Source organism: Aphelocoma coerulescens, chromosome 4A (assembly GCF_041296385.1).
Source record: "Aphelocoma coerulescens isolate FSJ_1873_10779 chromosome 4A, UR_Acoe_1.0, whole genome shotgun sequence".
NCBI lineage: Eukaryota > Metazoa > Chordata > Aves > Passeriformes > Corvidae > Aphelocoma > Aphelocoma coerulescens.
In genome coordinates this window covers 21,338,604-21,471,833 of record NC_091018.1, presented here as the reverse complement: position 1 = coordinate 21,471,833, position 133,230 = coordinate 21,338,604, and the positions used below count along the sequence as shown (strand labels likewise).

Genomic DNA, 133,230 nt, shown 5'->3' with positions numbered 1-133,230 from the left:
TGGATTTCCAAACCCCTGGGAGCATCCCGTGTGTTAAACTGGACTGAAATGGGAGCCCTCTGGTGCTGCTGGTCAGGGGCCTGTGCTTGGGCACTGCTGTCCTGAGCTCCAGTGTCTGCCAGGTCCTGGCTGGGAGCTCCAGGCAAGGGGTTCAGGGATGGAGTGAGAGGAATGTGGTGGGGACAGGGACCCCTTGGCAGGGAGTCTAGGCAGAAATAACCACATTTGAACATCGTGTTGGCCTTAAGTGAGTTTTCCCTTTCCCCCAAACCTTCCAAGGGTTTAGATCGAGATGACTGGAGTGACCAGCTCATCCCTGTGGATCTGCAAGAGACTGACTGGCTGCTGCTGACACACGTGGACAAGATTGTTATTGATTTTCCAATGAAAACCCAACAAGACAGCCAGAGCCAAATAACCTCCTAACCCCTCATCATGTTCTTGACATGTTTTCTACATTTCAACATTTTCTCCCCTCACTACAAAAAGGGCTCCCAGACTCTGCAGCTGGCACAGCTAGCCCCTCCACCCCCACAAACATGCACCAGATCAGGCTAAAGTATCTGTTTTTCAGCCCAGTATTAAAGCAAGAAAAATAAATAAAACCACTCTAGCTTTCTCCAAAATAAAAATATTACCATTTTCTTATTGAACTATTTCATTGGGGGTTCATTTTAATCTGAAAAAAAACCCCCCACTTTGCATTTAAGAACATTGATTTGGAAAGAAGAGAAATGGGCTTGTTTTCTTTAACAAAAATCACAAAATTAAACATTTCAGCAGTTGTCTTCCAGCAATGGGCCACCCAGCTCCTCTTACAAGAAGGAGAATTCTGTCTTTGCCAGGCCCTGCTCCAGCAGCTCCTGCCTTGTTTAAATTACAGTCAGAGCCAATTACCACTGCCACCAGCCCGGCCTTTCCCTCAGCTGCATTTTTTGTCTGATGGGATAAAATCCTATTCGTGCAGTATTTTGCAATAAATTTCTCTCTGAAAACAATTTCCCCCTGACTCCAAGAGACCTGATTTCCAGAATGATTTTCCTCTCACCAGCTTTTCTCCTTGCTCCTTTCATTTCTTGCTTCTTCTTGTCTTTTTTTTCTTTATTTTTTTTTCTTTTCTTTAACGGGGGAAAAAACCAAAAGTTTTCTTTCCCTGACTTATCTGATTTCTCAGCACTGCCAACCCAACCTTGCTGCCCCAGGGCTGCAGCCACAGAGAGGAGGCAGAGGGGGGAATGCAAAGGGGGTTGTTTAAGAGGAGGGGACATTTTCCCATCCCATCAAGTGTCCTCTGGTGTTGGGATGCAGGGCAGGAGCATCGCAGCTGCCCCATCCCCTCCCACACTGAGCCCTCCAGACCCTTCAAGCCGTTTAAGCCATGCTCAGACAAGCACAACTCAGCTCCCAGCCTTGGCAGTGCTGTTGCATTCCACGAGGGAAGAGGCTGGTCCGTGGAGGCACTCCATTAAGAATTCCAATCTGCACTTGAGGCTTTTACCCTTTCCATAAAAACCTGCCCTTATTTTCTCAGCCCCTCACGGCGACAGGGCAGCAGCTGCCAGAAGTGAGTTCCTGTGCTCCACACTCTCCTGTCCATGTCTAAATCCCTACAGGAGGCTGGAGACCTGCTCCTGCTCTCCCAGCAAACAGAGACAAGCCAAGAAGGCTTTTCCCAGGGATGGCTTCCCATGAGGTTCTGCTGCTCACCTCCAGCGAGGTGGTGCCTGGATGGGGCTGTGTGTGAGCCCTCTCCTCCCGTGGGCTCTCCCTGCACCGTGCTCGGTGCCTTCAGCTCCAGGGAGCAAAGGAGGATGGGACAAACTGAGCACAAGGAATTCCACCAAGGACACCTCCCAGATTTCCATTCACCCTGCAGTTCAACACAGCTTCATTCCCTTCATCCTGCTTCAGTGCTTCCTGCTCTGAGTTAGTCCAAGAGTCTCTTCCTTATTGGTTTTCCCTTCCATCAATGAAGGATGCTGTCGTGTCTCCACTCAGCTGTAACCTTGGCAATAACTGTTATTTACCTTCCCAGGTTTATGCTGTTTACACAGTTACTGGGATCACCAAACCTCTGCTTAACCAGAGCAGAGCAGCAGCTAAGTCCATCCTCCGCCAGTCAAGGGGGACGAGAGCTTTTGTCTGCTGGGGAAGTGTCCAGGGGATTGTGAGCAGCAGCAGCAGCCCCCCATCATCCACCTGAGATCCCACATCACCCTGAACCCAGGCAGGAGAGCTGCCCACACCTGATGCACCTTGGGGACGCCGCTGCCTTTCCTGGAGCAGAAGCAAATGTCTCACACAGAGTCACACCCACAGGCTGTGTCTGTGCTGCACCCCTGCCTCCAGCCTGGAAAAGCCAATCCCAGAGACAGAGCCACTGCTGCTCCAGCGCCAGCTCCAGCCGATGCCACACAGGAGGGACCCCAGGGGATGAAGACCCCAGTGCATCACAGCCCCTGGGGCTGTTCCTGAGCGCTGGCTCAGGCACTGCACTTGATCCAGGGGGAGTTTGTTTGCTCCAAGCACTTTTTGGGTCACCTCAACAAAACTAATGGCAACACTTATTTTCAAGCTTTTCTGCTAAGCTGAAGCACTTTCCCTCTCCTCTTGAGTCATTTTAAGGCAGTTAATGAAGAGCAGAAGCCCTTACCAGGATTTTTCCCCACTATCATGTATAATAAATGCAGTTTTGATTAAATTTTTACATGCTGCTTAATGCATCAAACAGGAATTTGCTATTCCCCTGGCAGCATGACAGAAACCCCTCCTCAACACAACACTCATTCCCTAGACTGATCTGCAGTGTCACTTCCATGGGAAGGAAAGCCGGCAGTGACAGTTTCCTGGGGGATGCCGAGACAACAGCTGCTCCAAGGTTTTCAATCAGCATGCCTTCATTTCACAGCTCCAGTGCAAACATGTTTATGGTAAATAACCCATCTCAGATGGAGAGAACCAGGTAACCCTCCCATCTGTGCAAACACATATTTGTTCCTGGCAGAAACTTGGAATCTTGCTCATTCGGAGCCCTGCATAGCTGGGGAAAACCCAAGGATCTGCTTAAACCAGCCTTATCCAAACTCGGGGCTCATTAAATAACATCTCAGCTTTGGCTGGGAAACTATTTTAGGGAATGTGGGTGTTTTTCCAAAGGCGACGTGTGTTCTGCAATATCCCCAGCGTATTTACAACAGGCTACTGGGCATCCCAGGAAAATCCCGTCGGCATCCCAGCACCCCCACCCATGGCAGAGGGTTGGAACTAGATGATCTTTAAGGTCCCTTACCAACCTTACCAGGCCACTTGCCACTCCTTCTCAATTCCCATCCAATGAGCTGGAGGAGCCCAGCCAGCCCCACTCTGCTCTCCTCGGTCAGCAGCTTCTGTGCATCCAGCCTCCTGCTCTGCCTCCCTCAGCAGGGCCCGAGTGCAGCTCTTGCCCTGCACATCAGAGCTTCTGGGTCCATCCTGCTGCCATCTCCCCTTCCTGCTGCTGGCCCTGGGAGCAGGATGGGGTCCTGCTCCAGCACTGCAGGTCTGGGGGCTGAGGGAGGGGAGGCACCCACACATGGAAGAATCGCTTCCCAGTATCCCAGCTAGTCCTGCCCTTCATCATATTGAAGCCACTCTCCCTTGTCCTGTCCCTCCAGCCCTTGTTCCCAGTCCCTCTCCAGCTCTCCTGCAGCCCCTTTAGGTCCTGGAAGGGGCTCTAAGGTCTCACCCAAGCCTTCTCTTCTCCAGGTGAGCATCCCCCAGCTCTCCCAGGCTGGCTCCAGAGCAGAGGGACTCCAGCCTTGCACTCCCCAGGCAGGAATTATTTCTTTCCCAGCTCTGCCAACTTGCAAGATATCTCCAAGCCATGACAGTGTTTTATGGATTAAGGTCAGGAAACTGGAGGGAACAACACCACAGATCCCCTCAGAGAAGTCACCCAGCCCTGTAAGTGCCTCAATGTTTGCTCTTGTTGCCCCCAGGGTGGGCTCGATGTACCTCAAAGAATGGATCCCAGTGGTGGGGTCTGGGTGCTTGAAGGATGAACAGCCCATCCCAGGCTGTGGTGCTCCTGCTGAGTTTATCACCATCTCACACACTGGAGAGCCCCATTTCACTGATGCTGAGGCAGCCACGAGCAGCTCTCAGGTCTCATTAACTTCCCTGGAATGTATCCATGGAACCAGCCTGTGAGGACAAGCCTTTTTGGAGAGGGCAGCTTGGGAAAAGAGTGGGAAGGAGGAAAGAGCCCGCAGAGTGACTCTGGTATGTGTAGCCAGAGGCTCCATCCTACCCAGCCCAGCCTCACTGCTGGAGTCATTCCCTGCACCCAGCTTTTCCCAGGTTTTACCCCATTATTCCTGCAGGCACCATTCCTTACAGATAGCACTCCTCACCTTGTTCCACAGCAGCCATGAGGTCCCAGGAAAGAGTTCCTGCATCTTTCCACCATCACTGACTGAGTTGTGCCTAGGAAATACTAATCCCAGAGTTCTTGGGCTTGGCCAGGTAGACTGGGATCTTCCAGGAGAGGCAGGAGCTGCACCAGCCCTGGCCCAGGCTCCCTCAGAGAGAGGAAGAATGTCCCTCACTACTCCACGTGCTGTGGTTCACCATCGAGCTGCCTTTGAAGCTTGCTAATCTGGAAGAAGTATGTGAAGGCAGTGATGGGAAACAGCTCCTGGTCACAGGGTAATGGAGAGCAGCTCCAGTCACAGCTCCCCCCGTGCGGCAGGAGTGCCCAGCGGGAGGGTCGGGTTCCCCAGGACTAAGGGAGCCCATGCTGCTCCTGCCGGCGGGATTCCTGTACCAGGGAGCTGATCCTGGGCAGTGCAGCGGGCAGGGATGGAGGCTCCAGCACAGGTCAAACCCTCACAAAGCTCCACAGGGGTGGGACAGTCTCTGGAGCTCTCACTCCCGACTCTCAGCAGCTTTCCCAGGTCCTGCAGCAGCTGTGAGAGAGCTGGGTTGTGAAAGAGACTGAAGGGACTGATCCCACCACCCGGAGCTGCTGAATGCACAAGGAACACCAGGGTGTGCAGAAACCAGGGAAAGGCACAGCAGCACCGTGAGACGTGGGAGCAGAGCTGAGGAGGGGGGCTGCCAGGGCAGGTTGGACACTCCAGCCCCTTCCCAGCCCTTCTTCATCCTCATGCCTCCCCAAAGCCCTGCTCCTCATGAGGAGCTATCTCTCAGAGTCCTCTCTGAAATGCCCAGAGTTCTCCAGCACTGGAAGGGAAGGATCGGATCCCAGTCACATTTTGAAGTGGTTTTGATTTCCCCAGAGAGGCTGCAGACACAGCTCTGAAGGGAGAACAGTTAATGCTCAATTTAGCTCCGCATGACCTAATTTGCCACCACTGATTCAACGAGGGGGAAGCAAGGGAAGAGAAATCCTTGCACATGGACCTTGAGAACCGACACATTCCGGGGTGCAGAGGGAAGGGATGTGTCTGCAGTGGCATTGGTGCAGGTAGAGGATGCCCAGTGGGTTGGGTTAGGGGACAAAAAGAGCCCTTCCAAAGGGCCCATTTCCAGCAGACTGTTACTCCAACACGCAATATGCAATTTTTTAATTTAAGAAAACAAGGACAAATGTTTGCTGATAAACATTTCAGGGCAGTGTGCCAACGAGCAGATCCTTCTCTTCCTCCCAGAACTGTAAAACACCAGCCTGCTGCCAGCCGCAGGGATCAGAATGTTTTTCTTTTCATACATAAAAATGTCTTACTAATGAATCCCCCCGCTCGGTGGCCAGCGCTGAGGCAGCTCTGCCATATGCTGATGCACACCAGGACCTCGTGGCTTGGGGAATATTTAATACTAATCAGGCACAGGGAATATTGTTCCCTCCCTGCATAAGTGCTGGCTGATAACGTAGGGAAGTACGTGACCCCCGCAGCGTGGCCCCTGCTCTCTGTCCAGCTGCTCCAGTGGCACGTTGTCCCCAGAAGGGTGAGAGGCACCCAGCTCCCTCGCTGCCCAGGCCCTGCCTGTGGTGCTGAGGCACCACTTGATATAAATTAGGGATAGCTGTGGTTGCCAATAGCAGAAAAACAGGTGAAGTGACAGGGGTGACAATCCTGCGCTGTGAAGGCCATGTGACAAGTGCTGGTGCTTCCTGGTTTTACTCTTCACGGTAGGGCTGTGAAGGGATGGGTTACATCTTCTACTGGAACTAGAGATAGGTGGCAATTTCCAGCAGGTTTTAACTCACAAATGTAAGCTTGTCTCCAGAAGAAGTCACAGATCCCTGCTGGTCTCAATGACAGAGCCCCTCCCAAAGTAACTCCCCAGTGTAATGTTTTTAGAATATTAAGAAGTGGTTATAACAGAGTCAGAAAGTTTAGTTCTGTGAGGACCCATTTCCTTTTTCAGAGCCAATCTGCTGAGAAGCCACTCTTCTGAAGCCTGTTCTGATCTTCTGTTTCCTGCAAGATGGACAAAGTTGTGCGTGACAGCAGGGAGCTCTGGGGATGCTCCGTGAGAACAGGAAAGTCAGAGCACCCCCCACACCCTGCTGTGAGCTGGCCCCAGATGGCCTTGGACAGAGCCAAGAGAGACAGCCCCAAACACGTGGAATTCATGACGTGTGCATGTGGCCCTTGGGGACATGGGTTAGCGGTGGTCTTGGCAGTGCCGGGGAACAGCTGTACTCAGTGAACTTGGAGCGAGGAGGGATTTTCCATGGTTCTGTGAAATATGCCCCACCATGCCACACCAACGTCAGTGCTTCTTGCCCCCCCTGGAATGCAGCTGAGCTCAGCTCGGTGACTCCCATCCCCACCTTGGGGTGGAGTAGCTCCACACCTGGCTCTACAGAGATCCTAAACAAGCAACACAGGGATGCAGCCCTGCACGTTCCCAGCTCCAATGGGAACAGCCTCGTTACAAGGCTGTGATCTCTGCTCCACAATAAACCTCACCTCCACCCCTCAGCTGTGAAACACCAGTTTAAGAACAGTCCCTTTGGACAGGAGAAACCACGACATTGTGAGGAAAACCCCCATGGATTTATCAAAGGCACTGTGGGCTGCATACAAGGGGAGCAGAAAATTGAGGGGGAATGAGGAGCGGCCCCATGGATCCACTGCACTGGGAAGTGTTGGCCCGTGCCCACAGGCATCCCAAGCAGACGGGACAAAACTGTGGCCCCTAAATGGTTGGGATGGCAAACAAGGGGTAACATGGCATGTGCTGCCTGAGGGCCAGGATGAGCTGCCTGCACACCTGGGGGCACAGGGAACCGACCCCAACCCAGAACAGGCCACCACAAAAAGGGAGCATAAAGTCAACAGTGACATCTGAGAGCTCCACAGAGAAAGAGGCTGGGAGGCTGGAGGAGGAGCCAGAAGGGAGAGGTTTGGCTGTAGCAAGGCTCTGCTGTCAGAGCTGTGTGCTCAGATCACCCGACAGCGTCCAGAGCTATGAGACCCACGAGTGACACATGTCCTGCCAAAGCCTGTCTGAGCTCAGCCCCGAGTGGCTGGTGACAGGCAGCGGGCTGGAGGTGACCTTCCTGCCCAGAGCTGGGGGTGTTCTGCCAGACAAACCAGCTGAATTTAAATGTCCCCCGTGGACACAGAGGCTGTGAAACATCTCAGACACCCGTGTGGGCTGGTGGACGCCAGGGAGCCGAGGGGCTGCTGGGGGGTAGCGTGTCAGCAGAAACCCAGCTCAGAGATTTCTTGTTCTGAGGCTGCAGTTTCTCAGTCTATGAGGTCAAGACATCTTGCAGCCTTGGGATCTAACAGGATGTGGGTATCAGTGTATGCAGTAACTAACTGGGGGTGAGATCCTTGTCACCTCTAACAGGGCCGCTCTTACTGTTCTCAGGGGTGGGTCTGGAAGTTCTGGGTTGATGGTTGGAATCGGTGATCTTGGAAGGCTTTTCCAACATAAATGGTTTTGTGATTTTGCGATATCCTGGTGGCACTGAAAGACAAACAAGCTCCATGTCTGGTGTCAGGAGAGGGTTGTCCTGGGCTACTGGAAGCAAACTTGCCAATGTAAGAACCTGGGGCTCACCAAAAAGGTCCAGCAGCATCACTGTGCCACCCCGAAATCCCAACCCCACTGTGGTTTCCTGTCCCTTAGCAAGAGCAGCGAGCCCCTGTGGGGGATGCTCTGGGACCTGGCACAGCCAAGGGCAGCACCTGAATGAAGGACATCACATCCAGGAGCATTAGGAGCCCTCGCTGACCGAGATGCTGGGAAGCAGGGGGAGGATGCCGTGCCTGCTGCCCACAGTGCCCCTCATCCTCAGCCTTCATCGTGTGTCTGATGTGGCGGCTCCCACTTGTTGCTTCCCCAGAACTGGGCCTGGAGATCACATCCCACTGCAGCAGCCTGGTGTAAACCCAGGCAGGAGCCCATAGCTGTGACTGTGACACTTAACAAACAGTGTGGGTCACACACCCTACCCAAGATTTGGATCCTGGCTGTTATTTCTGCATAAATGCCCTAATTGCTGCCTTTTTAATTGCACTCATAAAGAAGGGAGGTCCATCAGTCACTGGTCCCCCATTACAACAATGGAGAGCATCACAAACAAATCATTAACAGGCATGAAAATGGCAGGCAATTAATTTAGTATGAGCATAAACACTCTCATATGACTTGATCACCAGCCTGACCTTCAGGAGGGGACATCAATAGTCTTAATTCAACATCTTCCCAATTAATCATTGCCACGAGGCAGGAGGTGGGTTTTAAATGCTCATGGCTAAAATTGGAAACCATCAGGGCTGTCAAAGAAACATGCAGGAGGACATCCCTTCCCCCTAAGGGACATCCCATCTCACTCAGGGACATTCCTTCCCACCCAGGGACATCGGGATGGAGCAGCATGGCAGCTCACACACTGCCCAGGAGCTGAGCACACAGTCTGCCACCTGAACTAAAACCTGGCACAGCCAGGATTATTCCCTCCTCAGTCACCATGAGATGCCGCCCCAGAAAATCACCTCCCGCTCTTTGGGCCACAGGAATTCAGACTCCCCTGGGTAATGTCTGGTGGGAGAGAACAGAGATTTCACTTTCATAACCTTGAATCTATTTTTTCTGAAGAGGTGGCCACATCCCGTGGGTAGAGAGGTATCCTGGAGCTGGGGATCTGGAGCCCTGAGCTCCCACACTGCTTCGGCACTGGTGAGGAACCCTGCACGGGAGCACAGGAACAGCCTGGAGAGCCGGAGCTGCTTCTCCCATGTGGGAAATAATCCCTCCCTGAAGGCAGAATTGCTCCTATTTGGTTAATTAAGTGGGCACCAGGGAGAAAATAAAGCAAAACAAAAGCAGACAAAGGCCAAACAGATGGAGCACAAGGAACACAGAGCCCTTTCAGACAACGGGGGAGTGAGAAGCATCAATTGGCTCTGCAGACAAGGTGTTTGGGCAAGCACCAGGCAGCACGAAGAACACACAACAGCATGAAGAAATGGATAATTACTTCCCCTGCACGAGGAGACACAGACTAATGAGAAGGAAGACAAAGGGCCTTTTATTTCGTTTTTGGCTGTGTGCTAACTCTGGTGAGCGCGTTCCCTGTGCCTCCCTGCTGCTTGCTGAGCCATCCCAGGCTCCTGGGGCAGCGTCTGCCTCCACGTGTCCCAGCTGTGGGCACAGGTGCCTGGCCTCAGGCAGCGAGGTGACTCCAGCACAGGGCTGTGCTTGGGACATGAACCTTTCCCGTGGGGAACAGCTGCTCCTGCACCCCATCCCTCAGGGCAGCACCACGCGGGTCCGGGCAAAGGCTCACAGCTCCCCACCCTCCCCAGCAGACAGCACCTCACTCCAGCCCACGAGGAGCGGTGAGGGATTTCTTCTGGCAGCCTCAGGCACCCCGCAGGCATTGCCAGACGCCCCAAGCTGGCTGCCGAGGGTCCCGCAGTGATGCCAGACAAGCTCCAGAGCGCAGCTCCGGTCCCTGAGGGCAGATGGGGCACAGTCCCTGTGCTGAGGTGCTCACCAGCCTCCCATCCAAGCATGTACCACCTAACCAAGAACACCTGGGAGGATGCTGACCCCCCTCTGCCCAGCCCTGCAGGGGGATATCGGCTGGGAGCAGAGCTGGCAGCCCCCGTGGCTCTGCAAGGTGCTGCCCACCGTCCTCGGAGGTGCCTGGGGGCTCCAGCCTGCAGCTGGCACATCCCAGAGCTGTTCCTGGCACGCACAGGAGCCACGGGGTGCGGACTCGGCAGCAGCTCCAGACGTGTGTGTGCACCCCCGTGTCCGTGTAACACCCGCAGTGCTCACCCCATCCCACGTGCACACAAATAAACCACGATAACGATGAGCATCAGCTTGTGAGTGAGGCAGTGAGGGAAAAATAAAAGCAGTTTGCAACAGGAGCACCAAAACCCACCCCAGTGAGGCCCTGCGCCTGCATAAATCACCTGGTGACTGACAGAGCTGTCACTGGGGCTGACAGGAGCACAGCCCAGGAGCAGTTATCCCGGGCTCAGGTATCAATTACCATTGCTAATCCTGAAACGGAGACCAGCTGATGCTAACAGGGGACCGGGAATTAAACCGCCACAAGTTAAACCATCAAGTGCCTCTTCTGGTTGTTTTCACCAGAAATGTTGAGTTTGAAAATGGCCAGAAATGCTGGGACATCAATGACACAACTGCTGCGAGATAAAAGGAGAAATCAAAACCATCAACTTTTGTCTCGGGTGGATCTGCTTGTAAATGGAAATAGAGGCATTTCCACCCCACGTCCCAACCCTCCCTCCATCCCACCTCCCACCCCACCCTCACCACCGGTGGTGGAACAACACTGCGGGGCTGCTGTGGGAGCATCTGACTCCTCAGTACAGCTCCCTCAGGGGAGGAGCAGGCCTTCAGCTGGAGTCCAGGCTGGTCTCATCTGTACTTCTGCGGAGGGAGATGAGTAATGGGGTCAGGGATCATCTGGTTGCTATTTTTAGGTATTTTCTGGATTCCAACTTCAGTTGCACTGCAGAGCCCCGAGCTCCCTGCACTGCCTGCTTCCCACTGGGATGTCTGAGTGGGATGAGATGCCGAAGGAGTGCCAGACCCGCTGATTTATTGATTTCCCAACAAAAGAAATCACAGCTCCACCCATTCCCTGCCATCGCTGTCCTCCCTCTCCCGCCTTGGCTGCTCCATTCCCCCTGGAGCTGCTGCACAGCCCTGGGCTGGATGGGAGCATCCTCTGCCCCTTCTCACCCTGCCGGGAGGGGCTTTAGGGGCTGCATGGGCAGTGAGTGGGCAGAGGCTGCACGTGCCCCCAGCATTTTGGGGCCCGGTGGTTGTGTCTTGAGGCAGGAGGAAGGGCCCTGAGCAGTGAGAGGTTTAAGGTGGATTTGCTGGATGAGCTCTTCCTCCAAAAAGATCTTTTTAACCCAAAAGTGAAGCTTTACCTGAAGAGAAACTGGAACAAGTGGCTTTTGAAGGTGTGGGAGGCTCAGAACAGCCGAGTGCATCAGAGCAGGGATGAAAGGGGATCATAAATAAACCTGCACCCATGGCAGGTCCTCTCCTCCCTGTCTACTTCCCACCAGCTCTGTCTTTCAGGAGTTACCGCAGCCCTTCAGAGCCTCACCAGCTGCCCAGGAGGAGCGGGAGCCTGAGCCAGAGGCAGGAGGAGAGAACCAGAGTGAGGCCCAGGATTTTAGCAGGAGGGGGAAAGCAACTGGAAAAGAACAGGCCAGGGGGGACCAGCACCCAAATCCAGAGCTCTTGGCCATCGGCAAGGCTGGCAATACGTCAGGCCGTGAGGAATATTTTCCTTCCCTCTTCTGGGCCAAATCCCTTCCCAGGCAGCGCTGCTCGGCAGCTCCAGAGCGATTGCACAGTGACACCCGCAGGAGAGCCCCGAACGCTGTCCCCATCGCAGCCGGCCTCCGTGCCCGTGCCAGGATGGAGCTGACCGGGACACCCCCGTGGAGACGACAGGGACATCCTCACAGAGGAGCTCTGCGGAGCCGCCCAGGAGCGAGCTCGGAGTCAAATGCTCCCTTCCGTGGTCTCCGTTGGTGCTGGACGCGTGCACGTGAAGAGAATTAAATAACTAATTTCTGTTCTAGAAATATGTATTGTGATACCAGAAAGTAACACTATTTATTTTCATGTAGTGACCCCCCGGGCCCTATAAATATTTATATGAAGCCAGGGAAAAATATGCTGGTAATGTAGCATGCCTTTAAGGTACACGGTGCATGTGAAGCAGCCCATATTAATTGGATATATTGCTGCACCACACACGGCTGCGGTTCAGCCATTCACAGACACGTCAGACATTAAAGTTTGGATTAGGACAGGACTCGGTGTGAAGCCCAAAATGTAAAGTCACATTTTGGCAGAGAGGTGCTTTGCTCTAAGGCCCCCAGCTCCATGCGTGTGGAGGTGACTCCTCCCTGTTCCCTGCCCTGGTGTGAGTCCAGCTGGGGCAGAGCCAGGCGAGTGCTGATGGACAGAGGTCCTGCCTCTGAATTCACCATGCAAGAGCAGCATCTGGAGTTGAGGGACTCGCTGTGCCCTCACTGATGCACAGCACCCGTGTGTGTGTGACCTCAGTGGCACCACAGTCTGACCCAGTGCTGCTGGGATGTGCTGCTCGGCAGGCGGGCAAAGGGAGATTTCGGAACCAGATGGATAGCAAAGGGGGATGGGAGAGAGCAAGAAGAGGAGCTTTGGCCTTTGCCATGGCTCTGAGGTCTGGGGTGTTGATCTAGGCAAGGTTCAGCACAGGATCCAGCTGCTGGATGAGACTCAAGAGCCTCATCAAGAGCTGCTGTGTTCCCTCTGCTCCAGAGCAGAGCTGGCAGCAAAGCAGGAGGAGACTGTGATTCCCTGGCATCCTGACAGGGAGAAGCCCTCACCAGCATTTATTTAACCTGCTGAGAGACACCTGGTGAGCGACAGGACAGCAGTGATGATGTTCATCACACTCTTAATCGAGGCAGGGAGTGCGACTGCTCTGGCAGAACCGGGAGAGTAAATTAGGGAGCAGGAGACATTTATTGTCCTAGTGGGAAGTGACAGTGACCAGTCACCCTGAGTGAGACTCCTCCTCCACATGCTAACAGGGCAGAACGAGCCACCCCGCGTGGGATGGGGGGATGTAACACGTGGACCCCAATTCTTCCTGGCTTAGCCTAAAGGCATCAGCACAGTTGGCTCCCGTGAGCCAGGACAATGGTGATCCCATGGAGGGGACACATCCTGGTGTCCTCCTACAAGGATGGGTCAGTTGCCACCACAGAACAGCATGAGGGGCTCCACCACTGGGGGCACGGCCCCATGACAAATGTCCCCGAGTGCCGTGTAGCCATGTGTGATCTGCAGATTGGCAAAATCTTGGAGCCTTTGGAGCAGGAACATTCACAGACCATCTCCAACCCTGCACCAGCAATGCACCAACGCTGCCAGGGACAGGAGCAGAGCTGTGCCAGCCCTTGGTTTGGAGCTCACCTGACACTGTCCTCTGTCCTGCCAGGGGTACAGATCAGATCAGGTTCTCCCGGAGCCTGTGGATGCACGTCCTCCCACGCCACTGCCAATCCCCTCCCAGCCACAACCCATGGATTTTAAACAGGTGGAAATCTTTAAAAAAAAATCTATTGACTCAGAAAAAACTAATTTCATGTGTAAGAGTAAATTACCTTAAGGATTAAATCAAGAATAAATGAAAATGTTACTGTGAGCTGCCACATGCCTGGAACCTCTGCCTCAGGAGATCAGGGTGAGTAATTCCAAGTACACAGCAGGATCCATCCATGGGGCTGCTGCATGAGTGACTCCTTATTAAAATCATTAAACAATCCCAGGTATTCAGACAGCATCAAAGTGATGTTTCCTTCCTGACACAAACACCTGCACTGTGTCAATTACAGGAACTGTGTCCTCTGCCCTGCGGATGGAATTTTGCTGGCAGGTTTTGTCCAATAATTATTATTTTGCAGCAGTTTATTTAAGCACTTGCTCCCCATAGCCCGCACGTCCAGTAACTCAATGGCAAGGTGTTCACACCTCTCCAGCTACAGAAAAGGGTTTGGAAACAAGGCAAAGGCACACAGAAAGCAAAAGGAACAGCCCTTGGGACTTACCTGCCACCCGTGTTTGTTATTCTGCAGCATGGGGCTCAGGGGGCCCAGGGGCTCACCACAAAGCAAGCACAGCATGTGCTGTCTGGGTGTGGAAGGAAATCTGGAGGGAGTAAACTCAAAAAACCATGAAACCTGTGAAGTCCACATCGCTTCCTCACTGAAGTGCAGCGTTCCATCCTGACATTCCCTCCCCGGGAGGGACGGGGTGCCAGGAGTCTGCACAAACACCCACCCGGGGCATCGGTGGGTTCAGCATCCTGGGCTGGAGGAGCTGAGGTTTGTAGGGAATCAAAACCAATTTGGTGTACAGCAGTGACTCAGCAGATGTAATAATGTGTTTCTACAAAAAGGGAGATGTTCATTGCTGATCTGCTCTCAAAATTCTCCCCTGTGAGGGTGGGCAGGCCCTGGCACAGGGTGCCCAGAGCAGCTGTGGCTGCCCTGTTCCTGGGAAGTGTCCAAGGACAGGTTGGACAGGGCTTGGAGCAGGCTGGGACAGTGGCAGGTGTTCCTGCCCATGGCAGGGGGTGGAATGAGATGCCCTTTAATGTTCCTTCCAACCCAAACCATTCCATGATTCTATGAACATTCATCCTGTTACTGCAGCCTCTGCTCTGCCTGGCAGCAACTCACATACCTGGAACCAAAACATCACCAGGGCCTGAAGGAGTTACAGGCCAGCAAGTTTGTGTTTGTTCCCGGAAAATGGCTTTAAATTGTGATTAAAAATAGGCTAATGGAGCACAGATGGGATGACATAGATTCTGTGATGGAAAATGTGTCAGTGTCTCCAAAACATCCCTGGTACTGCTCCTGCTCCCAGCAGGGGGTTTGGATGGCTGGGGTAGCCAGAGGGCTGCAGGACTACGGACAGGTAAGAGCCAGGGGAAAGGTGCCTGTGTGGAAAAAATTATTTGAACAGAAAACTAAAGGACTCGATATTCCATTTTTCATGAACACTTCCACCATGGATCTCATCACTGCACATGTTAATGCTTTCCACAGCACTCTGGAAAGGACAAAGAGCTGGAGAGTGCAGCCCAGTCCCCAGACGACACAGAGGGAAGTTAATTGAACCCAGAAAGTCCATTGCACCTCCGACCAGCCAGGCCAGGGAGCTGGAGGATGAGTTTGTAGCTGAACATTCACTTCAATGAACAAGTGATTCAGCACCTGCATTTCAGGAGCGCAAAGCCCGGCCCCTGTGGAGCGCACTGCGGGGACTGCCAGGGTGGGAGGGAGCGGATTTGGATGGAAAAGGAGCTGCTATAATGATTAGGAGCATATGTGAGCCAAGAACAGGGAATGCTGTAGCACATTTTGGTGGCAAATGACATCAGAGATGGTTGTGGGAGACACCCTTGGGGTGCTGGCTTTGCCAATTAATTTTTAGCAGGAGGAGAGGGAATGGGAAGTGGTGAGAGCTGGATCCATGGTCCTGGTTGGGGACATCTCATGCTCCTCGGATGAAGTTCTGAAGAACTTGTGTTTAGCTTGGGAAATGAAGTGAACTGTGTGGGAGAAAAGCTTGATCCCAGGTGCTGTTCCCTGTCCTGCCTCAGTGTCCCGGACCATAGGATCATATCTGAGCAGGCCCATGGCCCTGGCAGCCTGTGTGTCCCTGCTGGGACCTGCTTGGCACCATCGCATGAGATGGGCGGAGGAGACACAGGAGAGCAGGGAAGCTGCAGGAACTGTCGGGCTTTGGAGCAGGAGCAGGAAAGGGACTTGCCAGAAGCACCACAAAGGCTCCGAGGCCACGGAGAGGGGCATGGGCAGGCAGCCTGCTCTGGAGATGTTTACCCACAGCTCGGGCACATGGAGCAGCCTCAGCTGCTGCCCCACAGAATTGCTGCCCCACAGCAAAGCCTGGGAGGGCAAATCAACGTGGGAGGGAGCAAACGGGGGCAGGACCTGGTCCTGGGGCATGTGACTGCGGTGGGGATCCCTCACGGTGCCCAGGAGGGTCCAGTGCTGCCTCCTCGCTGAGGAAGAGATCCCACCAACACCGCTCCAACCTGTCCCTTATGGTCTCACCAAGAGCTGCTTTAGAAGCATCCGCGGTGCAAAATCTTGGCAGAGAGCACCCTCCAGTGGGCACTGGGAGGCCAGTAGGGAACGGGGGGATCCAGCGTCCGTGCAGCACGAGTGAGCCCCCGGTGAGGGGTGGTGAGGCAGCTGGAGCAGCTCCCATCAGCTCTGCGTGAGGAGCCACGCTTGGCTCACCTGCATGGCTGTGGGCTCCAGCCGAGTGCTGCCCTGGAGCCGGAGGTCTTGGAGCAATAAGAAGCCGTTCTGCAAAAGCAGAGAATTTGGCTGTTGGACACAGAACCCCTTGGGGTTGGTCCAGCCAGTGACGCTGCTCTGGATTTACCAGCATCCAGGGATGCGGCATGGGACAGGCAGTTGTGTGGAGCCGATGATCCTCACTCCATCGCCAGATGTTCAGTGAGAAGACGCAAGGCAGAGGCAGTGGGAGTCCTCAGGACGAATCGGGGAGAAGGTCAGGACCGCCTGTTGACCCCCTCCAGGGTCTGGGCACCACCATCCCCGGACCCCCTCCACCCAAAGCCCCACAAAGCCCACCCGAGGTATCCCCTCTGGGCACGCCGTGTCCCCGTGCTCGGACGGGGCGCTCCCTGCGGGGCGGAGCGGAGCCAGAGCAGGGAAAGCGATGCCTGAGACATCTGGTTGTAATCATTGTTTGCAGAACTGGCCTCGCTCCTGCCCGGCCACTGGCCAGCGGGGCTGTTTCCCACGGGATGCCGAGCCCGTCGCTCCCCGCCAGGGTTTCGCACATCCGGAACAGCAACTGCATCCCGGAGCAGCCCTGGATCCCGGCCCTCCCCCGCCGAGGGGATTCTCCGCCGAGAACCACAACAAGGCTCTGGCACTGCTTCTCCCGGGATCTCTCCCTGGGGCCTGTCCATAGCTCCAGAGCCATCACGGGGCTGTGGCTCCTCGTTTCCAGCCCTCCCACCCTGGCCAGCCCCACTCCTGATCATCAGAATAATGTGGTGACTTCATGGTGCAGCTTACTTCACATGGAAAGGGTCCTTGTCATTTTCTCACGCTAAATATTTGACATAAGACTTCAAGAAAACACAATCCATTTAGGAAAAAAAAGCCAGTTTAAGTTGCTAAGCGACCAGATTTTTGTCATTTATTGAGGTTGCTGCACTATGTGATGGTTTTATGAATCCCTTGGCTCCCAGAGTCTGGATCTCAGCTCATGCTCGATGGCAAGGTGTTCACACCTCTCCAGCTACAGAAAAAGGTTTGGAAATGAGACAAAGGCACACAGAAAGCAAAAGAAAAAGCCCTTGGCACTTACCTGGCTTAAAGTCCTCCTGGCTAAGCCAGCCTCGAGACCTGGCCACTGCTGCCACAACAAACCTGCGTCATGAGGCAGAACAAGAGAAAATCACCTCAAAACCAGACAAAAAATTGGATAAATTCCAATTTCGGGAGGGTTTCTTGCCCTTGCCCTGACCAGCAGGACAGTGCCCAAGTGAGTGTTGCGGCTGCTGGGAAGGGCAGTTCAGACCTCGTGCTCGTGCTTCAAAACACACAGATCTGTGCTGGAAAAGCCACAGAAACAGGGACATTGTCCATATGCTCCCTCTCGGCGGGCAGTGGGAGAGGTCAGGGCTGGGAAGGGCGGGTGGGCTGGGAATGGGGAGTGAGCAGAGCCCTGATGGGGTCCAGATGCTCTCCTTACCCGGATGATGATTCATAACTGAGGCTGGCCAAGCCAAGAGAATTGGGCTGACTTCACCCTCCTCACATCCTAGCGGGGTGTGACCCCATGCCTCAGTTTCCCCATCTGTGCTGGGAACAGAGCCAAGGCACCAGCGTTCCTCAGCTCCTTCTGCCTCGATTGCATCCAGGCTGGTGGCAACCACCACAGTCCAGCAGCCCAGGGAATGACACATGGGAGAGCTCCAAGGCTCCTGGAGGAGACCTTGTTCAGCTCTCTGCACAGACAGCAGCTCAGGGCACCTCATGAAGCTGAAAGGGGAAAGGAGAGAAGGAAAGGGAAAGGGAAAGGGAAAGGGAAAGGGAAAGGGAAAGGGAAAGGGAAAGGGAAAGGGAAAGGGAAAGGGAAAGGGAAAGGGAAAGGGAAAGGGAAGTTCTCAGTGGAAGCAGCCCCAGGGAGCTGGGTTTGGACGCACAAACGTTTACACAAACCCAAGCAGAGCAGGAATAGTTCAGGAGTCCAGCAAGGTTCACCATGCAGGGAGAAACGGTATCACAGGAAATTCACAGTAGGGATTCTAGTCCTTCTCTGCTCCAGGCAACTGGAGCTGCCGGGGATGGGGTGCTGGGCCATCTGGATTGGAGGTTACACCCACCACAGCTGCTCTTCTCTCAGCTTTTGCTGCGCCCTCCCTGCTGCCAGGAGCCACGCAGCCTGGAGCTCCCCGGGGCTGGGCAGCCAGGACATCCCCACTGCACCCTGGTGCCATCCCGGGGACACCCAAATATTGGCTTTAGCAGGCGCTGGAGCAGGGAGGACGGGAAGGGAGCAGCTTCTGGAGCAGAATGCGGGGGAAATGCGGGATTAACGCCCTGTCCCGCTGCGGCTGCTGGGTGCTGCCCGCCTCGAGGGACCCTGAAGCCCGGGGAGGCCGGGACAGGACTCGGGGAGGCCCCACAGGCCCCGGGTCCCGGCACAGGAGGGACGGCTGTAGCTGGAGACAGCGCCGGAGGGACCCGTGCCCTTGGGAATGGGAAAGCGGCGGGGAATTGCCGGTATCGGATGCTCAGGAATGGCATCGGGAGGGAAGGGCCGGCCCCGAGGGATCCCTGTGCCCCAGCCCGAGCAGCGCCAGCTCCGGGGCTCCGGCCCCAGCCAGCCCGCAGCGTCTCCGCAGCTCCTCCCGCCGGGGCCGCTCTCTCCCTCCCGAGTGCCGCCGTGCCCCGCCGCCGGCCCGAGCATCCCCGAGCGGGGCCGCCCCTCCCTCCCCTTCCTCCTCCTCCTCCTCCTCCCACAGACCGGCTCCGAGCCCCGGCGCTGCTGCCGGACCAGAGCCCTCGCAGCCGCGGGGCTCGACGGGGGGAACAGTGCCTGGCTGAGCTGAACAGAACCGGGCCGGGGGGCAACCGGGCCGGGGGAAACAGAGCCGATCCGCCCCGAGCCAATCCGCCCCATGCCGTTCTACCGACGGAGCGTGGCAGTGCGGGTCCGGCCGGCGGGGCCGCTGACCGATCTGCGGGACACCTGCAGCCTGGCGGCTCTCGCCCTGCTGCGGCAGCTGGCCGAGCTCTGCGGCCACTCGGTCGCTCTCCTGGGGGACATCGAGGGCCACCTGCGGGCGCTGGCCCGTCGCGCCGCCCGCCTGCACCGCCGCGCCGCCCGCCTGCAGTCGCTGCTGCGGGGCCGCCCGCTCCGCGCCGCCGCCACAGGTAAGGGGACACCCCCGTGGGACGGGGGACCCTGCGGGCCCCATGCCGGGGGTACCGCTGCTGGGGCCGCTTCCCGCTCCCAGGGGTTCCGCTCCCTGCCCCAGTGCCGGAGGGCTGCGCTGCTGCTCCTCCGATGTGTTCACCCCGTGTCCCCTTCCCGGGCGGGTGACCCGCGCCGGCTCCTGCTTTCGGGGCCCTTCATCCCTGCTCCGTCAGCAGGGAGGTCTGGGGGAGCGGGGTAGGGGTGGCAATGCCTCACCAAGGCCCATGGTGCCAGTGGCCAGGGAACCGTGCCGGCCATGGGGGTGCGGTGTCATTGGGATGCCAGGGCACTGGGGTAAGGCCAGGACAACCCTGCACCCTTTCTCTCTGCCCGGACTTTATTTCCCTGCTCTCAGTGGGCATTTTCCAGGCTGCCAGCCAAGCACACCTCACGCTGTGTCTGCAATTACTGGGGGCTGTTTTGGGAAAGCAGGGACACCAGGCTGTCAGGGTTGTGTGTCCCCCCACACTGTCCCTGCCTCAGGTGCTTCGCCTCATCCTGGGGCAGGGGACCAAGGGAGCTGTCCTGTCCAGCGTGGGGCAGTTTTCACTCGGGGTGTTTTGTATCTGGGGAAAATGCTGGGTTGTCACCCAGGCATCCTGGCAGATCGTCCCCTCTCCTGGCAGCCAGCGGGGTTTGGGTTCCCTTGGACTGCTTCCACTTCCCATTCCAAGCATTTCGGTCTGGCACTGGCTGCTGTGCTGGGTCAGGAACAGGCAGCGTGCCGTTTCGGGGGATCTTAAAATAAGCTCATTTTGGAGTTGTTTATAGAAGTTTGTTTTAAAGGCTTTGCGGGGCGGGGAGGGCAGTGCTGCTCCAGCACGTTCCCCTCAAGCACCGCGCGTTTCCCAGGCCCTTGGCAGAGCGTGTGCCTCTGCTTTCGGCAAATCCCCTCGCAAGAGCTCCCTTGCTGCTCCATCTGCCTGGAGCCATGGGAAATGACTGCCAGATCCTCACAGCTTGCATCCGGGATGCCGGGAGCGAGCAGAGCACCCGGCCCGGCCTGGGAGCTGCGCTGCTCCTGCAAATGCTGCGGACCAGTCATCAGACAGAGAAGCGGCTCCTACCGTCCTGTGCATCGACCAGGACGAATAAGGGGACAGCGAGGTTTCACAGTCACCCAAGCTGACCCGTGCACTGCACCAGCGTGTGCCAAACCTGGCAGCATCCTCGCTGTACGTGCTGGACCAGGGTCTGCTGGAGGAGGAGCTGATCGTGCCGGTAACCAGATGGTCCCTCACTGCCTGTGTCTGGCCAGCAGGTTGGGACTGTTCCAGGTGGCCACAGGAGTATTGTGTGTGTGCCACCGTGGTGGCAGGAGGATAGTGTGGGGGGACAGTGGAAGACAGCATGGAGGAGATGGTGTAGGGGACAGGGGACAGCGTGGGAGGTGGTGGGGGTATGGTTGGGGGACGCCTGCAGCTGCTGCTCTGGGCAGGTGGAGCGTGCAGCCCCACGCCGTGTGTTCAGCTAATTCCATGGAGTTTCTTATGGAGCAACACCACAGGTAGCTGCAGGTGTGTGTGTAAGGCAGCAGCAAATTGTCCTCCTGTGCTACAGCTCTTCATTAGAGCCATGAATATGCATGTATGTAGATGTGCTGGGCTGGCTCAGGGCTGGGGTCAGAGGTGTGTAGTGGTAAAAATGCTGTGATTTATCTTGTGGGAAGAGATGGGGCAGCGTGAACAGAGCCAAGCTCACCACACCTCCTCTTCATTCCTGCTCAGTGGCACAGAGGCTTAGGAGGTTCATTTCCCCCTGCATCCTAAGGGAGCGAGGGAGCACAGCCCACAGCACCCTCCCACCTGCTCCACGTCCATCCACCACCAGCCAGTGGGATGCCAGAGCTTCCAGTGTGACCGAACTTACTTGGGTAAAAAACAAAATTCTGACTGGTATTTCAGTGGCAGTTTGTTTTGCTCCAGCATCAGCCCATGGTATGGGATCAGATCATGTCTTGGGGGGACGGGAGCTCCTTGTGAGCTCCTGGCGCTGCAGGAGAGTGGTGGCTGCCCAGGGCTTCCCACTGAGCTGCAGCACAGCAGGGACCCAGGAGTGAGGAGCAAACACTTAATAATGCCCCACACTGGGTTTGGGGTTTATTTTCACCTCCATTTTCATTTCTTGAAGAGGATCCAATGGCAAAATTCACATTTCCCCTCTTAAAATTGAATGGAAGGCCATGGAAGATGCTCCGGGGGGAGCTCACCCTGGACCAGTCATGCCCTGGCACAGCCTCTGTTCAGCCAGCATGGGTCCAGGTCACAGCCTGCCTGGCCAGCTTGTAAGGACTGTGGTGGCTTCCTTCCCAAGCATGGTCCTTTGCCAGCTCCCAGATTTGGGTATCCTCAGTCAGGTCACAAGCCTTTGCCTGGTTTAGGTTCCTACCAGACAGGTTTAGAAAGATTCAAAAGCCACGGGCCTCCTCACCCCACGGCTGGGGAGTTCAGGTCACCACTGTGCAGCAGAACGTGTCCATTGGTGTTCCCAGAGGCTGTGAGCTGAGGGAGCTCATCCTTCTCAGGAAGGGGAGATGCCAGTGGAGCAGTGTTGCTTCCAGATGAAGAAATCACACAGCAAAGGGCTGGGGAAACACTTGTCCGACGAGGCAGCGTGGCTGTTTCCAGCAGGAGACGGCAGCCAACGGCTGTTGGATTCCTCTGCTCTTATTCACCGGCAGTGGTGGGAGTGGGGAGGGCGCACCCGGGAGCTGGGAGCTGGGAGCATCCCTCATCCCTTGGTGCAAGGATGCCATGTCTGGGGTAGGGTCCCACTGCAGCCAGGGCAGAGCAGGGACCAGGTTCCCTGTCCCACTCCCATTGGCACAGCCACGTCCTGGAGGGTGACACTCACCAGGATGGCTCAGCCTCTCCCACTGGGACCCTGCAGCTCCAGAAATAAATCTCAGCGAAGCAGAGGATGGGGCCGGCGCCGAGAGCTATTCGAGGCACAGTCCCTGAAGAGCTGCAGGACGATTCTCTGGAAGGAACCCCAGGCTGTGCTGGCAGGAGCAGCTGTTTACTGCTCCTGCTGAAATGTGCAGCGTTCCCATCCTCTGACCTCCCAGCCTTCTCTGAAAGCAGCCCTCGAGATAGAGCTGCCGGCCAGCCAGGACTGCTGCCCCCCACGCCCTCTGCTCAGCTCTTCCCTTGCTGAGGTGGCACAGATGTTTTTCCCCCAGATTCTGCAACTGGATTTCAAAAAATTAACAAAAAAAGAAAAAAACACAACCCCTTCTGACACACTGGAGTTTTCTGCCAGGCTGAAGTGGCTGGTCTGTCCTTCAGTCCCAGGGACAGGGGACAGGGGCTGCAGCCACGACCATGTGAACCTACCTGAGCCCCACTCCTTTGACCCCACAGCTGCCCTCGTCAGCACCTGCCCATGGGATCAGTGCCCTTCAAGTTGGAACAAAGTGTCAGGAATGGTGCAGGGCTCTCGGTGCAGGGCTCTCACTGCAGGGCCACGGGAAGGAGATGTCCCAAATTCAGGGGATGAGAAGGGTCGGTTTGGAGTGAGCCATGGTCTCAGTTCACCCTGATGCTCTCTTCCCCAGCAGCCCTGACCTGCTGTGGCCAAACCACCACTGTGAAGGGGCGCTTGGAGCCTTCTTAGCCACCAGGACAGGCTGTGGCCAGTGTGGGGTGAGGGTTGCTCACCCCACAGAAGTGCCAAAACCTCACAGTAGTGCCAGAGAGGCTTGTGGGGGTCCCCCTCAGGAGCCCAGCACTGCTCATCCCAGCCACAACCCACTGCAGCCTCCTCTGCAGGGCAGAGCAGCTCCCAAAACTCTTCCAGACCTCCAAGACATTTTGTCTGCCTGCATTTCCCCAAGCCAGTGGTGATTTCAGTGTCAGAGGGGTGAGCACGTCTCCCCAGGCTGCTGGTGTGGGTGGGAAGTGGGATGCTGACCAAGGCTGGATAGTTGGCTCAGCTGCTGGAGGAGGGGGAGTGGGGCCACACCCACCCCTTAACAGGAACTGTCTGATGGCTCAGAGAGAGATGGATGGATGGATGGATGGATGGATGGATGGATGGATGGATGGATGGATGGATGGATGGATGGATGGATAACACGCGGCTCCCACCGGCCCTGCTCTGGCTGAAAGCTGTCCTTGGCAGTGGGCTGATGGCCACTCCCCGAAAATGTGTGCTGCAGGCAGTGTGAGGGGCAGGACACCCCAACCCTGCTGCCAGCAGCTCCCCACAGAGCTGACATTCCTGCAAGGAAGGGGCAGCCCTTGCTGGGCTTTTCCAACCTCCAGGGTCACAGTTTCCCCAGGCTCCCCTGCTCGTGGGTGTGGGGCTCCTGCAGAGCCTGGCCATGCTGGGGAGACATGTGGGACATCCTGAGAACTGGTGTTGAGGACGGCATCTCCAGCTCGTTGCTGCGACCTCCCTGCTGGGGTTTTGTCAGGGCTGAAATTCCTGCTTGGATGGATCCAAACCCTGATTCCAAAAAAAAGTGTTTCCACCTTGGGTGGTGTTTTGGAAGGATTCGTGTGACAGCTGAGCTGGTGGCCCTTGCTCAGGAGCTGGGCTGTGGCCCTCAGGGGCAGTAGGTCCCTTAGGGACAGCAGGTCCTCTGGACACCCATCACCCAGTGAGAAGTGCACGAAAGCACGAGGGAACCCAGCCACTGCTGTCCCCTTGCAGCCTCACACACCCCTGGTGTTTCTGATTCCTCCTGCCTGGGCCTGGCTCTGCAGAAGAAACTCCACGAGCACCAGTGCTCCTGGTTCTTCCTAGGAAGCACTTACAGCCCCACATTGGCTGGGAATATGGCAACACTTACGGACCAGGAACATGGATTGGCTTCAACTATGTGTCTCCTTGGAGCCTGCGTCATCCTAAAGCAGCGTGTGGGATGTGTTCACCTCTGTGTGGAAGCAAGAGCTGGAGCGTGCCTTGGCAGCCGGTTCTCCAGCTGTAGGGAGCTCCGTGGTGCTCCATGGAGGCAGAGGTGGGAGTGTAGGATGGCTCCCCATGGCACCCGAGCAAGTCATCCGTGCAGCGAGGCACCAGTGGCTGTGGGGCTGTGCCTCGGAGAGCAGATGACCCTTGGGGAGGGACATAGGAACCCACCAGGGACCCACCTGGCTGCCTAGGAGCCCAGTAGTCTCTTGGGGAAGTGTATCCAACTCCCAGCCAGGTCTGTGCTCCCCAGGTGCCCAGCGCCGTGCCCGCTGGCCATGCACATTGCCCTGCAGGTGCTGGCACAGGGCCGGCCACACGCCAGTCCCTGCGCGTGCACAGGAGCCACTGGCTGCCAGCACAAGTCTGGATTGAGCAGGAGCTGGCGCAGCGCCCAATGGGCCAAGGATGCTGGCAAGGAGAATCTTCTCCTTAGCCGTGCCAGCAGGCTCTGCCACCCTCCTCCTGCTCTCCTGCTGGCTGCCCACCTTGGCACCAGGATGCCGCTGGCAGGGAATCAGGCTGGCGCCTCGGGCAGCGGCGGGCGTGGGGCTCTGCTTGAGTACCCATCAGCACGGGGGTGACCGTCCTCTGTCTGTCTGCTGGAGCCTGACCCCTCACGGATGCCAGCCTGGCACAGTGTCTGGCACCATGGAGCTGTGTGGCATGGGGAGACTGAGCCTGGTGGGCAGTGCAGGCATCAGGAGAGGATCATTACTCCTTGACTTAATTAATGGCAGCAGATCCAAGTAGACAGGGAACAAGGTAATTCTCCCCATTACCCAGACAGTGGCTGTGAGCAGCCACTTCCTCCCTTCCTGGCACCCTGAGTCTCCAGCTGCATCCATATGGAGCAGCATGGCCCCACCGTGAGCTTGGATCCTGACCCAGTGTCCCCATAGCCAGGCAGGAGGGCAGGGACAGCAGGGCACCCCACATCCCCAGTGCAGAGCAAACCCCACTGGCACACGAGTGTTTGTGGCTCTGCACGTCTGTGTGTGCTCACGTGTGTCTGTCGCAGAGATGGGGGCTTCTGGCGTGCTGGGGGTGCCAGGGTCTGTGCTGTCAGCACTCCTGGAAGGAAGGATGCACGAGGGTTGTCTCGTGCTTGGTCTGTGCTCCGTGGAAATGGGGGGGAGTCTCTGCTACTGTGGGGTCAGCCCTGAGATCACCTCCCCCTGTGTCAGGATTTTGCTCCAGTGCTCTCTCATCCCTCCCAGCTGGCTGCCGTGGCTGTGGCTGCCCAGTGCCCACACCTCTTTTCTGGACACGGCTTGTCCATCACCATCCAGTCGTTGCCATCCCCGGGGCCTCTCACGCAGCTGTGCCCTGCGAGTGGGGAGAGCGGATCCCCCACTGCACACCCAGCATGGGGTGCCCTCTCGTCCAGAGCATGAGAAGGTTCTGGCCATCCCCCGGGTGTTCCCCTCCCCACAGCTGCAGCCAGTGGCCTCCCGGGTGGTCCTGGCTGTCAGGCAGAGCGTGGGCTGTCGAGGCCACCTGCAAGGGGCTGCCTGTGTGGGACCAGTTCCCTTCCTGCTGCACTGGGACCCCAGCCAAGGGCAGGGGGGGATGGACAACCACCTCCCTGACAGCCATGGGGTGCTGCCATCCCCAGGAAACCTTCACCTGGCCGCCTGACCACTGCTAGTTACAGGAGGGTCAGCTGGCACTGCCCACAGCACCCACGCAGGCTGGCACAGCGACAGCAGAGGTGGTGGATGCCATCTCCTCTCCCGGGGACCCACCAATCGCACCCCCTGCTGTGGCTCCCAGACCCACCGGAAAGACGCCAGCTGGCAGGATGCTCCATCCCCGCTCAGTCTCCACGGCTCCAGCACCCGCGGCAGGGATGTGTAGCTATGTCTTTAAGAAGGGCCTGGGCTGGGGTGGGAGAAGCGTTTCCATCCAGCCTTTCTCCAGAAACCTGGTTCGAGTTAGTGCGAGCAAGCGACTGCCAGAGCTGGCGCTGTGGCCGCCTCCCGCTCCCGGCCAGGGCTGCCGCCAGTCCATCCCGGCCATGGGGGCTCGGAGCATCCACTGAGGTGTGGGGCAGCTGCCGTACCCCCTGGCCTTGGGCCCGGAGGGAGAGGAAGAGGAGGAGGCAGAGTTGGGTAAGTAAGAGTTTTGTCCTTTCCTGGCTGTGGGACTCCCTGCCCCGCCCCTGGAGGGCCTGGGAGCGCCGCAGGACAAGGGCAGGGAGTCGGGGGTGCATGACCTGGTGGCTGTCACTGCAGGTGGGGGCAGGCAGCAGCAGCCCCGGGGCTGGCACAGCCGCCTGGCCGGCTCCTGGCTCCTGTCTGTGCGCACCGCGCGGTGGGGATGGTGGGATGGGGCCAGCTGGGCACCCAGCGCCCATCCCGCGAGGGCTCGCAGGCGGGACACACCGATGGTGGCAGTGGACAGAGCCCCGGGAGGGGTGCGGTGCCCTCTGCTCCCTGGCAGTGCCCGTGCCCAGCACAAGGACTGGATGTGTCCCTCCTCTTCCTCCTCACCCACTCGGGCTGGGACAGGAAGCCTCCCCAGAGGGAGGAAGGTGCACGGAAGGTGCAGAGGGGCTGGGGGATCCAGTGGCAGTGCGGGGGAGGTGCCAATGCCACCCCTCGCACCCCACGTCTCCCGTGAAGGGCTCACAAATGACAGGTACCAGTGATGGTGGCGCGGCACGTGGTGGCAGCCTGGCTCCGCGCTGTTCTCTGGCACAGCTGTTTTGGAGGGCATTCAGAGGAAGCTCTGGGGGTGTGGGTGCAGGTTGTGGAGTGATCAGGGCTGGGGTCTCCCTGTCCCTCGGCCTGACCCCACACACAGCTTCATGCCGAGCTCTCACACTGCCCGGGAGGCAGCAGAGCCAGGTGACTGCACCCTCTAGCCCTGGCACACCGGGAGCAGGGAGGGCACCGCTGACAGTGCCGGTCCTGGGCAGGACGGTCAAGCCCCCAGAGCAGTTACCAGGACACAGAGCAAGAAAATATGTTTGGTGCACTGAAGGAATCCCAGGAATGCAGAGCCTGGAGGGGACTCGAGGTGGCACAAAGGTACCACGGCAGCTCCAGCCCTGCACGCAGATCCCCTGCCAGGCCTCGAGGGGCAGCTTGGGGGTCACCTTCAGCGGGGCAACACAAGGTGTTGTGGGGCTCAGTGTCCCAGCTCTGCCCTCCAGCTTGGTCGGGACCCTGCCGGTGGCTCTGCTGGGACCTGGGACCTCTCAGGATCCACTATAGCCCTGGGACTCGTCATGGTGCCGGCGCGGGGCTGGGAGCCCTGGCCCCGTCTCTGGCCCGGCCCCAAGCCGTTGTTCTCCAATGAGCTCATCTGCCTCGCTGATTGTGAGCTTTAATATGGCCTCTTGGCCCGAAAATAACCAGCTCGGCCACTTAGCAAGTGTTTATGGCTCCTTCACAGCTGGGTTCTCTGCCAGGAGGGGTCTGCTCCGGGAACGCAGAGCGGGGCCACCCCCGCGCTCAGCCGGACGGAGCCGTGGCACCAGCAGTTCCCCGCGCCCTCCTGCCCCTCGGCCCTGGCACGGTGAGCCCGGGGTCCTGGATGAGCCCAGATTTGTCCGGGCTCTCAGGAGCCGCGTGGCCGGGACGGCGCAGGCAGCCTTGTGTGCCCGCGGGGCTCGAGGAGGATGCGGGGTCTGGGGCTGCCCCGCACAAGGAGACCAGCGGCTCGGAGAGATGGGCACCTTGCCTGGCTCCCCAGGGCAGGGAGCAGGACAATGGCCACGCTGTCGGATCGCAGCCCCACGGAGGGGTGTTTGTGCAGGGGCCGCTGCCCCCCTGCCTGACACCCTGTGCTGGGCTTGGCTCGGGCTTGGGGAAGCGGCAGAAAGTATTTTCCCGATGGAATTTCTGCGAATCACCCCCAGCTCGCCCCAGTCCTTCGCCTTCCTGGGGAGTGCAGAGGCTGGGTGAGGTGGGTGGGAGCCAGCCTGCGCTGCCGACAGCCCCACACCCGGATCCCTGCGAGCTGAGGCACTGCCACAGCCCAGTCCCAGAAAAGGGACACAGCATGGGCACCGGGGTGCCACCATGGGTGCCACCACAGGGCCCCCGCACTGCTGCGGCTGTCACACCCACCTGCTCCCACATCAGTCACACAAACTGCTCCTTGCACCGAGTACTGATCCAATTTGTGGCTGTTTCCATAACAACCTCCCAGCGCTTTCTGGTCCTTTCTGTTGCTATATGGATGCCGAGATCCGATGTGTCAGGGATGCTCTGTCCTGGGACACAGAGACTGGGCTGAGCCATCCCAATAATGCCTCTTGGCTCCCAGGGGTGAAGGGCTGTGCAGGTAGGGGGCCTTGGCATGCTGGACAGGTTTCCCCACTCTGGAAAAGGTTTTTTTCCCCATCACAGGGATATAATGAGGTTTGGACCAGGGGAAGGAACCCAAGGGCAGCAGCTGATCCAAGACTCTTGGGGGTCCCTGCATGCAGCCGAGCTTTGTGCAGTCACGGCACTGCCTGGGACACTCAGTGCTGGGAATAGGGACCTTGGAGGTACTGGCAGACAGAGACGACCCTGTTTCTCCTACCTGAGATGACATCACTCCCAGGCCTGGTTCTTGCAATGTCCTGCAGCTCTCACACAGGGTTCCTGACCGGACCCAGCCCCAGAGCTCTTCCCACATCTCCTGATTCCCTCTGTGCACGGCTCCAGCTGCTCTTGGAGCTGACCTCTGCCTCTCGGCAGAAGCCCCCAGCCCCTTGCCTCCAAGCATCCCCTGCTCAGCCACCCACCCCACAGGGCCAGCATCGGGGTCCCCACGCAGCCCCAACACCCCTGGTGTGCCCAGCCCCAGGACCTCCCACGCAGCCCCACGGCCTCAGGGGTGCCCAGCCCTGGCACCACCTCATCCTCACCACCCCGGGGGCTGTCCGGCCCCAGGACCCCCCCCACTCATCCCTAAACCAGACAACTCCCCAGGGGCTACCCAGCCCGAGGGCCCCCGACCCAATCCCATCACCCTGGGGGCTGTCCAGCCCTGGTATCCCCACACCATTGGTCTGAGGGTGCCCAGCCCCGGGACCGCCCCACGATCACCTTGGTACCCCACAGCTCTACCTCCCCGGAGGGTGTCCAGCCCCGGTACCGCCATCCCCATCACCCCATCACCCCAGCCCCGATCCCCCCGCCCCATCCCCATCACCCCGGCATTCCCCATCCCCGCGCCGCCCCCGCCCGGCCCCCGCAGCCGCCGCCATTGGGCGCCCGTTCGGCTCCGAGGGGGCGGCGGGGCGGGGGCCGGTGCTGGTGCCAGTGCCGGTGCCAGTGCCGCCCGGCTCGGCGCGGCTCGGCTCGGCTCGGCTGGGCTCGGAGCGGCGCGGAGCGGAGCGATGCGGCCCGGCCCGGCCCGGCCCGCGGCTCCTCCCCGCGCGGCGCGGCGGGCCCGGCGGGGGGCGGCCGGGGGGCGGCCCGGGGGCGGCGGCGCGCGGAGCCCGGGCCGGGCGGCGGCGGAGGATGGGCAACGCGCAGCGGAAGGGGCCGCGCAGCCAGCGGCGGGGCAGGATGCGCTCGGCAACAGGTACCGGGCGGGGCGGGACCGAACCTGCGCCCCCGCCGCCCCCGGGAGCGCCGCCACCCCCGCGACCCCCGGCTGCGGCGGCGGGGAGGGGGCGGCTCGGGCTGGGCTCGGGCTGCGGCTCGGCACTCCTGGCTCCCCGCTCCCGGTGGGTCGCTTGGAGGACACGGGCAGAGGTCACCCCGGCCGAGGCTTGGCCTCGACGGGGACGGCGCGGGATGGGGCCGGCGGTGGGGCCACCACGGTCCCCCAGGGTGTGGGACAGGTGCTGGCCCGTACCCCGAGCTGCGGGGAGCCAGCCCCGGGTTACAGGGAGCCAGCCCCATGCAGTGGGGAACCAGCCCTGGACACGGGGAGCCGTCCCAAAGGTGTGGGGAGCCAGCCCTGGGCATGGGGATGCAGCCCCAAGGTGTGGGGAGCCAGCCTCGGCAGTGGGGAGCCCCTGTAGTTGCTCTCCCTGGAGCTGGGCCCCCCCAGGCAGGAGCCCAGTGCCGGTGTAGCCCCCGCAGCCCAGCTCCCTTCTCCCACACACCGCAGTGGTGGTGGGTGTCTGGGGGCTCTGTACCACAAACAATCTCGGGGAGGCGGACAGCCCTGCAGCTCTGCAGGGAGCTGTTTGAGGGGGAGCAGAGGGAGCAGAGGGAGCAGAGGGAGCAGAGGGAGCAGAGGACTCACTTGGGGCTGGGAGCGGGCAGTGAGGGCAGGTGCCCTCTGAGGAAGCCGGGTCAGACAAGCGGGACCTGTCTGGTCACTCCTTTGTCCCCACGTAGCTGGTCCAGGCAGTTCAGCAACCCTCCCAAGGGCTCCAGCTCTTCTTCCAACCCAGCTCCTGGGAACGCCAGAAGAGCCGGGAGCCGAGGTCTGCCACAACTCTGGCGCCAGGCCCGCCGGAGCCCCGGAGTCCCGGAGTGCAGCATGCTGGGCTCTGCTGGCCCCAGCTCCTGCTGCCCTTTCCCTGCCTGCTGGCTTGGGAGCGGGACACAGCAGTGTGGGCAGCAGCAGGGAGCTGCCAGCCCTGGGAGAGACCTCGGGAAGATTGCTTAGAAACTGCAGGAGAATGGGGACTGCTTGTCACAGCCCAAATGACTGTCACAGCTTAATAATCAGTGGGCAGAGAGGGTGGCAGCGCAGCCTGGTGCTGTCTAATTTTGCAACCGCTGTTTAGCGGTGGGTGCAAAGCACTGAAATGGGGCACAAGAACTTTGGGTTGCACAAGAGGGGACCAGGAGAGATGCTGAGCTGAGGGTCGGAGGGGTGTGGGATATGGGGCTGCTCGGTATCCATCACATCACCCTTGGCTCCCCTCTGGGGGGCATGGGAAGTGGGCAGTGATTGGACCGCAGGACTCAGAGGGACCATGGGATGCTGGCCCGTTCCCTCCTGGGAGGCAGGCAGTGCCCAGCCTGCAGGATGCTGCCCTGCAGGTCGTCAGGGATGAGGGATGCTGTGCTGGCCACTACCCAGCACGGTGCCCTCAGCTCCCATCTGCAGGCATGGAAGATGAGCAGTGCCCAGACCATCGGATGCTGCTCTGCTCCCTGCCTGCCTCTCCCTCCTGGTGCCACTCAGAGGGGAGAACTAATCACACTTCTGGATTGTCAAAGGAATTCTTGGAGCTGCGGGAAGGGCCCAAGGGGGATTGTGGGGCCAGGCCCTGGCCAGAGCTGGCTCATCTCTGTCATGAGGCACAGGTCACAGCTCCCTGCCAGCCTGGAGATCTCCATCAGATCTCCCTCTGGTGCCTGGTCTCCCTGAGGAGACCTGCATCGGGCTGCTGGGGGCAGGGAGGAGTGGGATTTGGCACTGCATAGCCCAAAACTCGTCTTGGGTGTAAAGCTCGAGCAAATATTTGGACACTCACAGGGCTGCCGGAAGCTCGGTGCCTGGGCATTCCTGAGCAGTTGCGCACAGGCTTCCATGCAGAGAGGTGGCAGCAGGTCCAGGCTGGAGCTTATCTGCCAAGGGGAGGGAGCTGGGGCTCCATAAGGAGCAGCCCTGTGGTGGGTGTGGGTTGCTGGTGGGGTGGGATGTGCCAGCAGGGCAGGGACCTGCCATAGTGGGATGCACCTTGTCTCACCTCAGGCAGGGTCAGACTTCTGCCCCCTGCATGGGGAGCGTGCAGAAGGGTCTTACACTGCATCCGGGGTCCAGGATCCGGCCTTCCTTGTGGCACATCAGGCTGGGAATGGCTGCATTGATCTGGAGCAAGTGACCCCTTGCTCTGTCCTCTTGGCCAGTACACGTCTCTTTGGCTCCTGTGGCACTGGCGGGGGCTCGCAGCCACCTGCACTCCTTCATCACATGCCAGAGGAGATGAGTGGGACGAGCCCCAGCCACGGGCTTGTGTGTGTGGTGATGTTCGGAGCAGCCCCTCGGAGCAGGCAGCATCTTTGTGGGCTGCTGGCACAGCTGTGATGACTTTTCAGGTCTCTGCCTGGCGGTCTGGTGGACTGGGAGGTCTCCAGTTACTGCATCTCTCTTCACTGGCACTACAGCTGCAAGACGGGTCCCAGAGGAAGCACTGGCCATGGGGGAAGGTGTCCTTTGTCCTTGTGCCCCTGTCCATTGGAGCCACGTGTCTAGGTTGCCAGGGGAAAATGCTGGCATTCACCATCCTTCACCCATCCCGGGTCTGCAGCATCGCTCGGTGCCTGGCATGAGGTGGATGGGTGGCAAGCCCAGCCCCCGGCAAGGCATGTGCTCCAAGTGCTGCCCCCAGGGCCCCAAAGCCCTTCCTGAATGAAGCCTGGGCTTGGGGCAGCATTCTCAGCTCCGCTGCAGCCCTGGCTCCCAGGAGCCTCCATCCTCTGGGAGAAGCCAGCTCAGCTTTACAAAGCCCTGGGGCACTGGGAAAGTCCTCCCTGAGGAGCCTTTGCTCCAGGGTTTGGAAGGAGCTGAACTGAGACAAAGCTCTGGGAGCTCTGGCAGCTCCCAGGTCAGAGCCAGGGGGTGCAGAAGGGCCCCTGGTTCGTTAGCTGTAAGGGCTGGGGAGCTGGCGGGCAGTGGCTCAGCCGGGCAGGGGACAGCAACAGGCTGCAGGCACTGGTTTCCCCATGAGGATTCTTGTCCGATTGCTCCGTGCAGGAATGGCTGTGCTCTGCTGGGAGGACAAGCCCCCATGTGCTGTGTCCCCCCAGGTTGCCCAGCACTCTCAGATGGTGCTCCAGCCGCAGCTGGGGGATGTGTTGGTTCCGTGATCCTGTCCAGTTCGGGGAGTCCAGCCTGTCCTGGCGATAGCATCCCTCTCCAGGTGCTGCACAGAGAGGGATGTGCATCCCTGGGCGATCCGCCGTGAGGGCGGGTGGATGTGGGACGGGCTGTGCAGAGCCACAGTCCCTCCACCATCCTTCCCCGGGGAAGGAAGAGGGGCCGGGGCTAGGACAATGGGCTGTGGCACTGACTCAAACAGCCAGTTCCTGGTCGCTTCCTCTCCCCGCTGGAGCTGGAGGCAGCAAGGACGGGGAAGCTCAGTGCTCTCGGCCTGGTTTGAGGCAGGAGCTTCTGGGTGGCTGGAGCAAGTAGCCTCCCTCAGCACTCACAGCCATGGCCAAGGTGGAGTGGCTCCTGGCACCCTGGCACCGGGCAGGTAAGGCAGGCAGCATGGCAGGGCTGGGGCGGGCAGTGGGGGCGGTGGGATCTGCAGGCACTGCTCACTCTGCAGGGCAGGACCCCGGGCTGGGGGCAGCTGCTGGGCACAGACCCTCTGGAGGCCATGCAATAGCCCCAGGGCCAGTGCTGTCCAGCGGTACCAGTCTTGTCCCACCCTTCCCAGCCTGACCTGAGCTGTGGAGTGTCCCTGTCCCTTTTAAATCCTTCTGCCATTCCCCAGCCTGGTGGGGTATCCTTGCTCTTGACAAAGCAAGAGAAAGACAGACTCCCAGCCCATGTGTCCCACTGACCACTCATCAGTGCTGCAGGGACAGATCCTGCCTGTCCTGGTGGTACTGTGCCCTCCTGGCAGCTTCCACGTGCTGGTGGCAGCAAGAGGGAGGACTGTGGGACCACGGACTGTGGGTCGACACAAGCATCACAGACACCCAGGACCTTTGCTGTTGTCACTGCTCTCGCTCCTGCTGTAGCTGATTTCAGGTCTCAGGCCCCTTTGTCCCAGGGCCTCTGGCCGCATTCCCCTCTCAGGCGACTTCCTCACATTGTCCCGGCCCCGCGGAGTGTAAAACCAGCCGGGCACAGGGGAAGCCGCGCTTTCCTGGAAGGACCCCTCTGGAAGCAGCCTCTGGCACAGGCAGCTGACACTGGGCAGAGTGGTGAGCACTGCCTGTGCTTCCGTGTGCCACCAAACAGTCCCAGCCAGGCTGGGGATGTCACCGTGGGATGGCTGGTGGGCAGCCAGCCACGGCCACCCTGTGCCCAGTGGTTCCTTCGGCCATGACGCGGCAATGTTGGGCTGCCAGGACTGGCTGGGACTGACAGGTTGCCATGCCAGGCTTCCTGAGGCTCTCAGGAAAGATTTGTGCCTGGAGTTTTGCTGAGAAGCACGGGAGAGTGAGGGCTGCAGTATGAGGAGGCTGCCAGGGAGCCTCGGCAGGGCTGGGGGAGGGCTCTGGGTGCTGGTCCTACTGCCCATGGTGAAGGGCTTGGTGCAGGAATCTGGGTCCAGCCAGACTCTGGGGCTCCAGTGCCTGCCCCAGTGCTGCTGCTCCGGCCCCGGGAGCAGTGGGTCTGAGCCCCTTGTCAGGGAGCAGCCTGAGTCCACCTTGGCTGGTGTGGTCCCGGGCCAAGCCCCGCTGCCAGCGTGGCCGCGGGTGGTTCCCATCCCCACAGCACGGGCAAATGGCACGCTGGGCTCCTCCTGGGCCAGCCTCGCCAGCCAGATCCTGCAGCACACACACCTCCCCTCTACCAAAACTCCCTCACTGGGGCCCATCACACTGCCGGGACCGAATGTCCTTGCACACTGCAACTCTGAGTCCTGCCGATGGACAGGGACATTATTGAATGGTTTGCTGCTAGTGGTTTTCATAGAAACCTCTCACATAATCCAGCTTTCTCCCCATGAGCTGAGGGACCCCCACAGCTGCCAAATCCACCCTGCCAGCAACTTCCGCAGTGCCCTTGTCTCCCATCAGTACAAAAATTGGCTGATTCCTTGTTAAACAGGGAGCTTGGAAGAGCCAAAAGCCTCTGGCAGATCCAGTGTGTCGAGACAGTGTCATTTCTCTGTGCCTGTGGTCCTGCTGGGCACCTGTGTGGGAGCACAGGGCTGTTCTGTACCAGGGTCCTGGCATGGCCAAGCTGGGGCCTGGGCATGGCACCCCTGAAAGGCTTCCAACCCTCTGGCCTCAACCACCAGCAGGTCAGACACCTGTGCAGGTGGCCCTGCCTCACTGGGGGCTTGGAGCTGTGCCACCAGACATGTGACAGTGGGAGGTGACCTGGAGAGGGTCAGGTTTGGACAGGGCACAATCTCTTGGCTTTCGCAGTGAGGGCTCATCCCAAGCGGCACACGGGGCCGGTCTGCTCAGTGAGCACCGCTGCCCTGTGGCACTGGGCCTGAGGGTGTCAGCAGGGTGTCACTTCAGGATTTCATTCAGACCTGGGCAGGCATCCGGCCCTGGAGCTGCCGTGCACGCGGATGCGGCTCCACATCCCGCGGGGAGCTGGTCCGGCAGGTCGGGTTTGGCAGGGGGTGAGCTTGGGACAGGAGGTGTTTGTGCGGCCGCTGCCAGCTCCCTCTGTGTGCTCTTTTCCCTTCCTCTCCACTCACTGTGGAGCAGCATGCACCTGGCTCCGTACCACGGGAATGTCACCAAGCCGCACGCGCCGGCAGTGAGCAGTCCGGTACCGGGGCAGGCCGCGGCACTTGCTTGAAGCCGGTGGCACACGGTCCGGGCACTGCGGCACACGGCTCCGGCCAGCGAGCTCGGGGGACTGTCAGGTTCGGCCTCGGCCCCAGGTTCGCTGCCCTCGCCCTCCGGCGTGCTCGGCGCTCCGGCCTGGCGGCAGCTGCCGCTGTGCCCGTGCCCGTTGCCATGGCTGCTCTGCTGATGGCGCATCGCCTGCTGCTGCCGTTACATCATTGCTGCCAGTGCTCCACGCTGGCAGAGAGGGTCCCAGCAGCTCCAGACGCGTCCCCGGCATCTCCTGCGCGTGGGGAGCAAGCCTGAGAGGGAGAAGTTTGGCGGTGAATTCAAGCAAGAGGCATCGTCTCACAGGAGCTTCGGCCTGGATTGAAACAGCTCTGATGGCTCTGTCAAATATCTCCCTGTGGATTCGGGATGCCTGGGCTGTGGGTGAGTAGGGATGCTGGCATGGAGCAGGGGTGACTCAGGAGATGCTGAGGGGCTGGGGGTCCTGCAGGGATGCTCTTCCCGCAGGAGAGAGTGGAGCTCAGCTCCCCTTCAAGTGAACTTCCCTGGAATTCAGCCTTGGTCCTTGTGTACCCGCCATGGCCGCAACACCCTGAGCCTGGACACTGGCTCACGCTCAGCAGGACTCTGAGGCTGCAGCATCCGCTGCAGCTGATGGTGCTGACTCTGGGAACATCCCAGGCAGATGTCCATTGGCAGGCAGAGTCGGCGATGCTGCCTGCTCCTCTCCACAAGCCCTGGGACCAGGAGGGGGCCTGGTGCCAGCAGGGAGCATGGTGAACCCCCACCAGCCATGCCTCAGTTTCCCTCAGCAGCAAGGCTGGCCAGGCTTAGGTCGAGACTGCTGCAGTTGGTGGGATGGAGCTGTCCCTCTGGCTCCGCTGTGCCTCTGGCTCCGCTGTGCCTCTGGCTCCGCTGTGCCTCTGGCTCCGCTGTGCCAGGATGCCCTTCATCTCCCGCAGGCATTCACCACGGGGTGCGAGCCCCTCAGAGGTATTTTGTGCTCTGAGCCTGTCTCTGATAAGCGTGGTGGGAGGGTCGCTGCCAAGGGCACTGGCTCAGCTCAGCTGCACTATCCCCGCCAGCCGCTGCGTCCTCCTGCCGGACACTCCTGCTTGGCTGGGGCATCCAGTGCCCCCAGATGGGGGTGGCAGCTGGGCTTCCGTGGACGCTTCCAACATGCCCTTGTACTGAGCCTGCATCAGGCTGCTCCCAAACACTGCCCATGCCTTGGGAGCACTGTGGCAGTGGCACTGAATCGGGACTGCCGGCTTCTTACTCCCCGTCGCCGAGCTGCAGCGTGGCGCTGGGCTGTGAGTGCTACTCCCAAAACACCCCCAGAGCCACTCCTCCCAAAACAGCCTCAGCGTGGCTGCTCCCGGGGAGACAAAGCCTCAGGATGCTGCTCACTCTGGCACAGTGCCGTCCTTGCGGTGCAAATTTGGGACATCTGGGTGCCAGGAGAGTGCTCGGCTCATCCGTTCTTTCCCCCAGCCGGGAGATGGAACCCATGATGCCCACGCCTTGGCAATGCCAGCACCTCGGCACTGCCAGCACCTCGGCAGTGCCTGCAGCACTGCCCACACCGGCGCAGGACTGCGCTGGGTCACTCAGTCCCAAACGAGCACGCGTCGGTGAAGAGGGGAAAGCTCCATGGGGCAGGACCCCGGCACTGCGTGCTCCCCTTCTGGCCAAGGCTGTCCCCGCTGCAGGGCAGGGTGCTGGGCGTGGGTGCTGCCGCGTTTCCGCCGCGCCCAGGGCGGCCCCGGCTGTGGTGCTGTGGTTTGCCCACGCGGTCGGAGCCCAGGGTGGGTGCCGGGGTGGCTCGGCCGTGCGGAGGTGAGCTCCCGTGCTCCGGGGAGAGCGGCAGCGTCTTGGAGAGGTGCAGGGGCAGCAGGGGGCTGCTCAGGATGTCCCCGACTCCTTGGTGGGGCGCGGCTGCAGGGGGATATACGGGTAGAAGGTGAGGAGCATCAGCTGTGCGGAGGCCAAAGGCTGGGGCTGTGTGAGCCAGGCAGGGGGTGCAGCAAGCCAGGAGTTGGGGTGCACCCTTGCGGTGTTCTCAGAAGTGCTGCGGCAGCAGTGGATCCCCCACCTCGCCAAAAACAGCAGGTTGGGGTCTGGGGTCTGCAGAGGTGAAGGTGTGGTCTCCGCCCCTGGCACTGCGGGTCAGGTTTTTGGGGAGATGCCCAGCCGTGCCTTGTGCATGCACACATGCGCCCCAACACCTCTTGGTTGGTATGGAAACGACTCAAATTATTTAGAGGAGGAAGAAGGGGAAAAAAAAAGGAAAACCCGGTGTTAAGGCCCGTCGTTATGGAAACAAATTATAAAAGTAACTAGGCTGGGGACATGGCACCTTGCTTTGGGGTGCTGGGCGTTGTGCAGGCTCTGTCAGCTGGGGGAAGGGTGGGCATGAGGGCACCCAGGGGCACGAGAGTATTGTAGGCAGGAGGGCATCTGGGGGCAGGAAGGCACCTGGGGGCAGGATGGCACCATGAGCAGCAGGGGGATGCTCATGATGCAGTGCAGATGAGCTGGGCCACAGCTGCCTGACCACTGGGGGCAGAGGGAAATGTGGCTTGTTCTGGGGGTCCCACACCTGTTTTGGGGCCACTCCCCTTCCCAGGTAAATGGGATTGCTTCTGCTTCCTCCGCTGGGGCCTGGCACGGAGAGCAGGCTTTGGCAGCAGGGCAGTGGTGTGGTCCTGGGGCCCGGCACTGCACTGCAGGTGGCAGAGGGGAAGTGTTTGTCCCACACTGGTAATCAGAGCATCTCAGCTGATGGGGATGGGGACAAGGACTGTGCAGCGGAGGATGACCCTGAATCGCCAGGGATGAGTCCCTGGTTATCCATATCCCTGTGTAAAGCTCCCAGAGACCCACTCAGTGCCTGCTGGGGCGCAGGTGCCCTCAGAGGCAGCATGCCAGCAGTGGCACTGCCTCGGCTCCATGCTGGGTGCAAACCCACACCCGCTCCGAGCAGTGATGCCGGGGCTGCAGTGTTCCCATGGCAAAGCCTGTTTGTGGGAGCAGCACTCGGCTCCCTACAGGGCCAGTTCACTGCCGAGCCCAGATCCTGCTCCCAGGGACTTTTCCACCCATCGGGGTGTTTCAGAGGGTCTGAGCAGTCCTCACAGAGGCTTCCTTCCCTGGAGAGCTTTGGGGGTGTCCAGGCCAGGGCAGGGCACGTGAGCCCCGAGCTGCAGTGCAATGGGAGCGATGGGTCCCTGGCTCCTGCCTTTCAGCTGCAGCTTCTTCTCCTCCGCAGCCAGGACGTTGCTCCACCAGAGCGTGCAGCGTTTCCTGCGCCCGGGCGCGGTTAGGCACGGGTGGCAGGGCTGGCTTCCTTCCCCAATTTCAGCCAGTTCCCTTCTTGGCAGCCCTCAGGGGCAGTGTCCAGCCCCCAAAGCGGTGGCGGTGATGAGGGCTGGTCCCAGCGGGCAGCAGCCTGCCAGGGTGGGACACAGCCACATCCCGGCATTGCTGGAGAGTTGGGGTGGGATGAGCGCTGTGCTGGCACAGCGTTATCCCACAGCAGCACCCGCAGGGAAGCTGCCCCCCACCTGCCTCTAACCCCACTTTCTCCCCCCTGCAGCCACCTCTAACCTGGACCTCGAGAGCAAGAAAGCCGCCCCCACCAAGCTGCCATGGCAGCAGCCCGTGAACGTCTTCCTGGCAGCTGGGCGCCCACCGGGCATGGAGCAGCTGCACCAGGAGGCCCAGCTCAACCTCCAGAGCTTGCTGCAAGGTAGCAGGGAGAGGGGCTGGGGTGGGCTGGGTGAGGGTGTTGGGTGGGTGCTGCCATGGCTAGGTGACCACCCTGAGACTGTGAGCTCATCTCCCACATGCATGTCTGAGCCACTCCTCGGACCTCACCAGGCTGCAGGAGTTGGGTCCTGGGGGGTCCCAGCCTCCAGTAGCCCCTCACTGATCTCTGCTCCCAAGTCACTGCTGCAGGTGCCAAAGCAACTGGGACCAGGATCACCTGCTGGGGCCACCAGGGCACCCACGAGCCCCACCACAGCACAGTTCTCACGAGGGCCTCAGGGACCTGCCACTGATCTGCCTAACTGGATCAATGTGGCCAGTGGTTTTTGTTTCCTTCCAATCTGTGGCCCAGGCTGTCACGCGGCCCTGGCGCGGATGCTCCTCAGGCATCAGATGAGATCAGCAGCTCAGCCATCCCCCAGCTTGTAATCTCATTAAGTCAGCCTGAGCAGCACTGCTTTCTGCCAGTCCACAGCCACCAGCACTAATTAGCTCAACAATTACAGGATGGGGACACAGTGAGTTCCTGGCTGTCCCCAGTGGGGCTGTTTCCCAGCGAGACCCACCACATTCCCTGACTGCGCCCCGGGAGGAGCAGGGCCAGCTGCTGGGATCTTTGTGCTTCTTCAGTTCCCCCAGACCCTCCTCGGGGTCTCCCTTCCTCACCTTCTGAGCTGCCACTTCTAAGCAGGGATGGCCAGCTAGGCTGGGGACAGCCAGAGGGGATAGTCACCATCCCTTCACACGTCCCCCGCTCCGGGGTCTGGCAGCAGGAGCAGGGTCCCAGGCACCGTTTTTCTTGCAGAGGAGTATGAGGAGCAGTACACTGAGAGCAGGGTCACCGGGCAGACCTTCCGCGCTGCTGGACACCTGCCCCCCGACACCTCCCCTGAGCCGTCACCTCGACCCCCACCTGCCAAGCGCCTTGAGTTCGTGCTTATGGTGAGTTCTGGGGTGCCGGGGCGGGCAGCAAGTCCCTGTTTGTGTTCCACCCTTGTCCCTTTGGTGGCTGATGTGCCTTTCTCCCTGTAGCCCCCGAGCCAGCGAGAGGCCGAAGAGGAGAGCACCAGCAGCACTGCGCTTGGTGCTCGGCCCCCTGACACCTCCCTGAGCCTCCCCACCAGCCCGGACAAGCAGCCTCCCTGGCCCAGGGCCTTCCCCCTGCCCACCGTGGAGGAGAAGCAGTGGCACCAGCCCAGCTCCATCCAGACCAACATTGTCCCCATCAATGTCTCGGGTAGGGCAGCACCCCATGGCGCGGAGGGGGGACACGGGGTGCAGGCAGAGATGCTCCCCAGCAGCCATCTGGGGCAGGGGCGGGTGGTGGGAGGGGGCTGTGGCTGCGAGCTGCGTCCCTGTGGGTTAGGTGGGCACCGGGGCAGAGAGGGGATAGCAGGGCCATGCTGGCATCCATCATTCCCAGCCATCCCTTGTGCCATCTGCAGCTTTGTGCGTCTGGTCCGCTGGCCATGCTGCTGGCAGGTCTCGCATCCCCAGTGTAATGCCCCGCCAGCCAGGCCTGTTGTCTCCCGAGCTCTCATCACACACCGTGCACCCGGCCTGTCTCACCTTCCTCCTGTCTGTCCATCTGCTCATCCTCTTGGGGCCGCACCTCCCAGCAGCGCGGTCCTGCCCAGTCCCTGCAGACACAGGTGCCACGCTCTGGCCCAGGTCAGAGTCTGGGGCTGCTGGCTGGGTGAGGTGCGCCTTCTGAAGGGCAGAGGTGTCTGTCCACCCTTTCCCTCCATCATGGAGAGCTGTGCCAGGGCCACACTGGTTCCTCTCCCACTCCATGGCTCGTGTACGTGTCCCCAGTGTAGCTCAGCACAGCAGTGTGGGGTCCGGCCTCACCAGCACAGACCAGTGCCTGTCACGCAGCACAGGGCTGGTCTCTGCAGCTTTCCATCCATCCTACCTCCATCTGCAGCATTTCCCACCGTGCCTCCATGTCCCCCGTGCTCACCCCACATGGCTCACACCATCCTCCTGCCATCCCACACTCCCACCTGTGTCACCATGCCAGGCTGGGGACAGGCAGAGAACATGGGTGAGGAGGGGGCTGAGCTCCCGCCCCGGCAGCGGCTCCCAGCACCGCGGCGTACCGCTGTTTGTTTTGGCTACAGGGCAGCACTTTGCTAGGCACGCGAGTGCTCGTCACTCCCTGTTTAACACAGAGACCGCGATGAACCCAAAGTCCACCCTGCGGCGTAGACGGACCATTATTGGATTCCCTAACCTGTCCCTGCGAGACCAAGGTGACGGCAAGAACCGCGCAGGCGGCACCCGGGCAGGGCTGGCACCCCCCTGAGCTGCCCTGACGGGTGGCACAGCCATCCCGGGGCTGGCAGCCAGCCCGGGCATAGACGGGCTCCCGGGGACACCCCGCCCATGGGAGGTGCAGGCACCCCAATGACTCTGCACCCTCCCAAGGCACCGAGGTGCTGTGCACACTGGTGACACTAGGCAGGCCTGGGGCTGGCATGGCATCGGGGGCAGCTCCTGCACCCTGAGTCAGGGTTCTGAGACAGGAGTCACCCAGCCTCAGCTCCAACAGCTCCCTGTGCCCACCTTCCCCGTGGGCAGACCCTGTCGCAGGGTGCCGTGGCCGTGGGGCACACACTTGGCCAGGTCTTTGCTGGGGCTGGTGAGCTGGCCACGCCAGTGCTCAGGGTGTGCGTGTGAGAGTGACTGGAGTGCTTCCAGGCTGGCATTGGACCCTTGGGAATAGCAGCCACTGGGGCTCAGGGGCTCTGTCCTGCTGTCCCCTATGGAAGGTGTAGAGAAATCAGAGCCAGCCTGTCTGTGGAGGCAGGTAGGCACAGGGGGAGAAGCCATGGCACCAGCTGCTTCAAGGCGGTTTTCACGGGGTAGGAGGAAGGTTTCTTCCCATGACAGTGGTCAGATCATCAACTGGTTGTCACAGCTCCTCCCTTGGAGTCGATCAGACCTCAGCCCACCACGGCCTTGAGCATCCCTGTCTGCTAGGGGTGCTCAGAGTGGGGCTCCAGGTTCCTTCTCCATCCTGGCTGTGCTGAGGTGAGGCGGCACTGAGAGCCACCGCAGGGCTCCAGGTGCCTTCCCCATCCCAGAGGTGCTGTGATGGGGTGGCACTGTGAGCCACCATGTCCCTCCCTGTCCCAGCTGGCAGTGCCTGACCTGGCTCCTCCTGATCCCCATCTGTGTCCCCCCCATGGAGCAGCACCAGGGCAACTGCTGGTTGCCATGGGACTGATGTCCCCATGGATGGAGCCTCCTGCCATGGCTGCTGATTTGTCCATGGCGCATTCCAGCCAATAGAACCACATTTTATGCCTGGGCAGAGGTAGAGCCTCAGGACTGGCCATGGGCTGGGACAGCGTGCGGGGCAGGGCCGTGTCCCTGTGAGTGAGGCAGGGTGGTGCTCAGCGGGCTGTGTCTCTCCCTGCAGGCAGCGCCAACGGCCCAACGTCCAGCACACACACGCCCATCGTTGAGTCCCTGTCCTGCAGCTTCGTGCCTGAGACCACGAGTGGGGGGACTACGCCCCAGGAGATCGGCCCTCGCCAGCCCCTCTCGGCCCCGCTGAGGAAGACCTTCAGTGACCTCGGGGCCCGCTGCTGCCAGCCACCTGCTGCCATGGATGGGGCAGCCAACCCCTGTGCCAGTGCCTGCAATGGGACACAGGGCACCCCTTTTCCCCCGCCCTGGAGTGCCCTGGGTTATGGGAGCCCCCCCAACCACACCACTGGCCCAGGCAGGGGGCCCACCTGCACCTCGCCAGGCGGCTCCATCCCGTCGCCCAGCCCAGGTTCACCCGCCGCCTCCACCTCCTTCTTCATCGCCACAGAAGAGCACATGGGCAGCAACGGGCCCAGCTTCTTCTCCGGCCCAGTGCCTGCTTCCCCCCCCAGCTCCGGGTGCGTCCAGGAAGCCAAGGGGAATTTCTTGCCGGGAAGCCGAGAGGAGCTGGAGCCAGCGGCAGGGCCGGTGCAGCTGGAGGTGGAGCGGGCAGGGTGCCGGTTCCGTGAGCGGTCACTGTCGGTGCCCACTGACTCGGGGTCCCTCTGCTCTGTGGACATCGCATACGCCGAGACCCGGCGGGGCAGCGCCAACTATGCCCTGGGCTATCCCAGCGCCAGCTCCGAGGGCAGCACCAGCACTGACAACATCTCCCTGGGGCTGGAGCCTGAGGGGCAGCGGCGGAGGCGCTCCAAGAGCATCTCCCTGAAGAAGGCCAAGAAGAAGCCCTCGCCACCCACACGCAGCGTGTCGCTGATCAAAGAGGGGCAGGACGGTGATGTGGGGCTCAGTGCGGCACTGCCCAAGGACCAGCGGCCCAAGAGCCTGTGCATCCCACCGGAGCTCCAGGGTCACCGGCTGGTGCACGCTGACCCGCAGGGGAGTGCAGGGAGGGAGCCCAACAGCACAGCCACCCCCCACCAGTGGCATCTCACGGACTGGAAGGCCGGCAGTGATCCCTACCAGTCCCTCTCTGGCTCAAGCACAACTACAGGGACCACGGCCGTGGAGTGTGCCAAGACACGGGGCAGCTCTGAGTCCCTCGTGTCCCCTTCAGTCTCCAGGGCCACGACGCCCTCCCAGCTCTCAGCCGAGGCAGACCTCAAGACCTCCTCTCCAGGCAGGCCCACGGGGCTGATGTCCCCATCCAGCGGGTACTCCAGTCAGTCAGAGACCCCAACCCCCACTGTCCCCACCTCCACCATCCTCGGGCACTCCCCGCACCAGGTGCGTGTGAGGCCACTGGTCCCTGAGAGGAAATCCTCTCTGCCCCCCACGTCCCCCATGGAGAGGAGCCCCAAGGCCAGGCTATCCTTTGACCTCCCACTGACCCCACCCGCCCACCTCGACCTCTCAGGGCTGAAGATCTCCCTGAAAGGGAAGACGAAGGTCAGCCGGCACCACTCTGACTCCACCTTTGGCACCAAGCTGGCCCAGAAGACCAGTCCCATCACACCCATCATGCCCGTGGTGACACAGTCCGACCTGCGCTCCGTCCGCCTCCGCTCTATCAGCCGCTCAGAGCCAGAGGACAACGCCGACGGCCCAGAGCACACGGACGAGCCAGCACGCGTCCCCTGCCCAGGGCCAGAGAGGAAAGTGAAGCCACCTGTGGCAGAGAAGCCACCACTGGCCAGGCGCCCCCCGTGCATCCTGCCCAAGCCCCTGGTTCTGCGGGAGGAAGGTCCCCTGTCCCCCAAATCCCCGCCAGGCACTGCAGCCAAGGAGAAGGGGGTGCCACAGGATGCCGTCGTGGTGCTGCGGAGAGGGGAGCTGAGGAGGGGTCTGGGGGAGCCCCACTTGTCCCTGACCCCAACAGGACCCCGGCGGCTCTCGCAGGGCAGCCTGGACGAGCTGAGGCCGGAGCGCAGCGGTGCCGAGGGGGAGCGCAGGAAGGCCAAGGTGCCGCCGCCAGTGCCCAAAAAGCCCAGCGTGCTGTACCTGCCGCTCATCCCGGCCCCGGCACAGCTGGGAGCTGGTGTGGGGGACCTGCCACCCACCCCCAGCCCCATCATCACGCTGGACACTGAGCCCACCTGCTGCGACCCTGAGGCTGAGGATCCGCCGTCCCCCAAGGTGGGCACCACGCCTGCCAGCGAGCCTGCCTCAGAGCAAGGTGAGGGCCTCCCCAGCCCTGTGGTGGGATCGCCCCAGGGATAGGGGTTCCCCATGCTGCACAGGGGATTCACTGCTGTCTCCTCCCTGCCCACAGGCAGCTCAGCAGAGGCTGGCACGGAGGAGAAGAGCTTTGCCAGCGACAAGACGGCCGAGTCCATCGTGGAGGAGGACGATGAGGTGTTCACGACGTCCCGCACCACGGAGGATCTCTTCACAGTGATCCACAGGTAAGGCTGGTGCAGGCACTGGAGGGCACAGCCCTTGTGCCCACTGTGTTCCACCACTGTCACAGCACCGGGTGTTGTGTCCCCCCACCACGACACCTCTGTTTTCCATACTGGGGCCAATGTTCATCCTTGGGGACAGCCTGGTTGCTGCTGCCTTGAGCGCAGTGCAGCCAGACTAGGCCACCAGCAGGGAGGGTCCATATTAGTCCCACCTTCCAGGAGCACCACCTGCCATGCTTGTGTTGTCACCTTGCTCCAGCAGAGCAGGATGGGCACTGCCGTGCCCCTGCTCTGGGGCCTCATCCCACCCCTAGGCTGCTCCCACCCGTGTCCCTTTGTTGCCTAGGTCGAAGAGGAAGGTCTTGGGGCGGAAAGAGCCTGGTGACACCTTCAGCAGCCGACCCACTGCCCACTCACCTGTAAAGACTTCAGGCTCCTCAGCTGGCGAGTCCCTGGCAGCAGCAGGCAGCAGTGGGAAGTCTTCCAGCAGGAATGAGGATTTTAAAGCCCTGCTCCAGAAGAAGAGCAGCAAAACCAGCCCTGGTACTCGGCCATCTGCCGCCGAACTGCTCAAGACCACGAACCCGCTGGCCCGGAGGGTCATCACAGAGTTTGCCCCTGAGCTGGACGGTGCAAACAGCCCCAAAAGCCAGCCCTGACCATGCAGGGGCCCCTCCAGCCGGAGGGGTGGCGATGGCTGCAGACGGAGCGCTGCTGCAAAGGGCTGTCCTGGCTGCTGGGGAGCCCCTGTGTCCTGCTGGGGGGTTCTTCTGCTTTTGTACCTTACTTGGAGAGCTGCTGGCAGAGAGGCAGTGGCTGGAGCCCAAGCCCTCATGACTCTGGGCCCTTCCCACGAGGGAAGCGGCTGGGACTGGCCCTGGCTGAGCCCGTTCCAGGGATTGAAGGCGCCTGCCCAGGAAGCAGAACAGAATCACAGCCCCCGGTGTTGTCCCATGCCTGCAGCAAAGCAGCTTGAGACTCTTTGGTCCCTTCGGCATGTGGTACTTTAAACAGCTTTTCTAATGCACAGTGGTGGTGATGTTTGATTCTCTTCTCTTTGACATTGTACCTTGAGTTTCCCATGCAGAGGTCCCCTGGATGAATTCAGCTGGACACACAGATGCACTTTGGGAAGACGCCAGGGGTTTGGCTGGATCTGCGGTTGCTTTCGAAGAGTTACAGGAGGTTCCCTGTCGTTGCCCTGAGCATCCTCCCTGTCACACGGGGAACTGGCACCCGGCGTCCGCAGCCAGCACCACCACCTCAAGCCAAACCCCCACCCCTTGAAAGCCCCCAAAATGCTGCATTTTGGAGCTCCTCAGCTCTCAGTCCAAAAACAAGCCCCGGGGTCGCCTCCACTGCCAGCGGCCCTGGCCTCACTGCACAGGGGGTCCGGCAGCCACCCCACTCCCTGCCAGCACCGGGGGTCCTGCACCCCGCTGCCGACCGGGGCGATGGGGGTGCTGTGCCATGGGAAGGAAGCTCGTCCCCAGCTCTGCCTCCTGCATCTCCTGGACGGACGCTGTGACAACTTCTCCTGCTGCCCCGGCCACCAGAGGCCCTGGGATGCTATCGAGATGGTGGCTGGAATCCAGATGGATATCACCTGAGCCACCTCCCTGGTGACTCCTGGGGTCCCCCCCGGGTTGCCCACCACTCACCCGTGCCCACTGGCCACCAGGGAGCTGAGCAAGGCCGAGTGGGACACGTGCCATCAGGGCACGCGCACGGGGCCATGGAGGAGGGTTTGCACGTCCCTGGGTGGGATTTGTCCCCCTCACCTGCAGCTGCCTCTTCCTGGCCTGGCTCCAGCATGGGGGCCCCAGCTGCCAGTAACAGAGGCCGTGGTGCAGGGCTCCAGGGCAGGGCAGGGAGGAAACACGAGCTACAAGCAGGAGCACCGCCATGTGCCCAGAGAAACAGGAAGGGCCAGCCGCGGCTGACAAGGAAACAGGGTGTTAGGGAAATTTCCGCTTTATTTCTTGATGTATTTCCACACACTCCAGCCCTCCTGCGCTGGGGCGGAGCGGTGCAGTGGGTCCAGGCAGCAGCAGGGCACCATGACAGTGCTTCAGCTGCCCCCGGGCTGCTCTGGGGGTCTCTGCCCCACCAGGAGCTCTGCATCCCCGGGGAGCACAGCCCGGGCAAACACCTCCCCATCCTTGCCCCCACCCTGGATCTGATCGCACTGAGGCTTCAGTTGGTTCTCCTCTCCTCCCTCCTGGTACTCGCCCATCTCTCCCTTTCCTCTCCCAGGGCTGCAGATTTAAGCCTGTAATTAAGAGCCAGGCTGAGAAACTCAGGAAAAAAAAAATACAAAAAAATAGCTCTAATGAATGTCCACATTTCAGCCCATCCTGCAGCCCCAGCCAGTGGCAGGGTGCTGGTGCAGGATGGGGCCAGGGCACAGCTTGGGAAGCTCTGGGGATGGGTACATTTTGCACATGACTGCTCAGGAAACCAGGGACAGAGCCGGCAAAGGGGGCTGGGGGAAAGCACGGGGCAGGAACCCCCCTGCAACACCCCCAGCACCACTGGCAGCTGGAGTGGCCCGTGCTGCCGGGGGGAATGTCCAAGTGGGCCAGAGCTCAACTGTGGGACAGAGACTGGCCGTGGAATGGAGATCGGAATGGAGATTGGCCATGGGATGGAGATCCTAATTTCCCTGGCTGGAGGAACATGCTCTTCCTGGGGCTCTTCCTGAGGCTCTTCCTGGCTCAGCGCTCGTCCCTGGCCGCTCGCTCCCTGCTCGCTCTGGCTGCGGCTGTTCCGCTGGGAAGGCAGTGGGGTCCCGGGAGGAGCGCGGCCGGCAGGACAGCCCTGCCCGGGGTGGGGGCCGCCAAGGTGCCAACTACGGAATGTTGTACTTTATATCTCGCCAGCTTGGTAAAGTGCTCCCTGCTGCCCGCCTGTGCCTGTGCTTCTTTGGGCTGCCGAGGGACCGGCGCTGGGGAGGTGGGCACGCCCTGACACCCCCGGGTGGCTCCGGGCGAGCCCGGCCCATCAGCCGCGGCCCGGCGGCTCTGGGGGAGGCACAGGGACACCGAGGGGTCAGGGACAGCCCAGGCTGGGCACTGGGCACAGGCCGGAGCGCGGGCCGGGGATGGTGTGAGGGGCTGAGGATGGACTCGGCGTCCTGGGGGCGGGTGGGAGGGACAGGGACAGCCCGGGGGGCATCTGGGGACAGCGCCGGGCACTGGCTACAGGCCGGGGGGAGGACTGAAGTGGGGAGGGGTGGACTGGGAGTCGACTTGGCATCCTGGGGCAGGTGGGGTGGATGAGGGGGATAGCCTAGAGTGTGGGGGACAGCCCTGGGCGGGCGCCGGGTACGGCCGTGAATGCCGAGCGCAGCCCTGTGCGCAGGGCGGCTGCAGCCCCGTGCCCCCCAGCCCCGTGTCCAACAGCCCCGTGTCCGACAGCCCCCGCGGGGCAGGCACAGCCCCGTGCCCCCCAGCCCCGTGTCCAACAGCCCCGTGTCCGACAGCCCCGCGGGGCAGGCACAGCCCCGTGCCCCCCAGCCCCGTGCCCCCCAGCCCCGTGTCCGACAGCCCCGCGGGGCAGGCACAGCCCCGTGCCCCCCAGCCCCGTGTCCGACAGCCCCCGCGGGGCAGGCACAGCCCCGTGCCCCCCAGCCCCGTGTCCGACAGCCCCGCGGGGCAGGCACAGCCCCGTGCCCCCCAGCCCCGTGTCCGACAGCCCCCGCGGGGCAGGCACAGCCCCGTGCCCCCCAGCCCCGTGCCCCCCAGCCCCGTGTCCCGCAGCCCCCCGCGGCGGCTCCATCCCGGCGCGGCGCGGGCAGCCGGGGGCCTCGGGGCGGGCCGGGCCGCAGAGGCGGGGCAGGGGCGGCCCCCGCCCGGCGCGGCGCGGGCAGCTCGGGGCCTTACGGCGGCAAGATGGCTCCGAAGGGGAAAGGCAAAGCCGGGAAGGGTGAGCGGGGCTGGGCGGCACCGGCCGGGCGGGGGACCGGGGGCGGCACCGGCCGGATGGGGACCCGGCGGCGGTGGGGGCCGAACCCGTCTCAGAGCCCGGCAGGGGCGGCGGGGACCGGGCCGGTCTCAGGGTGCTCGGTTCACAGGCGGCGACAGCGGCGGCGGCAGCAGCGAGGGCAAAGCACAGGGCCCGAAGGGAGGCGGCAGCGCCGTCAAGGTGAGCGCGGGGGGCGGCGGGGGCCAGGCGGGGTGCGGGTTCTCCGCTCCGCCCCCGCACCTGGAGGCTCGTCCCGCCCGCCGGCCCCGCTCGCCACGGCCCCGCTCGCCACAGCCCCGCTGCCTTCCCCCCAGGTTCGGCACATCCTGTGCGAGAAGCACGGCCGGGCCATGGAGGCCATGGAGAAGCTGAAGTCCGGGCAGCGCTTTAGCGAGGTGGCGGCACAGTACAGCGAGGACAAGGCCAGGCAAGGGGTGAGTGCTGCACCCGGGACGGGGCAGTGGGGCCGGGCAGCGCCTGCGGGAGCCTGGGCCTGCTCCTCACCGCTGTCAGCACGGACCCGCCCCACGGCCGCATCACCCACCCTCCCTGCACTGAATCTCAAAGCTTAACCGCGACGGTCCCTTCCTGCAGGGAGACCTGGGCTGGATGACCAGAGGCTCCATGGTGGGACCATTCCAGGAGGCAGCGTTTGCCCTGCCTGTGAGCAGCATGGACAAGCCCGTGTACACAGACCCTCCCGTCAAGACCAAGTTCGGATACCACATTATCATGGTGGAAGGCAGAAAATAAAACATGAATGATCATGATGACCTTGTTGACTGCTTGAATCCTGAGTCCCAGACACCTTGGCCTTGGAGCAAGTCAGGCACAACCAGCAACATGTCTGGAGGCAGCTGGCTGTCCCTGCCCACTGTGCTGGCAGAGCAGGGCCCTGCCTAGAGAGGTAAAGTGTCCCTGGGAAGGGTGAAACAAGAGCCTTTTACAGATACTGAAGTCTCTGTTGCCTGGCAGGCCAGCCTCTTGCTTCTCCTGCTGTGGAGATAATGGTCTGTCAGCAGAATGAGGTGCCCAGGCTTTTTAATCTGCAAACAGAAAGGGACAGAGGGAACCCCAGGGCTTGGTCTCCATCTCCATCCTCCCCAGGAGGGTGCAGACAGCTTCCGTGGTGCAGCTGTGCTCCGGGGCTGCAGGACAGTGCCTTCAGTGAAGGGTGGGTAACACTGCAGCTGGGTCAGGCCAGGCAGGGAAGGGAGCTGGGGGCAGGAGGGAAGGAAGAGCTCTCCTGAGCACACACTCACCTCTTCCTATAGCTCCACCTTGCCCACTCAGAGCTGGGGGAAGAAATTGGGTAACTCAGGTTTGAATAAGCAAAAAGCCACTAAACACTTGTGTGCCACTTCCTGTGCTCCCCTGTGCTGTGGGGTGTGCAAGTGAAGCAGCCCAGCAGGTTCCTGCCATCTCAGGAATCCATCCCAGAGCCATGATCCCCTTCCTGCCCACAGAGCCCCCAAACCAGCAACAGCACCAGCTTTGTTTACAGGTGAGCACCATGCACAGAGCTTGGAGATGAGGAAACATCAAAGAACAAAAGGCCCTTCCCGAGATTCCACAGGAGGAAGAGGTGAGGTGAAACCTTCTCTTCCCTCCCTTTTCAGGGCATTGGTTTTGCTGAGTATGGAAAGCTCAGAGAAGCCAACGAATGGCTTGCTGTGGAGGGCAGACAGGCTGCCCAGAGCAGACACTGCCCCATTTAATGGTGCTCTAGTAATAAACCACTTGTTTCCAGGCTACCAGAGCTCTGTTCTCTCTTTTGGCAAAAGCATGTTGGCACAACTGCACCAGCAGAATTAGGTCCGTGTTTGCTGTGGTTCCGAGTACAAAGAGCTCCTCTCCCAAACTGCACAGCTCAGCCAGGTGTGGAGCCTGTGCTGCAGTGGGGCATTGCAGAAGGCAGCGTGCCGTGGCACAAGGAAACATCCAGATCTGCTGCTGTGCTGTCACCAGCTGAGACTGGCAGGAGTCAGTCCCAGTGATGAGCACACCAGACTGGGGCTGTGTTGGTGAGGGGCAGGGTGGGGGTGCAGAGTCACTCAGAGCCAGAACCAGGAGCTTTTGAGCTGCTGGTTTGTGGGATGGAGCACTCTCAGCCGGTTTGCTGACAACACTGAGCTGTGTGGTGTGGTCACACACTGGAAGGGAAGGATGAATCCAGAGGGACCTGGACAGGCTGGAGAGGTGGGACCGACCACGTGAAAAGTACAAGGTCCTGTGCCTGAGTCGCAGGCACAGCTACAGATTGGGCAGAGAAGGGATTGAGAACAGCCCTGGGAGAAGGGCTTGGGAATGATGGTTAATGAAAAACTCCCCATGAGCCAGCAGTGAGCACTCTCGGCCCAGAAACCCCCCATGTCCTGGGCTGCATCCAGAGGAACGTGGGCAGCAGGTGAGGGAGGGGATTCTCCCCCTCTACTCTGCACTCCTGAGACCCTGCCTAGGGTCCTGCACACAGTTCAGGGGCCCCCAATATAAGAAGGACATTGAACTGTTGGAGCAAGTCTAGAAGAAGCCATGAAGTTGATAAGGACTGGAGCATCTCCCTGTGATGAAAGGCCAAGAGAGCTGGGGCTGTTCAGCCTGGGGAAGGTTGTATGGACACCTCATAGCCCATTTCAGTATCTGAAGGGGCCTACAGGGAAGCCAGAGAGGGCCTCTTTACCCAGAACTGAAATGACAGGATAAGGAGTAATGGATTCAGGCTGACAAGAGGGCAGGGTTAGAAGGGATATTGGGAAGAAATCCTTCCCTGTGAGGGTGATAAAACATTGGCACAGGTCACCCAGAGAAAGTGTGGCTGCCCCATCCGTGGAAATGTTTCAAGGCCAGGCTTGGAGCAACCTGGTCTAGTGGAAGGAGTCCCTGCTTGTGGCAAGGGTTGGAACTGGAAGGTCTTTAAGGTCCCTCCCAACCCAAACCATTCCATGATTCTATGAACTACAAACCCTCTTCGTAGCTTCATCCTGCCTCCAGGACATGAGAGAAATACTTAATCTAACAGAGCTCAGCTGTGTGTGGGGAGAGGGTTACAGGATTTCCTTAGCAGAAAAAGTAGTTAAACCCAGTATATGCCGCCGGTACCTCAGGCTTCACTGTCCAGACAGAGGAAAAGGGGAGTGGGAGCTGGGAGGGGGACAAATATGGCCAGCCTAGAGCCTCCTTTGAAGTCCTTGGCTCCTCCAGCAACACCAAAGGGTTTGAGGCTTTCAGCACTTTGCAGCAGTCAAGGTCTAATTGTGTTCCAGCCCCACAGCCCCCCACACACACACATGGCAGGGGGCTCCTGCACTGGCTGTTACAGCTGGTGCCAGGCAGATGCTGTGCTGGTCTCCACTGCTCTGCTTCCTCCACTGTTTGGAGAAATTAGAGCAGCAGACATCTTTTAAATCTTTTAACTTTTCCACAGCCAATCCATTCTCAAACCATCTTACACCCAGGTTGCAGGAGTCTCCTTTGCACCAGCATACAGCTCACCCAAATGGTGGGTGACCTTCAGGCACCCAAACTGGCTTATTTAAAACCCAGAAGGAGGGAGGAACCACAGCAGCCCAAGGCTGGGGTGTACAGTGACTGTGAGACTGCACTTTCCCCATCTTCTCAGGGGAGAGGAGCGACAGAACCTGGAGGGTAGAAAGGTGAAGCCAGGGCTGCCAGCATGGAGAGGGGTTTAGACATCAACAATACCCTTTTTTTTTATTAAATAATCAGACAGGAATGTGAACCATTTTCACCTTTGTGAGCTGACTCCACAGTGAAGTTCCCTCCCCAGCATCCAACACCTGGATGTTTGGACTGTTTCTTCAAGCAGGAGGTGCTGAATTTGCTCAGTCACACGAGTATATGGCAGCCACCAGCCTGGAGCTGACTCAGGGATCCCGGGGCCATGGTGCAGACACACGGTAACGAGGAACAGCCAGACTGTCTTCACAGAGCCACACATGTCACTTCTGGGCCAGCTGTCTGTACAAGTTCAGAGTCAGAAGCATAACTTCAGGATCTCCACTTTTTATGTCAAGAGCTTGCAGGAAGCAGTCCAACGCCTCCTGGAGTTTTCCATCATGCTGAAGTTTCTTCCCACTGTGCACCAAGGTGTCATAATCTCCTGCAGCAGGAGAGGAGCTCTGCCCAATGCCTTTTTCAGACCTGCTTTCCTGGGTGAAGCAGTCAATCTGCTCACCCGACTGGAGCTCAGCGTCACCCGTGGATTCCTCCTGAGATGACTCCGTCTCCTCTGCCTCGGACTGCTCAGATTCCACACTGTCTGTGTGGGAGGACTCTTCACTTGTATCAAGGGTTTCTCCAGTAGGTTCTTCTTCAGGCTCAGCAGATTCCCCAGTGCACTCCTCAGCTTCTTCTTCCACAAACCTGTCTTGCTCCTCATCACCATCATCATCATCATCATCTTCCTCATCAGTGGTTCCCATGATTTCGCCAATATCCTCCACCTCATCTACCAACCTGCTGATGAACGAGCGTCTGGAAGCGTTAGACCTGTTACCACTGTTATTTAGTTGGGGAGAAAAGATGCCTTTAGCTCTACTGGTGTCATATTTAGGGGTGGAAGCACTAATTCCTTCTGGAACTCGGTGCCAAGCGCTGTCCGAGGGAGAGGAGGGCACTTGTTCAGGCTGGTCTTCACTCTCACTGTCTGAAGCAATTCTGTTTAAGCGTTTCTTCCTACCAAAAGTAAAGAGACCACTGCTTTCCTCCGATGCTTCACTCCCTTGCAGAAAGGCATTTGGCTCTTCCTCAGCTGTGGGAGAGGGTTTGCCGCGGCTACTGGTCTCACTCGGCCAAGTTTTGTTTGGAGATTCTTTGTCTGGAGATTTACACAAGCTTTCTGCCTGGAGTTGTATGCTCTCCTTCTCAGTGTGTTCCACTGATCCTTCTCCATTTGAGGCATCCTGCCATTCCTCTTCAGATTCTTCCAGAACCAGATTGAAGTCAACTTGATCCTGGAGAGAAGGAGCAGATGTACCCTCCAAGCTGTGTTCCAACACGTGAGACTTGTAGAGCTCAGCATCAATTTCTGGTGTAACATTTGATAAACTCAGCACTGCAGAAACCGGCTCAGGAACATTGTTCTGCTCCATCCCCAGGGGAGTGTGTGGGTCAAGTACCTGAACTGAGAGTTCTGCATCCCTTTTAGGATCGTCAGCCATGCCAGACTTGGAGGGACTGTGAAAATGCCCAGACAGGTCATTCCTTGCCTTGGCCAAGCTGTCTGAATGTACCTGTGAATGCTGTTTCTCTTGGGGGCTCTGACTCTCTTTCTCAAGTGCAGGGGATGATGGTGTAATGCTAGATTCAGGATTTTGCTCAGATTCTTGTATACCAGATTGTTCTGCTGTCTTGCTGGTATCAAGCACTTTTGTCTCCATACTGGACACATCTTGTGCCAGTTTCTCTTCATCCAAGTCAGCAAGAGTCAGAGTTGTCATTTTGGAGCTGACATCGAGCACCTGAGCCTCCTCATCCTCCGTAAGATCAATTGCTTTGTCTTTTTCATGTGCATCAGCTACTGGTGGTGAAACAAAGTGATTTTTGTCATTCAACCCTGGAGACAACTTCTTAGACCCAGAAACGGATCCTGATGGTCTTTGCCACATCTCTTCACAAGCATTTCTCATCCCCTCCATCCTCTGATCTCTGAGCTGGGACTCCAGCTGGACCAGCTCGTGGGCTTTCTGTACCCTCTGCTGGATGTACTGATGAGCTTCCTCACTCTCCACCTGCTCCTCGTGAGCCATCTCCTTTGTGTAGATCAGGTCGTGGTCAGAAATGCCAAACATTGCCAGGGAGTGCAGGTAAGCAAGGTGCTCATCCAGCTGCAGATCAGACTTCCTTTGCATGGCGTGCAGGGACTGCAGCTGGATCTGAGTCGCAGACGTCCGAGTATCTTCCAGCGTGAACAGCTCCCGTAGTTCCTGTTTGGAGAAATAACGGAATGGGTTCTTTTTGTCACCGGTGGTCTGTCTGATTAACGAGTCCTTGAATACCTGCCGCCTGTATATCTTCTCTTCCACGGTGCCACAGGTGATCAGTCTGTAAATCACTACGTTCTCTTTTTGCCCAATCCTGTAAGCTCTGTCCACAGCCTGAGCATCCGTTGCTGGATTCCAGCTGGGATCAAAGATCACCACTCGGCTGGCTGCTGTCAAGGTTATACCGACACCCCCAACCTGCGTGGTGAGCAGGAAGACAGAGTAGTCCGTGTTGCTCTGGAAGGCGTTGATGCGCCTCTCCCGCTCCGTCAGGTGGGTCACCGTGCCATCGATGCGCAGGATCTGGAATTGTCGGCGAGACAGAACAAGCTCTATGATATCCAGCATCTTCCTCGACTGTGAGAACACCAGGGTTCGGTGTCCCTCTTCTCTCAGCCGTTCCAGCAGCCCCACAAGGAACTGCATCTTTCCAGACTCCTGGATCACAGTCTCATCAGAGAGATGATCTATTTTGCTCATGCCTGAAAGCATACCTGCTTCCATCCTGTAATCCTGCTCAGAGCCCTCCTGCTCTTCCAAGCCCAGCTGGAGACAGGCTCTCGCAGACAGAAGCCTGGGGTGGTCACAGAGTTTCTTCAGGACTGTCAGCTCAGCCAGAGGTGATCGGGTCGTCATCAGCACTTCCTTCACGTGATCCAGGCAGAGAAAGTTCCTGTAGATTTCTTCCTGCACCGGTGCCAGGTACACCCACACAACAAAGTCATTTTTCCTAGTGAGAGATGGCATGACAGGGGCCTTGTTCTCACTTGGATCCTCAGGAAGAGGAGCATCCACTTTATCAGCATGATAGCTTTTGATGTCTTCCTTGGTCCTTCTGAGGAAATAGGGCTTTATAATGGCCATGAGATTCTCTGATATCTTTAGCCCCAGTGCTTTCTCACCTGGAGTCGCATCCTTCTCCCTCGCCCTGGTAATGGGATTCTCATATTCCATTTTAAAAGTTTTGGCAGTTCCCAGGAGGGAGCCTTGGCAGGCAAAGTCAAACAGGGACCACATTTCCCGCAGGTTGTTCTGCACAGGGGTGCCTGTGAGCAGGATGCGGTGCTGGGCCGGGATCGCATACACACACTTGGTCGTTTTGTTTGACGGGCACTTGATCTTATGTGCTTCATCGAGAATGACATAGTCCCAGACAAACTCCTGTTCGTGGCGGCTGGCCAGCTGCTTCCAATTGTTTATGAGCATCTGGTAGCTCGTGATGATGATGCCATTCTTCCTCTGGACCCTCTCCAGGTTCCTGGTGCGCTCTGTCTTGCTGGTGCCATGGAACTCCTTGACGCGTAGGCCAGGGGTCCAGCGAGCGAACTCAGCCAGCCAGCTGCTGACCAGGGTGGTGGGCATGATGAGCAGGACGTGCTGGACAAGCTCGGCGTCAAACATACCCGAGAGGAAGGCAATCACCTGGATGGTCTTGCCCAGGCCCATGTCGTCTGCCAGGATGCCACCAGGCTTGCCCTCCCGGTGCAGGCGGTACAGGAACGCAACACCTTCCCGCTGGTGCTGGAACAGCTTCCCGTGCATCTCCCCGTAGATCAGCAGGCCGCTGCTGCACACGTCCACGAAGCCCTCATCCTCCTCCTGCTCCTGCTCGGCCGCCGCCAGCGCCTCCTCCACCCGCTGCATGCGGCCCCGCAGCTTCTCGCTGGGGCGGATAGCGGCCGCCAGCCGGAACAGCCGCAGCGCCTCCTCCAGCTCCCCGTCGCTCGCCGCCGCCTTCGCGCTGGTCACGAGCCTGGGGGAGTCACCGTGAGAACCGGGCGGCCAGGCCCGGGCTACACCCGGGAGGACCGGCCTGCCACTGCCACCACCGCCACCCCCGGCCCCGCCCGAGCCCGCCCACGGGCCCCCCCGCAGTCTCCCGGCCGTTCAGCCCCGTTCCCGCTCACCCCCGGTACTGCTGCTCCTCCTCTGCCGCCGCCGCCGCTCCCGGCCCAGGGGCGGCCATGGCGCTCCCGCTGCCGCCCTGCGCTTCAAACCCGGCCCTTCCCGTCCTGCCCCGCGCCGCATGTAAATCACCATCGCTCGCAGCCAATCAACGCCGGGGGCGGGAGTAAAGGGGCGGGGCCGAGCGCTGCCCGCACCTCCCCCGGGGCCAGCGCCGGTCCCGTCCCGTCCCGTCCGGTGCGGTGCCGTGCCGTGCCGTGCCGTGCCGTGCCTTTCCCGCCGCGTGGTGGGAAGCGAGCTGTGGGACATCCGGGGGCGCCCGGCAGGCCCACAAATCCCCCCCGCTCTCGGTGCCCTCCCAGTTCCTGCCGCGCCATCGGTGCACGGCGCGGGCGCGGGCGGCGGGGTCCTCCCGCCAGCAGGGGGCGCGGCGGCGGCGGTGAGTGCCGCTCTGCTCCGCGCCCGTGACCAGCGCGGAGTCGCCGGGAGACCGAGCGCCGCCATGGAGGCGCGCGCCGCGGGCTGCGGCCTGCTCGTATCCACCGGGCGCGGCGGGGCCGGGCGGGTGGGGGCGGCGGGGCGGGCCGGGCCGGGGAGCGGAGCTTTCCTTAACTGCGGCGCAGAGCGTTGCCGGCGCGGAGGTGCGGGCTGGGCGGCGGGAGCCCTGTGTGCTCGGCCTGGAGCGGCGGGCCGGCCGCTACGGGTGAGTGCGAGCCTGGCGGGGCCCGGCTCGCCTCGGTTGGCCCCGCCGCGGCGGGACTCGGGGCGGGACGCGCCGTGCCCGGGCCCGGCTCGGTTCTCCGCTGAGCTGCCGCAGCCGTCGTGACTCTCGGGAGCCCTGCGTGCCGTGCCCTGCGGGCGGGGAGCTGCCGGACCGGCGCTCCGGGGCTGCCTTCCCCGCTCCCCGATGCTCCTGCGGCAGCCGGACCCGCTGCGGCCCCGCTGTTGGACCTGACCTGCCCCGTGGCGGGGAGAGTGCCGCAGCTCTTACTTCTCCCCCCGGGTGTCCGCGCCCTGCACGGTCTCAGCTTCGTTGCCTTTTTCCTCCTCCTGCCCCAGAAGCTTAGCGATAGAAATCAAATATTGTGTCTCTGTACACACAGCTCCCGTTTGTGTGTGTGTGAACAGGGCGTTGCTGCCGGGTCTTTACAAGCCTTCCTTCTGTCTGCAGGGTCGTTATTCGCTCCCAGGAGAAAGAAAACTCTGATCCGGATTATATTCCCATCAATAGCCGCTTTAAATGTGTGCAAGGTACTGACTGCTGGGGGAAAGGCTGAGAATCCCCTGCTGTTCATCCACAAACCCCAAATTTAGTGGTGTTTCCTGAACTGCCTCCTGAGCCAGTGGCTTTCCCTGTGAAACAGCAGCTCACATTTTATGGAATCCCCTTGTTCCTCATCCAAGCAGGTTGTCAGCCCACATCAGCATGCAGTTGTGAGGAACTTGGCTGGCTCCAATGCGTGGTGGGCTTGGCATCACACAGAGCCAACACATGCAGAACCTGGTTTCCGGGTCTGGAATTTGGTGTCTGTCTCTTGGGCTTCCCTGCTGTGCCAGGAGTTGGGAGCTGTTGCCTGATTCCTGCATGTTTACATCTAAACTTCCATGAGGTCTAGCAAGCTCTCAGTTCCCAACAGCTGCATGTTGGATGAGAAAAGACTTTAGTCCTTGTCTTGGAAGGACTTAAATAGCAGCAAGTGGCCTTGGGGCAAATCCTTGTCAGGAGTAAAAGCACCTTTTCCTGGATTTGCTGATTCCCTTGTGTGCAGTTTGGCGATGTTCTGCCCCTGGTCTTGCTCTGTAGAGAAGCTCTGAAGTTCCTTGTCAAGTTGGTCTTTCCCAAAGTAGCTGCACTGGTGGGGAAGAACCGTCCAGATGTATGAGAACTGTGTGGTGGGAACCTCCCTGGGACACTTGTTGGGAGGTGCCTGTCCAGCTTCTCTCTTCCAGAACTGTTAGGAACATACGGGTGTAAATTAGAGCTCTTTGTTCCTCTGTCAGGACTCTTATGGCTGGTAGCAGGCAGTGTAATTATATGAGTCCTCAATTACTGCAGCATCCAGTGTGAGCTCTACTGATCCTGTTTTTCTCTTTTCTAGAGGCAGAAGAAACTCTGCTGATTGATATAGCTACAAACAGTAAGTTTTATAAGGGCAGTGGTGTGGCTAAAGGTCCTGTCAGGGAACAGCCACGGGTGCTTGTCTTGCCTTCCAGTCTTCCCCCAGGCTCTGTGTTTGTCCTCTGCTCAAACAGGGATTGTTTTCCCTCTGATGTTGTCATCTGGCTCTGTCAGACACTCGGTTGTCATGACAGACAAGGTTTGAAATGCAAATTATTGAAATGTTTGCAATTTTTCTTCCTGCTTTTAGAGCTCTTCTCTTCGAGATTGCAGTAGGGAGAAGGATTCCTAAAGCCAGGAGAACATGCTAGGGATACCCCAAGCAGGGTGGGGGGACCTCAGAAACGCAGGGAGAGTAACTTAGATGCAGGTTTCCATCACAAACAGCACCTGGAAGCTGTCTGTGAGCCAGCCTGGGCTGACTCAGTGAGTGTGTTTGAAGCAGGCTGCAAGGTCCGGATACAGGGTGACGAGACGCCGGAGCGGCTCTTCGAGATCCCTGACGAGGAGCGCTGCTTGGGATTCCTGTCGGAAGTGCAGAGCATTCAGGAAGGTGAGCAGACTTGCACCTGTGCATGTGAAATCCTCTGCCAGCAGTTTCTGACAGGGATGGGCTTTTTTCCAGCCCAGCTGAAAGCATCTCTTCCTGAACCTAAGGACTCAGCCATCTGGCATCAGGTGGAGAAGAGCCTCACAGGTCTATCTCCAGGTACAGTTGGCTTTGCTCTGGGGCCTGTGCAGTGCTGGGGTGCCCAGGGTGGGAGCTGAGTCTGGCCCTGCTCCCTTGTCTGTTAATTACTTCCAGAGTGCTATTTTCACCCTTGGTTTGTGCATGTTAAGCTCCTTCCTGCCTTGACTTGTGGTTAGTGCCCCTTTCTCCCATTTCCAGGGTCACACAGTTGATACATTCCTACTATCATTTGGTTTTTTGCTTTCTGTGGAATTACATTTTTTTCCTTCTTGATCTGAGGTTTTTTGGATTGTATCTGAGGGTGTTTTTCTTGGATTTTTCATTTCAGGAGCTCTGGGGTTTGAGGATGACTTCAACACTCTGAGCCTAGAAGAGAAAAGGAACATGCAAAACCACCAAACGGGATCTCGGCGGGAGCCCCCGCCTCCTCCTGTCCCTCAGAATAAGCAGTAAGTAAGGCGAGGGATCTGTTCCCTTTTTTACTTTTCTTCCTAGACAGCAGAACTAGTTCTAGTGCTGCTCTCACCTCCTTCCTAGATCTCACCGAGAGAGAGAAGGTACATCCAGAGACCAGCCCAAGGTAACCAACACGATGCGTAAGATGTTTTTGCCCAGCACGCAGTCGGGACAGAGAGAGGGGCTCATCAAACATGTGCTGGCCAAGAGGGAGAAGGCCTACATCAACTTGCACAACTTCAGGTGAGACCTGGGAGGGAAGAACAGCTGCAGGATCTCTCCTGTGAGCTCGGATCTCACCCAGGATTGGCCCTGGCAGCTGCTGATGGGTTGCAGCTCAGGTGGCCAGTGAGGATGGTACAGCCCAAAAGTCACCAAGTGTCCATGGGGCAGCTGCTCCTTTTGCCTTCTCTGTGTGTGTGTCAGATCTCCTGAGCCTCGGTGAGGCTGGAGCAGGTGGGCAGAGAGGGTGAAGACAGATGTCCCACCATAGTGTCGCGGTGTTGCCCCTTGTGCTGGTAAAAGAGCCAGATGTTTGCTGGTGGAATGTCTTACTCCGAGAGGAGTGTCGCTGGGAGTGAGCCAAGACTGGGAGAACTCTTGAGGAGCAGCTGAGGGAGCAGGGGAGGCTCAGCCTGGAGAAAAGGAGGTTCAGGGGGGACCTTCTGGCTTTCCCCAACTCCCTGAGGGGAGGGTGGAGCCGGGGGGGGGTCAGAGGCTCTGCTCCCAGGGAACAAGGGAGAGTACAATAGGAAATGGCCCCAAACTGCACCAAGGAAGATTCAGGTTAGACACCAGGAGACACTACCATGGAAAGGGTGGTCAGGCACTGGAAGGGGCTGCTCAGGGAGATGGTGGAGGCCCCATCCCTGGAGATGCCCAAGGAACGCCTGGACGTGGCACTCAGTGCTCTGGGCTGGGTGACAGGGTGGGCATCGGACACAGGTTGGACTCGATGATCTGGAGATCTTTTCCAGCCTCAACGATTCTGTGAATTTCAGTTCCTCCATGGCTGGCATGGCCCTGTGCAGGGACAGCTCACAGTGTGTGCTTCCAGCCGGAACACTGCTGTGCTGCTGTGGTTTTCATTGTGTTTTCTAACAGCTCAGCTGCTTTTGTGTTGTAGGTTCTTTGTGGGAACATGGAATGTGAATGGGCAGTCTCCTGACAGCTTCTTGAATCCATGGCTGGTGTGCGATGTGGAGCCTCCGGACTTCTACTGCATCGGGTGAGCAGCTGGGGGGATCCTTGTTGCTCCTGCTGGGATCCAGGAGGGCTGGGTTTGGTTCAGGTTCCTGTTGTGCTCTCACAGGCTGCACAGAGCTGAGCTGTGTCTCACAGGGGCTGTCTGAGGGCAAAAAGCCATCAGATGAAGCAGAGGATCAGGTTGAACAAAGCTGGCATGACAGAATAGATTTTCCTGGGGGCATCCACAGAGCTCGCTCGTTGTCCTCTGCCTAAAGTAATGTTTCTCAGGGAGAGGGTTGCTGGGGGGTTTGGGGTAGGATCTCAGAGGCACTGTGGGGGAATTCTACTGCTTCATTTAGCAAGTGGCCATAAGGAGCTGTTCCTCCAAGGGCTGTTGCTGGAGGTTTCACATTCTTGTAGGAAGAGGGGTATGTGCAGGAGGGCTGGCGGTGCTAAGCTCTTGGGTTTCCAGGTTTCAGGAGCTGGACCTCAGCACAGAGGCTTTTTTCTACTTTGATTCCATGAAGGAGCAGGAGTGGCTGTCTGCTGTGGAGAGGGCCCTGCACCCTAAGGCCAAATACAAGAAAGTGAGTTCTGCTCAGTGGCATGGGGTCTTCTCATGGAGCTGGCGTGATGGGAAGGAAAAAGGAAAAGGGCTTCCCCTTTCCTCACCTGTCCAAGGAGCAAACCGAGGGTGATACTGGGCCATGTGCATGCCTGGGCATGTGTCAAATGTGCCAAGTTAAATCTGGAGAGTCTGTTTCTGTACCACAGTTGTAGGGAAATACTGTGCTTTGAAATAGAAATTTGTAAAAGTGGGGATCACAATACCTTTATCAAATAGGAGCTAGGTGCCAGGGAAGCATCAGGTTCAAATTCTCTACCTGTATTACCTTCTCATCCTGTAGTATAGAAGCCAGGTGTGTCCTGAGCTGGTAAACTAAATGAACAGCTTTTCCCTGAAGGAATAGGATGATTTATGAAGTGAAATCTTCCAGATGCTGCTGCCTTGGGTCAGAATTGCTTCAACTGTGGCAGCAGGACTTTGTTCTGGCTGGTTTAGAGCAAGACATTGGTTTTATCTCTGCTGTGACAAACCTTTCTGCTGTGGGGACGAGTCCTGAATACATGAATGGGTTTCCCCTTCCTCCTTAGCCCATGTGTTTGCTGTCACAGCCCATCCTGCTTGCTCTGAGCTAAGCTCAGGGGCAGGTGTTACAGGGAATGGAGCAGGGAAGAGAGCATCTTGCTGAACTGAGACCTATCAAGGGGAACCAGGAGTCATGGCCTGAACTGCAGAGAGGCTCCTGCTCACTCCCCTCCCTTTGCTTCACTTGAGTTTTGGGTGAATTTCTCCCACCTTGGTGAAAGGGAGAGCATAGGATATGGCTGAAGGAGGGGGAAGTGGCTGAAGCTGTAGATAAGGCTTGTGGTCACTTGCAAATTCTGCTCCTGCAGAGCAGACTCGGTGCTGGGCCTTCGCAGCTGAATTCCCTGCTCTCAGCTTCTTTCCTCACACATAGACTTAATCCCAACACATGTGAAGGTTTCTGTGCATAGAGGTGAGCATGCAGACTGTGCTCAAGCAGGTGAGGCCTGGTCTCTGTTTCAGAGTGGTGATACCGCTGTTCTGGAGGTGCAGGAAGGTCACAGACTGGGCAGTGTTGGCTTAGCACATCAGCAGCAGACCTGAGATCCCCACTGGGACAGGGCACATGAGCACGGTGTTAACCCCTGTGGGCTGAGCTCTGCAGGAGAGGGTCACTGCTCAGATCCAGAGAGGCCCTGGCTTTAGGGAACGAGTGTTTCCTGTAAATGAGTCAGCCTGTGTAGCTCAGAGATGCCTTTTGTTACCCCGTGCATCAGGCACGTCTGCCTCAGGGAAATAAGAACATCTCTGTCCATTCCCCTCTGCACTGGAGTCCAGAGTAAGCCAAGGTGAGCTCTGACTCCCACTGCACCTGCAGCCTCCGGACAGCCCCAGCTCTGGGCCTGGCTGGAGCACTCGGGGGCTTCCCTGCTTGTGCTGATTAGAGCACAGCAAGGGTGAGACCTGAGGCACAAACCTGCTGCGCGTTTGTTCAGTTCTTCTTTGCCCACCCTGTTGTGTGGGACTGCAGTGAGCTCAGCACTGCTTACAGCTCCTGGGGGGTGACAGATGGACCCCAAGAGCCCTGCTGTGGACAGGAGACCCTTTGGGTTCTGTTGTTGCAATTAGGGATTGAGTACAGAACATGAGGAACAGGGAGAGCAGAGCAGATCAGAACTGCATTCCCCCGGCCTCTCTGGGAACTCCGGATCCCGTTTATTTCTGCAGGTGCAAATGGTCCGCCTGGTTGGGATGATGTTGCTCATATTTGCTAAGAAGGATCATCTGAGCAATATCAGAGAGGTTGTGACAGAGTCTGTGGGCACAGGAGTCATGGGAAAGATGGTGAGTCACTGAAGCCAGCTTGTTGCTTCCCTGTAGCCATGCAAGAAGTGGCACAGTCTGGTTTGGTTCACCTGTGCCATCCCAGTCCCCTCCCCGTGCCTCACCTGCTCCAGCCCCACTGGTCCCTCCTGTCCCCAGGGCAACAAGGGTGGTGTGGCCATCAGGTTCATGTTCTACAACACCACCTTCTGTGTCGTCAACTCCCACCTGGCTGCCCATGTGGAGGACTTTGAGCGCCGAAACCAGGACTACAAGGACATCTGTGCCCGGATGAGCTTCATGATCCCCAGTGACAGCCTGTCTGAGCTCAACATCATGAAGCACGAGTGAGTTGTACCCTTGTGAAGTGGTGTCGAGCAACCCAAGTCAAGTCAGAATTGCAGCAACAGGAGGTTTCATGCAGATAAGTTTTCTGGCTTGGTGAAATAATTTGAAGTCCCAAGGGCTGTGGTGTGCTGCAGTTCCTGCAGACAAACTGGTCACCTCCTTGCTGCGGTGCCTTGTGCACCCTTGTCCCCAACATCCCTCTCTTTGCATTTGTGTGTAACTTCCTTTTCAGCAGGCCTAAGCAGAATACAAATGGTTGGTACTTCTGTAACTAATACTTAAACCATTTAAAAATGTAGAGTGGATTAGTACAGAAAAAAACTTCAAATATTAGATTATCCTTGATAATCCACTAATGGAAATGTTGAGGTTTGGCTATAAACAGGAAGAGCTTTGGTACTAGTGAGGGGTTTAAATTTTAATCTTTAAATGAAACTTTTATGGAGTAAAGAGTGAGTCTCATGAGTGTTTCTTTAGCTGCTGATAACAAGAAGGCTGTAGGCCTGTTTGGAACCCTGGAGAGGAGCAGGGTGGGAGCAGGTGCTGGTGAGGTGTGGCTGATGGCTGAGATGGGAAACAATGCCCAGGAGGTTGTAAACTCCAGGAATCTAAATCTGTTCCTGCTAATTCTGCATCAGCCGGTCTTGGCTCAGCAGGTGGTGCAGCAGTGGCCTGCTCTGGCTGAAGGAAAGGCAGTGAAAAAACAACAGGTAGAAACAGGGTGTCACATGAGGGGTAACCCTGCAGATACAGGTGCCTCACCTGTCCCACTGGCTGACAGGCTGGCTCTGCTTAATGAGCTCCACCGTTGCTCTCTTAACATGAGAAGAGCCTCAATACCACCTGGATTTTGTGTGGTGTTGCTTCATTGGAGAGTCAGTGCTGTTCTCTGGCTTGTTTCATGCTGAGACAAATGCGTTACCTCCTACTTAACTAAGCCTTCAGTCTTTGGGGAATTCCAAAGGAGATGGACTTAGTCCTGTAGGATCTGCTGTCACTAGAAACTTCTCCTGTTGGGCTCAATCTTTAATGTCTCCTTTGTGTCTTCCACATGTCTCAGCCTTAATGTGGTTTACAAAAGGGAGCTGTTAACTGCTGGTCTGCTCCCAGCGTTCTTCCCTGTGAGGGTGGGAGGCCCTGGCACAGGGTGCCTAGAGAAGCTGTGGCTGCCCCATCCCTGGAATTGTCCAAGACCAGGTTGGACAGGGCTTGGAGCAACCTGGGACAGTGGAAGTTGTCCCTTCCCATGGCAGGGGGCTGGAACAAGATGAGCTTTAAGCTCGTTTCCAAACCAGACCATTTTGATTGTATGTGTATCTTTGTTTGCAGTGTTGTTATCTGGCTGGGAGACCTGAACTACAGGCTGTGTCTGCCAGATGCCAGTGAAGTGAAGAATCTCATCAGCAAGAACGAGCTTCAGAAGCTGCTGACGTATGACCAGGTCAGTGAATTCGCTCACATTTGCCCCATCCCTGGGAGGTCACCTTGGTCTGCTTGGGAGGAACTGGCAGACATGGAGCTGTGGAAGGGGCTGGAGCACAAATCTGACGAGGAGCAGCTGGGGGGCTCAGCCTGGAGAAAAGAAGGCTCAGGGGGATGTTCTCTCTCTCTACAACTCCCTGAGAGGAGGGTGCAGCCAGGTGGGGGTTGGTCTCTTCTCCCAGGTAACAACTGGCAGGACAAGAGGAAACAGTCTAAGGTTATGCTGGGAAAGGTTCAGGTTGGATATTAGGGAATTTTTTTTTATGGAAACTGCTGTCCAGGTATGGCACAGACTGCCCAGGGCAGTGATGTCCCCGTTCCTGGAGGGATTTAACAGACACACAGATGTGGCACTTGGGGACATAGGTTAGTTGTGGCCTTGACAGTGCTGGGGGAACAATTGGGCTCAATGGTTTTGGAGGGCTTTTCCAACCTACATAATTCAGTGACACACTGCAATAAGGGTGTGGACATAAACACAGACACTGGACCCCAGCAGGGTGTGCTGGTTGCAACAGCCCCCTAAACAAAGGGGATCCATGCTGGGGTAGCTGGGTGACTCAGGCAGTCACTGTGTGTCTGTGTCTCAGTGCAGGAATTCTCTCTTAAGTACAAACTACAAGCTGAACACAGGCATTTGTAACAGCAACAAAAGCTGCTGTGATCAGTGTTGTGGAAGAGGTATTGATTTGGAGCCCAAATCTGCTCAGCCAGTTTGACCTGAATTCTGTGCTGTCACCTTCCCTGCTCGGCGCTTCCCTGCAGCACACGGAAACTGGCAGCAGGTGCCTTTTGGGTGAAGGGTTGCACCCGGGAAACATAAACATGAGCAACAGTGGTGCAATATCACCTCTGACACAGTTTCACAGGAAATTTGATTGATTGTCCTCTGTAGCTCATTTTTGCTCTACTGCAAGAGCTTCATGCAGGAAGCAGCTGTAGCTCAGGTCTTAGTGAGGAAAACATCCAGGAGATTTTTCAGAAGGGGGAAGGAACAAAGGAGGGTGGTGTCAGGTTGTCAGGCGAGTGCAGTGCTGGAGGCTCTTGCTAAAATGACTGGTGGGGAAAGATTAGTGACGGCAATCTTAATCCTGAAAACTGATGAAGGCATTTAGTAATTAATATTTCCTTTAACTCTTATTTGATGCTGCCTGCATGGTCTGGTGAGCAGTACCCATTTGTACTCGGTCTGTTTGGAAAACATTCCATTTTTACCGCTGTTTAAGCTGTGAGGTGTGAGAGGCAGTTTGGGGGTGTCTGTGAATCCCACAGAATGGCCACAGGCTGTCGTTGCTCTGCCTGTAGATTGCTCTCTGACACTGCTGTGGCAGGGGAGGGTTAATTGGGTTTGGTTTGGGTTTTTTTTCTTTTTAAAGCTTTCTTTTTCTGCTTTAGCTGAATATTCAGCGCACTCAGAAGAAAGCATTTGCAGATTTCATGGAGGGAGAAATTAAATTCATCCCCACCTATAAATATGACTCTAAAACAGATCGCTGGGACTCCAGGTACATTGGCTGCCACTGGGTGTATTTACCTATGACATAAAACGTGTTTTCTCACAAAACTTGATTTTCTGCTTTCTAGAGCTGTGAATCCCTGTCAGTGTTATGTTTGGCCTTCCTTTCTTTCCCGCTTTCTGCCATAAGCAGCCCCTGTGTACGTTGACCAGGGACATCCCTTAAACCTCTGTTGCTGCTGATCCTGCTGGATGAAGGCAGGTGAAGTGTGAGCTCAGGTGACCCTGCACTGGAGACTTTTTCTATTGCCAGGGACAGGCAAAGAGTATAAAAAAGGAATTGAAGAGCTAAGGAAACAGGCTCTCTGAGTCACCCTGTCCCCTGACTTGCACACCCACAGGGTGGCTGCACTGCGATAGCAGCTGTGGTTCCCACTTGGTGCCTCCCACAGACATGGCTGCATCCGCTGCAGGGGCTGCTGCAAAGGGAGAAACTTCCAAGAAGGACTTTCAAACCATGTGGTGATTGAATTTGACTCTGCTGTGTTTATGAATCAGCACAGTAGTTAATCTGAAGAAGGATAACCCAGGATTCAGGCTTCATAACGTGATAGTAATCACTGAGTAGAGTTTCCGTAGTGGAAACAGTATGCGTGGGTTGGATTGTGGGCAGAAAGGTCTGGCAGCAAAAGAAAGTCATGTACTTGGGTCACAGCACACATGGGTTCAGGCTGTGGAAAAGGGCTTGACTGAGGGTTACTTTGTTTCCTGGTGCTGGAAAGGATGGGAATTTTATCTGCTGTATTGGGAAAGGGGAGGAGAGCAGAAGAAATAACAGAATTCAAGTTGGGGTAAGTGATAGGAGTTCATCCCATCACTGCTGTGGTGATGTGGGTGGAGGGAACTGCCTTGTTGGGAAGAGGAACAGCTTGGATGGCTTGATAGGATTGTTGGATTCCCCTGGTAACCTGTTTTTCTTTGTAGTGGGAAGTGTCGTGTGCCAGCATGGTGTGATCGGATCCTTTGGAGAGGCGGGAACATCAATCAGCTCCGGTACTGCAGTCACATGGACCTCAAGACCAGTGACCACAAGCCCGTCAGTGCCCTTTTCCGCATCGGGGTAGGTTTGTGTGTACCTTGGGGCAGCATCCCAGCACTGCCCGGCATTCCAGGCATTGCTTTGGGAGGCAGTGATGGAGTCAGGGCACCTCTGCTAAGGCTGGTGCAAGAGCACAGATGAGCCCAGCTGGGGCCTACCTGCTGTGGGGGTGCTGCATCTGGCAGCACTGGAATGGGTGAGTCCCACTGTTCCCTCCTCCACAGGAAGACACAGCAGCAGCCTGGGCCTGGCAGTACCTGTGCTGCATGGGATGTGTCATCTGGTTCACACCTGAACGTCTTCAGTGGAGAGTGGCAGCAAATTTGGGTTTTCTGGTGCAGCAAATGGGGACACTCCATGTCCATTTTTGCTACCTCCTGCTCCCTGGGTGGCTCAGGTCTCACAGAATGGGTCAGGTTGGAAGGGACCACTGTGGGTTGTCTGGTCCCACCTCCCTGCTCCAGCAGGGCCATCCCAGAGCACATGGCATGGGATTGTGTCCGAGCAGTTCTGGACAGTGAAGAAGTTCTTCCTCATGTTCAGGTGGAACTTCTTGGGATCAGTTCCTGCCTGTTCCTCTTGTGCCATTGCTGGGCCCCACAGAGCAGAGCCTGGGCCCTGCTCAGAGCCCTCCCTGCAGACAGGGACAGACAGGGCTGAGGGCCCCTCTCAGCTGTGTCTCCTCTTGAGGGTGAACTCAGCCTCAGCTCCCTCAGCCTTTCCTTGTAAGGGAGATGCTCCAGGCCCTTCAGCATCTCTGTAGCTTTTGCTGGCCCTGCTCCAGGAGCTCCATGTCTCTCCTGTACTGGGGAGCTCAGATCTGGATACAGCACTCCATGTGTGCCTCACCTGGGCTGAGTAGAATATGCTGAGTCTGTTTAAAGAAAAGCCTTTCTCCTTTCCTCTGGAGAATCATGAGGAATGTCACTTCTGCGGTTTGCTCATGATCAAGAGAGTTCCTGTGAAAGCCAGTCAGAAGCTTTGCTGAGTGTTTTTTCTCTCCCACAGGTGAAGGTTGTGGATGAGCAGAAGTATCGGAAGCTGTTCGAAGACATTGTTCGTATAATGGACAGGATGGAGAATGACTTTCTTCCTTCACTGGAGCTGAGCAGGAGAGAGGTGAGGATGAAACTGGAATCACTGTCACTGTCCAAGCACAGCAGCCTTCAAAGTGCCAGAACTACTTCCAAAGACTTTGGTTCAATAATCTGGATTATAGGAAATTGAACTCCATCCTTTATAGTATGATCAGGAATTGGGTTAGAGAAGACATGTTGTCTTGGCTCCTTGGCAGGACTTCTGTGAGGACTTCTGCACTGGGTGGGCTCCTCCCAGCCATGGGGGGCCACTGCAAAATCTGGGGGGGGGCTGGCCATGTGCCATATCCTGGCCACTAATATTTCTCTTTGCTCTGCAGTTTGAGTTTGAGAACGTGAAGTTCCGTCAGCTGCAGAAACAGAAGTTCCAGATTACCAATAACGGGCAGGTCACCTGTCACTTCTCCTTCATCCCAAAGCTCAATGACAGCCACTACTGCAAGCCATGGCTTCGGGCCGAGCCTTGTGAAGGTTACCTGGAGCCAGGTGAGTGTACTGCTGTAGACCCCCCATCCCATCTCCATATAGTCCTTCCTGTCTTTCCTGTGTCCTACCTTTCTTGCCATCAGTCTTGTCTGTGTGTCTTGTCTGTCGTGGTCTTTGTCCCTGCCACTGTATGTTTGTCCTTGTCATCCCCTTTTGGAGAGTGTCCATGTGCTCTTGAGAGCTCCGGTGTGTTGCAGACGAGAGCACGGAAATCTCCCTGGACGTGTACGTCAGCAAGGACTCAGTCACCCTGCTGAACTCTGGTGAGGATAAAATCGAGGATATTCTTGTCCTGCACTTGGACCGAGGGAAGGACTATTTCCTGACCATCAGTGGGACCTACCTGCCCAGCTGCTTTGGCACCTCGCTCGAGGCCTTGTGCCGGATGAAGCGACCGATCCGAGAAGTTCCAGTCACCAAACTCATAGACCTGGTGAGTTCTGAAGCAGCTCTTTTAACCCAGAGAGTCCTGATTCCCTTCTGACTGCTCCCAAAAGCAGGAGTAGTGCCTGCAGCTCAGGTTGGCTGTGCTGGCTCTGAGCTGAGCGACTTCACAGAGCTTGAGGTGCTTTTATTCTTCCCTTCTACCCCAGCCAATGGCTTTTGACAGCCTGTGCTTTATCCCTTTTTCCTGAGTAGGCTCATCAAATATTGTTTGATGGGACAAAAAAGTGATCCCAGCACCTCGTGTTGGTGTTACTGGTGCTGGCAAGCTCAGCTGAGTGGCACTACTGTGTCATAAGAGATGTGATTGAGGTCCTCTCCTCCATAGTACCAGGACTACTTCTGCCGTGATGAGTGCCCCGGGAGCCTTTTCCTTCTGGATGCATTCCCACTGCTCAGGGGAAGGAGCAAGCAGAAGCAGGAGGACTGAAGGAAGTCTGTGGTGTGGGTGTGGGGTGCTGAAGGACGCAGCTCACAGATGAGCAGCGTCACGGCCTCTCTGGCCATTTCCTCCCACACCAACCACAGTGAGAGATAAGCCTTGGGTGAGAGATAACTCATCAGTGAGAGGTCTCTCTGTGGTGCAGCGATCTGTTCCTCCCCCCAGCCTTTGCCAGCCCCCAGCATCAATATTGCTCCTCCCAAAGCTCATCGTGTGTGTGAGAGAGGGTGCAGTTGTGCCCTAGTCACCTCTTGTCCTTTGGCTACTCTCATAGCTGTTTCTGGGGTTAGGTCCCATTTTGGGGATGTAATTCTGATTTCCAGGCTGGTTTCATTCATCTCTCCTTACTGCCTTACGTGGCTGTGTTCCAGTGAGGTGCAGCAGCTCCTGAGTGCCAGTTCATGTCCCCATTCGTGTTCAGCCAGGAGAGTCATTTCCTTCTGTCCACCTGAAAGCTCAGCCTCATTGTTTGAGTCTCTCTGCCATGTGATACCTTTCCTCTCCTCTCCTATCTCACAGTTTCACCCTTACATGAGGGCTTTTTGTCCAATAAGCTGCTGCTTTTCCACCTCTGTGGATTTTCCAGCTTCCACTCCCATTGCTTCCACATTTTCTCTTTCCTCCAGCAGTTGTCCGGTGCCTCTCCCTGCCTCTTCCAGTTCCCATCCTTTTTGTAGGTATCTACTTTTCTCACAAGTTCAGTATACAGAAAAGTCAGTTTTATACCAGAATTTTGACTTTGTAACACAATCAGGCTATGCAGGATCAAGATGGCAAGATACAGTGACTCCTCAGGTCAAGCAACTCTGATCCAGGGTCCAGGCTCCTCAGATTTCTTAGGATTTGGTTGAAAGTCACTCTTGTTCTAGAAGTGGGTCTGGAACATTTCACTGGCCTTGGTTGTTTTTCCACCTGCTTCTTCCGGCTCAGCACCAACTTCTTGCTTGATACAGGGGAACTTGGGGCCCCGACTCTTGGCTCTGCTCTCACAGACACACTGTTAGATCTGTAAGAGTACTTGGAGGCTTCTTCTCCTTCCTTTACCTATAGATTTCCTTCTCCTGTTATTCAGTGAAACATCTAGAAATACAGGAGCAAAACGATCAGCAAAGAGCACCTGCCCCAGTGTCTGCAGCAGGGACACAGCTCTCCTTATGGACACAGGGGATATTTTAAGGTTTTTGGTTCTGATTTTACCTATTGAGCTGAGAAATCCTTGGAGCCAGGCCAAGCTGAGCACTTAGTGCCTGGTGGTGGTGCAGGTCCTGCCTGCCCTGCAACCTGGAGCATTTGGGTGTAGTTCCCTGAATTTTGGTGCTGCTCAGGCTGTGTGAGGCTGGCATTGTCTGTGCCTTAAGAACCTCCTGCACTTGCATGGTGTTAGGGCTCATCCTTCACTGCATCCAGTGTTTTCCTCAGCCTGGCTAGACTTCGTCTGCGGTTTTCAGTGGAGAGAGGTCTGGGGACTCAGTCACTAAGGGGCTGAAGTAGGTGGGTGCAGGGTAGCACAGTGTAGGTGGGAGTTTGTGTGGGAATGGCTCTCCTGGTTCTCCCAGGAGAGAGATACTGACATGGCTGCTGTCACTGGAGCACCTCTCCTTTGGGATTTCTGTATTAGTGTCATCCTGTTTTTTCTTGAGATCCTGCTGTGGGTTTTAAAAAGCCTCTCGAAGAACCCCTGTCAGGAACAGGTGAATCTTGTGGAGCAGATTGTGCTGAAGTCTCAACATTAGGGAGAAATTGTTCCCTGTGAGGGTGGGGAGGCCCTGGCACAGTTTGCCCAGGCTGGAAGTAAACTGGGATAGTGCAAGATGTCCCTGCCCATGGCAGGGGGTGGAACAAGATGAGCTTTAAGGTCCCTCCCATCCCAAACCATTCTGTGATTCTGTGGAGAGGTGAGCAGCCAGGCTCAGGTTGGGGGGTGAGGCTGGAGATGACTCACTCATTACAAAACGTGCAGGTGGCTGTCTGCCCTCCCAAACCTGTGACCGTGTGCCTCCCCCTGTGCCTCAGGAGAGAAACCTGTGCCAGCTCCTGTTCTGAGCAAGCTGTTCCTGGGAAGAGGCCGGTCTGTTGTGGCTCTGTTAGAGCTCAGGGAGCCCCCAAAGCAAGCAGGCACTGCAGAGGCCACGGGGGGACCTGAGATGCCACTCCCTCCTGGTGTCCCTGTGCCATGGGAGCTGCAGCTGCTCCCAGCTCGGCCTGGAGTGCACTGGGGCTGTTCCCACCCTGAGAGGTTGATCTGCCAAGACTCAGCATGGACAGCCTGCTTCCATTCCCTCCTGCAGACCCCATGAGCCGGCCCTGGCTGTACAGGGATGGCTGTTTGGGGATGCTGAGGGCTTGGCTGTGCTGCCGGAGGGCTTGGCACACTCCTCTCTGTACTGTGCTAATGCTCTTAGGCTGCAGCAGCAGCAGCCGGGTTTGAGCACAAACCCTCATTTCCCTGACTGTACCCAAAGCTGCTTAGGGGCCCTGTGAGCTCCACAGCTGCCGCACGCTCAGAAACACAGATTTAGCCCAGGGAATGTTTTATCTCTGGCCTGGTCACAAGGGAAGATGGCTGAAATAACACAGGGACAGTGATTCTGACCAGGGAACTTCTTCCTGGCAGACATGTCTCACCTGCCCATGGCCCGGCTGTTGGCCAGTGAACGGCACTGTCCAAGCCCCTTGGAGGGGTTTCCAGAAATCCTGACGACATTGTGCATCATGTGAGCGGGATTGTTGCTAATTGGCAGGCAAATCTCTCACCAGGTTTAACTTTGGCCATGTCAGCAAATGTGTGAAGGACCTGGTGTTCAGTGGGTTCTTATAATGCAAATTAGGCTTCTGCTTAATCAGAAGAGTTGATCCAAGAGTGCTTTCTCCCTCTTAACCACACTTTTTCCTCTCCTCTCTTTCCTGCTGCTCTCAGGAAGAAGACAGCTTCTTAGAAAAGGTAACACAAGCAATTGCTGTGTGGCAGTCTGCTTCTCAGTGGTGTGTTTGTAAAGAATGAGAGCTTTTCCCCTGTTTTCTGTGGCAGAGGGAAGGGGAGGGGAGCACAGAGGGGACACTGCCAGCAAAGCTTCTTAGCACAGCTGTGGGCTGGATGAGAGCACAGAGAAGCACACAGTGACCCCGGATCCAAGCCCAACTGAGATGTTAAAGCTTACCAAATTTGCTTTGGGGGAAAAAAATTACTCTCCTGATCCTGACAGCAGTGCTGGATATTCCCAAAAAGATTGGCAGCCTTTGACAGACCAGAGATAGCTCTGACCATAAGGTGGAATTCACAACATCCTCTCAGACCCGTGGGAAGAGTGCTGGAGTAGGAGACTCAGGTCTTTTGTTCCTTCCATCTTGTTGTGTCCCTGTGGAGGCCGAGGGAGGGCCTTGTGCGGGAGGTGGATGTTTCTGTGCCTCCTCGAGCAGTGGAGCCGGGGCTGCTGGCTCTGATGGCCACAATGCCCGAGCAGGATCACTGCTTCTCTTGGCACCCGTGCTTGGTGCTGGAGCCAAGAAAGGAAAGCATGTCCTTGGAAGAGCAAGTGGGAGATGTTGGGGGTGTTCCTGCTCTCCCTGCGCTGGCTCTGACATTTGTAACTTGTTTGAGCTGGTTCTGTGCTGGTTTCCCGGTCCGAGGGAGTTGTTCCTCCCTGGGCTGTCAGCGCAGCAGCAGAGTAAAACAGGAGAGGGAAGGAATGTTCCCTCTCGTAAGAGGGGATCGAGCTCCCGTGTTTAACCGCATGAAGCTCAGAGTCTCCTCCTGGCAGAGGAGAAGGGAGGGATGTGGTGCCATCCTTCTCTGAGCACATTCCTGTGGGAAGGACGTGGCCGTGCCTCCCTTCCTCACACACGGCAGGAGAGGGCGCCCGGGGCCCGGCCAACGCGCACCCACCTCCTGCTCCTGCTCCTCCTGCTCCTCCTCCCTTCCTTCTCCTCTGCCCCGGGGCACTTCGAGCCTTCTCTTCCCTGAGAACCTGGGATCTCCTGCATGGTGGTCTCCACAGCTCTCCCAACCATGCCAAGGGCTGCTCCAGCACTTGGCTCCAGCAATGCCCTGGCACAGGGGGTTTCTGTGGAAGAGCCTCAGCCCTGGAAGAGTGTCCACAGCCCTGGGAGAGGGTCTGCAGCTCTCCCCCTTTCCCTCTTAGAGGAATTCTCGATTGCTCCTGCCTGACACGCTGCTTCCCGACCTTCCCAGTGCATGTGGCTGAGCAAGGCAGCCGTGACTCCTCATCTGCCAGTGGGGTCAGACCTAGTGCTGTGCAGGGCAGAGCTATGCTGTGCCGTGTGGCAAGTGGGGCTACTGCCCATGCCACCAGGGCTCGTGTCAACCCAGGGTGTCTGGGGGCATAGCGGGGAAGCTGCCCCCAGCTGCTGGCAGTGGCTGTGTGCGCTGCAGGGACAGCTTTGCCAGTTGTCACCTCAGCTGGAGTGAAGTGCTTGCTGTGTGGCTTGTGGACTCCTCTGCTGGTGGCAGGGTTGTGTTCCTGCTTGTGCTGGTTCCTGGGTGCTTTGGGAGTGCTGGGCATGGCTTCCTCCTTGGAGGTCACAGGAATGTGAGTGATCGTGAAGTAAGAGTAAAATCAAGCCCAGAACATGGATCCGGTTAAAGCTTGGTGTGATGGAGACATCTGAGCCATGGAGCTCGTCAGCTGCTCCACATGAGTAAGCAGGAGCTGTGACCGTGGTGGTGTGTGCTCAGCGAGACCTCTCCTTGGGAAAATCAGGGAAGAAACTTCAGAAATCAGGACGGTTCCAGAACCCTGAGAGCAGCCGTGGCTGGAGCACACCTGGAGTCAGGGGAGACGTGGGATGAGCGGGGCCGGGGCTGGGCTCCCCGGCGCGGCAGCTCCGGCAGCACAAGGACTGTGGGGTGGGAGCTGGGATGGGGCCGGGGCACTGTGGGCAGCCAGAGCCCCCTCCCGGGGGGCTGAGGGGGCTGGGGCTGTTGGAGAGACCGGGCAGGTTGTTCCATGGGGCAGCAGGAGGGAGAGGAGCCAGGGCCTGTGGAGCAATGGCTGGTGCTGTGAAAGTGAGTCAGGGCTGGAGCACCCACCCCAGGGTCCTGCTGCTTCCCCTCTCCCAGCTTTCCCTACCAGGGACTAAGGGCCTGAGACAGCAGGGACTAAGGTTTCCCTGAGCCCTTGTGTGCTCTTTCTCCCCAGGAGAAATCCATCCTGCAGATGGGCTCCCTGGACAGCGAGGAGGCAACTGAGGTGCCACTGCAGGTGCCAAAGGAGATCTGGCTCTTGGTGGACCACCTGTTCAAGCATGCCCTCCACCAGGTGAGAGGGATGGAGAGGGCCTCTGCCACACTGGAACTCTCCTGGTGACCTGGTTCCTCACAAGCACCTGGGGATCAGCTCGAGTTTGGTGTTTACAGGACAAGGCTTTTCCCTGTGCTCAAGGCACTGGCTTGGGTGTCCCAGGGTTCACCTTCCATTCACCATGTGCCTCAGCCTTTGTGGGGAAGGTGGCTTGTTGTCCATCCAGCCGCCCTGTTGTCCATCACTGTGCTGTTTCTGACAGGAGGACCTGTTCCAGACTCCAGGCATGCAGGATGAGTTGGAGCAGATCATTGAGTGCCTGGACACCAGCATTCCTGAGACAATCCGTATCCTTCCGTGGTGGATCTCAGCTCTGCTGGGAGAGTTCACTCTCACGAGAACTTGTCTGTCACCTTTACCTGGCAGGGATGGGCTCCCCTTGTTCCCCCCACAACCTCTCTGAAAGCTGAATCTGTGCTGGCCAAAGCAGCCAGGGGGCTCTGGAAGATTCTGCAGGGCTGTGCCAAGTGCAGGAGCTGGGATACTGAGGAGCATGGTCTGGAGAAGAGGCTAATGGAGAAGGGGGCTCCTGTGCAGCCAGAGGGTGGGAAACGCAGTGCAGGGTGGATGGAGCAGTGTTTTTCATAAATGCGAGACAGTGGAGGAGAAAGAGGAGGAGGAGAGGTTGGACAGGCAGGGAAGTTGCATGACCTCCAAGGAGACGAGCATCTGGGGAGGGAGGGGATCTTTCTGCTCAGCATGACCCTTGATTCCCAGCGGTCCAGCGGGCAGTAATCACTCTGTGGCTGAGGCTCTCCTCATCTTCCTGGAGGCTCTGCCGGAGCCTGTGATCTGCTATGAGCTGTACCAGCGGTGCCTGGATGTGTCCCACAGCAGCCGGCTTTGCCGACAGGTGCGGGGCTGTGCTGCCATGTGGGGCTGCTGCCACGGGCTGTGCCGTGACCCTGGGCCCGCCTGGCTCCTGCTCCCTACCCAGAGGCTGGCAGTGGCTCTGGGAGAGTAGGCAGCTCTTCCAAAGAGACCCCGAGTGAGCCCTGTCTCACCCCGAGCACCTGGGGAACAGGAGCCTGAGGGAGGGGCTGAGCCTCCCCTGGTCCTGAGGGCTTGAGCACCTGCTCAGAGCTACAATTCCTGTCCTTCCATGGGGGACTGTGGATGGCTCTTAACAGCTGGTGGGGCAGCAGGCCAGGCCAAGCATGTCCCTGAGCAGAGGGGGAAGTTTTGGGGCGGTGAGAGCTGGGATCTGACTGGAAACAAGCAGGAAGCAGCCCCAGGGCAGTGGGGGCTTTTTCCTGGTGATACAGCTTTCCTTGAAGCAGTGTCACCAGGAGCCACAGCCCACAAGTGCCATCAGCACTGGGCTGCTGCTGTGGGTAAGTTGCTGTGGAGCCCGGAGTGCTGCGTGTGCCCAGGCTGCAGCGATGGGAGCTGGGAGAGCTTCCTGACACCATTTCCTGGCAGGTGATCCTTCAGCTGCCGAGCTGCCACCGCAATGTGTTTCGGTACCTAATGTCCTTCCTCCGGGAGCTGCTCAGGTACTCGGACGACAACAACGTCAGTGCCACCATGATCGGTGAGTGTTGTTCCTCTGCAGCCCTTGCTCCATCCCAGCCTCTTCCTGCACCTCCCAAGGTCTTCGTTCCTCACAGTGATGGATTTTACCTGCCTCCACAGCCGCCCTGTTCTCCAGCCTCCTCCTGCGCCCTCCGCCCAACCTGATGGCCAGGCAGACCCAGCAGGACCGCCAGCGTGCCATCAACTTCCTCTACAGCTTCCTGCTCACCGGGGACGAAGAATGACTCCTGCCGTGTGCCAAAGCCGGGGCCCGCGCTCCAGCCGGGCCTCTCACAGCTCCGAGGGGTAAAGGCTCGAAGCTCTCCAAGTGCCGTGTTTACAGTCGGAAGGGACGCGTTCCCCCTCCCTGCCATGCCACACCCCACACTGCAGAGGACCTGCACGCTCATTGCACTGCCATCCACCACTGGAGCCTCCGGCTTGTGTGCGGGAGCCAGGTGGATCTGTCAATAGCCGAGCACTGTGCCAGCGCCCATCGTCCCGTGGCAGTATCACCAGCTCCCCGAGTCACGCTTCTCTCCGTGTCACACCCATCTCCCAAGAGCTGCTGTGGAGAAGGGTGGGGATGGCTGGTGCTCTCAGAGGCCGTGGCACACGGCGTCCCTCTGGTGCCAGGTACATGTGCTGGTGCATACACCACCCCAGACTGCTGTGGGACATGTGCCACCTTCTGCCACACAGCCCTGCCAGCCCTGATGCCGTCACTGTGCTATGGACCGTGCTGACCCAGGAAGGTTGTTTGGACGTTCAGCCTCTCCCCTTCAGCAGGGCCTTTCCCCTCTCCCCTCCCTCCCAGGACACAGGGCCCTGGCACACGGGGTCTGTCCCTGCACCCCTCGTTCTGCCCTCAATTTCTTGTCCCTTCTGTGCCCCAGCTTCCTCTAGGGACACAGGATCATGGGTGGCTCATAGTGGCCAGGGTCAGGCAGAGCCATGAGCTGCCCTCTTCTCCTCCCAGGCTCTCCTGTGCATCTTCAGCAGGATGGGACTGCTGTTCCTCCAGCCCAGCCTACAGTGTGGGGGTAGGACAGGCTTGGGTGACTAGGTGCCACTGGATGGAGTCCATTCTCTCGTCCCCAGGGTGCTAGCAGAGGGTGCAGGTTTGGAGGGGTGAAGTGAGCCAGAAATGCTCCTTGGGGGCCAGAGGAGCAGCTGGGGGGCTGTGCTGGGGGGCTGCAATGCAAGGGTGATGTACAGCTGGCTGAGGGAACAGCCCTCTGTGGGAGTGGTGACTGAGGGTACAAGAGTGGCCTGTCCCACTGAAACACTAAGAGGCCTGTGGGGCCATTTGGCCTCAGGTGCTGGAGGCCAAAGCCAGGGGGAGGGGGCTGCGGTCGCAGAGCCCCTGCCGGTACCTGGGCTTAGCCCAGGGTCTCGTGTGGCCCTGCGGTCCCCATGCACAGGCTGAGCTGCCGTGGGCTCCCTTCCCTTCTGCCTTTTTCTTTTCCTTAAAATTTTTAAATTACATAATTTATTGGGAAACCGTTCGTTCCAAATAAACCTCCATTGTGCAAGGCCTGGGGGCTGCGCCGGGCCCCCCTTATGCAGCTCTGCACCACCATGGAGCCCTGGCCAGAGCTCCAGGCCCGCTCCAGGGGCAGCTGAGGGCTGGGCTCTCCCCCAGCCACTCCAGCAGTGTGCTGGGCACAGCTGGGGACAGGGGCAGAGGGGCCCATGCCGCTGGTTCCTGCTGGCTGAGCTCCTGGGTGCACCCCTGATGTGCTGACACCGTCAGCCCAGCGCCGGTGGCCTGTCCGGCAGTGGGTGGTGGCATCTCCCCGGGATGGAGATGGCACTGGCTCTGCCCAGGGCAGTGGGTGCAGCAGGGTGCTGCTGCCCTGTGTGGCACAGGGCTTTGGCAGCCCTGGGCACTGATGCCTGTGGTGCCCGAGGCGCTGCTGGGCCAGCGAGGGGAGCGGTGGTGGAGAAAGCCCACACGTCCTGCTGCAGGAAATGGCGGCCGGTGTCATCTCCATCTGCTTCCTTCCGGCTCCTTGGGAGCAGGGCTGTGCCTGGGCAGCTGCTCCCGTGCTGTCACGGAGGGGACCAGCGCAAGGTGCCGGCATTGTTCCCGCAGCAGCCACATTCCTGCCACTGCCGGCGGAAATGCCGGAGCGAGTGAAGGCCTAATGCTCCCTGGGGATGGGACAAAGCCTAGGCCTGCCCATCCTCCTCCTTGGGAGGGCACAGGGATCTTCGTGGGGGACCCTGGAGGCTGTTGGGGTGCAGCTCCGGGGGTCTCACACATGCATCAGCCCACCAGGAACATGGGCACTGAGGGATGCTGGTCGTGCCCAGATGGTGGGGCTGGAGGAGCTGGTGCTGTCCCACAGCCACACCGAGCATCCCTTGCCAGCCCTAGGTGGGCAGTGAGCTCTCCCTGTTCCCCCCAGGGGCATCAGAGGTCCCCCAGGACCGCAGGGCTCCTGTGACTGCTGCAGCCCTCTCCCAGTGCCCCTGGCATCCCTGCTCAGTGGGCTGGGACCTGCAGGCCTCATCCTTGCCCTGCTGGGACAGACCCTGCTTGTACACACAGGAACAAGACTGCCCTGTGCCACTCTGCCCTTGTCCCCAGCACTGCCCTGTGCCCACTGCCCACTCTGCCTCAGCTCCCTGTTGCAGTGCAGGGGCTCTGGCACTGCCGTGGCACATGGGGCACAGGGAGCACGGCCGAGCTCAGCAGTCCCACCTGCCTGTGGGCAGCAGGCCAGGCCAGGAAGAGCCAGAGATTCCTTAGGTCTCCCGGCTCAGAAGCTTTTCCTCCTTCCATGCTGGCCGCAGCCCAACCAGGAGGTCCTCCCTGGCCTCCTCCTTCCAGGCTGGTGCAGGAGGGCTGGGGTCAGGGCTCAGCTGTGCAGCCCCTGGCCACAGCCCAAGCACTTGGGGCTGGGCAATGCCTGGGGGACGTGGGACATCACTGCCTTGCTGGCACGGCCGTGGCAGTCGCTCCTCTGGTCTGCTGGGCCCCCCACTGCCTGTCCTGCCCATGCCCAGGCAGGGACCTCACCAAATCTCTTGGGCAAGGTGCCTGCTGCTGCAGCTGGGGAGGCAAACCACGGGCATTGGGGGGTGGTTTGAAGTGCAGGGGGAGAGCACTCCCAGTTCAAACCAGTAGCAGCAGCACTGCAGGCTGGCAATGAAGGAATGATAACCCACCCCCAGCATCCCAGAGCTGGAGCTGGGGGCATCTGGGAGGGACTGTGGCTGGGGCACCATGTCCCAGCTCTGGGAGGCTGCTGGGGCTGGGACACCGGGCATGAGGGCCAGGACAGGCCTGGGCAGTGAGTGGGCAACCCTTGTGCACCCACACAGACCATCATGGGGGCACTGGCAGTGGCTCCTGGGGGCTTTGTGGGGTGGCTGGCGGTGGCTGATGGGGTGGCCAGCAGGGGTGAAGGTGTGTGGCAGTGGCTCCTGGGGTGGCCGTGAAGCAGGGTGAGGGTGGCAGGGTCTTCCAGGGCATTGAGGGATGCGGGTGGCAGTCGGTGGCTCACAGGGCCCCACGGGTGGCAGTCAGTGGCTCGCAGGCCGTGCAGGGTGGCAGTCGGTGGCTCACAGGCCATGCAAGGTGGCAGTCAGTGGCTCGCAGGCCGTGCAGGGTGGCAGTCGGTGGCTCACAGGGCCCCACAGGTGGCAGTTGGTGGCTCGCAGGCCGTGCAGGGTGGCAGTCAGTGGCTCACAGGGCCCCACAGGTGGCAGTTGGTGGCTCGCAGGCCGTGCAGGGTGGCAGTTGGTGGCTCACAGGCCCCACGGGTGGCAGTCGGTGGCTCGCAGGCCCCACGGGTGGCAGTCAGTGGCTCGCAGGCCGTGCAGGGTGGCAGTCAATGGCTCGCAGGCCGTGCAGGGTGGCAGTCAGTGGCTCACAGGGCCCCACAGGTGGCAGTCGGTGGCTCACAGGCCCCACGGGTGGCAGTCGGTGGCTCGCAGGCCCCACGGGTGGCAGTCAGTGGCTCGCAGGCCGTGCAGGGTGGCAGTCAATGGCTCGCAGGCCGTGCAGGGTGGCAGTCGGTGGCTCGCAGGCTGTGCAGGGTGGCAGTCAATGGCTCGCAGGCCGTGCAGGGTGGCAGTCGGTGGCTCGCAGGCTGTGCAGGGTGGCAGTCAGTGGCTCACAGGCCCCACGGGTGGCAGTCAGTGGCTCGCAGGCCGTGTGGCGGGCGCGGTGGCCGCGTGGCGGGAGCGCTGGCACTGGGCCGGGCCGTGCATCCCGCCCGGTCCCGGCGGATGAGCTCATGGAGGCCAGCTGGGTCCCGGCGCTTCCCCAGGCCCCCCTCCCAGCCCAGCTGCAGCCCTTCCGCTCCTCCGCAGCCCCTTAACCCCCTCCCCGCCGGCACTGCCGACCCCTGCCCACAGCCCCGCGCCCGGGGCATCCCTCGTGGGCAGCCCCTGCAAACACTGAGGGGAGTGCGGGGCCCCGCATGGGCACCGCCTCCCTCAGGGCTCCCGGCCACGGCTGGGGGTGTCTTGTCCCGTGGGGTCCCCTCCCTTCGCAGGGCTCAGCCCCTCCTCCCCACCTGCAGGGTCCTGCAGGGACCCTCAGTCCCTGAGCCTTGACCCTCCTGCCCCCCACACGGGCCTTGCTCACACCCGTGGGGTGGGGACACCAAGATGGGGGATGCAAGGATGGGGACACGGAGGAGAGGAATGCCAGGGATACCCGGGACAGGGATGCCAGGGATAGCAGTGACTGAACACAAGGGACAGGGATGCCCGGGATGGAGGTGACAGTACCCAGCACTCACAGCTGCCTGGGTGTACAGGGCTGTGGGGCAGCTGTGTACAGGGCTGATGGCTCGCAGGCCATGCAAGGTGGCAGTCAGTGGCTCGCAGGCCGTGCAGGGTGGCAGTCAGTGGCTCGCAGGCCGTGCAGAGTGGCAGTCGGTGGCTGTGTACAGGGCTGATGGGGTCAGGGGGAAAGGGAGGATCCAGCAAACCACCCAGAGTGTCCAACAGCAGCGGAGTCATACGGAACCAGTGAGAGCTGTGACCAGGACTGCTGGTGCCCCAGCCCCTCTCCCCTTCTTGCCCAAGGGACCAGCATCCCTGTGCCCTTCCAGCATCCCCTCCTCCATCTCTCAGCCTCTCTGACCTGCGTTTTTCTGCTCTCCTCGCCAATTTCACAGGCTCAGCACATGGCTTCACTCCTTGCTGAGCACCTTCTCTGCTAGCAGTGGGCTGGGGAAGGGGCTGCCAGCACCCCCAGTGCCTATAGACAGCCCCAAGAGGGAGCAGAGGGACCTGAGATCCCTCCCCACCAGCAGGAGAGCAACCCCTACTTGCCCTTCCAGAAATCAGCATTTACTGAGTTAACAATCATAACTCTTTATTATAAAGATATATTTACATGGAATAAAACTTTACAGACACAGGAGATGATCAGCAGGGCCCAGCTCAGAGCCAGGGCCCCTCCTTTGGTGTATGGCAGAGCTGGACAGAGCCCCCAGTGCCCCCCTGCTCCTGCTGTCCCACGGCGTGAAGCAGAGGGGCCCAGGGCCCCAGACCGTGTCCTGGGTGGGCACCCCACAGCACAGGGGTCCCCGGGAGGTGGGTCTGCCAGCGGGAAAGGGAGGGCAGCTCACCCAGGGTGTGCGATGAGCACCAGGGGAATAAATAGACCCAGGACAAGCTCTGTGCTCCCCCCTGGCGTGGGGGTGACAGACAGGGCTGGGGCAGGACCCCGAGGCAGCTCACAGACCCCTGAGGAGAAGCTGCTCCACCTGACAAAGTGCTTTGCGCAAAGCCCGTGGTCCCAGCGGGCCCATGCCCAAGCCAGCCCCGTGCCCACCGGGACAGGGCATCGTGGCAACCCTGGCTCCTCTGCAGGCAACCCCCTTCCAGCTGGCCCTGGGAGGTGTCGAGGAGGGGCAGAACACACCCACAGTGCCAGACACGGCACCGGGGCCACCAGGAGCAACCGCCGGGAGAAGGTGGGGCCAGCCGAGGGCTTACAGGGGGTACCCCGCGCCCAGGGCCGGAGGATGAGCAGAGCGGGCGAGGACGCGGTGCGAGCGATGGAAGCCGTGTCCATGGAAGGCTGGCGGCAGCCCTGCAACGAGAGCAAGCCCAAGTACGTGTGAGTTCCCTTATGCACCGTCACACGTTTCCCTGCGTCCCCCACGCCCCACCGCACCTCACCTGGCTCAGAATGGCATGGGCCCCTTGTGGGAGAGCCGGGGCCGGGGCCGCCGGTACCTCCGCCAGCCGCCCTGCCGCTGCCCGGTCCCACGCCGTGCACCTCGCGGCCGCACCAGCCTTCGGGTGAGGCCATCCTGGGCATCCTTCCCGTCCGGCGCCTGCCCCAGTGGCCCTGAGGACATCAGGAACAGCGTTAGCCAGGTGTCCCCACGCAGGACAGGGACAATAGTACCGTGGAGTGCCTGGCCCTGGGCCGGCCGGCTTCCTGGATTGTCCCCAACAAGAGCCATCACCGCCAAGTGCTTCCTGTGCCGGGGCGGCCCGGCCACCTGTGCCACGCATGGCCACCTCGTGCGGCCACGGCCACCAGCCTCACCGCGGGGCACGGGGCTGCCCAGCCCCCGCCTTCGGCCCCAGCCCTCCCCACAGCCACCCCCTCCTCTGTGCCACCGAGACCCTCAGCCCTTCACCCTGAGCCGTTCCTCCACATCCCCGTGGTGCCTGGTGCTCCCAGCAGTGATCCCATTTCCCCGAGGCCCTGGAGCCCCTGGCCGGGATGCTCTGGTCCCTGAGCACTGGTCCTGCTCCCCTGGGTGCCTGGCGGGGATGCTTCAGTGCCAGCGCTGGTCCTGCTCCCCCGGGGCGCCTGTCTGGGATGCTTTGGTCCCAGCTCCAGTCCCAGCACCGCCAGCCCCACACCCCCGCGGGGCCGGTTGGCAGCTGCGGGACCCGGCGATGCCCGGGGCTGTCACCGAGGCTCCGGACGTTCCCGCTCTGCACGGGGGACCGGGGAGTTTTCGGCTCCAAAGTAAGCGCTTTGTGTTTCCGCAGCCCAGCGGATCCCCGCGGTGCGGGCGGGGGTGCCGGTCCCCCCGCGCCCCCCAACCCGCGGCCACCCCGGCGCGCTCTCCGCCGTCCCCTCTTCCCGCACTCCCTCCCTCCATCCCCCGCAGCCGGCCCGGGTCCCCGCGAGTGTTCCGCTCTCACCGGGGGCGGCCAGGACGAGCCCCAGCAGCAGCAGCAGCAGCAGCAGCGGGGCCAGGAGCCGGCGCGGCGCGGCCATGGCGGGGGGCGGCGGGGGGCGGCGGGGGCGGCCGCCGGGGGAGCCGCATTTGTAGGCGGTGAGAGCCCGGCCCGGCCCCGCCGCCTCCCGTCATCTGGCCCCGGGATGGGGGGAGGTGTCCGCCCTGCCCCGCCCCGCCGCTGGACACCTCCACGGGTTTCCCCCGATCCGTGTTTGCTGCCTGATCCCCTCCCGGCACATCCTCCGGGGGATTCCCCACCCACAGCCCCCTCATCGCGTCCCCGGTGCTCTGAGACCACCCCAGTTTGTCCGGGGACCCCCATCCAGCCCGAATCTGGGATCTGCTCCCAGCCTGGCCCTGGCCTCTGTGCCCAGCGCGGCCCGGGACCCCCTACTCAGAGTGACTTTGGGACCCACGCATTCAGCCTGGTCCAGAACCCCCCACCCATGTCCATGCTGGGCCCCCAGACCCTAACACTGCTGCCAGCTTGGCCTGGGACCCTGTGCAGCCTGGATCCATCCTGCTCCTGGGACACCCCTCCCAGCCCTACCCTCAGAGTCTGGGACCCTCCACTGTCCTTCCCCCCCCCCCACAGTCCCCTCCAGCCCCCCCAGCCAGACAGTGTCTGCAGTGGGTCGGTGCCCCCATTCCAGAGGGGAGGAGGGAGAGAAAACGGGAATGACTTAGAGCCCAGGAGGAAGGGAGAGGTGGGAAAAGGGGTTAAGGTCTGGGGTTTTTTCTCATTACCCTGCTCTGATTTGATTGGTGATAAGTATATACAACGGGAGATTTAGATCAGATATTAGGAAGAAATTCTCGGCTGTGAGGGTGGTGAGGCCCTGGCACAGGGTGCCCAGAGCAGCTGTGGCTGCCCCTGGATCCCTGGCAGTGCCCAAGGCCAGGCTGGATGGGTCTTGGAGCAGCCTGGGACAGTGGGAGGTGTCCCTGCCCATGGCAGGGGGTTGGAACAAGACGGTCTTTAAGGTCCCTTCCAACCCAAACCATTCCATTATTCCATGATTTTATGAAATTCAATTAATTTCCCCAAACTGAGTCTGTTTTACCTGTGCCCGTACCTGGTCACATCCTGGTCCTCATCTCCATCTTTTCCTTGTATTTTCCCTCCGTGTCCAGTTGAGGAGGGAGTGATCCAGTAGCTTTGGGGACACCTGGCAGCTGGCCAGGGTGATCCCCCCCAAGGTGGGTGACATCAACCCCCAAAAAGGTGGGTGACAAGTACACTGCACCCTGGGACAGCCCCTGCCAGCGGGGTGAGGGCGGGTGGTCCCGACAAGGTGTGGGGGCAAAGAGGGGTGTGTGAGGGGGCTGTATGGGGGTGTGGGTATATGGGGGCTGTAGGAGGGGCTGTAGGGGGATCGGGGTGTATGGGGGGGGCTGTAGGAAGGGCTGGGGACTGTATTTGGGTTGGGAGGGTTGTAGAGGGGGCTAGGGAGGGGCTGTACCAGGTGTGTGGGCACCATGTCACGGCCGCACACGTGTCTATGGTGCCCCGGGAGGGGCACATCCCCTGAACCTGTTCCAGCCCTGTTGGCTGTGGCCCCTCACCCCAGCCAGGTTCTCCGGCAGCCCCTGCTTCTGGGGTCAGCGCTCCCCGCCAGCGCTGTGCACCCCCAAAGTGGGGGTGCTCCTTCAGGGGGGCCAGGAGCTGCAGCCTCACCCCTGCAGCCCGGCTGCCGAGCTCTGTGGCGTACCCCTGGGCAGGCATCCCCAGGCACACCCTGCCTGCCGGGGCACCTCAGGGATGCTGGCAGCATCCCGGTGCCACCACCGCCTTCCGCATTCCTGCGCCCGCACGCCCTCCCCGCGTCCTGTTTGCCGGGCGCGTCACCCCGGCCTGAGTCACCCCGCGGCCTCTGCAGGTGACGGAAGGCCAACAATAGCCCACAAAGGGAGGATGTCCCCCCAAAGCCTTCCTCCGGCTCGTCTTCGAGGAAACCTCCCGCGGGAGGGACGGGCCCCACCGGACGCACGGCGGACAAGGAGCTTCGTCCTGTTGACGCTGGCTCGGAGCGACACGCGGCCCCGGGGGTCCCCAGGGACGGCCCGCGGCCACCCCCGCGCTGGGAGAGGAGGAGGAGGATGCCGTTGAGGATGATGGCACCGGGCTGGCACTGGCTATGATGGCATTGCAGGCTGGAGCTCAGTGGTGGGAATAAGGGGGGTGGGGGACCCCCTCGCCGTGCGGACCCCCTGGGAGTGGGGTGCAGCCGTGGGGTGAGGGGCGCAGCCCCCGCCCCTGGCAGGAACCAGACAGGGAGGATGAAGCATCATTAAATGCGTGTCACTAATGAACAGGGTGGCAGCAAAGTGCTGCCTGACTGTCCCCACGCACCGCACCGCATCGTTGGGTAACAATCGCTGCAGCTTTGGTGTCCCCCTCCCACCTGTCCCTGTCCTGCCCCTTATGGGGACCCCCCTCTGCCCCTTCCTGGGTTCCTCTCACTGAGAGGGGACCAGCGGGTGACGGGGACACAGGCAGCCTGAGAGCATTCGTGACATGAGCGTTCCAAGGCTCAGCCGGGGGGACCGGGTGGCGAGGGGACCACCCGGCCCTGCTGCTGCTGGAGCTGCAGGGTGCTTAGGGACAGGACACGGGACAGTGGGACACGGGACAGTGGGACACGGGACAGGGTCTGTGCGGCTCCGGCGCCGTCCTGGTGCCACCTCGTGGTGAGCACGGTCCCAGTGCCACAGCTGGACAGCCGGAGCGGTGTCACGGCGGGGGGAAAGGTGACACTGCCGGACAGGCGGGCACGGACACACCGGACAGTGTGAGGACACAGCTGGACAGTCCCTGAGGGGACACAGCCGGACAGGCAGAACAGTGACACAGCCAGACAGCTCAGTGACGTAGCTGGACAGTCAGTGTGGTGACACAGCCAGACAGTCACTGTCCAACAGGCCATGAAGTGCCACTGGGAAGAGGCAGCAGCAGCTCGGAGGGTTCGTGGTCCCCACACAGACCCAGCTTTGTCCAGCCTCGAGGCTGAGCCTGTGAGAGCTGGGGTGCAGGGACCCCAGGCCCAGGAAGTGGGGCCACATCCCAAAGATCTTCATGGGCTGTGATGAGCAATGATCCTGTAGGGAGTGCTCTGGGAAGACTGGGTGGGGATGTGCGGCTGTGGGGACAAACTTCTTGGCAGGGCCCATTGCAACAGATCAAGGCAGGGTGGTTTTAAATTAAAGAGGGTTGGTGTGGATTAGATACAGGGAGGAAATTCTTCCTCGTGAGGGTGAGCAGGCCCTGGCACAAGCTGACCAAAGAAGCTGTGGCTGCCCCATCCCTGGAAGTGTCCAAGGACAGGCTGGAAGGGGCTTGGAGCAACCTGGGATAGTGGAAGGTATCCCTGCCCATGGCAGGGGGTCAAAACTAGAGGATCTCTAATGTCCTTTCCAGACCAAACCATGACCTGTCCTGGATGGGAACGTGCATTCATCCCTGAAGATCTGTGTCCATGCCCAGGATGGACACCTCCAGTGCCTGTGGCAGCAGGTCTGCCCCTCTCCCAGCCCTTCCCTCCACAACCAGAGTCATTAAAGCCGCTGGAGGAAGTACCTGTGCCATCAGTGACGGGCCTCGGGGTCAAGGCTCCTTATGATGAAGATAGTGAGGTTTTAGCAAGGCAGATGCACGGAGGTGCGGAGCTGCTGCGCCTGGCAGGACAAAGGGCGCATCCAGCAGGATCCTCCCATGGAGCACAGGGGCTGCTGGTCCCAGGCACTGGACAGGGGCTGGTGCCCACCTGCACGGCTCCATGTCCTGTGGAGGAGGAGGGATGGCCTGGGGGGCTGACTGACTTGGGGGGCATCTGGCCCTCACCCCAGAGATCCCATGTCAGCTCTCCACAGCTCCGGCACACAGGGGTTCCCCAGGGAGCAAAGCCTTTCCCTGACTTCTCCCAGGCCATCAGGCGGTGCCAGGCTTAGCTGGCATGCTCCCACCTCTGCTCCTGCAGGATCTTTGGACTTTGTGCTGATTTTGCTGTTTGCTTTCATTTAGCAGTGGAATTCACTTTCCAAAGGGACAGCAAAGTCTGCTCCCCACACCCTGTATCTGCTGGGGCCTTGTCCCTCCCATCCCACATCCCTCTGCCCCTGGGGCAAAGGCTCAGGAGGAGGGACCTGTCACCCACAGTGTCCCCTTGGTGCCTCGGCCAGGGCAGCCATGTGCTCTCTGCTCTGGATCGCAGCCTGGGCACTCCTGCTTCACGGTATGGCTGGCGGTGGGCTGGGCACTGGGGTGGGACGGCACATCTGTGACCTCCAGGAACCACATACGGAGAGCGTGGGATGTCCCAGCCACAGCTCTGGGGGAAGCAGGGGTGGGTCCACCCCGGGGTAGGAGCCAGCCTGTGTCACAGGGCTCACCCTGCCCAGCTGCCCCAGGGATGGGCCCGGGGCAGGTGACAGGTCAGGAGCAGACCCCCAGGGTGCAGAGACGAGGTACCCAATGCCCCTCATGCTGAGTATGACCCCATCCTGCATTGTCCCATGGACCCAAGCCATGTGCCCTTGGCCAAGGTGAGAAGCCAGGTGCCAGCTGGTGATGGAGAGCCCAGGGAGTGGTGGTGGGACCCCGTGCCAAGCAGCCCTGGGGAGAGGCCAGGTCCGGCCGGGCACAGCCCCACCGTCAGCCAGCTCCTTCCAAGGCCCCAGCGCTGGGATGCTCCGGGCAGGCTCCTGGCAGCCCCTCTGTGCTCCGTGCCAGGCAGCAGCTGCTCCCTGTGATGACCCCACTGTGCCATGGGCACCGGCAGATTTAATTTCTCTTGAACCAGGGGATGACATTGGTTTTCACCCACTGTTCCTGGGGCTAAAAACATTGGGTTTTGTAAAAAGCCCCAAAGCTGGGCTGGCCGGCATTTGGGGCTGGGGACGAGGGTCACAGCTGCCTGGTGCGGTTCCGGCCTGAAGCAAAGGGCCAGCAGGCCCCCAGGCTGCAGCCTGAGGCTCCCGGGTGTTGCCGTGCCCACAGGCTGTGCTGCAGGGCAGGTGCCACAGGCTCCTTCCACCAGGAATGACATCCGGAACTGCTCCCTGGACCCACCGGTGAGCCCCGCCCTGCTCCCCCTCCCTGTTCCTGAGACCCCCGGCATGGAGTCCCCCCCCAGTCCCAGCACGTCTCCCTGTGCCACCAGTACCTGCCACCGACGGCCACCATCACGACGGCGCGTCTGGCCGCGCTGCGGGGCACCATGCGGACCCACGGCGCCCTCGCCTACATCGTGCCCTCCACGGATGCCCACATGGTAAGGCAGGAGTCCCCCCGCGGCCCCGGGGAGCCGCTCCCCGCCGGCGCCCACAGCCACCTCTCACGGCTCCATCCCGGCTCCAGAGCGAGTACATCTCCGAGCGGGACGCGCGGCTGGGCTGGCTCACCGGTTTCACCGGCTCTGCAGGTGAGGGCATCCCCCAAACCCTGCTGCTCCTCATTCCCGGGGATCCATGCACACGGCATGGTCCCACTCCCTGAGAGCCTCTGGGGGTCCCTGCCAGCTGCAGGGAGAGAGAGAGAGGTGAGCCTGAGCCCCCACTCCTGTCCCAGGCACTGCTGTGGTGACACAGGACAAGGCTGCCCTGTGGACTGACAGCCGCTACTGGACCCAGGCAGAGCGGGAGCTGGACTGCAACTGGGAGCTGCAGAGGACAAGTCAGTGGGGGCAGGACGGGGGCTGCTGAGTCTCCCCGCTCCCAGGAGCCCCCCAACCCCTGCCACAGCCTCCTCTGGGCTCAGCGCAGGCTGGGACGCAGCACAAACTCGTGGTGCCACCCAGCTCTCCCCTGCAGCCTCGATCGAGTCCATCGGGATGTGGATCCTGAAGGCGGTTCCTGCGGGGGGAAATGTCAGCTTGGACCCCTTCCTCTTCTCCATCGGTAGGGCTGGCTGACACTGGGGGTCACCCTGCCCGCGGGAGGGCAGCCCCTGGGTGCAGATTTACCAGGAGTCCCAACCTGCGGGCTGGTCACCCCCCAGACACCTGGAACAGCTACAGCCGGGCTCTACACGGCTCCGGCCGGACCCTAATCCCCCTCGAGACCAACCTTGTGGATCAGGCATGGGGTGACCAAAGACCCCTTCCCTCCTCCAGCGAGATCTACAGCCTCCCAGCAGAGTTCACAGGTCTGACCCCAGCCTCCCACAGCTGCTGGGTGGGCGCTCACCCACAGCGCCCCAAGCCTGGGGCTGCGGTGGTCCCTGCACTGAGCTGACCACTTGCCCAACTCCCAGGGAGCAGCTGGCAGGAGAAGGTGGCCGGGATCCGGCAGCGGATGGAGCAGCATGTGCGACACCCCACAGCCGTGCTGCTGTCGGGGCTGGAGGAGACGGCCTGTAAGTACCCAGGTGCCGTGGTGGTGCCATGGCAGGTGCCGTGGGCTCGAACCCTGGGGCTGGGAGGGCAGTGGCAGTCGCAGGCATGGAGGTCTCGTTCCTGGCAGGGCTCTTCAACCTCCGTGGAGATGACATCCCCTACAACCCCGTCTTCTACTCCTACACCCTCCTGACCAACACGACCATAAGGTGGGCAGCATGTCCCTGTGGGCATGGGGCATGGAAGGGGCTCACCACCTACCCCCTCCCACCCTTCCTTTCCTGAGCCAGCCCCCATGGGGTTCTCCTCTCAGCCCCGTTGTCCCCATCCCCAGAGCCACCACATCCTGCCATGCCCAGCCCCACCGACTGTCCCTCTGAGCCACACATCTTTCCCAATCCATCCCCTGGCTCCCAGCCCAGGACACGGCACACTCCCTTTCCTCACAGCCTGAGTTCCTCCCATTCCCAGCCCAGCATTCCCTCTGAGCCCCCCAGATCCCTCCTCTCTGCCGGGCTTGGGGGGACCAAAGGCAGCAGGTGACCACCACATCTCTGCCTGCCCCGTCCCGCTCCCTCCCCAGCCTGTTCGTGGAGGGCTCCCGGCTCTCGGTGGCGGCGCGGGAGTCCCTGAGCTCGGGCTGCCCGGGGCCGCTCTGCGTGGAGCTGCAGGAGTACGGGCAGGTGAGCGCCCACCTGCGCCACTACACCCAGGGCAACGTCACCGTGTGGCTGGGCACCGAGTACACCACCTACGGCCTCTACGGCATCATCCCCCAGGTGGGCACCGAGCCCGGCCATGGGGCACGTGGGTCCTGCAGGCGCGGGGAGAGCCCCATGTCACCGCGTTGTGGCCGCCCTTGGGGCCTCAGAGGACAAGCAGCTGTGCCACCTCCTGCCTGCCCTCACAGGAGAAGCTGCTGGAGGAGGACTACTCGCCTGTCATGATGGCCAAGGCTGTGAAAAATGCCCATGAGCAGGAGATGCTGCGAGCTGCCCACGTAAGGGCTGTCCCCCTCCCCACAGTCCCCTGCAGACTGGGGGCAGACCGGAGGAAGCGGGGTGCTGATGCCCCCTCCCCGGTGCCCCCGGGCACCCCCAGGTCCGGGACGCGGTGGCCGTCATCCAGTACCTGCTGTGGCTGGAGAAGACAGTCCCGCAGGGGCAGGTGGACGAGTTCTTGGGGGCTCAGCACATCAATGCACTTCGCTGGTCAGTGCCGCCCCCCAGGCCTGCCTTGCCCAGCAAAGGGCAGCCGGGGACCCCCAGCACCTCCCTGCCTCCCTGCTGCCTTCCAGGGCCCAGGAGCACAGCCGCGGGCCCAGCTTCCAGACCATCTCGGCCAGTGGGCTCAACGCGGCACTGGCCCACTACAGGTATGGCTGGGGCAGTGGGCAGGGGGCAGTGGGCAATGGGCAGCTGGGAGAGGGCTCTGACCTCCCTCCCCTCGCAGCCCCTCCAATGGCAGCAGCCGGACGCTGTCTGCGGGCGAGATGTACCTCTTCGACACCGGAGGGCAATATCTGTGCGTAGCTTTGACCAGAGACCCCCCCAACAGCCCCACATCCAGGGGCCCCCAAAGCCAGCACTGGGGCTGCATCAGCCCCGTTCATGACCCCCCTTTGCAGGGACGGGACAACAGACATCACTCGGACAGTGCACTGGGGTGAGCCCACCCCGCTGCAGAAGGTACCAGCCCCTCCCATATCAGCCAACATCCCCCTGCACTGCCCAGCACTCCCCATGGCACTCAGCACCACAGTCCTGGCCAGGGCTGGATGTGCAGGGGTGAGTGTCTGGGTACCACCCTGCTCACCCCCCACCCTGCCCCACAGGAAGCCTACACCCGTGTGCTGATGGGCAACATTGACCTCTCCCGCCTCGTCTTCCCGTCACACACAGCAGGTGGGTGCCAAACCCAGCCCTGGCCCTGCACAGAACCCCTGGCACAGGGAGCAGGAGGGCACTGGGGGGCCTCATACACTCTGTGGCCCCTATCCCACCTCTTCATTCCCCAGGGAGAACAGTGGAGTCCTTCGCCCGCCGGGCACTCTGGGACATTGGACTCAACTACGGCCACGGGACTGGCCATGGCATCGGCAACTTCCTCTCAGTCCACGAGTGTAGGTGCCACCAGCACTGGTGCTGGGCATGTGGGCTGAGATATGGGGACAGGGATGAGGACAGGAGCTTGCTGGGGGCTTCTCATCACCCAGCAGAGCCTCCCTAAGGGGCAGGGGAATCCTTACTTGCAGCATCTTGTGGTCTTTGCCAGGGTGGACCCATGATCCTTGCCAGGGTGACTACGTGGTCCTTGCTGGGACGATCCTATGATCCCTGCAGAGGTGGTCCCAAGGTCTTTACTGGGATGATCCTATCAGTGGTCCTTGTCAGGATGGCCCCACAGTCCTTGCCTTGGTGGCTCTGTGGTCCTTGCTGGGTTGTCCCTGCAGCACATGCCGTCCCCAGAGCTCTAACCCACCCCATGTCCCTGCAGGGCCCGTGGGCTTCCAGTCCAACAACGTGCCACTGGAGGCCGGCATGTTCACCTCCATCGGTATGTCCCAGCACCCCGGCGGCACCCCGGCTCTCTGGGACAACCCCGGGCACAGAGCCCAACCAGGGATGGGGTGTCAGCTCTCAGCCCCACTCAGGGGCCAGATCCAGCCCTGCTGGGGTGGGCTGGGGGAGCCTCTGGGGTTGGGGGCTCACGAGGCATCTTCTCGGCCCTCAGAGCCCGGCTATTACCGGGATGGCGAGTTTGGGATCCGCATTGAGGATGTCGTCCTCGTGGTGGAGGCACAGACGCAGGTAGGGCGATGGGGATGGGGTGACAGGGGGGGCAGGGGTGGCACAGTGTGGGGGCCTGCATCGAGTCAGGGGTGAGAGACTCTCAGGGGGTTGGGGACACCCTAATGACGCCCCTCTATGACAGCACCAGAGCGGGGAGACGCCTTTTCTGACCTTCGAGGTGGTGTCCCTGGTGCCCTATGACCGCAACCTCATCGACCTCAGACTCCTGTCCCCAGAGCAGGTACGGGGGTGTGCTCGGGGTGGGGAGCAGAGCAGGGATGCGAGGTCAGCACAGGGGGCTGGGGGGTGGATGCAGCAAAAAAACAGGACCATGGCATGAAGCTGGAGTGGGTAAATGAGGACAGAGCAGGGATGGATGTGTGGATGAAGAGGGACAATGAGCTCTGCAGGTGGGGCCAGTGGTCGGGCTGTGGGGCAGCTGGACGGGGACGGCCAAAGCATCCAGGCCGCCCCCCCGCAGCTCCCCGTGGTGCCTGGGTGCAGATCCGGTACCTGAACTCCTACTACGAGAGGATCCGGGCGCACGTGGGGCCGGAGCTGCGGCGGCAGCGGCTGGAGGAGGAGTACGAGTGGCTGCAGGAGAGCACCCAGCCCTTCCCAGTGAACGGCGCCGGTACCGCCGCCGCGGGAACGCTGGCCCTCGCCTCGCTGCTCTCGGTGCTGCTCGGCGGGCTGGGGGCCTGAGCCCGCACCGATGGCCCCTCCACCCCCTCCCAGCACGGCCGGGTCTTCCACCGTGCTCACTTCCTTGTTTTGTTGGATTCTATTTGCTTGTTTGTGATTAAACATGAGCAAGGCGGGCCCTGCTGTGCCCGATGTGCTGCGCGCTGCCTCGCCGGCCGGTGTAGGGCTGCAGTCCGGCCCCCAACTCCCTCCTGTGACCCTGCTTGTGCCCTCTGTCCAGCCCTGGGGCGACCAAGCCAATGCCGACAGTGAGGAGATGGATTTGGGCAGATTGTAATTCTGGGGCAGAAGATGGAGGATTTGGAGTGAGAAGGTGCAGGGCAGCCAGCACAACCGGGGATGTCCCCACGGGTGCCAGCAGCGGGGTGACCATGAGCATGTCCCACCTGGGCGTGATGCCGAGCCGGGAGGACCTGCGGATACGGGGGACATCCCCGACCGAGTGTCACGCAGAGGGCTTGGCTATCACGTCCCAGCAGGATGAGCAGGCACGACAGAGGGGTTGGGGACTGTCACCTTTTGCATTGGGGGACACACGCTGCCCATCTGCAGATGGCCAAGGGGCAGCACCACCGAGGGGCAGCAGCACCGCCGAGGGGAGGCAGGGCAGGGGCAGCGTCACCGAGGGGCAGCGCTGCCGAGAGGCGCAGGGCACAGACACCGTTCCCACCCAGGGGCCCCGGGCAGGGCAGCAGCTCGGTGGAGGGTTTCCTTCCTCCTGCCCCAGCCCGCGCCTCGGCAGCCACCCTGAGCACGGCTGCAAGCGCCTCTCATGTGACCGCCAGCTTCCTGTGCGCTCCCGGCTCGGTGCCGGTGCCGCGGGTCGGGACGCGCTCGGCGCTGCCGGACGCTGCCCTCGCCACCGGCCCCCGCGCCATGCTCCGTCGCAAGCCCTCCAACGCCGGGGACAAGGAGCCGGGACACAGGAAGGTGAGTGCTGGCGGCATCCAGCTGCCCTCAGCACCGCGGATGTCCCGGCACATCCAGAGCTGTTCCAGCCTGGGCTGCCGGGGGATGCTGAGCAGGAGAGCTGGTGCCAGGGGGCTGGGACAGCGTGGCAGCGGCCCTGCCATCGGTCCGTCTCTGCGGCCACCAGCCACTGTGGCCTCGCCAGTGCGTGGTCCTGGCCTTGTCCACCTCCCACTCTGGCTTCCATCCCGTTGGGATGGGTGGCTGGGATGCACAGCCCCCGGGGTCAGCGTGGGTGCCAGCTGGGGTGCCGGTGGGACCCGTGGGGCTGTGCTGGGGGAGCTGTGCCCCCCCTCCATGGCCTCGCCACGCGTGGGCGGCCGCCCGTCATTTCCTGGGGGCCACGGCTGTGCAAGGTGCTGCGGTCGGGCTGCAGCTCCGTCACGTGCGCCAGCCGCTTCCTCCGGCAGCACCGCTCCGAGACGGGAGCCGCGGGAGCCACGGGAGCCGCGGGAGCCACGGGAGCCACGGGAGCCCCAGCTGCCGGTGCCACGGCCTCTCGAGAGCCCCCTGCGTGGCACGGCCATGTGCCACCCTGTGGCTGAAGTCACCAGTGGGGCCCAAACTGGCTCCTCATCCCCTGCCAGGTCTCGCACCAGCTGGCACTTCAGTTCTTGCCAAGCTTTGCTGGGCTGGCATCAGCATCAGTAAGTCACCGCGGGGAGCAGGGGCAGTGCCTGGTACGGGGTCCTGCCCATGACAGGCACACTCCCTGCTCTGGCAGCTCCTCCGTGCTGGCGAGCTCCTGCAGGAAATCTGGGTGAAGTCCCCCTCCCTGCACCGCGGTGGCCCATCCAGCCCGGGCAATCCCAGTGGGCATCCCCTGCCCCTTGCCCAGCCACAGCCAGTCTCACTTCCCCCTCCCTGCCCTGCGCCGGGAGAGCCCGGCCGCCCTGACTCACATCCCACTGCCGGGACCTCCATGGCTCCTCCAGCCCCAGGGCAGAGGCTTTCCCAGCTGTAGAGCTGTCCTGTCTCAGCAGTGAAGCCCTGGGGGGGTCCAGTGCACCTGGATCGGGTGGATTCAGGGCACTGGGGTGGGAGCAGGGTAGAAGCCAGCATCCCCTCTGCACGGATGCACCTGGAGCCGGCCCTGCCGCATAAAGCCACTGCGGATGGGCAGCTGGGTGACACACTGAGAGCCAGCCCTCTGCAAGGAACGGCAAAACCGAGTGCTTAGGCATGTGAGGGGCGAATGAGGAGGAGAATAAAGAGGGGACAGCACAGGGCCAGGCTGTGCAGGGCTGGGAAGAGCCTCAGCCACCACAGGAGCTGGCAGAGCTGCTTGAGAACGGAAATCCCTGGTGGTGGTGGTGGCGGCAGAGCGAGCACCGTGGTGTGTGCTCCGAGGGCCTCAAGAGGGCTGGCGGTGGCAGCCGAGCTCAGCGTGCCCCAATGTGAGCACGCTGGTGCTGGCATCCAGGGATGAGGGACACCTGGGACCACGTGGCTGTGCTGGCACCAAGGGCGCTCCTGGCGTGGAGAAACCCTTCCGTGTGAGACAGGCACCTGAGGCCAGGGAGAGGAAGGTGGGCAGGGGGCACAGGAAAGAATGGAAGGGGCGGGGATGGAGAGGTGCGCCAGGACCGAGATCCAAAACCAGCTTTGATGGCTTAGGCATGGAGGTGGCACCAAGCCAGCTGGGGATGCTGAGGATGTGCTCTCTGGGCTGTGGGATGACACTCACAGGCAGAAAACATGGAAACTTTCAGTCCTGGAGCTGACCCTGTGGGTAGCAGCAGGGACATGGCTGTTCTGGTGCTACCAGCCCTTCACTGCCTGCCCACCTGTGCTGAGAGGAGCTGCGGCACTGCAGAGCCCTGTGTCCCCCCATGTCCTGGCCCACGTGCCAGTGCGGCAGCATGGCACAGCCCTGGGCTGCTCCCAGCACGGCAGTGCCAGGCTCCACACCAGGACATCCCTGCCCTGGGAATGCTGTGCCAAGCAGCTGCACAGGCACCAAGAGCTCCGCATCCCAGGTTGGGGAGTTCATGGCACACGGCAGCTCCTGGAAGAGGGCAGATAGGAAAGGCTGTGCCAGCCAAAAACTCTTCCCAGCACTGGCATCACCCTGGGATGGGCAAAGCAGCCCAAAGGGAGGAGAGGAACTGGGGCAGGGGATGCAGGAAGAAGCCCTCACACCTTTCCATCTCCCCCCTCACACCTCTGCCCCTGCTCCCAGCTTTCCCTACAGCGTTCCAGCAGCTTCAAGGACTTCAGCAAGTCCAAGGTCAGCTCCCCTGTGTCAAGCGAGGAGTTCAGCCTGGAGGAGAACGTGAGTATCCAGCATGCCTGGGGCAGCAGCACCCCTTGACATATCCTGCTCCCCCTGGAACAGCCCATTTCAGAGCTGGTTTCCCAAAACTCCTGGTTTTACCAGTGGCCGCCGTGTCACGGAGCAGCCCCACGGTGCCAGCCTTGCTGGGATTTGGGGTCTCGCAGCCCTGTGTGACCCTGCTGAGGCTTGCCCAGGGTGGGGGGCTCTGCCTTCACTCTCCATCCCGCTGGCAGATCCCTGAGGATGATGCCAGCAGTGCCAGTCCCGAGGATGCCGTGCGGAGCAGCGGGACGAAGCTGGGCAGGAAGTGGCGGGCGGTCATCTCCCGCACCATGAACCGCAAGATGGGCAGGATGGCCGTGAGAGCGCTGGCTGAGGGGAAGGTGAGCGGGGCTGTGGCGACATGGACAGGTGAGCCGGGGACAGCTCCCCCTCCCTCGGCCTGACCCCGGTACCCCCAGCAGGGAGAGGTGGAGGAGGAGGGGTCCCCATGCCCCCTGTCCCCAGCCAGCAGCACGGAAGAGCGGAGCCATGACAAGGTGCCCCTGTCGTACCTGGAGCTGGAGGAGGAGGAGGATGGGCGCCCAGCCCTCGGACGCCAGATGTCCAGCGGTGAGGCCGGCCCCGACGGGACACTGGCCCCGCGTCTCCAGCCGGGCGCATCCTGACTCCCTCCTCTCTGCAGGCAGTGACCTTCCCAGCCCTGGCGATCCTGGGGACGGCCGGCGGCTGGAGGAGACTGTCCCGGCCTACACCGGCCCCTTCTGCGGCCGGGCCCGTGTCCACACCGACTTCACTCCCAGCCCCTACGACAAGGACTCCCTGAAGCTGCGGGTGAGCCACGGCCGCTGCGGCCCTGGGGAGGGAGGGAGGGTGGCTGGGGACACCCCTGAGGTGGGGGCGGTCCCCAAGGCTGCACCCACCGCCATCCCATGTCCCTCGGCCTAGAAAGGGGACATCATTGGCATCATCGAGAAGCCGCCTGTGGGCACCTGGACTGGGCTGCTCAACAACAGGGTGGGCTCCTTCAAGTTCATCTACGTGGATGTGATCCCTGAGGAGACAGTCCCTGCCCGCAGGAGCCGGGGCTCCAGCCGGAACAAGCGCCTCAAGCCCAAGACCCTCCATGAGCTGCTGGAGCGCATCAACCTGCAGGTGAGGGACAGGGGCCGTGGGGGACAGCAGCACCCTGCTGTGACCAGCGTGCCAGCACGGGGACCACCCCCTCCCCTTCACTGTCCCCCGCCCGCGGGGGTCCCTCCACCAACCACCCCAGGGGCACAGAGGGGACACATGGGGCATTTCTGGGTAACGTGGGGGCAGGTGCCCACCATGGACCCACACTGAGGCGGGAGCCACAGGCCAGCACTGGGGGTCAGGGGAGGGAGCCAGGGGAGCCACCCGAGCCCTGCTCACCCCTGCCCACGCCCCCCACCCAGGAGCACACCCCCACCCTCCTGCTGAACGGGTACCAGACCCTGGAGGACTTCAAGGAGCTGCGGGAGACCCACCTGAACGAACTGCACATCACGGACCCCCAGCACCGCGCCAAGCTGCTGACGGCCGCCGAGCTCCTCCTGGACTACGACAGTAAGAGTCCTGGGGAGGGGTGGGAGACCCCCAAGTCCTGGGGAGGGGTGGCAGACCCCCCAACGGGGCACCCCAGCAGCACCACTAATGCCACGGCCCCTCTCCCAGCAGCCAGCGAGCCAGAGGATGCTGACACCTCCGAAGCCCTGCCATCGCCCTCAGGGCCCAAAGGGGACATTCCTCGGGACTCCGGCTGCTTTGAGGGATCAGAGACCCTGGATGGCAGCCGGGAGGAGGCTGAGCTGAGGGGTCCCGAGGAGCAGCTGGGGGCTGTCTCCATGGCAGAATCCCCCTGAGCCCGCCGGCACTGCCGCTTCCCGCTCTGGCCCTAACAGTGCGGTGGACTGCTGGTAGGGGACAGGGGAGCCCCAGTGGTGGCACCTCGGGGCCCGGCTCGGCCCCTGCACCAGAGGCAGATGCTGGGTGGGCACAAGGAGCCCCAGGACATTTTGCACGGCACTGCCTGGCACCACTGCCAGGGGCTCTGGGTATGCCGGGGCACCACGCTCCCCGCCAGGACACCGCAGGCATTGGCTGCATTCTCCCAGGTTTGCCAGCAGGCTCAGGAAGGGAGCTGGGGAGGGAAGCTGTGTCTGCAGGCAACTAAAGCCTTCCCAGGACACTGACACTTCCCAGCATGGACACGCGGAGACCCCCCCTCACCCGCCGTGGGCGACAGCAAGATGCAAATAACACAGCTAAGACACATTGGAAGTGTGAGATGGAGAGGCCTGGAAAGACACAAGGAAGGGGGAAGAGGCAGCTGGCTTGGGGCAGCACAGACACGCAGGGGCTACAGCTCAGCCATTTTCAAACCAATTAAGTTTCCTTCATTGTTTTAAAATTAAAAAAAAATAAAAAAAAAAAAAAAAAGAACACCCAACCCTCACCCAACCCCTTCCTTGCTTCTGGAGACCCTGACCCGTGCAGGCAGGTCCCGGCAGGCAGCACTCCACACACCACGTGGAACAGGGAGCAGCAGAGCCAAAAAATACACTTTTTCACACTGAATTGGAGATTTGGTCAGTAGCGTGTTGGGGTGACTCCCACGGGGTGGGGCGCAGGACCCCTGTCCCCGGGGGATGGAACAGGATGGGGCTGGGCTGGCTGCGGGGCCGTGGCAGGGAGGCTGGGGCTCCTTCCCTGGCACACTCCGTCTGGGAGCTGCTGTGGCAGCTCTGCCCTCTCACCCGGGACAGGGGGCAGTGCAGGTGCCGCTTTAACACCACACCTCACCCAGGGCCAGGGGCAAGGAGCGAGCTGGGAGGCACAGGGAAGCTCCAGAGGGAGCAGGGTCCTGGCTGCACCCGCTCCTCACCGCTGCTGAGAGCAGGGTGGCACAAGAGGCCAGGGAGGGAGCAGCAGCCATTTCCCACTGCCAGGCAGGAGCATCACGGACACACACACGGGACTGGCCAGGCAGGACATCCTCCACCTGCCACCACCCACCGCACGCCTGCGGGGAGAACGGGAGCGCCCAGTGCTTGTGGCGTGGGATGCGGAGCTGCCGGGGCACGGAATGGCCTCTCCTCCACCAGCGGCCTCTGTGGGGACCCCACAGGTGTGAGGGTCCTGCCAGTGCAGGACGGGGGCTGTGGAGTGGGGGGAGCCCTGCCATGGCACAGAGCTCTCCCACCATCCCCCAGCCTCTCCTCTGCTGAGGACACACAAGTGACCAACACCACAGAGCCCAGCCCTCGGCAGCTGGCACAATCCTGGGAAGATCCAAGGCTCCCAAAGCCAGTCTAGGGTGGCTGAGAACTGCAGAGCAAGGCAAGGGGGGGGACATGGGGACGCAGTGACACAACACAGAATCGGGGCCGAGGTTCTGCAGAGCGGCCACAGCCGGGGAGGGCTCAGTGCGGACACGTGGCAGCAAATGCAGCCCCAGCACCAGCCAGGAGCCAGTGGCACAGGCAGACCCTTCCCTGCAGCTCAGCCCACCCCAGCACAACTGCTCTGTGGCCAGGGAGGGGCAAGGGCTGTCCTCTCCCTCCCTGGAACCCCCAGGGCGGTGTGAGCCCCAGGGCAGGATGGGAGGGAGGGTCCCCTCACAGCTGCTGCCTTGCTACACCACATGAAAAGGAGCACAGGAAGAACGCTACTTAAAAACCGCTGCCAGCACAACTCCTTCCCGCTTGTTTGGGTCCTTTGGGCACCAAAATGTCTCCTGACAAGCCTTGCCATGCCAACCACAAAACAACGCGACAGATTAGAGGAAGGAGTGAGGAGGGGAGAGAGGACGCTGCTGCCACGATTGCTTTCCCCTTCCTGGGGGGATTCCTGGTCAGAGCTGGGCCCCGGCGAGGGACAGCCCCAGCCCCATGCCGGGATGGAGCATCCAGGACAGCCCGCAGAGCCAGAGGCCCGGCCCCAGGCAGACCTGCCCTGGTGGTGGCAGTGCCCCGTGGTGACCAGGGCGTGCTGCCCACGCTCACTGTCCCGTGCCACCGCGCAGGGCCAGCGCCGCCCGCACCGCGGTGAGTAATGACTAAAGCAAAATGGCCATGGGGAATCAGGTGCCTGCCATCCAGCCCTTCTCCTCCTCTCCTCCACCACTTCCAGCTTTGATTAGACAAAACAAGAAAGTTCTCCCTTCCAAGCAGATGCTAGTGCTCCGCTCGCCCAGCGTCCGGAGAGGGCACCGGGAGCTCCCCAGGCGTTCGCTGCTTCTCCTCTGGCATCTCGGTGTCGCTCACGGACGGCGCAGGGACCTGGGGAGAGAGGACAGAGTGACCTGCAGGAACAGCCCAGTGCAGAGCCCGACCACACAGCCCCCACCGCTCCGCTACTGCCTCCAGCTCCACTGGCAGCGGTCTCAGCTGGGCTTGGGACAAGGAGAAACCAGAAACCAGGGGCCACCCAACAGGCAGAACAGCAGCTTCAGGGAGAGCTGGAGCATTGGACTGCCCCAGCAGAAGTGGCTGGACTGTGTCCACCAGAGAAGCGACAACTCGTGCCCAAGCAGGAGCAAGCTGAGCTATTTCCCACCACGTTCATGGAATAATTAAGGTGGGAAGGGCAGTCTGGAGGTCTCCTGTCAAACCACGTCCTTAAAGCAGGACTAATTTCAAACACAGAGCAGGCTGCTCAGGGCCACAACAGCTTTCTCCAACGATGGAGATCCCAGGGACAGCCCTGCAGCTCACATGCAGCACCAGAACAAGATGTCTGCAACCTCCCAGCCCTCCCCAGCCCCACCGAGCTCCATGGGCAACAGCTCCAGAGTGCTGTCATGGCAGGACTGATCTCCAAAACCCCAGCCAGCTGTGATCTCCTTTGAGGAAATCCAAGGAAACCAACACACGCTGGTTTCCAGGGTCAGAGCAAACAAGCTTTTCAGCAGCAGCCTCTCAGCACAGACCCCCATATCATTTTGTCCTTTCTAAGTCACACTCAGCTTCCTCTCGCTGTCCTAGAGCCCCCCCAGCTCCCAAGAGGATCACTCACGGCACTGGGGGGAGGAATGCTGCCATCCTGCTGCTTCATGCCACCCTCCTGGGCCTGCCCAGGGCCCTGCGTGGCTGGGGGCTCCTGCGTGCCAGGCCCCTGCAGGCACGACCCCTCCTGAGCTGTGCTCTCCTCCTGCTGCAGGATGCCCCGTCTGTCCAGGACGCTGCAAGGACACAGCCACGCCATCAGAGACCCATGTGTCCCCAAATCCCACCTCTCTCCCCACCAGAAGTGCTGCTGGAAGACGAAGGTCAAGGCTACCCCTCAAGAGCTCACCTGGGGGGCAGGGGCCCGCAGAGCACCTCGCAGCAGTTCTTCACTATGTTGCCGTGGCTGTAGGGATTCTGCACGCGGTTCTTCCCAGTCCAGGACCCCTTAATCTGAAATAGTTGGGCACAAACTCAGGTTTACTCCAGGGACACCCTGCCCCAGCCCCCAGATCCCTGTGCTGTGCACAGCCTTGACACACTGAGAAACGGCAACAGCTCAGAGGAAGAGGAAGGCTCTACTTACGTCTTCGTTGGTTGTCTGATTCAGTGCCACCAGGAAGGTGTGGAACCCAGTTAACCCCACCACCGACCACAGCGTAAAGAAACAGATGAGCACCTCCAGTACAGTGAGAACAGTTAAGGACTGGGAACAGCCTGAGAGCAGGCCCAGCCCACCTGTTACTGCCCCCTGAAACACCAACTTCTCTTCCTCTCCTAGCCACTGTTTTCTGTTTTGTTCTCCTCCCAAAAGCCACAAAACTCCTCCCCACATTGTCACCTGGGAGGAAAATGCTTTGAAAGACTCAGAGTGGCCAAGGCAGCCACTCTTCAGTGCAGCTCCCACTAACCCCCAGCTTTGGAGAATCCAAGCCCTCAGGACCATGGAAGGATATGTCCCTGGGGTTTCCTTCAACGTGTTCAGAAACCCAATCTTCAGAGATTCTGCAGTACAAAAAGAGAGAGATTTTTTAATCTGGAACATCCCACTGCATCCAGTTCCCTGGTTTCACACCATCTGTAGCCCCACTCCGTCCCTCCCAGCCATCCAGCTTTCCAGGCAGACTCACTCAGTGCTACGTAGACGATGTTGAAGGTGAAGATGTAGATGGTGAGGAGGGAGAGCGAGAGGATGAAGAGGTAGAAGTAGCGGTAGTTCCTCTTCCCCACACAGTTGCCCACCCAGGGACAGTGATGGTCGAAGCGCTCTGGGGAAGCCAAGATGAAGATTAGCACTGCCCTGGCATGGCCCTCCCCACCTCTAGATCCTTGCTCCTGTTGCCACCTCGAAAATCCAGGCTGGCACAAACTGCCAAGTCCAACCCTCCGCTCACTCAGGACCCCACATTCTGGCCTCCTTTCAGGAGGTCAAAAGTCCAGAGTTGTTTTATAATGAGTCATTTTGCACATTAAGAGAGAGTTTGAGCTTGACCCCTCATGTGTCTTCTTTCCCTGGGGTGCAACAGCCACAACACACGGGTTAGATGAAGGCCTGGGGGTCCCCAAGTTCTTACCCTGGAATAATCAGGAGAGGGTTCAAGGAACTGTATAAACACACAAAGGCTGGGAATCCGAAAAGGAGGAAAGGGGTGCAGAAGGATGGGATTTCTGCCTGGAGCAGTGATGCTGAACATGAGCCAATTACATACACAGAAGGAGGACAACAACCAGGGCACCCCAGGGAATGGCACAGTCTCTGTGCTGATGAAGGAGCTGCTGTCACCTGAGACACAACTCTCCACTGCAGCCCTCCAGTCCTGCAAGGCCAGACTCCAGTGGAAGTCAAAAACAGGCTGCACCTGTACACAGAGCAGCTGGGCTCAGTTAGACTGGTTAAAGTCCTGGCAAAGAGGAACCACCTGGCTCCATGTTCTGAGCAAACCTCAAGCTCCTTGAGTACAAGACGAGGCAGCCCGGACACTCCACCAGTCCAGAGCTGCCCAGCACAAGCCCGGGCACGGCTCCGTCCCTCCCCCGGGGCTCTCTGTGAGGAGCAGGGGCAGGCCCAGCCCCCAGCCCCACTCACCCACGCAGTTGTCGCAGATGCTGCAGTGCGAGGCGCGGGGCGGCCGGAAGATCTTACACGTGTAGCAGTACTTGAGCTTCACGATCTGGTTGTTGATCTGGAAGTTCTTGATGCGCGGGGGCGGGCGCTGACCCTGCGGCACGGTCCCGTTGGTGGCCTCTGCCAGAGAGAGCCGGGCACAGATCGGACCTGCTGCTACAACACGCCAGGCCTCAAACGACAACTCACTTCCCTGCCTTTCCTACCAGTGGGACCAGAGCCCGCTGGCTCCGGAGCCGGAGGCTGCAGCTCTGCTCATGCGGGCCAAGCCAACCTGGCAGCTTGGAGGCAGGAAAAGGGATGCCAGAGCTTTCATGGGCATGTTGAGAGTGGGCTGGGTGTTATCACCTGCATCCACCAAACCTCCTCCCTCCCCGAAGGATCAAGGGGATCACTCCAGGCTTTCTACACCCCTTATCAAAAACAAACTGAGTTTGCATGTACATGGCTATGGGAGAGAAAGCAGCAGGTGAAACGGCTCCCAGGGATGGACGCAGGTACATCCTGCCAACTTTCTGAGACTTGGCCAAGTACAGTGAGCCAGCAGATTGGGGCAATCCTCACTTTTGGAGGTCCAGCCGGGAAGATAAACTCTGCAGGGACTGTGACCTAGAAATATGCCATAAATAGAGAGGCTTTTCCAGCCCTCACCAGCTTGGCCGCTCCACACTCACCGATCTCCATCTCAATGAAGGCTGCCTCGTCGGGCAGGGCCCTCGGGATCACGCCAGGGTCGCTGAAGCTGGTCCGCAGCAGCGTGGCCATGGCGAACAGGAAGAGAACTGCTGCAAACACGGGGATGGCCGGGGACAGCTGGACAGCCAGGTACCGGCACCTGCGGACACGGGGCGGGAGGCGATGAGTCAGAGTCTGCCGGTGCCGGGCCGAGCGCCTGGCGTGGCATCAGAGCCCGGGCACTGCTCAGATCTGGAGCAGAGAAGCTGTTCAGTACATCCTTCTGATCCCACCACCACAGGGGAACACTCCTGGGGCAGCTCCAACAACCAGGCACCATCACAGCATCTCCGTGTTTTCCACCAGCGAGGCACAGATACTTCCCAGCATTTGTTCTGTTTTCAGCTCCCGTTTTAAGCAATGCCAGAAACACAACCAGGCAGCTGGAGAGACCTTGTCCATTACATTCCTGCTGCCAAGGGACGGGCCAGACCACTGGGAGAAGCACCCAAAGCCTGGAGGGACCCCAAGCCTGGAGAGCCAGAAGGCATGGAAGCCTGTGGGGATGGTGGGACTCTCTGGCTGGCCCCTAAAGGGCAGCAGCTTCCAGCACCACAGAAATTATTGGGATTAGGTGCATCCTGTGCTTCTCAGGAATGGATTCCTGTGGAAGCACAACATTCCCATGCAACAAGACATCTGGCTTCCTTTGGCTTTTCTGAGACAATGGACTGGAATGCTCCAAATAAAGCAGAAAGGCTCCTGCTTCAAGACTCCCCCAGCTTGAAAGGGAACAAGGTTTGTTTGCTCTATAAATGCAGCAAGGCCCAATGAGGAGTTTATGGTGCTGATGCTGCTGATGGAGGAGATGCAAAGGGAGCATGGGACTCATCTCACCATGGCTGTGCTGCTCCTGGACACCCACAGCCAAGTCCCCAGGGGTGCCGCAACACAGGCCGTGTGGGAGGCCTGGGCAGAAGTAATGATTTAGAGATATACTGAGCTGAAAAAAAACACATTTTACCCTGATTCCTTCAGAAAACCCCACTGATGTTGGGGTGAAGTTTAAGGGAAAGCCCACCCACATCCCACCATTTGTGCCATGTCTCACCTCTCCTCGCACACATCCCTTCCCCAGGTGCCTCCTGAGGCAGCTGGGCACCCAGGCTTTCAGGCTCCTGCCTTTCTGGGATCCACCCTTTATCCCTTCTGCTAAGGGCTGGATCCAACCCAGACTACTGCTGTTCCACAGCTACTCTCCATGGGAGCATCAGGCTACTGCAGTGAGGGGCCAGGGATTATCCTTCCTGGTGGGGCTGCCATCCCAAGCAAGGCCATTTCCATGACCTCCACAGCACTGTTTAATTCTGGACACCATTCCCACCATAGATTCCCCAAACACAACGCAGTTTCCAGCTCCAGCTGGCAGCACCGGGCTCTGCAGGCCCACTGCAGGAACGTGTCCCGGGCCATTGCCTGACTCCAGTGGCTGTCCCCACGCATGATGAGGACAGAAGGGCTGCACACTGAAGCCACAGCACGCTTTAGTCACAGCTGCAACACCAGGAGCCCATAGCAACACAGAGGGCCTGGCCCCTAAACCAACATCCTTCATTTCAGACACTGCACACTCTGCAGTTCCCCAAAACAACGTCCCTGTGCCCAGCCCTGCCCACAGACGAAGAACTGGAGGGCCGAGCTTATTGTCTTCAGGCAGCCCAAGATAACTTTGCATTCCCTTTGCAAGGGCAAAGTCCAGGGACAGCGGCAAGTCAGTCAGCAAGTAAACAAAAACCTTGGAGCTCATTTAGAGCTCTCATTTAGGTAGAAATATGGGGTTAGGAACAGGGAACATGGATTTAGGTGCAGGTCAGCCTCCTCTCCCAGGCAATCAGTGACAGTACAAGAGGACACTGCCTCAAGCTGTGCCAGGGGAGGTTCAGGTTGGACATCAGGAGAAATTTTTCCATGGAAAGGGTTGTCAGGCATTGAAAAGGGCTTCCCACGGAGGTGGTGGAGTTCCCATCCCTGGAGGTGTCCAAGGAACAACTGGACATGGCACTCAGTGCTCTGGGCTGGTTGACAAGGTGGTGACCAGTCCCAGATTGGACTTGATGGTCTTGGGAGTTTTTTCCACCCTAAATGATTCTGTGATTCTGTGATTATTCCTTGAAAAGCTGGACACTGTCTGCCCCAAAGGGCTGCAGCCTGACCCTTGTCCAGCTGATACGACAGTTTTTGGAACTGCTGTGGCAACATGAATGTATTGTGGGTTTAAATATGGACCCATAAGCCATGTTAAAGCTAAGCCATGGCCCTCCTGCTTCCACACAGGCTTAGCTTAGCTTCCCTTAGCTGGGCTGGCTTCTGTGGCCCCTTGCAGGTGAGAGCAGAGGTAAGAGCCAGAGGAGCTTCCACCACGGTGAAACTGGAGCCCAAGGAGCCCAGCATGGAGCCCACCAGCTGTGCTGAGGGGCCTCGCTCTTCGGGAGGTGACTCAGGGAACACAGCAGGGAAAGCAGCCACACAAAGTCTTGGGTTGGTACTCAGGTACGCTCTAGCACTGGGGTATCTTCAGTCCACGCCTTGTCTCGAAGACAATTTCACTGCTCAGGAACAGACATTTAAAGATCTATTGTTTGGGAGAGCTCAGAGCCAACAGAGATGCTCTGTTGGCATGTGAGGATGCTGCTCCCCCACTCCCAGCACCATATCTGTGCTCTGGAGCGTTTTGTCACCAAAAAGCAGACAATAACAGCACTATCACAACTAATCATCACAGCGGGATGGGCTGGGGGCAGGAAGGCTGAACAAAGACATCATTGGAATGGGGAGCAGGGGGAGAAGCAGCTGGGAGGTGCCATGAGTTATGGTGCTTGGCTGGTTATTTTGCACCCACTTGGGAAGGTCTGTTGTAATCGGCACATTGAGCAAAGCCCTGGAGGAAGGGGAAAGCCACCACGCCAGCCCTGGTGAGAGGGACTGCAGCCACGACCACAGGGCAGCACAGCTCCCAGGGCTTAGCACAAGCTCCGCAGTATCACTCACTCACCCACCCTCGTCTCACCTGCAAATCACCAGTTTAACTTGGCTCAGCTACAGCACAGCCACACCGTGTGCCTGGTGTGAGTGCCAGCAGAGCTGTACCTTTCCCAAATGCCTGACCCTCACCAGGGCACTGCAGCCTGGCTGTGCTGGCTGTTCACACCAGCCCTGGGATGGTGTCTAGCAGCTGCTGGGTTTGAGGTAAGCGTGGAAGCAGCTGCTCCAAAGCCTGGCCGCAGCACAACACTGTGTGCAGGCCCTTCCCAGCAGCACAGGCAGGGCTGGAGCTCTCCAAGGAAGCTCTCCCCATTTGCCAGCAGTGACATATCAACTGTTAGCACACGCCATGTGCTTCTGACCCAACTGAGGCAGGAGACAGACGTGTTATGCCGATGTCATTGCTCTTTTCCCAGCTAAAATCTCAAATCTCTGCACAGGCAAATCACCTCAAGATCCACCTGGGATTGGGGGTGCCACAGAGGATGTGGAGGCTGCAGGGAGGGCAAAACCATCTCCTGAGAAGGAACCCCATATAAGAAAAAGGTCAATCCAAACCCCACGAGTGGCCACTTCCTGCAAAAACAGGAGCAAAACAAGCTGAACTCTGGACACCAAAAGTTCACTTCTACTGAGAGAAATTACAATGATTAAAAAGCACCAATCAACTCACGTGTAAGTTTTGACCACGCTTGACACAGATCTAACCAGAGGTAACGCCAGCTCAGAGGCCCCTCTGTCAGACTTGGGTCTCTGGGGTTTGGAAATCAAAACTACAAAACAATGTCACACAAGGGGCAGTGTAGATGTTTTCAACTCAGCAGAAAACAAAGACATTTTCATCTCTACAAAGCTAAGAAAGTAGGAAAAACAAAGTGACAAACATGCTTGGGCACTGGAAAATCCAAGAGCAGCCCCCTCCCGTGAGGAGCCAGTGTTGCTGGTGCTATCATGCCTCTAACATTTACAGACACCAAGTTTTGTGCTGAAAAGCGAGAGACAAAAGAAATCCCATTCCCGTCAGCTGAGCGTGGAACTCGCTTCAGGAGAGACAGGAACGGCAAAGGGAACTCCCAGACACTGCCTCCCATTATCCCAGCTCCTAAAGAGATCTCACAAGTGCTTTATCTGGTCTTCTCCTCGTGCTGGAACACCTCAAGCAGACAGCAGCTAAGTGCCCAACCACAGGGCTGACATACCATTAGGAGTCTGAAATAACGCCAAGAGGATGTGAAACTGTATTTTATGGGACCTGTTACAGAGCAGACCCAGTTAAACACAGGTCTCGGACTCTGGAGGGGCCAGCCCCAAGCAGTGGGAGCTGCTCCCTGCCGACAGAGTGGTGAGAGGTGCCCTTGGGCAGAGGACTCCGGTCGCTGCAGAGCCCTTCCCGGGAGCCAGCACAGCTCCGTCCCTCTGCCTTATCTAGGAGGGAGGAGTCGGATCTCAGGTACAGCACTGAGTTCTGCCAGCCTCTGGCTCCTGTTTGCTCCTGGCTGGAGAGATTTCCCCGATCCCAGACCACAGCGCTGCGGTTTGGGGGATCAACAACCCAAATTCCCAGCCACGGGGCTGAGGTGGCTCAGCCCGCTCACCTGTGGACACCGCGGAGCCGCTGACAGCACTGGAGGAACTCGGAGGAAAAAACCACCACCAGCAGCAGCCCCGCGAGTGCGGCCATCGCTCCAGGGCTGGGAAGGAACGGCGGTGGCTTTTCTCCTGACCTGGGTGCCCGTCCCCACCGGCCTCAGCTGTAACTGGAGCCAGCGCAGCCCGGAGTGCCGGGATCAAGCCCAGCCCGGCGCAGGGCGAGCAGCCAGACGGGTCCTGGCTCCAGGCACCCCGGAGCCGTGCTCAGACAAGGTGTGACTGCGCAAGTGATTCAGCTGAATGGAGCAGCAGCACGGCACAGGCAGCCTGCAGTGAGCGGGCAGAGAGGGAAAGGGCTCCTCCGCCCACCGCCGGCTGCCGCTCCAAACCGAGACACGAACTTTAAGGGGGAAACCAGGAATTTCCATGCAAACGCTAAAGAACCTGCCAAACACTGAGACAAATGGACAACACAGTGAAAGATCGAGGCTGAGATCCTCACCCAAAGCTCCCTACACATGCAGGGCAGGAAGGGCTCCCAAGAAGCCAAGCTGCTTATCTCAGCCTGATCAGTGAAATAGAGACCTTGGGCAGTGTTTACCGTTGGGAAGGCAACATTTCATCCCCATCCCAAATTCAAAAATCCCCAAACAAGTTCAAAACAACCCTCTTTCTTCCAAAAAAACAACACTGAGGTGTTCTCCACTGAAAGAATCAAATGGCTATTTGGATTTTCCCAAACGTTTCCTTACCTCCCTCAGACAATTTAACTAAAATTCAAAGGTGATCCTGTTCCCATAGGCACTCCCCCCGCAGAGCCCACCCTCCACCTCTAGGCACGGCCTGGATATCTTGGTGCAAGCGACCCCTCCACAGGCCTCTGCCTGCCAGAGCATGGAAAGGGGCTTCTCAAGGAATTTCCAGTCACATTCCTGACTAACCACAGCCTAGGTCTGGAAAACAGCCTTGGCTCACTCTGCCTAGCACAACCACGGCAGAGCGGGATGTGGTTCACTCTCCTGCTACGGACAGGATCCACAGGGAGCCAGAGCAATCATCCCTCAAATCAGTGTTTCTGGTGCAGCAGTAAACGTTTCTGGAGCACCAACACTTATTAGCTCTTCCTGTAAGGCAGGAAGGCTCAGCCCCATTTTTTAGATGGAAAAACCCTCAAACACCTCAAACCAAGAGCGGTGTCACTTGGTACCTCGGAATTCAGACTGAGCCAGGGATAATTCAGGCAGGGAAGCAGGGAGAGACACGCTGGGCCAGGGAATGTGGAAACAAGTTCCCTGGCTTAGGAAAGATGCTGAGGAGGACAGCATCTGGGCCAAGGGCTTTTTGGACCTGCAGGAATAGTCAGGGCTTAGCCAGTGAGCAGCTCCTTCCACTCGTTCTTGCTGGCTTAGCTTTTGTGTTACCCAATCCTGTTTCAGCCCTTCTCCCACCCCAGAACACAAACATGCCCATGGAGACCAGGCAAGGGAAGTTTTGCAGTTGTTTAGCTGATCCAAGCTCATCCTCTAACCAGGCAACAGGGGTGTCCTGCCCCCTCCCACACCATCGGCCCAGACAAACACAGGCTTTTCCCTTTTTGCTTGTTTTTTGATTTTAGGATTAGTCTAAGGCCAGCCCAACTCCCCAGCCCGGCTCCCAGAGAGAGCTGAGGGGAGGCAGCAGATCCCTCTTTTTCAGCAGGATCAAAGGTTTTGGCTGAAGGCCTTTAGGCTGCTGAGGTGATGTAAGGAGTGGTCGGATCCTTCCCAAACACCAGGATGGCTCCGGCTGCGGGGGCTCTGCTGTAGTGCAGCCGGGAGGCTGGGGGTAGGTTGGACTGGCAGGACCCCCAAGCTCACTCCTCATTAATCCTCCAGTTGGGGTCACCTCGCTGGTGGGGCTGGCGCGGGAGCTGCATGTCCCCTCGTGGGTAAGGACGCAGGCTGGGCCCCGGGGCTGCAGCAGCAGCAGCGCCCTTTCACCCCAGCTATCCTGGAGCCAGGAACACTCGGGACAAGGGACTGCCAAGTCCCAGACAGAAGGTGACCCACGGGGAAGCGAGGCCAGTGTCACAAGCTCCAGCAGGGCCCGTTCTCCCCAAAACCTCCAGGGTCGGTCTGCTGAGGGTGAGGAAGCAGATCTGGACTGAGAAAGCCACCCTCTGCCAGGCTGCACCGCGCCAGGCTCCCCTCCCTCTGCCGAGGGCCCCGGGCACACGGGCCCATCCCCATCCCCGTCCCGCGGGGTCCCCGGGGAACTCACTCGAAGGCGAAGAAGAGGGCACAGGTGCCGAGGATGAGGAAGAGTGTCAGGTAGAAGATGCCCTTCTGCCGGGCCATCATGATGCGGCCGTCGCAGCAGAAGGTGTTCCTGCCCGGCAGCTTCTCCCATTTCCGAACCACCTTCTTCCTCGCCACCATCACCGACATGGCGGGGCCGTCACTGGGGCGGCAGCGGCCGCCGCACCTTCGGACGCTGCTGCTCCTCCGCCGCCCGCGCGCCCGGCATCATCGGGGCCCCGCGGGGCCGCGCTGGGCTGGGCTGGGCCGGCGGCTGCGGGAGAGGGAACGGGGAGAGCGCTCGGTCAGCACCGGGGCGGCGGCGGCACCGGCGCGGGGGGCGACGGCCGCCGTCGCCATGGAAACCCCGCGCCCGGGAGGGGCGTTGCCGTGGGAATCCACCAGGGAGGGGGCGCGGGGCGCGGCCAGGAAGACCCTCGGCTGGGCGGGAGGGGCCGGCGGGGCGGCTCCGCACCGGGAGGGGACACAGGGCAGGGCCGGGCCACACAGAGCAGGGCGGCTGCGGCTCTGCGGGCGTGCCGGGATCCGGAGGGGAGAGGGCGGAAGGGAAAGGTTAGAGAGCAGACGGGAGAGGACGGGAAGGGAGGGGACAGGAGGGGCCCCGCGCCGCCGCTCACCCGGTGCCGGTGCCGCTCGGGCCGCGCCGGTCGCTCCCTCCGCGCCGGGAGGGGCCGCCACGCCCCGCGCCCCACCGGGGCGGAGCCGCCACCGCCATTGGTCCCGCCGCGCCCCCCGCCCCGCCCCGCCGCCTCCCGCCTGCCTATTGGCCGCGCGCGTTGTCACTCCGCGGTAGCTCCTCCCACCCCGCCGCTTCTCGCCTGCCCATTGGTCAGCAGCGCTGTCACTTTGCGGCGACTCCTCCCGCCCCGCCGCTTCTCGTAGGCCCATTGGACAGAGGCGCTGCCACTCCGCGCGGTTGGCCCCGCCCCGGTGCGGACAAGGGAGGGCGGGGCGGGGGCGGGGCGCGGCACGTGGCGGTCCCGGACCCGGCCCGGTTTGGCTCGGCCCGGCTCGGCCCTGGCCCGGCCCCGGCCCGGCGGCTCCCGCCACACCTCCCGGTGCAGCCCCCGCTGGGGCCCGACCGGCGCTGCCCCCCATTCCCCTTTTCTTTTTCGTTTTCTCGCACCGGGTGCCCACAAGCACCGCGCTGCCGAACCCCAGCGCCTCGGGGAGCGCACGGGTTGCTCCCTCGTGGGTTCCTCGCCCGCCCCATTCCCACATTTTGCACAGCAGTTTTCACACGGTTTTGCACACGCAGACCCTGGGGTTGGGTTCGGAGAACCCCCCAGCATCCCATCCCCGGCATCCTGCCACCAGCATCCCATCTATCCCTGGCACTCCGCCTCGGGGCGTCCCTCCCTGGCATCCCACCCCCAGCATCCCTCTCCGGCATCCCACGCACGGCGCTCCCCGTGGGCACGTGGCTGCCGGCAAAGGCAGGGCCCGGAGCGTCAAACCCGAGGGGAAAATACGGAACTTTTCCCGCTGTTGTTGCTATGGAGACGCCAGCAGATGGGGAGCAGCTCGTTATCCCTCTCCCTTCGGCGGGCCCCTGCCCTGAGCCCCCCTGTGCGCCCAGCTCGGGATGGAGGAGGAGAATGACAAAAAGGACGAGGAGGATGGATGCTGCGGGCGCAGGTGACAGACACCGGCACCTCTTCGTAGCTGAGAACTCCGGGAATTCGCTCCAACGATCCTTTGAATCTCATAAACCCCAAAAACGCTCCCAGGAGCCGGGGCCGGCCGGGCGGGAGGAGCCGTAGGTGAGGGAGCTCCGTCCCCGAGCCCGCGGCACGTCCCGGGCGAGAACAGCGAATCCCGGAATCACCGGGGCTGCGGGGACGCGCGAGGGTCGCGGACGGAGCGGAGACCCTCAGAGCTGCTCTGGCCCGCGGTGGGCACCGCCGGCTCCCGCTGACCGGCGACCCGGGGGCGTCCCGGGAGGGGCAGAGCTGTCTCCGAGCCCCCGGAGCCCCCTCCGGGGCCGGGCCGGCGGTGCCGGTGCCCCGGTCCGTCCCGGGCCCCCCCCGGTCCCCACCGGTGCTCCCGCTCCCCCCGCCCCGCCCGCCGGGCCCGCTGCCACGGCAACCCTGACGTCACGCGGGCGCGCTTCGCGGCAGAGCGCGAGGGCCCGGCGCGACACTCGGTGGCGCTTTGCGGCAGTGCCGGCGTGCGGAGCCATGGCGGAGGAGGACCCGGGAGCGGCGGCGGCCGGGAGCGGCAGCGAGAGCGAGGAGGGGGTGAGCGGGGCCGGAAAGAGCGCGATGGGCTCTCCGGGCGGCCTCCGCCGCTGTTTGCGGGGCTCCGAGCGCTCTCCTGGCCGGGGATGCCGGTCCGGGACTCGGCCGGGCGGTGCCGTGGGGGCACCGGGGAGCGCATGGGAGCGGGCGCGGGGGCCGTCCCCGGGGCCGCGCTCTGCCAGGCCGGGCCTGTGACCGCGTGTGCCGTGTGCAGGAGGATGGCGAGCGGCGGCACCGGCAGCTCCTGGAGGCGATCAGCGCCTTGTCCGGACGGAAGCGGTGAGCGGGGAGTACGGGCGTCCCGATGGCTTCGGCCCCGGGGCTCCTGCAGCAGCCGCGCCGGGAGAGGCTGCCCAGGGAGAGGGGCGGGTGGGGCGGTTCTCGGCCCCTGCCCTCGGGAACCGGTCCCAAACCCTGCAGAGCCCCCGAGGGGGACACGAGGCACCTTTGGGGTTGTTTTCTGTCCCTCTCTCGCAGGCGGAAGCTGGCGGAGCGCTCGGAGGCGAGCGGGCAAGTGTCCGAGTTCAATGTCACCTGCAAAGGTGAGGCAGGGAGCTGGGCAGGGCTCGGGAGGCCGGGTCGGCGCTGCCCACCGAGCGCTGCTGCGAGGGCTGGGACAGCTCCCTCACCTGGCAGTGCCACACCTGCGCATAGGTGCTGGGGAAAAGCTGGTTCTGTCGGAGCTGCTGCAGCCCATCCATCCCAAATCCACGCTGGGCAGCGTGAGGAAGGAGCTGGCCAGAGTGAAGCGGAAGGCAGCGGTGGAGCTGCCACTGAGCAAAGAGGAGGCCAAGAGGGTGAGTGCAGGGAGCCAAGGGGCCCTTCGTACGCCCGTGCCGCTCCCTGGGGCCGGCATGGCCTTTCTCTGCCCGTCCTGTTCCCCTCCAGGTGGTGAGGGAGGCCGCCTACGTCACCACCTCGAAGGACGTGGGGAAGTGGCAGCAGGTGGTCCTGCAGAACCGGCGCGCGGAGCAGCTGGTGTTCCCCCTGCGGCAGGACATCGCCACGGTCACCCCTCTGGAGAGAGTGACCTCGGCCTGGAAGGTGGGCACTGGCGGTCACACAGCTGGGCCAGCTCCGGGGCTTTGGCCAGGGTGCTCCAGGATCAGCTGGGGCAGGTCGATGTCTCCTGGCTGTGCTGGGAGCAGTGGTGGAGGTGAGGAGGGCCCAGCCTGTGGCTGATACACTGGGCAGGTGCCCGCTGGGCTGGGAGGGTTAAAAGGGCAGTCAGGTTCTCACACAGAGCAGGTGTGTCAATTCCATCTGGGACAAGCCAGGTAAGGTGTGAGCAAAGGGTTTGGAGCCTGCTCTGTCCCCTCTCCTCCTTGTAGCTTCTCAGGGCCAGGCACTTGGGAGTGTCCCTTGGCCACAAGTGCTGAGACAGAGGGGGTTGGTTTGCCAAATCCTGCACGCCTGGAAACATTCCTTACAACAGAAGGATGTGTTTGGTTTTGAATGTGAGTTCTTGTGGGGTTGTGCTGCTGGCAGGGAATCACTGCCATCCCTGGGAGCCGTCAGGGTGAGGGAGGGGCAGCCCCTGCTGAGCTCCCAACAAACCTGTCACTCACATTGATCTGCCCCAAGGTCCCTTTCTGTTTCGGAGGGACATGGCATTGCGTGGCCTGGAACTCCTGCTCCATGCTCCCTGTGTGATGCCGCCTGGTCAGCGCTGCCTGGCCACTGGGAGGCCATTTCTCCAATGTGGGAGGAATTCTACCTGCCCTCACCTGGCCACGGGGCTGGGAGAGTGCCCAGGGGCTGTGGTGTGGGACCCCTGAATGGGGCTGTGACCACCCAGTCTCCCAAGGGGGGACACCTCTCTGGGCCTTCCACAGACCTCCTTGGGGGCAGTGACGGCAGATGGGGACATCCAGGGGAGCATTGGCCCTTGCAGTTCTCCTCATCCTCTTCCTGTGTCTTCTGTCCCAACAGGCCCGAACTCCACTGGAGCAGGAGATCTTAGGATTGCTCCACAAGACACAGCAGCCCATCACAGACCCGCTGCTGACACAGGAGGAGATGGCCTCACTGCAGGCCATGAGCTTGGAGGAGGTGAGGCTTCACCCTGCTGGGCCCTGGCTCTGGGGGCTTCTTCCTTGGCCCCAGCCCTCAGTCTGTGCTCCCCATCCCTCACCCCGTGCTCCCCATCCCTCACCCCATGTTCCCACCCCTCACCCCATGTTCCCATCCCTCACCCTGTGCTCCCCACTCCTCACCCCATGTTCCCACCCCTCACCCCATGTTCCCATCCCTCACCCCATGTTCCCATCCCTCACCCTGTGCTCCCCACTCCTCACCCCATGTTCCCATCCCTCACCCCGTGCTCCCTATCCCTCACCCCATGTTCCCACCCCTCACCCCATGTTCCCATCCCTCACCCCGTGCTCCCTGGCAGGCCCGGCGCCGGCGGGCGGAGCTGCAGAAGGCGCGGGCAGTGCAGTCCTACTACGAGGCCAAGGCTCGGCGAGCGAAGCGAATCAAGAGCAAGAAGTGAGGCTGGGCTGGGCACGGTGGGAGGGCTGGGCCTTGCCCTGCCCTTGGGCTGCCCAGCCCTGAGCCGCCCCTGTGCCGCAGGTACCACCGCGTGCTCAAGAAGAGCCGGAGGCGCCAGGCCCTGAAGGAGTTTGAGCAGCTGCACAAATCGGACCCCGCGGCAGCCTTGGCACGGCTGGAGGAGCTGGAGCAGCTCAGGATGCAGGTGCTGCCTTGGCACCTCTGCCCCATCCCTCAGGAGGGCCCTGCTCCTTGGGGAACTCTGTGTGATGCTTCTCTTCCCCCAGGAGCGGATGAGCCTTAAGCACCAGAACAAGGGGAAATGGGCCCGATCCAGGGCCATTATGGCTAAGTATGACCTCGAGGTGAGATGGGGCCACAGAAGAGTTTGGTGGGAAGGGACCTTAAAGCTCATCCAGTTCCAGCCCCCCCGCCGTGGGCAGGGACACCTTCCACTATCCCAGGCTGCTCCAAGCCCTGTCCAGCCTGGCCTTGGACACTGCCAGGGATGGGGCATTCACAGCTTCTCTGGGAACCTGTGCCAGGGCCTCACCACCCTCACAGGGAAGAATTTCTTCCCAGTATCCCATCTGTCCCTGCCTTCTGCCCATGTGCAGCCACTCTCCCTTGTCCTGTGCCTCCAAACCATGGTATAAAGTCTATCTCTTATAAGCCCATTTATGCATTGAAATGCCGTGGCAAGGTTCTCAGCACTGCTTGGGGAAGGGGGGGAGGCTGAGGTGGGCAGGGAAGGTTGGGAATGTTGTCTCTGCCCTGGGTTAGAACGTCTCGGTGTCCCCCAGGCCCGCAAGGCCATGCAGGAGCAGCTGGCCAGGAACAAGGAGCTGATGCAGAAGGTGCGGGTGCAGCCACCTGAGGAGGAGCTGTGTGAGGTGCCCGAGGAGGACACCACGGCCCTGCCTGTGCCCACCGGGGCCAGCACAGCGAATCCCTGGATGCTGGGCAAGCCCAGTGGCCCAGCCCCAGAGCCTGAGGCGCAAGAGGGTCCCAGAGATGGCACAGTGCCTGGTGCTGTGGAGAGCAAGGATGAGATGGAGGAGGAGGAGGAGCTGTCAGAGGAAGAAGCTCTGCTGCAAGACTTTGAGCAGAAGCGACGGGAGCGGACAGGGAGCCGTGAGGGGCATGGTGAGGAGCTCAGGGCCCTGAGCTGGGTGGGCTGGGAGTGCTGTGGGGCTGGACAAAGGAAGGGGGATCTGGGGACAGTTTTTGGCTGATTTCACATAGCTGTCCTTACTCTGCTGCCCTGTGGAGTGACCATCTCTGCCCTCAACATGTAGGTGCTGATGAGACTGAGGCCAGTGCTGAGCGGTCCAGGAACAGCCCAGTCCCCCCCATCTGTGCTGAGGAGCTGGGGGACAGCCCAGTCCCCCCAGTCTGTGTGGAGGAGCTGGTGGGTGTGGTGCCAGAGCCGCCCCCTCAGGCCCAGGAGCAGCTCCTGCTCTCAGAGCAGCTGCGCCGTGTGCAGACCATGGAGGATGTGGAGAGTCTGGCCAAGGAAGAGCTTGTGGAAGAGCAGGAGAAGGCAGTAGCCCCGAGAGCAGGGAAGCGAGCGCAGCGGCAGGAGGAAGGCAGGGCTGGGGACAGACATAGCAGGAAGACACCAGCCAAGAGGAAGATGATCAGCCTGGAGGCTGTGCTGGATGGGAAGCCCCAGGAGATGGACTGCCCCAGCCTGCCAATGGTCCTGGAGGAGGAGGTGAGCAGGCCGGGGCTCCCCCGTGCTCCCCAGTACCCAAAACATCCAACCAGTAATGCCCAAACCATTAACTCCCAGTAACCCCAAACCCTCTCCTGGTAACCCTGGACTCCCTCCCAGTAACCCCAAACCTCCTTTCAGTAACTCCAGTAACCCCAAACCAGTAACTCTAAACCTCCTCCCAGTAACGAGAAGCCCGAAACTAGTAACTCCCAGTACTCCTAAACCCCCTTACAGTAACCCCAAACCCCACCAGTAACACCCTTCCCACTCTCCCCAGTACCACAAACCCTCTCCCAGTGCCTCCCAATTCCCCCAGTAACCCTTAAATCCACTCTGCCTTGTCCTTCTGCAGGAGGGGGACATCGAGCAGCGCGGGATGATCACGGAGGCTTTCGCTGGGGATGATGTGGTCGCCGACTTCCGCCGGGAGAAGCGCAAGGCGGAGGAGGCGGCGAAGCCACAGCCGGTGAACCTGGTGCTGCCAGGCTGGGGCGAGTGGGGCGGCACGGGGCTGAAACCCAGCGCCAGGAAGGTCAAGAGGTGAGTGGGGGAGAGCTCAGGGATGCGCCCAGCCCCGTGCCAGCCCTGACCCCTCACTTGCCCACAGGTTCCTGATTAAGCCGCCGCCGGCGCCTCCGCGGAAGGACGAGCACCTGCCCCACGTCATCATGAGTGAGAAGCGCAACATCCACGCGGCAGCACACCAGGTGGGGACACCCGGTCTCCGTGAGAGCTCCGGCACCTGGGCGAGCCTGGGGCATTCCTGTGACCCCTTCCCAAAATGTCCACAGTCCCTGCCTGTAATCCCTGCCCAATGCTTAGCTTCCAGCTTAAACAGCTCGGAAATGAAGGAGGAGGGATGTACAGGGCTGCTCCCTTGGTGGTGGTGGTTGTTCCAGCCCTCCTGGGCTCTGCTGGCAGCGGAAAGGGAAGCAGCGTGTGAGTGGGTCCTGGACAAGTGGGAAGGGGTGGGCATTGGGGGCAGCATGGGCTGGAAGAGCGGGGCTGGGTGGCTCGGGGCTGTTACCCCTGCGTGTCCCCACAGGTCAGTGAGCTGCCCTTCCCCTTCGAGCGGCACCAGCAGTTCGAGCAGAGCATGCGGACGCCCCTGGGCCCCACGTGGAACACTCAGCGCGCCTTCCAGAAGCTGACGGCCCCTCGCATCATCACCCGCGCCGGCCACATCATCCAGCCCATCTCGGCCGAGGACGTCCCCGACACGGCCCCCGGCAGCGGGGCCAGGCTCGGGGCAGAGGCCATGCCCAGGAGGAAGGCTGTGTCCAGGGGGAAGGCTGTGTCCAGGGGGAAGGCTGTGCCTGGGGAGAAGGCTGTGTCCAGGGAGAAGGCGCAGCCCCGGCGCCGCAGAGCGCAGTAGTTCTGTGCCTGGAGCCTGGGGGCTCAAACTGGAGTGAGCAGAGGAACCAGGAGCATCTCCTGGTTCTGTCCAGTTCCTTCTACCTCTTTCCCTGCAATAAAACCCGGGGCTGCCCTTTCTGTGCTGTGTGCATGGCTGCCTTGGCAGTGTCTGGGGCTAGGTTGGGCTCGTGCCCTCCATCCTGTCCTTGGGTCCACGCAGGGCCAGGTGCTTTGGCTGAGTTGAGGGTAAGAGCTTGGTCAAGAGCTCATAGTGGGGCAGGTCTGGGGGCATGGTGAGGGACTGGAATAGCTGCCAACATCTTGTCCCATGCCATTGTCTTTCATACCCCCATTTTTCTATCTATATAGATTTTTAAGTCTTGGCCAAAGGGACTTTCTCCCCACCTTGTCATGCTGAGCTTGGCGTCGGGGGTGTTTCTCAGGTCTACCTGCACTCCCAAAGTACCTGCTCAGCCCTAATGAACCTGATCACCTGGAAATAGCTCTGTGAGGTGCTGCTGCTCTGCACATGCTGGGAGCTGGCTCTGCCCGCGGGCAGCCCTCGCTTCTGCTGCCCCCCTCCGAGCCCATGCTCTGTGCCCAGCCACCGCTCGGGGTGTGACAGTGAGATGCTGCTCAGGGGTTGGCTGGTGCGCCCAGCACAAGTGGAGGGATGTGCCGGAGCCTTACAGAATGGGCAGGGATCCATCCAGGCCTCTCCCCGCACTTCCAACGTGGGCTGTGCTTAGCGCCAGTTGGGGAAGCACTCCCCGGCCCCAGCGCAGGAACTGGAGCTCTTGCTGGTCCCAGGAAACGTGTCCCTCGTGTCAAGGACGCCTCCTCCCACCTCGGCCCCGCAGCCCGCCCCGGGCACGGCCTGTCCCCAGGGCCACCCATCTCCATTGCCACTGGGTCAGACCAGGAAAGGGGGGCCGTTCTGTGGGGCCGGGGCGCCGGCACCCCCCGTGCCGACTGCGGGTACCCCGTGACTCCCGCAGGGCTCTGGGTGCTGGCTCTTCCTGGGCTGCGCGGGGAGCGGGGGCTGCCGTGGGGCTGGGGCCGTCGGTGCCGTGGCTTTGCCGGGGACCCAGCCCGGGTGTCTCTGGTCCCTGCTGCACCCGGGGCGGGGGGGTCAGAGAGCGCTGGCCCGTGATGGGGCCACGGTTGTGTTGCTTGGGGAAAAAAAAAAAAAAAAGAAGGAAAGGAAGCGGAGAGCATTTCCGTGCCGTGACGCCGAGAGCCCCTCGCGAGGCCGGTGGCCCCAGCAGAGCCTGCGTCCCTCTGCTATGGGAAACCTTCGCCCCCGGGGTTGTCGTGAAGTGCGGGGGGGGGTTCGTGTTCGTGTCGTGAAGTGCAGGGGGGGTTCGTGTTTGTTTTAGTAAAAGGTGAAGCACCCTGAGCAGGGGGAGGCAGCGTCCCCTGCCTGCAGCCGCCCCAGCCCCCGGGGACTGAGGCCAGCAGATCCCTTGCGGCACCGCTGTCCCTGTGCCTCTTGCAGGGGCCCTCCCGCGCCTGCCCTGGCCAACGGCTCTGCCTTCCTCCTCCCCGACCCGGATAGCGTTTGGCTGGACACGATGGGCTGCTCCAGTACCCAGCCCACCTCCTCAGCTCCAGCCCCGGCGTGCTCAGGGTACCCGGGCTGGAAAGGGTCCCGGGGCAGCCAGGACCAGGCAGGCAGAGCAGAGCTGGTTCGGGCTCAGCAGGACCTGCAGAGCGCTGTTCTGCTGTTTGCCTCTCTGCAGGGAGGGGGGACCCCCCATGTGCCTTCAGTCCCCGAATTTGGCCCACCCCACGGCAAAGATGCTGCTGCCGTGCACGGTGCCGCCTGTGTCCCTGAGGAGAGGGGCACAGCCCCGCGAGGTCTGGCCCTGCCACAGCCTGAACTGGGACCTCACCAGCTCCGACGGGATGCTCCCTGCAGGGCTGGGAAGATGGTGGCACCAGGGTAGTCCTGAGGTACAGATCCTGCAGAGCACCGAGGACAGCAGGTGCAACACCAGCTCAGGCCTCGGTGGAGCCAGCAGGTCTGCAGCTGTCACAGGCTGGATCACCTGGAGCAGCGACAGGACCTGCCGAGGTGCAGATCCCTGTATGGATCCCTGTCTCACACAGAGCTGGTGGGTCTGGCAACCTGAGTGTGGGTGATGCTCAGCGTGGGAGGGAACAGCTGTAGCCACGCAGCTGGATCTGCCTCATCCTGTGAGGAAAAGCAGCACTGGACTGGACTGGCTTGAACAGTATCCAGAGATGCTTCAAAAATAAACGGGGACAGCATTAGCATGAGCTGCTGGGTTGAGTGGGAGGGACCCTGGTGCGGGGGGACCGCTGGTGCTGACATCCCGGCCCCTCCAGGCTCCCGCTGCAGCACAGGCTCCTCTGGAGCCCCCACATCGAAGCAACGCTTGTCCCTCTGATTTCTCTGCAAAAATGGATTTACTGGGCCCAGGAGTTTGGGGTTTTTCAATTAATAACCCATTTCAGGTCTGCTGCGGGAAAAGGGGATGCCAGGGATTAATCACCCCCACAGGAAGTGGGGAAGAGCCCTTTGCAAGGGGACAGAAACGGGCCGGGGAACCCTGGCACGGCTGCGGGTTGGGGTGGCTCCCTGCGGGGACTTCCCCGGCCTGATCGTCGCTCTCCCCGTGACAGCAGGGCCGGCCGCAGGCTGGCAGACAGTGTGCGAGTCGGGGAGAACCTGGACAAAGCCCTGTTGTCGCTGGCCACCGCGTCGGCCACGGGAGCCCCGGGGCCGCGGTGCGAACACGCAGCCCTCCCTCGGCCGCCCCAGCGCCGCGTCCCCCGAGAGCCGCGAGCGGCTGCGGTTGCTCTTACTGGCCTACTTTCCGGGCTACGTCAAAGCCGGGCTTACGGAGCCGGGAGCCGCGGCGAGAGCGGCCGAGCTGCTCCCGGTGCCAGCGGGGAGCGGGGACTAATCCCGGCCCGGGGCCGCCCAGCCTGGCTGGCACACGGGCGGTGGGCAGCGGAGCAGGGCCGGCGGCGGTGCCGTGGGGCTGAGGACGAGCACGGCCACCACGAGGTCCCCCGGGGCAGGGACCCACCCGAGAGCGAGGGCCGCTCCAGCGCCGGGGAGCTGCCGGTGCAGCCGGGCTCCTGCACCCGGCGTCCCGGGAGGCCAGTGGGAGCGGGCTGGAGTAAAAGGCAGATTTAAAATCAACAAACAAAAGGCTTTTGGTCCCTGTTTTTTTGGGGGGTTGGGGTTTTTTTGTTTCTTTTTTCTTATCTTTTTTTAATGCAGTCTATAAATAACCTGTAAAATATTTCGTCTGGGCTGTTTCTGCAGCTGAAATCTTGTCCCTCTGGCTTCCCAAGCTCAGGATGTGAGCGCGAGCACTGGGGCCGTCATGGAGCACCCCTGGATTCCTGGGGTCCTGTACCTTTGCTCATTGGGATCGGGGAATTTCCGTGTCCCTGAGCACCTCCAGCCCCCATGGGCTGGAAACGGTCCTGCCCATAATGGGCCTGAGCTCCACTCCCCTGGGTGGGAGAAGGGCTGAACCCCCCCCCGACCGGACAGAGGCGAGAGGTTCAGCCTGGCACAGTGCGGGACGAACAGGGTAGGGGAGGCAAGTCTGGGGTTGGAACGTCAGGCTCAGAAATGCTCTCCCCAACCTGTCCCGTGCTGGGGACAGGGCTGGTCCCTGCTCCCCGGGTCTCTCAGTCTCCATCGCCCCGCACCAGGGGCGCGCTGACACCCGTCCCTCCCGCCGCGGTACCCGGTGCCCGGCGCATCCCGGCCGCATCCGGGCGCCGCAGCGGTTTCCGTGGAGATGGCATCTCCCAAGCCCGCACCGCCCGAGCCGGGGGTTTCCATGGAGATGCCGTATCCAGCACGGCACAACCTGAGCCGGAGATTCTGCCGAGATGCTGTAGTCGGGACCCTCGCCCCGCAGCGGGGCCATTCCCGGGGACGTGGGTGGCCGGGGCCCGCCGTGGCTCGGGGCTGCCTGTGGTGTCGCCCACCGCTCCTCACACCAGTTCGGTGACAGCGCTGGGACACCGATAGCTGCAGCTCTGAACATCCTGGGGGAGCTATCACCAGTCTTGTCACCCTCCAGAGCGGGAACCCACTCACTCGGGCTGTGTTGTCACATTCAGGGTGTCCAAGAGATGGCGGGTCCCTGCCTGTACCCAGCTGCCTCGAGAGGAAAGGGGGAAATCCCCGTGTCCCCCGATGACTTTGTCCCAGGCGCCACCCTGCAGCTCCCACAGTGACACGTCAGGGTGGGATGTCAGTGACACCAGGTGGGGAGCACGCACCGTGCTGCACTCCTGCACCGGGGGGTCAGGGGCCCCCGCCCCGAACCAGCAGCATCCCAGAGCTGGGGGATACCTGATCGGCTCCAGCAGCGCCAGCGCACCAAAAACCTCCCGGGGGAGGACATGAGGGTCCCCAAAGGGCAGGATTGAGGCCAAGCTGAAGGGTGGAGCAGAGGCAGATGTCCTCCTGGCAGGCAGCTGTGTGTATGTGTGCCCTGGCCAGCGTTACAATCGCAGCTTCGTTTGAGCACAGCTACCGCAGAGGTGGCACCTTCCATTCTGCACACAGCAGAGCTCTGGCAAACCCCAAGCTCCCGCTGCAGAGACAGGAGGGAGAAGCACGGGAACACCACTGGGACACACGCTGGGACACACACTGGGACACACGCTGGGACACACTCCTGCCCACTCGGTGCCTGTGGGAGATACGGGGCCAGTTCAGCCCCCGTGCCCCTCCTTGCCTCAGCCCCCTCCACGCTCCTGCTCCGCCTCTGCTCCCGACTGGACCTTCCTTGGCCACCCATGTCCTGCCCAAGCCAAGGCCATCTGGACCCTCCACGGGGGCTTCTCAGCTGGCAGAGCAGCAGCAGCCGGCAGCCTGGGGGTGATGCCTGAGGCTGGGCATTGCTGGCCATTCCAGCCTCCAGCTCCTGGGGGGCCTCAAGCCCCCACACAGCCTGGCCACTGCCAGGACTGCCAGCAGCACTTCCAGCGTCCCCAGGCACAGGCTGTCAGATGCAGCACTGCGGTCAGAGCCCAGCTCTTTGTCTGCTATTATAATTAGGAGCCCCCGGTGGCTACCGAGGCCGGACCTGGGGAGCTCAGGGCTGGGGAACCGACACTAAAGCAGCTGGAATCTGGCATGGCAGCCTAGGATCAGGGGCAGGCCCTGTTCTGCCCACAGCCAGCTACTCTCCGGAGCCTCCTGCTGCGTGGAAAAGGGCTGGAGCATAGCCAGGGCTCCCTGCGGTCACCCTTCTCACCCCTGCCAGCCCTGCATGGCTCCTCACCTGCTTTCTGGGGGCCCTCCCCTGGCATCCCAACCTCTGCTCACCCGCTGCATCCTCCTCCCCTCCATCACTTTGCCCTTGCCAGCTCTTCCTTTGGCTCCCAGGCACAACATGGTTCCTCCCAGCCTTATCCTGGTGATGCCACATTCCCACCCATCAGCGGTGCCCTCCCAGCCCAGGGCTTCTCCTGGGATGTGGAGGAGGAGGAGGAGGGCAGCAAGAGGCAGTGTGTGCTTGCTGACTCCTGTCTGTGCTGCTCACCATGGGCAATATACACTTCTCCAGCCAGCACGGAGGTCTGGAGTGGATAAAGAGGAAGAGGCCAATCCCAAGCTCCCTTGAAAGGTCCAAGAGGAAGCCACCCAAAACCTCAATCCATGAAATTCCCTTCCTGAGGCAGGAGCAGCCTTGTTTTGGCCCCAGCAGCTGGGTTCAAAATGTCAGCCTCTGAGCTCACAACGGATCCAGTTTCTCATGCAGGAGGTGGGACTCTGTTCCATGTCCCTCCTGAGCGCTGGATCCCTTGGGGAGCAGGGGGAAGAGGGGCCGCACAGCAGGACAGCAGGCAGCAGCCTGGCCTGTCATGTGCCCAGCAGGACTCATGGCCTCCCTGGTCCTGAGTGCCAGCAGGGAGGACAAGGCAGCCACTCTGACATTGCCGCCTTCTATCTGCAGTGCCAGCCGTGCTGCCAGGGTCTGTCGCTGGAGCGGGGACAGCCCATGGAATGCGGGCGGACGAGGGCTGCAGCTAGAGGTGACACCTCTCACCAGTGCCACTGCACCAGCCAAAACAGGGTGAGCTCTGTCCACCCCAGAGGGAGCAGCCCCGAGGATCCTTCAGAAAAGTCCCAAGAAACCCAGTGAGAAACCTCCAGACCCCGCAGCAATGGACACCCTGTTCCTCCCAATGGGACACCCGTCCCCTGGCTCCTCAGCCACAACCCCACCTTCCCAGCGGAAGTGGAGGTGTCCAGGGCAGAAGCAACCCTGCACATGGAGGTGACACGGAGCACATGAGGCATCACCTCATCCATCCCTCTTCTTCTGATGCCAGGAACTACAAGCCACCTTTGCTGCCACCAGCTGCCACCACCCTGCCAGAGGAGAAGGCTCTGTGATCCCAGTGCATCCAGAGCCTGCCAGCCTGGCTGCTTGACCACAGCAGGCCCCAGCATGATTCCCAGAAGGGCCAGGGTCTCCCCAGGGCAGCCTGGCAGGAGCAGTGCCATGCCCAGCTGGGTGCCTGAGCCAACACGTTCTGGTTTCTGGCTCAGGGAGGGGGCGACGATGTGGATTCTGCCCAAAAAACAGCTGGAAGGGGAGAAATAAATAAAAAAGAGACACAAAATGGAGCAGTAATGACAAAAGCAGCAGCAACAGTACTGCAGGCGAGGTCAGAGCTGAGCGCTCAGGCCCTGGTGGCCCAGGGGACCAGAGCAGGCAGGGGACACACGGGTCAGAGGCTGCCCTGAGCACTCGGAGGGCTCATGGGTGCCCTTGGACCCTTGGAGCTTGGCAGGAGCCCTGCTGCCCAGGAAGGTGGTGTGGAGGAAATGCAGAGCTGAGGCTGCCTACAGCTGGGGGGTCCTGGGGACGTGCCCCAGGATGCAGGGGAGGTGAAGGAGCCCCCAGCTCCCCCTGCAGCATGAGGCCCGGCTGGATTCCCTCGAGGAATTACCTATGGGGGCTCCTCGTTGTATTTTTGCTACAACAGATCATTCCCATTGGCATTTCTTCAAGTTAGTCCATGACTGGTACCTGATCAGCTCCACTCCATGATGGAGAATGCCCCTTATTCCCCAGACTTTCCCACTTCCCTGGAACATGAGAGCCGCAGAATTTTTCACCACCACCTTTTAAAGTCGTTTGGTGCAAATTATCCCATCCTGAAGATTTTAAAGGTTCTAATTAAACGGGGCAGAGCAGTGGCGTGTTGGAGGATGCGATGGTGGGATGCAGAGCTCTCCCAGCCAGCATCATGCAACCCTCAGCGCGATTCCTGCGGAGATGGGGTGAGGCAGCTGCAGGATGAGGCTGTTACTCAAACTGTCTGTTTTTAATTGCACCAGGATGCAAATAAGGCAGGTCTTTATGAACCTGGGGTCATGTGCCTGTCTCAGGCTGTGCCAGCCTGGCTTTCTGACCATCACCCATCCTGAAATGCCTCTTGGAGCACCTCTTTTGCCCACAGTCTGGCTGAAGGCAACAGTGGGAAAAGGTTCAATATGATGTGGAGAAGTGGAGTAATTCCCCTCTGCAGGAAGAGCTTCCTCCCTCACGGCCTTCCTCAGCGGAGCCCTGGCTCTCTGCCTTCCCACGGTTCTGGCAGCCCTACGTTTCACCCTGCCACCCCTCACGGTGCTGTCTACAATTCCCGAATCTCATGCCCCACAAGCTCAGCACTCTTCTGCCCACAGACCCCTGCCCCAAACCGCTCCCCAAGCCTCCACAGCCCCAAAAGGGGGGACAGGCCGTCTCCTGCCCCAGGCTGCTGTGGCCTTTTCTGCAAAAAATAGTGCTCGATCCCTGTGTAAGATGTTTTTTCCTCTCCTTAGGCACTGAAAAGGTTCGGGGCTGAGGCTGCAGAGGACTCTCCCGGCAGGTGACACCAGGGTGTGGCTGCCACCCCAGATGTGCCATCTGGGGGTGGCCACACCCTGGAGCCCGTGCCCGCCTCCCGGAGGCCCTGGCCATGGCAAGCCCTGAACTAAGAAGAGACTTTGCCATCCGATGGACCAAACCGGGGGAGGAAACGGGTCCTGCAGGGGTGAGGGCAGCACGGACCCCGCGGAGATCATCAACGGAGCCCACGGGGGTCCGAGCAGCACCCCACGGGCGCGGGACGGCGATATCCGCCAGCCCCCCCGGCGCCCACGCAGGATCGCGGGCCGCGGTCACCACAGCACCGCCCCGTTCCGAGCCCACCCCGCAGCCCTGCGGGGCCCGGCCCCGGGAAGCCCCCGGCCCCTGCCCGCCCCCGGGGCCGCTCCACGCCGGAGCGCGGTGCCAGCGCACGGGGACGGGGGAGACGGTGGCGGCACCGCGCCCCCCGCCCCGGGACCAGCCCGTCCTGCTCGTCCCCGAGCAGCCCCCGCGCCGCGGGCCGGGGGGGCCGGGTCCCGCCCTCCCCTCCGGGTCGTGCAGGAGCGGGGACCCCCGCGGCCCCCCCCCAGCTGCCGGTACGCGGGGGCCGGGCGGAGGGGGGCGGCGGGGCCGGGGCGAGGGGCCGCGGGAGAGGAGCGGGCACGGGGCGGTGCTGCGCGGGGCCCGGCACAGCCCGGGGCGGCGTGGCCGGGCAGGGCCGGGCCGGGCAGCCGGTGCCCGCACGGCGGGGCCGCGCCAGGGCTCTGCGAGGCCGCCGGTCTCCGAGGCCCGTGCGGGTGCCGGGGGCGGCGCGGCCCCGGGCCGGGCGAGGCTGTCAGCGCCGGGGCGGTGCGGGACGGTGCGGAGCGGGCCTGGCCGGGCACCACGGGGGGTGCGGCGGCCTCCGGGCCTGCGGGCCCCGGTGCCGCGGGCGGGGGCCGGTGACAAACTTGCGGCCGCCGCACCGTGCCGCGCCGCTCGGTGTCCCGCGTGGCGCGGGGGAGGCGCCTCGACCCCCGCCCGGGGCCGCCCCCACCCCGCAGCGCTGCGCGCCCCGCGGGGCATCGAGCCGGGGGGGGGGGGGGAGCGGGCCCGGGGGGGGTCACCCAGCGGCATCGTCGCCGGGATGGGGGCCACACACGCCCACCTGGGCTGGGCAGGCGGGTCCGCGTTCTCTCAACCGGCCCGGCCCCGCTGCGCCCGGGGACACCCACCCCCTCCGCGGCCGCGCCCGGCGGTGGGCACCGGGCGGGGGGTACCGGGCGGAGGGCAACGGGGCGGGGGGCAGCAGGGCATCGGGCACCGGGGCTGAGGACTCTAGGGCTGGGGACATCGGGACTGCAGGCACCGGGGCTGCGTGCGCCGCGCTCGCCGTGCGCTGCCCGTCCGGCTCTGCCCGCTGTCGGGCGCCCAGCGCTGCCCGGGCGTGGAGCGAGCGCCCGCCCCCGCTGCCGCCTCCTCCTCCATCCTTCTCCTCCCCCCGGTGCGGAGCGAGCGTCGCTCCCCGGTGCGGGAGCCGGTGCCCCGGCGCGGGGTCGGGCGGGCGTGTGTGTGTGTGCGGGGCGTGTGTGCGTTGGGCTCCCCCCGTGCCGAGCCACTCCGCTCCGTGCCGTGCCGAACCCCGGGCGCGGCGGCCTCCCGCCCCCCGCCCCTCCCGGGGCCGCGCCGGGCGCGGAGCCCCCTCCCTCCCTCCCCGCGCTCCCTCCCTCGTTCCCTCCCCGCGCCCGCCCGTTCCCTCTCCGGACCGGCCCCCCCGCGCGGGCCGGGGCGCGCGGCACGCCGGGACCCGCAGTCCGCGGGGCGGCTCGGCGGCTCCCGGCCCCGGCGGACGGACTACGGCTCCCGGCAGCCCGCGCGGCCGCGGCTCGCTCTCGCCCTCACACTCCGGCTGCCGCTGCCAGTGTCTCCTCCGCCGCCGCCGCTGCCGCCGAACCGCCGCTCGCAGCGCCCGGGGTCCGACCCGCCGCCTGGGGCAGGGGCCCGCCCCGGCCCGCCGCTCCCCGCCGGCCGCCCGCCTCGGGAAGCAGGTGCGTACCCACCGCCCCGCGCCGCCCCGCGCTGGACCCCGGCCCCCGCTGCCCGGGCACCCCGGGCCCGCGCCGCCCCGCACCCACGGCACACGGGGGCAGGCGGGGGGGAGCGGGTGGGCCGACCCCCCCCCTCCCGGCCGTCCGGACGGGATCTCCATGGAAACGGTCCCGGGACACCCCTGGGGGCGGCGGCGGGGCGGCGCGAGGGGGGTGTGCGGGCTGGGGGGGACGGCGACGTCCTGCGGCGGGACAGCGGCGGGGGCGCGGCGGGCACTGACAGCGCCGGGCGGGGGGCAGCGGGCGGCGGCGGCGGCGGCGGCTCCGCTCCCCGCCCCGCGACGGCGCGGCGGTGCCGCTGCCCTGCCCGGCACGGCTGCTCCAGCTCCGGCACCGGCGGCACCTGCCGCTGCCGGGGCGGTGCGGGGGGTCCCGGGGCGGGGCGGGGCGGCGGCGAAGCGCGGCGCTCCCGGGGCGGTGGTGGGACGGCGGCGCCGGGCGCTCGTGGAGTTTGGCGGCGTGGCCCGAGCCCGCCCCGGCCGCCGCCGTGCCCGGGGCCGGTTCGGCTGCGGGTGCCGGCCGGCCGGGTGCCGGGCGGTGGCGGAAGAGCCCTCCCCGGGGGCAGCGCGGCCGCCGCCACCTCCATGTCCGGGGCTGCCCCGGTGCGGCAGCGCGGGGGCCCGGCCGCGGCCGCCGGGGCTGCGGGACGCTTCACCGGGGAGCGGCCCCGGGGGCAACTGTTGAGCCGGGGGCTGCGGGAGCCGGCGCGGGGCAGCACCGCGGGGCCTGGCCCCCGGCAAGGCTGCGGGGCGCGGGGCGAAGCCCCCGGAGCGGCCGCGAGGCCGCCGGGTCCCGGGCAGGGGGGGCTGCCCGCCCCGCGGGGCCCCGGCGGCGGCGCGGGGCCGTGGGCCGTGCCGTGGCCTCGCGGGGCTCGGGAGCGAGACGTGCCGCGCCTCGGGCGGGGGGCTCGCCGGGGAACCCCCGCGGACCCGGCCCCGGGGCGGGCTGCGGCCGGGGCCGGGGCGGTGCCGCTCCGTGCCGACGCCCCCCGGCGCCCGGGGCGGGGCGGCGGGGGCGGCCGGTCCCCCGCCCGTGCCCACGGTGATGGCCGGGCAGCGGCAGGACCGGGCGAGGGAGGCGGCGCTTCCTGCCGCCCTCACCGGAGAGGAAACTAACCCTCCCGCGGCAGCGTGTCGGTACCGGGAGGGGTCCTGGCTCCTCGGCGAGCGATATCGGTGCCCTCATCCCAGCCTGGGTGAGGCCGGTTCAGAGCAGCACCGGGAAAAGGTCTGCCAGGCTAAAATAGAGACAAAGTGAGTTTCTCCTGTCACAGAGCATCCGCTCTCCGGCACCCTCATCCCCTGGAGTCTGGGGATGAGTGCCAGGGCAGGGCCAGTGCATCCCGTGCCCTTCGCAGCTCCTCTGCGTCTTTTTGGCCCTGTCTGCAGCAGCCTTCCCTTTCTTCTCTTCCCTTCCTTCCCTTCCATTTCTGCTGTGCTGCTTCCATTGCCCTGGCCACCCTTTGGGTTTAGGCGGTCCCACTGCCGGCACTGGCTGGAGGCTGCGTGGCACCAGTCGAGGACACCGGCTGCATCGTTGTCACCTGGGTCTGAAAACGCATTCCAGGTGTCAGAGCCCAGGCTCCAGCGGGGTTTGGCCTTCAGAGCTGCCCTTGGGACCTCTGGGCTCTGGAGCACCAGGCTGGCTTCTTGGCGTGGGAGGCTGCGCTCTGCTTTTGGGGTTTTGGATGATGTGCACCTTGTCAGAGACATTTTTGAATGTTATCATCCCTTAATGGCTCTTTTTCAGTCCTTAAAAATTTGTGGGCTTTGGTGGGGACAGCCTGGTTGTTGCAGACGAGCCAGGGTTTAGTGACACCAGTTGTCCAGCAGCTGGGACCAATTATCACAGCACTGCCCAGTGTGCAGCAAACTTTTTTATTTTTTTCTGAAATAGGGATGGATTTTCTCTTTTTTATTTCCAATTCATCGTGCCGAGGATCTATAATTACGTGTGGTGTTACTGTGTCTTTAAATCAGCTTAAGCAAATGCGTGTAGGCAAAGCCTGGCTCAGCTCCGCAGCGGCCGGGGCGGCTGTGCAGGCAGCGGGGACCAAACCTGGCTCGGGGCCGCCCTCGCCGGGCACCGCTCTGCCCAGACAGCCCCAGAGGTGGCCTGGCCCATCCTTGCTGGATTTTGTGCCACTCTCATCATTCCTGGTCCATTCTTCTACAGTTTCTGACCTCTGCATGAGTGGTAACATAAGATAGACTGTTCTCTTTTTTTTTCAGTTTTCTTGTTTAAATTTTTCCCTCGTTGCATATTGTGCCCACTGCAAGTCCTGTGATAGGGCCGCCATAGGTTTTTTGATTTAATATCTGATTTCAGTTTTAATTTTTTGCCAGCAGTTTACTCCACAAGGTTTTCCAAAGCTGTGCTTGGAGCCGAGGTGCTGGGGGCAGGTCTTGGGATTGGTGCTCGCTCCGGCCCCCTGCACCTCCAATGGACACCAGACCATCACATATCAAAACAAATAGAATTCCTTGCCTGCGTTACTAATGGCAACGAAGAATTGCCAAAGTGAACAAACTATGGCAAGGGAAGGAGACCTGCCTGTCGCTGCAGACCATTCCCTTCTGGCCCACCTGAGCCCCAGGAAGAGCTGCAGGGCACATCCCACTTCATTCCGCTGCTCCCGCTCCTGTCAAAATGGCCAGCTGTGCTCTGAGCGCTGAAT

The 133,230-nt window shown here is 60.8% G+C and overlaps 10 protein-coding genes across 18 annotated transcripts; 7 read left to right on the top strand and 3 right to left on the bottom strand.

Annotated features, from left to right (window-relative positions):
* The first annotated feature begins 36,152 nt into the window (after positions 1 to 36,152).
* NHSL2 (NHS like 2) lies at positions 36,153 to 48,353 on the top strand. Its single transcript, XM_069015800.1, has 7 exons — positions 36,153 to 36,215; positions 39,391 to 39,543; positions 40,369 to 40,505; positions 40,596 to 40,800; positions 42,991 to 45,177; positions 45,274 to 45,406; positions 45,753 to 48,353. The coding sequence occupies exons 1-7, from the start codon at positions 36,167 to 36,169 to the stop codon at positions 46,063 to 46,065; spliced, it is 3,177 nt and encodes a 1,058-aa protein (XP_068871901.1). The 5' UTR covers positions 36,153 to 36,166; the 3' UTR covers positions 46,066 to 48,353.
* An 889-nt stretch (positions 48,354 to 49,242) lies between these two features.
* PIN4 (peptidylprolyl cis/trans isomerase, NIMA-interacting 4) lies at positions 49,243 to 50,142 on the top strand. Its single transcript, XM_069015799.1, has 4 exons — positions 49,243 to 49,333; positions 49,482 to 49,552; positions 49,687 to 49,806; positions 49,967 to 50,142. Exons 1-4 carry the CDS (start codon positions 49,300 to 49,302, stop codon positions 50,123 to 50,125), a joined length of 384 nt encoding a protein of 127 aa, XP_068871900.1. The 5' UTR covers positions 49,243 to 49,299; the 3' UTR covers positions 50,126 to 50,142.
* A 1,060-nt stretch (positions 50,143 to 51,202) lies between these two features.
* ERCC6L (ERCC excision repair 6 like, spindle assembly checkpoint helicase) lies at positions 51,203 to 57,368 on the bottom strand. The gene is made up of 2 exons (XM_069015797.1): positions 57,282 to 57,368; positions 51,203 to 57,127 (listed from the first exon to the last, which is right to left on the bottom strand). Exons 1-2 carry the CDS (start codon positions 57,338 to 57,340, stop codon positions 53,332 to 53,334), a joined length of 3,855 nt encoding a protein of 1,284 aa, XP_068871898.1. The 5' UTR covers positions 57,341 to 57,368; the 3' UTR covers positions 51,203 to 53,331.
* A 188-nt stretch (positions 57,369 to 57,556) lies between these two features.
* OCRL (OCRL inositol polyphosphate-5-phosphatase) lies at positions 57,557 to 81,315 on the top strand. 5 transcript variants are annotated; one of them, XM_069015793.1, is made up of 24 exons: positions 57,557 to 57,814; positions 57,903 to 57,982; positions 58,451 to 58,530; positions 59,379 to 59,417; positions 59,844 to 59,951; positions 60,024 to 60,107; positions 60,418 to 60,538; positions 60,627 to 60,788; positions 61,672 to 61,773; positions 62,206 to 62,320; positions 64,051 to 64,167; positions 64,306 to 64,493; positions 65,824 to 65,935; positions 67,372 to 67,481; positions 68,417 to 68,552; positions 69,540 to 69,650; positions 69,949 to 70,114; positions 70,312 to 70,547; positions 73,918 to 73,941; positions 76,157 to 76,276; positions 76,521 to 76,605; positions 77,044 to 77,171; positions 77,741 to 77,852; positions 77,954 to 81,315. In XM_069015793.1, exons 1-24 carry the CDS (start codon positions 57,782 to 57,784, stop codon positions 78,076 to 78,078), a joined length of 2,694 nt encoding a protein of 897 aa, XP_068871894.1. In that variant the 5' UTR covers positions 57,557 to 57,781; the 3' UTR covers positions 78,079 to 81,315. The 5 variants fall into 5 exon arrangements, with proteins under 5 accessions (XP_068871894.1, XP_068871893.1, XP_068871896.1 ...); XM_069015792.1 differs by having other exon boundaries at positions 59,841 to 59,951; XM_069015795.1 differs by lacking the exon at positions 60,024 to 60,107 and having other exon boundaries at positions 59,841 to 59,951.
* Positions 81,316 to 81,926: 611 nt separating this feature from the next.
* APLN (apelin) lies at positions 81,927 to 85,055 on the bottom strand. Of its 2 annotated transcripts, XM_069014972.1 has the most exons (3): positions 84,974 to 85,055; positions 83,987 to 84,158; positions 81,927 to 83,897 (listed from the first exon to the last, which is right to left on the bottom strand). In XM_069014972.1, exons 1-2 carry the CDS (start codon positions 85,047 to 85,049, stop codon positions 83,992 to 83,994), a joined length of 243 nt encoding a protein of 80 aa, XP_068871073.1. In that variant the 5' UTR covers positions 85,050 to 85,055; the 3' UTR covers positions 81,927 to 83,897; positions 83,987 to 83,991. The 2 variants fall into 2 exon arrangements, with proteins under 2 accessions (XP_068871073.1, XP_068871071.1); XM_069014970.1 differs by lacking the exon at positions 84,974 to 85,055 and having other exon boundaries at positions 83,987 to 84,276.
* Positions 85,056 to 89,045: 3,990 nt separating this feature from the next.
* XPNPEP2 (X-prolyl aminopeptidase 2) lies at positions 89,046 to 94,956 on the top strand. Its single transcript, XM_069015791.1, has 21 exons — positions 89,046 to 89,243; positions 90,008 to 90,081; positions 90,171 to 90,281; positions 90,368 to 90,431; positions 90,578 to 90,682; positions 90,820 to 90,906; positions 91,007 to 91,153; positions 91,262 to 91,363; positions 91,471 to 91,552; positions 91,927 to 92,122; positions 92,254 to 92,343; positions 92,445 to 92,554; positions 92,641 to 92,718; positions 92,796 to 92,867; positions 92,971 to 93,031; positions 93,178 to 93,247; positions 93,361 to 93,465; positions 93,840 to 93,899; positions 94,077 to 94,153; positions 94,278 to 94,376; positions 94,640 to 94,956. The coding sequence occupies exons 1-21, from the start codon at positions 89,198 to 89,200 to the stop codon at positions 94,838 to 94,840; spliced, it is 2,037 nt and encodes a 678-aa protein (XP_068871892.1). The 5' UTR covers positions 89,046 to 89,197; the 3' UTR covers positions 94,841 to 94,956.
* Positions 94,957 to 95,644: 688 nt separating this feature from the next.
* Positions 95,645 to 100,300, top strand: SASH3 (SAM and SH3 domain containing 3). 3 transcript variants are annotated; one of them, XM_069015790.1, is made up of 8 exons: positions 95,645 to 95,770; positions 97,992 to 98,084; positions 98,321 to 98,470; positions 98,552 to 98,699; positions 98,773 to 98,921; positions 99,036 to 99,242; positions 99,527 to 99,677; positions 99,786 to 100,300. In XM_069015790.1, the coding sequence occupies exons 1-8, from the start codon at positions 95,717 to 95,719 to the stop codon at positions 99,971 to 99,973; spliced, it is 1,140 nt and encodes a 379-aa protein (XP_068871891.1). In that variant the 5' UTR covers positions 95,645 to 95,716; the 3' UTR covers positions 99,974 to 100,300. The 3 variants fall into 3 exon arrangements, with proteins under 3 accessions (XP_068871891.1, XP_068871890.1, XP_068871889.1); XM_069015789.1 differs by having other exon boundaries at positions 98,549 to 98,699; positions 99,789 to 100,300; XM_069015788.1 differs by having other exon boundaries at positions 98,549 to 98,699.
* Positions 100,301 to 100,688: 388 nt separating this feature from the next.
* ZDHHC9 (zinc finger DHHC-type palmitoyltransferase 9) lies at positions 100,689 to 113,464 on the bottom strand. Its single transcript, XM_069015787.1, has 9 exons — positions 113,404 to 113,464; positions 112,749 to 113,039; positions 105,857 to 106,017; positions 105,144 to 105,302; positions 104,188 to 104,325; positions 103,644 to 104,062; positions 103,407 to 103,510; positions 103,128 to 103,293; positions 100,689 to 102,391 (listed from the first exon to the last, which is right to left on the bottom strand). The coding sequence occupies exons 2-9, from the start codon at positions 112,913 to 112,915 to the stop codon at positions 102,287 to 102,289; spliced, it is 1,419 nt and encodes a 472-aa protein (XP_068871888.1). The 5' UTR covers positions 112,916 to 113,039; positions 113,404 to 113,464; the 3' UTR covers positions 100,689 to 102,286.
* A 1,469-nt stretch (positions 113,465 to 114,933) lies between these two features.
* On the top strand, positions 114,934 to 120,733 carry UTP14A (UTP14A small subunit processome component). Of its 2 annotated transcripts, XR_011151009.1 has the most exons (15): positions 114,957 to 115,026; positions 115,241 to 115,305; positions 115,504 to 115,568; positions 115,681 to 115,823; positions 115,915 to 116,070; positions 116,959 to 117,078; positions 117,422 to 117,516; positions 117,601 to 117,724; positions 117,807 to 117,884; positions 118,323 to 118,665; positions 118,818 to 119,236; positions 119,592 to 119,779; positions 119,847 to 119,946; positions 120,062 to 120,178; positions 120,285 to 120,375. XR_011151009.1 is itself a non-coding variant. In XM_069015786.1 (14 exons), exons 1-14 carry the CDS (start codon positions 114,967 to 114,969, stop codon positions 120,612 to 120,614), a joined length of 2,286 nt encoding a protein of 761 aa, XP_068871887.1. In that variant the 5' UTR covers positions 114,934 to 114,966; the 3' UTR covers positions 120,615 to 120,733. The 2 variants fall into 2 exon arrangements, 1 of the variants encoding a protein (XP_068871887.1); XM_069015786.1 differs by lacking the exon at positions 120,062 to 120,178 and having other exon boundaries at positions 114,934 to 115,026; positions 120,285 to 120,733.
* A 7,880-nt stretch (positions 120,734 to 128,613) lies between these two features.
* Positions 128,614 to 131,668, top strand: LOC138110701 (collagen alpha-1(I) chain-like). Its single transcript, XM_069015887.1, has 2 exons — positions 128,614 to 129,407; positions 129,811 to 131,668. Exons 1-2 carry the CDS (start codon positions 128,614 to 128,616, stop codon positions 131,666 to 131,668), a joined length of 2,652 nt encoding a protein of 883 aa, XP_068871988.1.
* The last annotated feature ends 1,562 nt before the right edge of the window (positions 131,669 to 133,230 follow it).

Coding starts and splice junctions, on each gene's coding strand:
- SASH3 (XM_069015788.1), top strand. CDS start 95,717: ATGCTCCGTCGCAAGCCCTCCAACGCCGGGGACAAGGAGCCGGGACAC. Junction 98,700..98,772: donor CGGACGCCAGATGTCCAGCG/GTGAGGCCGGCC, acceptor TCCTCTCTGCAG/GCAGTGACCTTCCCAGCCCT. Junction 99,678..99,785: donor GCTCCTCCTGGACTACGACA/GTAAGAGTCCTG, acceptor CCCCTCTCCCAG/CAGCCAGCGAGCCAGAGGAT.
- LOC138110701 (XM_069015887.1), top strand. CDS start 128,614: ATGGACCAAACCGGGGGAGGAAACGGGTCCTGCAGGGGTGAGGGCAGC. Junction 129,408..129,810: donor GGTGCCGCGGGCGGGGGCCG/GTGACAAACTTG, acceptor TCGGGACTGCAG/GCACCGGGGCTGCGTGCGCC.
- NHSL2 (XM_069015800.1), top strand. CDS start 36,167: ATGGCTCTGTCAAATATCTCCCTGTGGATTCGGGATGCCTGGGCTGTG. Junction 36,216..39,390: donor TCGGGATGCCTGGGCTGTGG/GTGAGTAGGGAT, acceptor TCCCCCCTGCAG/CCACCTCTAACCTGGACCTC. Junction 40,506..40,595: donor GCCTTGAGTTCGTGCTTATG/GTGAGTTCTGGG, acceptor TTCTCCCTGTAG/CCCCCGAGCCAGCGAGAGGC.
- OCRL (XM_069015792.1), top strand. CDS start 57,782: ATGGAGGCGCGCGCCGCGGGCTGCGGCCTGCTC. Junction 60,789..61,671: donor ATCAACTTGCACAACTTCAG/GTGAGACCTGGG, acceptor TTTGTGTTGTAG/GTTCTTTGTGGGAACATGGA. Junction 68,553..69,539: donor GTGCCCTTTTCCGCATCGGG/GTAGGTTTGTGT, acceptor TCTCTCCCACAG/GTGAAGGTTGTGGATGAGCA.
- UTP14A (XM_069015786.1), top strand. CDS start 114,967: ATGGCGGAGGAGGACCCGGGAGCGGCGGCGGCCGGGAGCGGCAGCGAG. Junction 115,824..115,914: donor GCAAAGAGGAGGCCAAGAGG/GTGAGTGCAGGG, acceptor GTTCCCCTCCAG/GTGGTGAGGGAGGCCGCCTA. Junction 119,237..119,591: donor CAATGGTCCTGGAGGAGGAG/GTGAGCAGGCCG, acceptor GTCCTTCTGCAG/GAGGGGGACATCGAGCAGCG.
- PIN4 (XM_069015799.1), top strand. CDS start 49,300: ATGGCTCCGAAGGGGAAAGGCAAAGCCGGGAAGG. Junction 49,334..49,481: donor GAAAGGCAAAGCCGGGAAGG/GTGAGCGGGGCT, acceptor CTCGGTTCACAG/GCGGCGACAGCGGCGGCGGC. Junction 49,553..49,686: donor GAGGCGGCAGCGCCGTCAAG/GTGAGCGCGGGG, acceptor CCTTCCCCCCAG/GTTCGGCACATCCTGTGCGA.
- XPNPEP2 (XM_069015791.1), top strand. CDS start 89,198: ATGTGCTCTCTGCTCTGGATCGCAGCCTGGGCACTCCTGCTTCACG. Junction 89,244..90,007: donor CTGGGCACTCCTGCTTCACG/GTATGGCTGGCG, acceptor CCGTGCCCACAG/GCTGTGCTGCAGGGCAGGTG. Junction 90,082..90,170: donor ACTGCTCCCTGGACCCACCG/GTGAGCCCCGCC, acceptor CTGTGCCACCAG/TACCTGCCACCGACGGCCAC.
- ERCC6L (XM_069015797.1), bottom strand. CDS start 57,340: ATGGCCGCCCCTGGGCCGGGAGCGGCGGCGGCGGCAGAGGAGGAGCAG. Junction 57,128..57,281: donor GAGGAGCAGCAGTACCGGGG/GTGAGCGGGAAC, acceptor TGACTCCCCCAG/GCTCGTGACCAGCGCGAAGG.
- ZDHHC9 (XM_069015787.1), bottom strand. CDS start 112,915: ATGTCGGTGATGGTGGCGAGGAAGAAGGTGGTTCGGAAATGGGAGAAG. Junction 106,018..112,748: donor GCCCTCTTCTTCGCCTTCGA/GTGAGTTCCCCG, acceptor CCGTGTCCGCAG/GTGCCGGTACCTGGCTGTCC. Junction 103,511..103,643: donor ATCAGACAACCAACGAAGAC/GTAAGTAGAGCC, acceptor CAACTATTTCAG/ATTAAGGGGTCCTGGACTGG.
- APLN (XM_069014970.1), bottom strand. CDS start 84,276: ATGGCTCTTGTTGGGGACAATCCAGGAAGCCGGCCGGCCCAGGGCCAG.